General features: G+C 46.2%; 1 protein-coding gene across 4 annotated transcripts; it reads right to left on the bottom strand.

Moving 5' to 3' along the window:
• Positions 1-977: 977 nt before the first annotated feature.
• IGSF3 (immunoglobulin superfamily member 3) lies at positions 978-95,007 on the bottom strand. 4 transcript variants are annotated; one of them, XM_058538894.1, is made up of 12 exons: positions 94,910-95,007; positions 93,578-94,237; positions 41,947-42,324; positions 39,617-40,027; positions 33,983-34,372; positions 32,586-32,642; positions 29,692-30,093; positions 25,582-25,986; positions 14,126-14,536; positions 10,305-10,712; positions 5,949-6,419; positions 978-4,104 (listed from the first exon to the last, which is right to left on the bottom strand). In XM_058538894.1, the coding sequence occupies exons 2-12, from the start codon at positions 93,618-93,620 to the stop codon at positions 3,854-3,856; spliced, it is 3,627 nt and encodes a 1,208-aa protein (XP_058394877.1). In that variant the 5' UTR covers positions 93,621-94,237; positions 94,910-95,007; the 3' UTR covers positions 978-3,853. The 4 variants fall into 4 exon arrangements, with proteins under 4 accessions (XP_058394877.1, XP_058394875.1, XP_058394876.1 ...); XM_058538892.1 differs by having other exon boundaries at positions 32,586-32,645; XM_058538893.1 differs by lacking the exon at positions 94,910-95,007 and adding an exon at positions 94,658-94,730 and having other exon boundaries at positions 32,586-32,645.
• Between the last annotated feature and the right edge of the window lie 49,172 nt (positions 95,008-144,179).

Consider the following 144,179-nt stretch of genomic DNA (forward strand, 5'->3'; position numbering starts at 1 on the left):
TTTTGAATGTTCCCTGGCAGAAAGAAAGCATTTGGAAAAAATTAGGCAAAAATAATACATAAGACTTAACATGCTACCATTCTGGGTACCCAAGGGATAAACAGTCATATCAACCCTTGGCCAAACCAGCAGCTGCAAGAAGAATGCAGCAAATGGGGCTGATAAGCAGAAGAAAACACACAGTCAAGCCTTTGAAAGGCTTGAGTTTTAAAAAGGAAGCAAAAGAAAAGGGAGCACCTCCCTCTGCTTTTTACCCTCTATCTAGTTCCCTTTGCATATTCTTCTGTGAATTTTAAGGAATTACAGATGGGTTCTGACTAATGATGTCTCACTGCTAGGGCTTTAATTATTCTATCATTCTTCTCACTTTGCCGGCGTAGTGAACTCCTCCAAAACATGCCAGCGTTTGAGTTGTGCGGCCTCACAGAATAGGAATGCACAGGTCCTGCTTTTTCCTTCATTCTGGAAAATACTTGCCGAATATTTCACAGGGTGGGGGCAATACTACATAGTTTGAGAAAGATGGTGTGGTCTTCCTGCCGAGACCAAGGAGAAAGTTGTCCTATGTTCCTGCTCTCCTTCTTCATCCGTCTCCTCTCATCCCATCCTGCCCAGCCCCCTCCCCCAAAAAGCTAGAGGTTATAACCTCTACCTTCTGAAGCTGCCTATCAGGCCTCCAGGTGGGTTGTGTGTTACATAATTTGAGGGGCAGCAATGCGTTAACGGTCAGGGTAGGTGTGTTCATTTATTATGATACATTTTCAGCAGATGGCAGTAAAGTGTCTTGAGTAAGGGATGTTTTTTATTATTTGTACAAAGGCACCATTTAGGCTGGGGGTGGGGCATGATAATAAAGGCTGCAACTCATGAACCTTGAGCCCAGCAGGCCAATATCAGGGGCAGAACTCCAGGCCTCCGGGGCACAGTTCCCCCGAGGAGAGTGGCTGATGACGTAAGGAGAAAGGAAGACACTGGACTCCAGTAAATGTGAACAGCCATATTTTCAACATAATTTACTACAGGTCTCTGAAGTGTATATAAAACATTTTAGTGCAACATCTTACAAATAGTTTTCCTTAAAAAAAACCAACAAAAACAAATCAACAGCTCTCTACATCATGCATGGGTAGTTTTCTTACCCCATCTCTTTTTTCTCTCCAACAAGTAACGCAGAGAAACCATTATTTGTAAAGAATATGAAAACTTGCTACAGAAACACCCTGGTGAAAGAGGGTGTGGTCATATCCATGTCCTGGAATGGGCCTCGCACAGTGTAGTTTTTCATTAATGCAACATGGTAGATGTCGATAAGTCAAGAGAGCAGTCAGCAGTTTTCCGCTCCTTGTCTCAGAGTACTAAAGCTCCGGGAGGCGATTGCGATGAGGTCTTGCAGCCACCAGACGGCACCATTACCATTCATCTGACACCACATTTCCATAGAAATGGCCAAAGAAAGGTCCTGGGGATTTTCATTGAAAGTTGGAAAAGCTCCCCCTAGGACGGTAACCCCCAGCCCAACAGAAAAAGCAATTATTAAAATACTGGCTTCGGTTTCTTTTTTCCTTTCAAATTTCCCACAAATTCTTCACATATTTAATTATGTGCAGTACCTACTTTTCTATAGCTTCAAACTCAAATCTTAGTTACACATCCCAGTCCCAGCCAGCCCTCCGGCATCTTTCCATTCAGACAGAGGAAGTAAGTCATCTTCCCTCATTGACTCAGTCCATCAATTAGGCGTCAGCAATTTCCCACTGAAAGTCCAAACCCCAGAAATGAAGAAATGGGGCAAAAGACTGCCTTCTCTCCTCACCACCAAGCTGGCTGATTCTGTACCTCTAAAGCACTGTTGCAGCATAATAAATGAGAATGAGCATGGCAACAGCGGGACTAAGGTTGGTGCCACCACACCGTCTCATGAGAGTACGTACACCTATCAACAAACGGCTGAGCAATCGCCTTGCTTCCCCTCAGCTGTGGTGCACAACCATCTGCTGAGCACCGAGGCCACCTGCACACCTGCAGACGCCGACAAGGAGCAGCGCCCACACGGCCTGGGGAACCCCACAGCCTCCCCCGCAGTCTGTTCTGCATCAGAACAGAGTTTTGCAGCAATCTCTCCAGTGAGACTTAGTTCCAGAACGCCTGGTGGCTTTTTCCAAATTGAGAACTCCCTTGGGATTCAAGAGGCAGGTTCATAGAGGAAGGGAGATGACACTCTTGACCAGCAAAATATGGGAAAGCCAGGGCATAAGGACATCTTCATGGAGTGAGCAAAAGGAAATACCGGCAGCTGATAATGCTGCAGGGGACCACGCATCTTGCCCAATGGTGTAAAACGACAGCGTGACGTGGGCCCTTGTTGGGCTTTAAGGGTATTCAAATAAAAGCTGCCATAACAATGAACCAAATCACTTAAAATTAGGAACAAGATCTAAGAAAGGGGCAAGAAACCCACAGAAAAAAGCATGTGGTGACTTTCTGCTGAGACTAAGTAAGCCGAAAGGATTACAAAGGGCTGTGTCTGGACCTCCTCTGGCTGACATTCTCACGGCAGTGAGATGCAGGGAGAGAGAAATGGTGAACAAGACAGACATCAATATCTTTGACGAAAATCTAATTGGGAGGAAGAAGCAAAACCTAGTCTTCATACCTCCAGAGAGGCAATTATTCCTCCCCCCCTCTCCAACGTCAGGCTCGGGAAACTCCTTCCCGCCCCTGGCTGGCCCCCTCTTCAAGAAACTCAGCTGTCAGCCAGCCCTGGTGCCCTCTGTCCGTGTATATGGTGGCTGCTTGGGCCCCGTGTCTTCAGCTCAGAGCTGTCCCCCTTCCAGGCTCACTGGCCACTTTCCCTTACGAGTTTGGCAAAGCACCTTAAAATAGAAGCCACCAGCTGGCAGCTCCCAGCTGGGGCTGCCCTGCAGAACAGATCAAGCCGCCAACCAGCCTTTTTTTCTTCCTTCACTAATCGTTGGCTTTGATGGATCCTAAAGTCGGTAGCTGCTAAAAGCAGCCTCTGCCTACTTTCACTTGGAAAGTGTGTGCTGTGTGGAGCTTCTGACTTGTTCTCCAGGAAAGTTTTCTTGTTTTTCGGCAAGGTTCGGATGAAGCCTCTTTTTGCCTCCCTGACAGACAGGCTGGCCTGGCACCATCTACTCCTCATGGGGTTCTGCAGGATTTCTCCTGTACATACGTAGCTCTTTGAAGCAAAATTCAATGCTTTCATCTTGACTACAAAGTGTTTCCAAGAACTCCAGCTGAGGAGGAAGATAAGATACAAATTGGCCCACATGACACATAATTTTCAAGTCTCGTTGAGAAAGTAAAAAAATGTTTGGGTGTATTTTGATCCACGGGTGGCATTTTCAAGTGTGCAAAAACAAAAAGCCTTGGAAGAGATTCCTTTGCGCTATCAAGTTCGTCCTTCCTTTTGCCATCAGTGGTATGTAAGAGCAAATCGTCCACAACATTACAGAATCCAAAAAGAGTAAACCAGAGGGATTTAAAAAGAGTCCATTACAAAGAATAAGAGCCCCTGTAACATCTATCTGAGAATACTACGTAAGTCAGTGAGTAGATGTGGCACCTTGAGCTACTCACTACGTTACCAGAAACAAAAACAAACCTAATTCCGCAGGATGACGACCTCTGCTCAAAAACAGCTAACCGACCAAGACGGCCACCTAGAGGCAGTCTCTCTCTGTGACTCACGGGGACTTGGAACACTTGTCAAGTCTGACAATTCTCTGCACGAGCACTCCTGAGTGTGGGTGCTATCTGCTGTCTGACTGCAGACAGAGGCAGCAAGGGAGCTCGTCCGCTCCTCTGTGGCCGACGTCCACCGGGGACCCCCTTAGTCTATGGCTCCTGGGTGGATACTGAGCACAGGGGGCTCCAGGCAAGTGGGGGAGTAGTTGAGGTGTGGTTCTTTGATCCATAACAGGGGCACCCCATTCTTCCCGTCGGAGTTCTTGCTGGAGTTCCGGCTCTTGAAGCGCACCAGCAGGATGGTGATGATAAGGATGCCGAAGATGGGAAAGGGGTAGAAGAAGACAAAGTAGAAGAGGGCATCGTTGGAGCAGATGATGGACTGCAGGGTGGAACCTGAAAAAGACCGCGAGGGAGACAAGACAATGAGTGCTGAGAACCTGGACTGTGGACTCGTTCCTCAAGACCTCGCCCAACCCAATGAAAGCGACTTGGTGGAACTCCCACACCCACCCTGTCTCTCCACTCGTGGTGGGGAGACTGCCCTTGTCTTCTTCTCACAACAGCACCTCTTCCAAATCACAGCTGTAAGTTCAAACAAAGCAATGCTTCCATTTCCCACTGTGAGCCAGTATTACTTGCTCGGAAAGCCATAGAATAAAATGTAGTGTATTGATGGTGAACTCAACTGCTTCTAGGATGGTAAAGAAGCTGACTCCAGCTCAGCCTGAACCTCCTGCATGGCTCTATTTTACACAACCCTTTGCACTTAGTTCTACTCCAAACGTCCCTCTTTGGGATATAACACGCTCCCTCCCCACCAGCTTCTGAGAGCAGTTTTATCAGAAATGATGCTTACTTGATTAACATTATCAACTAAAATGTCATTATGGACCATTTACAAATGTCCACAGCATCTGTGGCTGCACAGAACAGTGTTAGTTATGCCTGGATATGGAGAATGAAACCCAGCGTCCCAGACCCAGCTGAGAACTGCTCTATGACTTACGAGACCTTGGCAGGAGCTCAGCCTCTGGCGTCTGCATCTTCTCTGCAGAATAAGGCTGCTGGATGCTCTCTCTGTTCTACGAAGCTTAATAAATATGGATATCCAGAGTGGGCAGATAAAATGTGGCCTAAATGCCTCCCCTGGTACTTTTGGACAGTGGATTATTCAGTAGAGCATTAGGGGGTCTGAGCACAATTTAGGCTTTTTTCTGCTTTCCTTTCTACTGCATAGCTGTTGCTCATCAGTATTATTAAGAAAATTTAACATACATTTACACTCTTTAGATTTCCAAAGGATATGAAATTGCTGACAGGCAACTACTTTTGACCTACAAAACCTCCATTTCATATGGTTCGATCTAACACAACGTAAACAGGAGGTAACTGAAGAAAAGAAAAAGCCTGTGACACAACTCAAAAACTCAAATCAAAATTATCTGGTAAAGTGTTTTGACTGAAAAGAAGTTGAAATTTCTAGAAAATTTTTAATTTCTGCATTATAGGCTAATTCTACTATATAACAAACTGAAAACACCATTTTCAGTCTGATATATTCCCCATTTTGACAGAGGGCTAACCCAGAGTGCCCTGTTAGAACAAATAATTCAGGTCAGCAAGTATTTCCTCCAGTCTCTGTTCACAGAGTCTCTCAGAATGACGAAAACTCTGAGTTCTGGACCATCTACAGCAACAGCTGGATGCTACAAAGGTCTTCCCAGATGCCCTGTAACATCACTGCCCTTCTAGGCTGGTCTCCCAACTAACCATGCAAAATCCACCCAAACCTCCCAGTTACCCTCCAAAATAAAAACGACCCAGGAATTTGAGAAAAAGAAAGACTGACAGCTAGGTATTCCGGCTTTGCTTTTCTTCTTTCTCCTATGAGTCTGAAACACTTGCTAATTTGCTAAAGAGAGACAGGGTTGGATATTCTAAAGAGTAACAAAGTAACACTAATGATATACTTGTATAACAAAATCTTACTAAAATAGAGTCTGATGGAGCATCCAGTTTATTATAAAGATTAGATGGTATATTATCACTTTAGCTCCTATCCCTATTTTTAGTGTGGGCAATCAAGGGTCAATTATATAAAGTAGTATGTCAAATCCTAAATGCCCATGACAGGTAAGACGACTGCTTATTAACCCATAATCAAGTTCTGAATTTATCCTCCAGACACAATTGGAATCAAAAGCGACATCCTTCCTCTGTAAATTGGGAAAACTCACTTGCGTCCAGAACATGGATGCCGATGGGGGCCGACTCTTCCTCCGTCAGCCGGTACCATTCCTTCTGAGGGCTGGGCAGCCACTCCTCCACACGGCAGGAGTAGTTGCCCGTGTCTCGGGGGCTTGCCTGCAGCACTGTGAGACGGTAGAGCAGGGGGGAGAGCCTCTGGAAGCGAAGCCTGCCCTCCCAGGGGCCGCCCTCTGGGCCAAAGACAGCATCCAGGCCCACGCTCAGCAGGGCCGTCCGCTCCATCAGGTCCTCCTCCTCCCCCTCCTCCCCCTCCTCTTCCTCTTGTTCATCCAGGTCAGGGCTGCCCCTTTTCCCACCAGCTTTAGTCCTCAGAGAATACCAGGACACGGCAAAGCGGGAGTCCTGGCTGGAGCGAGACACGATGCTACAGTCCAGCTGGAAAGCTGCCTTCTCGGACACTGTGGCATTGGGGACCACCGTGTCCACCTGCAGGGCGGCATCTGGGGGCAACAAGGGACAAAGAAGGGAGAAGAAGCTGTTTTAATTTCTTTGCTCCAAACAACCTAAATGTGCATCACTAAATACATTATAGTAATATCCATACAATAGAATACTATGCACTTACTGAGAGGAATGAGGTGGTGCTATGTGCAGAGATGTGGGAAGAGACTCAGAAAAACTGTGAGAGGACAGAATGCTGCGTAATCTACGTATTGTTGCATGCAGAAGAAAACGTTTTGTTCTGACATACATATCTGCTCATATTGCATGGAATATTTGTGGAAGAATTCACAAGAAGCTGGTAACGTGGTGCTTATGGGAATCTGGGAGGGAGGGACACATTTCCACTGTAACCCCTTGTAGTGGTTGAATAGTGTCCCCTCAAAATTCATGTCCACCTGGAACCTCGGAATGTGACCTTAATTGGCAATAGGGTCATTGCAGATGTAATTAGTTAAAATGAGCTTATACTGGATTTAGGGTAAGCCCTAAATCCAATGACAGGTGTCCTTATAAGTAGAGGATACACTGAGAGAGGCACGTGTGAAGATGGAGGCAGAGGCTGCAGTAATACAGCTACAGACCAAGGAGGCCAGGGAACACCTGGGGCCACAAGAAGCTGGAAGAGGCAAGAAAGGCTTCTTCCCTAGACTTCAGCGGGAGTATGGCCCTGCTGCACCTTGATTTCAGACTCTGAGCCTCCAGAACTGTGCGAGAATAAATTTCTCTTGTTTTAAGCTACCAAGTTTGTGCTAATTTGTTATGGCAGCTCTGGGAAACTAATTCACCCCTCAGCAGCTTTTGAATTGAAACTGTGTGCATGGAGACTGCTGCCCATGCCTTAGTGAACCCAAGGAGGTAACTATTCTCCACAGACTGAAGCCAAACAAACAGACAACGGACCTGAAAGGCCCCCTCGCCCTGAGCATGGACCTCCCAGGAGGATGACATGGACAGTGTCCTCCCAACTGAGGCGGGAGACACAGAACAGCCATGGAGAGCTACCCGAGCAGGTGAGTCACATCTCACAGACACCAGAGACAGGCTATAATCCGTTTCTTTATTTTATTGCCCTTTTTTTTTTTGGCTCACGGGGTAGATTCTAAACAAATAATCCACTCCCTTGCTCCTAAAAGGCCTCCCTTTGGCTCTGTTTATGAAATGCTCATGAAAGATGCCAACGTAACATCAACAAAAGTAGAGATACTAAATTGGATTCTACTTGGCTGAAGACCAATTAGGAGCATTTCCCAAGTATTATCCTGGGCTTTCAATGAATTGGCTTAATGTCACCCACAGGTGAGCACAAAGCTTGGGTTCCTACCACTTTGTGGGACTCTGCCAAGCCCCTCCACATGCCCCCTGCCCCATCTGGAAGCTAGGTGTGCACCACTGGCACACAGAGGCTCAGGAGCCGGCTACAGGTGGTGGGCACGGTGCATCAGCCCAGCTCTCATGGGGGGAGAATATGCTGGAGGGCAGAAAGCAGCAGGATGGAGAAGACGAAATCAGTTTAGGGGATTCAAACTCCCTGGCTCACCAGCTTATCCTTCCAGAGAGCACGGCTGACGTGTAACCCCAAAGCTGTTAGAGAGAAAGGCTGCAGGCCAAGTGGCGGTCTAGATGCTTTTTTGCCTTCCAGAGTGTGTGTCCCTAAAGCTCCTAGTGGCCAATGTGTCAAAGGAGGTGGCCCTGGGTCATGTGATGCAATGAACTCATCATGGCAAGGTGGTCAGAGACCACAGGACATTTAATCCCCCCAGGAGGGCCTCTTCCTCCTCTACTCTCCCTTTGCTTTCTTCTCTTCTAACCACTTAAAACTTTTCCTGGCCCCTTCAAGTGCCTTGTCTGTATTAACAACTCAGTACAAGTTTTTTGAATGAAATTAATTTCTACCTTCTCACAACCCCCCTCCTCTACCAATTTGGTTCCTCACATCTGCCCCCTTCTAGAAGAGGCCAAACCATCTCCCTGTTCAGACTATAACACACTTTCCTTTTCCATGTGTAAGCCACAAGAAAGAAGCTCATCTCCACCCCTCCCTCTACATGATGCTGTCTGCTCCCACAGATGTTACCTGGACCAGACTCCTGTCTGGTCTGTGTGTGATGAGTGTGGTTTTCTCTCCTCCCCAGCTGTGTGAGCCAAACACAACTACTCATCACCTCAGCTACACTCTCACTGAGGGGAGCCCTCATCTCATATACTTCATATTATGGTTGACCCTAAGCAATGCAAGGGGATTATTCTCTCAACATAACTCTTACAGTATTTCAACTCTTCTATATGTTCAACTTGTACCTCAGAAAAAAAGCTTTGAATACATCTGCATAAAACAGTGAGATCAGAGGGAATATGAAGATATGTAGGTAGTGAAATTATGGACAACTTTTCTTTTCAAAACTATACTTTCCTGTTTCCCAAATGTTTTGTTATTGGCATGATCAGCTTATATCATCAGGGAAGAGAGGGAGGGAGGGAGGGATGAAGATCAATTCAGGCCACTCATTTGGCTGAAATATGAGACAGACTTGGGGTTACAGGTTTAAGGGCCACGCTGGGAGCACAGAGTGTGGCAGGAGGGGAACCTGAGTGACTGCTCCGGTCTGCTCTTACTAGCATGTGACATTTCTCTTCAGGCTTCATTTGCTCATTAGTAAAACTACCCTTTGGGGTTGTTGTGAGCACCAGACAGAAATCGCCTAACTGTGGCTGGGATGCAGCTGGCACCCTGTAAATGTTCGTCTCCTCTCACTCCACCCGAGGGCCTCAGTGTGGTGATCTGCGAAACGGGTGGGAGGCAGTGGAGGAAGAGGGTGTTCAGCTGCCGTATCTCTAAAGTTTTACCTTTGGGAATAGACAAGCAGCAGTTTCTAGGCAAAGTAAAAACAAGAAAGAAAAAGCTCATGGGAAATATGAGTAACTCAAAGTAGAGGTGATTTCCCCTCCAGCTTTGGCAAAAACACAGGGGAGTGAGATAATGCCCTTTCCTGCGACAAGGGGTGTACGCACTCTCGGAAGTGTGTACTCTGACCTGTGGGGCTGGCACAACTGTGAAGCTCCAGTGTTCCACCAACAAAAATAGCTGCTCTACTTAGACGTGAAAACATTATGAAAGCTCCCAACAGTACCAACGACCACGAATAGGAACCTCGGGATGCTCAGGGAGCAAACAAGACAGAGCGTTCACACTGACATGAGTCATAAGTTCATTTCTGCTCCACGTCCTTAGGAGGACCACTGACTTTTCACTCCAACATAGATGAATGATGATACGATGTTCCAAAGGACACAGGAATCCTGCACATCTTAGCTTTAATTATGTGTTTAAATGTGTAACAATAATTATACCCAGGAATTAAATGCATTTAGGTACTTTAGAAACAAGACAAGCAAAGCAAAAGGCCCCATAGAATAGTCATTAGTACCAATAAAATCGGTAGGAAGTGAGAGAGTGAAGGCTGCAGATACTTCATCTTTTTCTATTTAAAGCATGTGAATCAATTATTTTCCACTGAAAATCTACAAGCTTAATTATTTGAACAACATCGCTACTGTTTCAAGATTTTTGCATAACCACCATTTGTCCAAATCTGAATGTATTCTTTAAAAAGAAAATAGTCTATGCTCTAGAATAATTAATTGACAAATGGCATTCTAGTTAAGACACAGAATCACCTTAGGCCAAAACCAGATGTGCAATCTTCCATTCATTAGAAAAAAAATTGGAGACAATTTCGAATGCAAATGCGAAATGTAAATACTCATATATTTAACTGCAAACAATTTATTAATTAGCAAATTAATTTTATGCAGTGCATGGACTATTACACTCACGGGGGAAGCACTGAAGGGCGTGGAGGCCTGGGGACATTAACCCTCACCTGGTCGCATGACTGTAACAGCCGTCTGCCCAGCAGTGTCCTCCGCCCGCTTATACCACAGGCCGCTGGGGCTGGGCAGCCACTCCTCCACGCGGCAGCTGTAGGTGCCGCTGTCCTGCACGGCCACATTCTGGATGAAGAGCCGGTACACACCGGAGGACGGGCTCTCCACATGCAGCCGCCCCTTCAGGTTGTTTCTGGCTGCCTGCTCTCCGTAGTGGAAGGTAGCCTCCCGGCTCAGGCGGGCCACGGTCTCCCGCTCCGGGTGGTTGGGCTTCCACACAAACCACTCCACCATAAGCTGGGAGGCCGCACTGGTGCGGTTCAGGACCACACACTCCAGCTGCACCTGCCGCGTCTCCAGGACCGACAGGTTCCCCTGCGCTTGGCTGAGCTTCAGGCGGCTGTCTGGAAAGGCGAGGAACGAGATGTCAGCAGCAGGAAAACAAGCAACTTGCCTGCACCCTTTTCCAGGCATAGGGGAGTGGGCGTCTTCCAAATACAGGAGGACAGCAGCACACTCCAGCAGCAGAAACATTTCTCAGGCATGGCACCCACACATGCTGAGCCCCTGGATCGTGTGTCCGAGTGCCTGAGTTTCGAGGAGTTCAGCATTATAGTAACAGCTCTACATCCCCCAGTTTATGACCCCCATCAGTACAGATGCTTAAGAGAGGAAAAGCACGAGCTGTAGATGCCTGCACACCCGAACGACAGCCGACCACGACGCATATGGCTGACTGGAGGGGTGGCTGGGAAGGGACAGGAAAGGTCATGGGGACAACTCCTCTTGAAGCATCAGCAAATTTTTAAAACTGACCTCGTGACAGCTGGAACACGCTGGGCTGTCAACCAGAAAAGAGCTGCAGAGGAAACCTAGTTTAATATGTTCACGAGTTGGCCCTAAGAATCACAGTTCTTACTTTCCCTACAAAAACCCCACACAGGTTCCCACTCAAGGTGGGAACCACACTGATCCAACATCAGTAAAGAAAGGATGGACAGTGATGGAACTGGTGGTTAGAAACCTCAGCCAGTCAGATGCTCCTCCAGAGGAAGTGTCATCAACGATGCTGTGTCCTGACGGCAGGGACCTAACTCCATCAAAGGCCCCAACAAGCCAATATGGACCAGAGGGGTGGAAAAGCTACGACACTGGAAATGCACGGGGCCATTTACACCTCGGGAAGGGCACCTCCTGAGGGATATCTAAGGGGGAGGCTTGCCACTTTCACTTCACTTTCTACGTTTACACTTCAAAACTGTCAGAATGCTTTATAACGCACATGATCATGCTTGTAATTAAAAGGTCCAAAAATTAAAAATAACAGAATATATATTTTAAACAATCAGCCTCCTCAAAAAAAAATATATATATATATATAAAATGAAGATGTTAATTCTGGTTGTCTCTGGGCTGAAATATTATCTTCTTCTTTGTGCTTTTTTTGTACTTTCCAAAAGCTCCATAAGTGTATACTTTCTCATCGGAAAACAAGTTAGAGGGGAGGAGAACTAGAAGTAGGCTAGAAGCAGGGAGAAAGAAAAAACATACAAACCAAAAATCTCAACTGAAAAGAGGGAAAGGGCTGTTTTCATCAGTGTCCTGTGAGTGTTCTGTTCACAGTGCTAATAGTCCCCATAAATAGAGAGTTCACCGAATGTGTTTTGACAAGCATCCTTACAGCCCTTTTGCACTGCCCCAATTAGCTTAATGTGAGTCTGCAGTCTCAGAGGGGGGAAATTCCCTCGATAAATTTAGGCTCCACCAAGAATTTCTTGGTTTCGGCACAAACGAGAGAAGAGAAAGGCTGGATGACGATGAAGAGGAAGCCCTCAGCACGGGAGGGTGGGCATGTTCTCCCAGGAGAGGGAGTGTTCAGAACTGAAAACAGACAGGAAGAACAGAAACCCCAAAGAACATCTGTGGGCTGAACGACAACCTCCAGTTGTCAAAAGCCCCAGGGACTGGCCTGAGGCAGGACACAGATCACTGGAAATTCCAACAGGAACCGTGCAGACCGGACCACCAGAAGGGCTGACATAAAAGGTCACTGTGAGGCCAATGAGATTCCCTGGACTGGGGCAGTTTTAGAAATACAGTATCCTGAGGGAAACGAGGGGACAGTCCCACGGCCTTCAGGACGAGCCAGGCCGCATGTGGACCTCTGTGTCTGGCTCCATCTGCTTACTGAACAAACGTCTACAGAGGCCTCCTGGGAGACAAGCCACGGGAAGAGAACAGTGAAGAAAACCAAGTCCTGTGCTCACTCAGCGAGCTTCCAGTCCAGGGGAAGAGACAGACAACAAATATATATACATTTGAATACAGAAATAATGAATAAGTAATAAATAATAACTGAATTTCCATACATATCAATATGAATAAGTCGTTCATAATTACTTCTATATTAACAGGTAAACAAACAGGATGCCAGGTGGTGATATGTGCTATGAAGGGAATGGGGAAAAGGGATGCAGAGGGACTAGCGTGCTTTTTTAGCTAAAATGAGCCAGGAACGCCTCTCTGAGGAAGAACAAGATAAATAAACACCTCTGGTCAACATGTTCCAGGCTAAGAGAACAGCAAGTACAAAGGCCCTGAGGTGTTCAAGGAAAGCAGCCATTCATTCTTTATTCAACATTCCTTATTCATAGTGGTTGAATTCCTTATTCAACCACTATGTATTAAGGGTGCCACGCCACTGGCTGAAGATACAAAGACACAGCCCTGTCCTCAAAGTGCGTACAGGATAGTGGAGAAGAAATGCAAACGAACAATTATTACACTAGGTGTTTTTAAGGAACCCCTGGTGATATGGGAGAAATCAGGGAAGGCTTCCTGGACGTGGTGCTGAGTGAAGCTTTGGGGATGGGGTGAAGACAGGGGAGAAGCAGCAGGAGAGGTGCATTCCAGGTGGAGCAGGCAGCACAAGCAGAGGCATGGAGATGGGACTTGGGGTGGCAATAAAGCACCCACGGCCCCCGTCAGGAAGGACAGACAGTGACAACAAACTGTAGGGCACGCAGAATGAGGGATGGAGTGGGAGCTTAAGGGCACATTATGTGAGAAGTTCAAGGAACTACAGCCCTTTAACAAGAAGGGGAGACCAACAGGGGCACATGAGAGCTCCCTTCACATATTTGAAAGGAAATGACCCAAACTTATCTTGGGTTGTTCTAGGGGCAGACCTCAAACCTGAAAGGGAAATGACAGGGAGAGGCACTTTTCAACGAGCAGGGCTGCCCAAAAGTGGAACTGACGGCTGTGGAGGGAGCAGCTCTCCCCCAGCGGAGGTCACACACCATCTGTCTGGGGCAGAATAAGGCTGCACCCTCAGGGTCCAAGAGGGGGCCGCGGGGAGATTCGGTGTGGAGAGAGGGCTCATCCCTGGGCTGCGACGGGTGGTGAGGAAGAGCGGGGAAGCGGATGAGGGGAACCAGAAAAGGCCTTACTAGGCAGGACTCCTGGGTAGGGAGCTGGCACCTGCCCGAGATCCAGGGTGCAAACTGCAAACCCAGAAAGAGATGCAGGAGCCCCCGGGGACCCTGCCTTGCCACATCCTGCTAACCACAGCTGCCTTTCAGGCGTCTCCCTGGTGAAGACACTGTTCATAATAACAGAGTCAATGATGCTTTTCCGAGTTTGCCATCAGCACCAGGACCCATTCCAGGTCAGCTGGGCGGGCCCGCCGTGCCCCAGGATGATGGTCCCTGTACCTCCATGCATGCCCCACGTGGGCCCCGCAGAGGCCTGACCCCCAGGCAGTCTCTCGACACTAAACCCACTGGCCCAGGATGGCTGTGCCCTCTCTCCTTACCTGGCTGCTTCACAGTGACTTCTGTGCGCCCCGAGACCTCCTCTGCCAGCTTGTACCAGGCATAGTTGGGGCTCAGCAGCCACTCCTCCACATGGCAGTAGTAGCTGCCACTGTCGCTGACCTCGGCTCTCTGGACGGTGAGGCTGAACAGGCCCCCCGACACGTGCCTCTCAAACTGGAGCCTGGCTCGCAGGCCCTCCTCCTCGGCGTAGGTGCCATACTCGAAGGCCGAGTTGTGGGTGGTCTTGAGGATGAGCTTGCCGTCGGCGTCAGAGGGCTTGTGGACGTACCAGAGCACGGCAAAGTGGGAGTTCTGGCTGGTCTGCGACTTGACCGAGCAGTTCAGCTGGATGGGCCTGTTCTCCACCAGGGTGAGGGTCCTCTTCGATTTGCTCACCTGCAGCTTTGTCACTGCAGAGGGAAAGGGAGCAGTTCAGCAGAATCACCATACCCTCCCGGAAATGGGCCCGTCCCAAATCTCACCTTTGTCCAGCACACTTCCTAGAGGACTGGACGCCCATGGGCTTCCTCCAAAGCATGGCTTGGTGTGAGGAAAACAGCACGGAGCCAATTTCACCGCAAGCACCCCTCCATCTGTCTCCTCCCTGCCTCGCCCCCAGCTTAAGCCCTCCCATTCTCTCCCAGTCTCCCACTAGCTCTCCTCGCGGCACATGGCCCCCAGGGGGATTCAGCTAAAACACAAATCTGCTCATATCATTTCCCTGCTTACAAAGTTTAATGGCTCCCAAATGCTTATAGGTTATAAAGGAAAAAAAGTTCCTTTTCCCAGGACAAAGGCCCTCCGGGGTCTCGCCCTCACCCAGCTGTCCTCACTCGTCTCCACGACTCACCCCTGAGGCCTCACCCTCCCACACCCACACCCGCCCATGCAGTTTCTCCCTGCCCTTCGGTCTCTGCTCAGCATCCTCTCTGCCTATTTCCTTCCACCATCTCCCCTCCGACCCTTCTCTCTAATCATCCTTAGTCCCCCTCCCCCTCATTCCCATCCCACTGGACTAGACGCCCCTCCTCTGTGCTTTCATCAGCAGCCTCTCTACACATCCGGCTGTTTTTCCTTACATCTCTCTTTCTCCCTAGCCTGTGAGCTCCCCCAAGGTTAAGATCAAGCTTTTTTCCATTCAATCTGAAAATATTTAGATAGTGTGCCCACTCTGTGCCCCTCATGATGGTAAGTGCTGAGGATGCCCTGAAGAATAAGACAGTTCTGCCTCATAGATGTTCTCATCACTGCACCCCCGGGGCCCGGCACAGTGCCTGGGCTTCCGAAAGCATCTGATCAATGTTTGCTGAGATATGTAAGTGGGTGAGCGAGTGCGAGTGTGCTGGAGAAAGACAGTAGCAGGTAATTAGAGGATGCCGGGGTGATCTTCCTGAGGGGAGAGAGAGAGAGAAGGCTGAGAAGAAAATGACAAGCAACAGGACAGAACACAGCCAACTCCAGTGTCCCCTTCCCTTCACTATCCTGCTCCAAACCCAGAAGGGAGGGCAGACTCCAGAGTGCCACCCTACCTGCTAATTAATGACTACATGCACCTTTAAGGAGGCAAGAAGCCAAGGTCTAATGAAATATATCCTATGAAGGCAATCGGAGATCTCACCCACTCCATCACGATTACACTTGGCTCTGCTTTCCCCTACCCCTTGCCCGCCCTCTACTGAAAAGGAAAAAAAGGAAAAAGACACAATTCTAAGCTCCTCTTAGGGAGCTCACAGTGAAAGCATCATCCCACCTCCACCCCTCTCTTCACACTTTGCTTTTCAGGGACCAAGTCACTCACCAGCTGAGACAGAAACCCAGGGCAAGGCAGAGACCCAGGCAGGGAAGGTGAGCCAGGCTTCCGGCAACGGGCCTGCCTAGAGGGGAGGCCGGGCAGGTTTGCCTGGGCCCAAAGCCTGCGCCCCTGCTGGTCAGCCTCTTGATCCAGACACAGGACTGAGCCCCCTGGTCAAGCCCACTCCTCTGCCAGTGCCGGCCAGCTGGCTCACTCAGAGCTTGGTGTGGCAAGACAGCATCAAGGTCTGAGTCCCACGTGCCAATGCAACTGAAACTTCTGAAAGCCCCCGACTGTCACTTGGGCGCCTGGAACCACACAGACCAAAGTTCTGAATGGCTGAGAGGATACAGCGAGCTAAGGAATGGCAAGATCCGATACCCAACGCCATTACTACACACGCAACTCTGAGGACATGTCTCCGGTGGTAAATCAGGTGACGCTCTTCACAAAGGACGGCTGAATTCACATACTACAGACCTTCTCAAGCCATCAAGAACACACCAAGCACCGGTTTGAGAGAAACCACAGGTCCCACGCCCCGTCTTTTTTGTGAACAAGCCCAGTCTCCTGCCTTCTCGCTTCTTCAAAAGCACAGAGTCCCCCAGGGCACACTGGTCCAGGGCAGGGTTTACCAGTAAGCTGCCAAGCTCGGAAACTAGATTCCCATTAGCCTGCCAGTCGACTTTTCAGATGGGATTCCTATAGTACTTGAAACAACCAGCTCCCTTTTCTTCCTTTCTAACCCAATTCACCGCATGCAAATGATATCTATATCGGTGCAAATAACACCACCTGAATTCTCTGGGACTTGGCCAAAACAACTGGGATGTTCAGTGTAGAGCAGAAACAGCTTTAAAATGTATTATTAATTGGGGCCAGATTATTTTTGCAACTGTTACTAAGGAAACCTCAATTGCTATAGTAACTGCATATGTTAAACTGGAGTCCTATGACTAAACTTCAATTCAGTCACATGGTCTGAGAACAAGAATCCAAGGAGGAGAAATGTTTCAAAGCATTTCCATTTTTTTCCTTCCCATGTCAAAATATTGTGAAGTGTTGAAAAGCTTGAAAGAGAGGCATTTTTAAAATCTGGTGCCTGTCTGACAGGTGGGCGAGGGGTCAGCTCCTGGTCTACACTCTGAATTTCCTCCCACATTTCAAGGGCAGGGAGGACCCTCCTGAAGCCCAGGGGAGACTGCAGCTTCCAGGACTCATTAGGAAGCACTCATGCATCCTGCCCAGCACTGTCCCAGGAGGTGCAGGGCCTGCCCGCATCACCTTCCTCCACAGAGTTAGGAGAGCCCAGCCCCCTTAAGGACTGTCTGTATTTTCATCTGCAAGATGAAAACAATCATAGTACCTACCTCATCAGAGTGTTGTGCAGATTAAAAGCAACAGTGCATAGGAAGAGTTTAGCACAAAGCCTGGTATATAATAAACACGCAATACATTTTCACTATTTCCATTTCTTTTTGGTTTCTAGGCTCAGTTCCACGGTCAAAGCTCAACATCAGAGAACTGTCAGACATAAGAGGCAAAGGCTGCTGAAAGTGCTGTCCCTGGACTAGCAGCATCCAAGTCACCTGGGAGCTTGTTAGAAATGCAGACTCTCAGGCCCTACCCCAGACCTCTGGAGTCAGAATCTGCCTTTAACAAGATCCCCAGGTGATTCAGATGCACCTTAAATAAAGCCTGAGAATCCTTGGACTTGGCTGTGTGAGTGAATGGACTCAGAGAGGCAATAAACGCAGAGGTGAAAGAAAAGACGCTGATGACCGAGGCTTGGTTAATCCCCAACAATGAATCAGCAGGAGGATGAGGCCGGAAAAGGGTCTGAGAGGCTGCGGGTGAGGCCCCAGCAGGGAGCACAGACTCCAGCTCACACCAGCATCTGCCTTCTCAGGCACCTCATGACCCCCAGAGCCTGGCCGTACCGTTTGAGGAAAGGGCCCTTTCTTTCAGCATCTGGAGAGTTTCCTTCTTAGGCCTCTGATCAAATCGTGAAGAATCGTGTGTTTTGCATTATGGGGGGGCAGTTGTGTTACAGCAGGGACAGGGTGGTAGGAAGGTGAGAGACATCAGGAGGGTCCTCAGCCAACCTCCCCATCCTGCGGACTCCCCTTTGTGTGTGCGCTGCTCACTCAAAACTCATTTCTTCTACCCATAAAAGATTCCCTAACCCTGATGAGCCCCTACATGCTGCCTTACATTGAAGTTAATTTTTTAAAGGTCTTATCTTTCCTACTAAATTAGAAGCATCTGAAGGGCAGAGACTATGACCCAATTATTTGCTAAACAAATTAATAAATGGATAATTGAATAAATATGTGATTAATCTTTTACTGGAGATATGGGAACATTAAGGAAAGGCATTTAATTCTGATTGTGACAGGAGGGAAGGAACGTGTCAAAAAGTATGAGATATCTGAGCTAGGCCCTGAAAAACAAGTCAGGAGGTGTTCTCCAGGCACAGGAGGAGAGTGAAAGGGCACCTCGGAGACAGGGGAGCCCAGGTGAGAACTTCTCTGTGCATCGTATTCAGGGAAGAAGAGCAAGTGGTCAGATGTGGGAGATGAAATTAGAAAGGTAAGCTTTGGCCGGACTGCGAGGGGCCTGGAGCATGTATCAGATCCGACCACCTGTGGCTCTCAGGGTGTGACCCGTGGACTTGCAACACCAGCCAGCATCACCTGGGGATTTGTTGGGACCACTGAATCACAAACACTGCGGGTGGGGCCCAGCGACCTGCGGTTGCATTAGCCCTCCAGGTGATTCTGACGCATACCGTTTGTGAGAAGCCACAGGTGTGGTGCTGAGGTGGCTGCAGGTCACTCTGGAGACAGCAGTTTCCATGCAGTGGTGTGAGCAGAAGCCAGAGGGAAGCAGGTGAGGCGATAGGGGCAGTGAGGGAATAGAGGGAGAGAAGAAAGACACTGCTCTTTATTAAAGATCCATGACAGTAATCAGTAATGCTAGGAATAGGGGGGCCAGCGGCTGGACACCAGAAATTTTTCAAATTGAGAGAAGGAAGTCAGCCAAAGGACTGGGAGAGAATGAAGGGAGAGCTGCCTGGGAAGTCCCCCTACCCATCGTTCCCTCCATTCTCAGGGAAGGAGATGGTAAGGGCACCTGCCAGTCTAGCAGTTACTCCACCTTAGAGTCCCTACATCCTTAACACCCTTAGTCCCCTGCTCCACTCTCTCCCCGCGGACATGCCCTATTTGAGCCCCTAATGATCTCTTTCTCAGGCCTAATACTCAGCCTCCATTCGAGTCTCCCTGCCTCCAGCCTCAGCCCCTCCCAGGGAGAGCTTCCTAAACTGCAGACCGGATCTTGCTGCCCCCAGCTTACAGCCTGCCAGGGCTCCCCACCACAGCAGTTCTCAACAGGGCAGAACGCAAGTTCTCCAGGGACAGCATGGAATCTGTGGGCAGGCCTTTCTGGCCACATGGATTAGGGAGGAGGGGGGAGGTATTTAATGGACTAGAGCCAGGGACAGATGTAAACTCATATCCGGGATGACTCCATGCCACACATCTCTGCCTCGTGTCCTGCGTGACTTTCAAATGACATTCATACAGGTGAAAACTCTGTCTCTGGGCCTAGAACCTACTTTCATTTTACTATCAACACAATATATATATATTTTTGCATAGCTTTTTAAATACATGTCAGGTAAATCAAGGAGGATTTTCCTCTGCCTTGTTCAGCTTTGCTGCAAGAGTTGCTGAGCATTTCGGAAACTCCGTCCCAGATGGCAGTGCTGCTTGGGACGGTCCGTCTGACACAGCGAGTTGGCGTTGTCACAGACACAGGTGAGCCGAACTCCGCGCAGCCGCAGCGCTGATCGCAGTACGTACCTCCTGGGGCAGCCGCCCCTGAGCACTGACATGTGAAAACACATTATTTCATTATGAACTACTTTTTAAAAAATTCCTCCCTTATTCCACAATTAGGGCATTGTAACAGTTTTTAGGATCATGTGAGTAGGAATGTTATATGGTCTATGAATTTCGTTTTAGGGTGATAAAGGGACTGTTACAAATTGTTATAAGAATGGAGTATATGATCTGACTATGATCTCAAGTCCTAATTGCTCAGTTTAGAATATTCTTATTTAAGAAACTTACATAATCCTTTCTATGTGCTGAGCATTATTCTAAGCACTCTATAAATGTTAACTATTTGGTCCTCACCAGACCGATGAAGTAAATATTACTGTCCCCAATTTATAAAGACACTGACCCAAGGCCACCATGCCGGTAAGTGGTAGAGTCAGCATTCAAACCCAGGCCGTGTGGTCTGTCCTCGCTGTTAGCCGTCACGTGTGGTGACCCTCCATGCTTCCGTGTACAAAAGGGGTTTCCCTGGCCCTTGACAAACCACCTGGGGAGGAACCCCTGCCGGACCTCATGCTTCAGTCACATCAAAGCAAGCACGCTGCTTCCTTCCTCCGTGATATTCTTTATTCACACTCTGTTCTGAGCCTGAAATGCCCCACTGCTCCTTCCCTCTGCCCACCCCATGCATATCGATTCCCTCCTCAGACCTAGGACTCATACCCTGGGCCAGCTCTACCACCACCCCTGAAACTCTTCCTAGGCCTCCGGACAGCCCATGAGGCGGGAACTGTGACACATCCATCTCTGCAGCCACAGCACCCAGCACAGAAACTGGCACACAGTAGATGCTCAGACATGCTTGCAGAAGGCACAGAAACTGGCATACAGTAGGTGCTCAGACGTGCTTGCAGAAGGCACTGGGAGGGAGGAGTAAGGAGAAAGTAGCAAAAGTTTAGAGGGAGGAACAGCTAATTAGGAGTAATCTAGACATGCCCTGTTGGCCTCACCTGTCTGCAGACAGAGCAGTGACTCCTGCTCATTAACTCTAAACAGGTGCACCTGGTGTCACCATGACACCAAGGCCTGGTGGGGGGAGGGCGGGGACCCCTCAGGGGCTCTTGCACTCACTATCACTCTACCTCTGAGCACCAAGCAGGCAGAAGCCACACGCAGATGGGATGGAAAAAGACCCTCAGTTTCTCCTAAAGAAAGCAGGGACCAATCCCTCTGAAGGATGGGGTAGCCTGTCACCTACTAGACTGTGACAAGGAGATCCACTGCCACATGCCCTGGACTCATGGAAGTCAAAGAAAAAGCCCTCAGCTCTCCCAATCTGCCAGGTCAGCACTAAGAAATTGGAGAAAACGGATTTGGCAGCATCCAGAGGGTATTAAATATTTATCCTGCCTACCCATCAGTAAAATCCCAGCAGAATACACCCACTGACAAGTCGGCTCTCTACACCGGAGGCTGTCCTCCTGGAAGCTTGTTTATTGCTTTGTCAATTTTAATGTGCAATATTTCATAGCCAGACCAAGATATGGTCGTAAACATTGGGAAAATGAGTGCCGACATTTCCCTTATTGCTCCTATATTTAGGGATACGTAATTGGAGGGTGTTTTGGTGCTAAAGAAAATCAGAAGGAAGCAAAGCAATGTCTCAAAATTAAAGAGAAAAGAACTGATTAAGAGCAAAAATCAAATATGTTGAACTGGCTTAAAGTCTTGTCTACATGGCCCTTGGGGGTCACACTCTGCGATCAATGCGAGTAAGGCTGAGCTAAATCAACAACAGAATGGGAGTGATGGCATTCCTTGCCGATTCCTTGGGGATGCGCACAAGGAACAGGAAGCACACATATAGAATGGCCAGTAACAGATCCACAACAAGTCACTAGCCTGCGCCACCCAGCCAGAGAGTTTAATGAATCCAATACCCATGATGTGGTCAGGTCAGCAAGTGGCTCTGGCAAGGGCTGGTCTGGGGCACAGACCACACAGAGCCCTCGTGGGAGCAGATGACATCAGCAGTGGAAGGCTGATAAATGGATCAGCCATTTATCACTCACATGAGTGAGCCAACAGCCCCTGGGTTTCTATTTGATTCTGCTGGAATAAGAATATTTGACAAAATACTCTTAAAGAGGGGGGCAGGCAGTAGGGGACGTTCCTATGGAAAACAGCAGAGCAGGCATAAAAATCCATGTTTTGAGGGGCAAGGTATGGAGGGAGAGTAGAAAGAAGAGAAGCCAGTACTGGTTTTGAGTTCTGCTCGTCCCCAAGGCTTAGAGCCCTCTTGTGGCAGAGGTTAGAAGAACAGAGGAGTTAGAGGAGGCACGAATAAAACTCCTATGCCATTAGCAAACTGTGTCTTGAGAAACCTCTACAGGTACCTTGTGACTCCAACTTACAAAACCAAATGTAAGTATCTGCTAAAGGGGACCAGGAAATCAGGGATGGTAAACCATAGAGAGGACAGATTAAATATAAGTTCCTAGTACCAAAGAGGATTCCTGAGAAGAAAAATAAATAAATGTCTAGAAAATACCAAAATATATTAAAATTAAGAGCTTGGACTCTGGACTCAGACTGCCTGTCTGGATTGGAATCTTGGCTCCGCCACTTATTACAGATCACTGGATAATCTACTTAACCTCTGTGTCAGTGTCCTCATCTGTAAAATGGGTAGGTCAGTACCCTCTCACAGCATTGCATGGATTAAGTAAGAACTAGGTCAGTGATTACATGTAAAGCATCAGGATGGTGATGGCAGGAAGGATGCTCAATAAATATTAGCTGCTATTGTTACTACGATCACCACCAGGGCTAAGACTCCTCCACATCAGCCATCTACAGAGAAACCTCTTCTGTAAGTGAGACTAACTGAATGCAGAAAGAATAATTTCTCATTATATGGTCTCAAAAAAGGTCCAAGTCTCCCTTCACCACCCCAACTGCTTTTTAATAAGGCACACCAGGGTTCAAATCCCAATCTCCCACTCACTATTCATCTGACTTGGGCAAATCAGAACCTCTCTGAGCCTCAGTTACCTCATTTGTAAAGTGGGAGAGCAGTACCTTCCTCCCAGGGTTGCAGCGAAAATAAAGTGAGATGATAAACACCAAGGGTCTGAAACAGTCTCCAGCACCGAGTCAGCCCGCTGGTATTTTTCCACTTTCACGTCCCCAAAATAAAAGCACCACACTGGAGGGCGGGGAGAGAGTAACAATCAACATGAAGCTCTTTGGAAAATATTAAGTGCTAAATGCATAAATATTTAATAAAGGAGAGACAGTAACACTTAAGGGGATGCACTCCCCCTGGTGCCCCAACCACTCCCTGGGAGTCGTGCGGCCCCAGCGCCTGCCTTTGCCCTCTGCAGCCTTCAGAGGCCATGAAAGCACATTACTGTGCAACCCTGAGCCGAGGCCTCACAGCGCCCAAGCACCACGCCGCTACCAGGCCTCCCATGCCGGCCGCTGTTTGTTCTTGCTTTACAGTGAAAACACAAGCAAACTGACGCAGAGTAAGCCACACAAGACACAAGACAGTCCTCAGGGCAGATCCTGCATCGCCGAACTCTCCAGCTGCTTTTTCTACCCAGGAGGCAATAAAATAGTATAATGGAAAAGGGAGATATACGGGAGTGAGAGAGACATGGGCACCAGTCGCAGGTCCAACCTCAGTTTTCCCCTTACCAAGATGGTTTGCCTCCATCAAGACTCCTAAACACTCTGTGTATTGGTTTCCTCATGGGGAGACCAAAACCAGGATACAAATATCTACAAAATTTCATTGTCAGATGAATTTAAAAAGAAAACATAAGTACTAAGCACAGAGCCTGGCACCCAAGAGGTACTCAACACATTTTTGTCTCTTTTTTTCCCCCTTTAGTAACACCAGAAATTAATCAGAATCCAAACAACTTGAACCTTCCATGAACCAATTCCTTATTCTTTCTTTAAGCACTCCAGCCTTAGATTCCAAGTAGTAACAGAAACAAGCAAGTATTAGGGATTTATTTCAAAAGGCAATGTCAGGCAAGGTCCTGGGGTCAGTACTTCCTCACTTGCTACAGCTGCAGAACCACGTGACGGGCGCCATGGCTCACCACGCCGACTTCGAGGACTAGAGGAAACCACGAAAGTTGCAATTATGGGCACGATGTTCTTCTCAGTAAGGCAAGCAAGCGGGTCCCCCAGCATTTTCCACAACAAGGGTTTGCACAAAATGGGGTCTCTGCTTAACCCTCCATTAACCTGAAAATCCACTTAAGCAAAACAGCCTTTTCCCTGAGCATCTTATTGTCTAGGCTTAGGCTCTAATTGGCCAAGGAACCATCCCATCATTTATATAGCTCACTCGTTCCAAACTCTGGTACAGAACAGAACTCTGATACAGGGATAGAAGAGGCGAAGGATAAACTCAGGCATTAACATTATGTAACCTCCCATTGCTGAAAACAACATTGTGATCAGTTGGAACGGTTGAGCAGAGCAGGTTGGGCACTGACCATGGCTGTGAGCGGGCAGAAAATCCTTTTTGCAAGATGTTCAAACCATCTTCGCAAAGTGGGTGGGTCAGAAAGTCAGAAAAAAGTCTTTACGACGTCACCTCACGTTCAACCTTCACCCTTTGCTGCATGGGGACCTATGTTCAGGGGCCGGGCAACCGGAGGGAAGCAGGACCCATGGCCTGGGCTCCACCCTCCACCAGCTTCCAACTGCAGGAGACGGGGACAGACACCGAGGAAACCATAGGACAGCACGTACTTAACCACCCCCCGTGTCACGGCAAGGGCCTGATGAAGGTGAGAGTGTTTGCAGAAAGCTCTCCTGACTAGGGATCCCCAGATTAGTGCATCCCTACCACGTGCTGTGAAAGAGAAAGCCTCCACAGGAGAAGGGAGCTCTAACTCGGCACACGAGGACAGGTCCTGGGTCAGGGAAATAGCGTGGGAGAAAGGTGGACAAGATTTCAAACCCTGGCTCCACCATTTACCAGCTATATGACCCTGGGCTAGTCACTTCATCTTTCCTGCGGTTGTTGTGAAATTCTAATAAAATAACCGACCCTAAGCACCTAGTACAAAGCAGATGCTCAATAAATGCCCATTATCTTCCCTCTTCCCTCCGAGGTTCCTTGTCTGCAAACAGGGGACAATGGTACCTCCTTCACATCACTGCTACAAGGATTACAGGAGATGATATTAAGTAAAGAGATAGAGCTTTCACAAAACAGCCTGGACACCTCACAAATGTCATCTTTACACACACACGCATACACACACACGCACACACATGGCTGGGGAACTGTTCTAGATTAAAGGAACTTAAAGAGATATGATAACTAAAAATGATGTGTGATTCCCCAACTGGATCCTGACTTGGAAGAAAAAAAAACTATAAAATGAACATTGTTGGGACAATTGGGGAAACGATGATAATGTCCTATAATCACATTAAATTCCCCGAGTCTGATCACGGTGTGCGGTTGGGTAGGAGAATGCCCTTGTTCTTTGGAGATATTCACTGAAGTATCTAGGCGGGAGAGTCCTGACCTCTGCAACTTACCCTCAAATGCTTCAAAAACAACAAAACAATACACACGGAGAGAGAAAACAAATACGTTAAGATGTTAACAACCGGCCATCAAGAAAATGGACTATGATTCTTACAACTTTATAAATTTGAAATTTCTCAGACTAAAAAGTTGAGAAATGAAAGCAGCCATGCCCAGGGCTCAATGTTCACTTCTCCCCTCCCCACGCGTCTCATCGTCCAGAGCAAGCACACGTGACCCCGAGCCCCTCACCTGGCTGCAGCACCCTGATCTCCAGCAGGTTGGAGGTCCTTTCGGCCAGCCGTGTCCAGGTGTTGTTGTAGTTCCTCCGCCACAGCTCTGCCACACACTGGTACTTGCCCGCCTCTGTGTCACTGGCTCGGCTGATGCTCAGGCGGACGTTGTTGCTGGACTCAGCCTTCTCGATGGCGGTTCGGGTTCGGAAGCTGGAGGACCTATCCCCCCACTGGACCCCTCCATCCCGGGTGAAGGTCACCAGGTCATGGAACTCGACAGTGCCCACCGGCTGGAACCGCCACGTCACTGACACGGGGACCCGGGCCGGGTAATGGGGTTTGATGATGCACTGCAAGTCAAAGGAGTCGCTGTAGGTCACCCCCGGCGTGCGGGAGATGGCTGTGACCGCGAAGCCCATTTCTGGGGAGAGAGCAGAGAGACTCAAGCCAGAGGAGACACTTGGCTTTCAGAGGACAGTAACACGGCAATGGGGCTCCTGGCAAAAGCTAGCGGAGCAGAGCCAAGGCTCATGGGCCTCTCTTCATGCCCAGGCCAATATTACTTTAGCTATCATGTTGAGGCACAAACCCAACAGTTCACAGGACCCTGAGAAAGCCACCAGCAGCAATTCTCCTTAAGCAGCACTAGCAAACCCTTCCCAATGAGACCCTCATGTCAATTGGCATCCCATCAGTCCGCCTCTCAGGAACTGAGTACATGTAGGCAAGGCCATTCCTAGAAATCTTGGGATTCCATGCTAAGACAGCAGAAAAAAGCCCCAAAGCCAATTTCCTTCATCTGTGTGAGATGGACACATCCCCACAGCCCCGACACCTCCTCTGCCTGACCTACCAGCACGTCGGTGCTGGAGAAGGGGGAGGCGGATGGAGGAGGCATCCTGTGTTCCCTGGGATGGGCAGTGTGGGCTTGCTCACCAGTCCTTTTCCACTTTCCTCATGAAATCCAGGCAAGAGAGGCAGTGAGGGACCCACAGCAGGAGGGACTGATCTCGAGCAGGTGGGGACATGGGGCAAGGTGGGGTTCTGCAGTCACAGCAGGCTGTGAGTTTCTCAATATTCCTTACTGAACGGGCAGCATCACTAATTCCTAACACTGACTCCTCAATATGAGCAATCAGATGTCCTTCAGCCTTGAAATACTACTTAGTATTAACACACGGGTTATAATCCTAAACCTGAGTGGTCAGTACTTACTGAGCACTATCGCTGTGCCAGGCATGGCGCCAACGGCTCTGCTTTCACTGCGCTTCACTGAGTCCTCAAAATGACCTTGTAGGACAGGTGGGCTTACCATTCCTTTCTTACAGATGAGGAAACTGAGGCACAGAGAGGTTAAATAAATGCCCGCTAACAAGCTGCTAGTAAATGGCAGAGTCAGGCTACAAACCTGCATGTAACTGACTCTAGGGGCCTTACTCGGTTCCTTCACCCCCGGGAAGCATAAGGCAGTAGTTAAAGGCATAGACTCTGGAGCCAGAAGCCCAGCTTGGATACTTTCTAGTTGTGTGACGTTGAGCAAGTTACTTAAATTCTCTCTCCCTCTATTTCCCCATCTGTCAAATGGGTCCTTGTGAAGATTAAATGAGTTAGTATTGTAAAATACTTGGAATAGTACCTGGCACAAAGTATATACTATATCTTGTTAAATATGTAAGTTTGTTAGAGAAACAAATAGAGGTGAAGGAAAGTATTTTAAACTCTGTAGGTACAAGACTAGGCACAGAATGAATCTTTTGGCTTTATATGTGGAGGTTAAGTCAGCAAATAAGTAGGCATAATTTGCTGAAAACTCTGGATCTTCAATTTCGATTTCAAAAACTATCTTTATGTATCCTTAAAAAGAAAAAGTTAAGACACAGAGGCCCATCCTTACACATTAAGTGGTTGTGATGGTCACTTGTGCACCTGTGTGGAGAATGTGTTGCCGTGAGGGTGGTGGAGCACAGGACCTGGGGGACAGGACCTGCACCAGGTGTTCTTGGCCTCAACGTCTGAAGTGGAGAGAGCTTCTCCAAGCAAGTGATTCTGTCCAGGCCAGACACAGCACATGCCATGACCATAGCACACAGAGCACCCAAGTTACCCTGACTGAATGGTCATAATGGTCCACATGCAACTGGAGGACATCCCCACCTATTATCTCACCTGAGCACCTGTCACTGTCACCTCCCTGCTGGGAGGGGATCCGTACCCTAACTGTACCACTATGTAAATTTGCATGTCATTGTTTAGACTGAAAGGTGACTTTACTCCAAGGTGTCCTCCCACTCTTCCCTGTTCCACCCCTTGGGCCACCCTGATTATGGCTTGAGCCAGAGACGCCCCAGGGGTGGAGAACAGGTGAGCAGAGCCAGGCCCTGGGATCCCAGGTCAGAGCCCTTTGGTAACCCCTGGCTGTGGGAACTACAGACACGGTATGAAAAAATTCAGGGGATAACCTGATACTGTAAAATTACTTCTAGAGAAACAATCCTGACTAACTCTAACCACTCCTCGGACATTCCCAACCTCACAGGATGGGAAACACTACCACTGTTGGACACCTGGAACTCTGCTCACAGGTTCCATGTCCACAGGTCCACACTGGTGTGAGCACAGGCTCAGGAATTGAGCTGATCAGAAACTCAACCACTAGATGAAGTTTCGAGGGGTGGAAATCTGAGCTGTATGATTACACAGAAAGCAGGTCAATCTTTGGGATGAAGCTTTTAGAAAGCAAATGTAATTCTAATCTCGGTAAGGGGGTGGGGATAGAGGACTTTGTTGAGGGCAAAATCACTCGGGGCTGCCATCTTTACTGGGGTGTGTCCAAAAGCACCACCAGCCTTACCTACAAGGAAGGTGGGGAACATGGTCCAGGGATTGGGATACACAGTCCCTGAGGACAACTGATGTCAGTCTCCTGATAAACAGGAAGACCCAACATGACAAGTCACCTACCCAGCAAAGTAGCAGACTGGCCTTTTAAAATTTAATATACTGACTATATTAGGCAGATAAATGTTGATAGAAGCCTCTGTAACTACCTCATGAGAAGCAAATCTAATATTCTTTGGTTTTAGCAAATCTCAAGGTATCTTTTAATATCATGCTAATGAGGAGATGGCTTTCTTAAAGAGGGGCCTTACAGAGGAGATAAAAACACAAGCTTTGAAAAAAAAATTAAGATAGATGGCGGGTTTCCTGGGTTCAGATTGTGAGTCTGTCATTTAAAAGCTGTAGCTCTGGGGGCCGGCCTGGTGGCACAAGCAGTTAAGTGCACGCGCTCCGCGGCGGTGGCTCGGGTTTCGCTGGTTAGGATGCCGGGCGCACACCGACACACCACTTGGCAAGCCATGCTGTAGTGGTATCCCATATAAAGTGGAGGAAGAGGGGCATGGATGTTAGCCCAGGGCCAGTCTTTCTCAGCAAAAAAGAGAGGAGGATTGGCAGATGTTAGCTCAGGGCCAATCTTCCTCACACACACACACAAAAAAAGCTGTCGCTCTGGCCAAATCAGTTAACCTGTCTCACTCAGTCTTCTGGTAAAATGAAGGTGTCTACCTCTTGGCTAGGTAAGGATTCAAAGGGACAATTAAGTTTCAGGGCTTAGACTCAGCCAGGAGCACAGTAAATGCTAAATAAATGGCAAAGGTGATTCTCTACCCTCCTCTGCCTGCTCTGAGCTTTTCAGGAAGGCTGAGCCCCTGGGAAGCAGGGCAAGAGAGCCTGGGGGGCAGGAAAGCGTGTGGGTACAGGAGAGAGAGGCTTCGCTCCCACTCTTCCCGGCCAGTTTTGGCAAGGACCACATTCCTCTACTTGGGGCCACCGCACTGCTGAGTGGTCTCGATCCCCTGGCCAGAATTCTTATAACTTCACTCCCACCACTCAGACCCAAGAGTAGTAACAGCTCCCAGCTGTAGCCCATCCCTAGGGGCCCCACCATGCATTGCTGGTTCCTTCAACCCCAACTGCATGTCCATAAAGGGTTCCTTCAATTAAACCCTTTGGAAGGTGCCGAATGTTTCCTGCCAGGACTCTGACTGATAAAAGTCAAGGTAAGGTTCTTGACTTGGGAGCAAGCTCCCTAACAGTCTCACCAAAAGACTGCCAGATGCTTACTCACCGAGAGCCGTGATGGAGATGGGGGTGCTGGCCCGGCGCTCCCCCACGATCTGCCACTCGCCATCCACGGCCCGCACCCATTCAGTCACATGGCATTCGTACTGGCCCTCGTCCTCCTTCCTGCTGTTGAAGATGCCCAGGCTGAATGAGTTGGGCTGCACCTGCTCCATCTGGACGCCCCCAAAGCTGCTGCGCTCCCAGTAGGAAGCGCCTGGCTGCATGGTGCCGTCCCGGTCTAGCCACATGATGTTGCTGCGGCGGTTCTGCCTGTCCACGAGCTGCCAGATGACAGAGAAGCGGCCCTGCGGCCTGCCTGCCGTGCGGATGCTGCAGGAGAAGTGCAGGTTCTCACCCTCAAGGATGACGCTGGCATTGCTGGCCACCTCCACGGAGATGCTGCTCTCTGGGAAAAGGAGAAAGTGCCATGCTGGGGCTTTCTGGTCTCCACTACGCCATCCCCACAGATATACAAGGAGGATGGGTGCAAATGTCACCCTATTCAGGCACAGTGAACCTCGGAGGATAAAAGCAATCTGACACTTGCTGCTGCAAGCCCTGGCTGGTGCTGGGCATTGCTCCCCATGATTTTAGCTCTAATAACCTAGGAGGCCCTTTGCTGTGTGCAGAGGACTAGAATAATGAGGGTCTAAGACCTGAGACTGAATCAGAACCTAAGAAATAAAACACAGTGACATTTCGCTTAGAGCATAAAACAATTTATCGGGTAATCTGCTCAGTTAGGGTTCAGAGATCTTCAACTTGGATTTTCAGTAAGTTGAATAACTCAAAAATTCTACTTCACCTCCATCTTACCACCATTCGGCACTACAACAGTCAAATAAAAGCTGAACATCTATAACATGCCATGTGAGTCCTTCAGGGCAATATTAGGAAGTAGAAAAAAACAAAAAAGACAGAAGTATTTGGAAGATAACATGTGCTTGGGTGTGGATAACAATGGAGCACAGACGGTCTAGTTTCAGTGTGTGGGAAGCGAGCTTTCATACTTTCACTAACACAGAGGAATACACCAAAGCCACTGGCTCGCCATCGTGCCTGTCCACAGTCAGCTCTGGGGTTCCACTGTTCTCAACCTTGAAACATCCTGCCAATCAAAGTTTAGGATAAGAATTCCACTCCCCTGGCTGACTCAGTGTAGCCTCTGCTACTCACTGAGCTACATGAACTCACTCACTCAAATTACTTAAACTCTACATGCCGCCTTCTGTAAGACAGAGAGAGTATTATTTATATTGCACAGTTTTCTAAAGTTTAAAAAGTAAAGGAGACAATATATATACATCACCTAACACATAGCAGGTTTTCAAAAATTGATTAATTATCAATCACGATCATGATTAATTTTACTATTCCCAATAACTCTTGGTTTTTATAAACATCATGAATATTCTAATCTATATTAATTATGCATATATTATTTTGTATAAGTATCTATATTGAGTATTAAAGTATTAAATACTTTATTAAGTAAGAGTATAAAGTATTAAAGAACACAAAGTACCATAACTAATTTGGCTCTAATTTTCTGGGCAACACCCACATGAAATGCATACAACAATTTTAAATCAATCAATTAAATCAAATCCAACATTAAGAGGCATACCCAATTACTGAGGGGAAATAACCATGCATTTGAATCAATCCATGAATTTCTCCCCTGTATTTTCCCCACAGGCAGACACAGGCAAAGATGAGCAGAGAGCCCCAGCGTGTAGCCCTTGTTGCGGTGCGTATGCCTGCTACCCATTCTGGATGGGCTTGTTTCACATGAGAAAAGGGGTCTGGACAAGGTGGGGAATAGGAATTTTCCCAGTAGGGTGACCTCCCCCGAGCCACATCAAGATGCTTCATGGAGATGATGAGGTTCCTGACAAGCCACCATCCACAGCATGAGTGGCTAAGAACATGGATCTGGAGGCAAGCAGAGGGCTCAAGGCCCAGGTCTACTACTTCCTAACTCTGAGTCTTGGGCTTCTTACTTCACCTACCCAAGCTTCAACTTTTCATGTGCAAAATGGAGATACTAATGGTTCCTACTTCTTAGGGTCACGACACTGAGAGTATTAGATGAGGTAATTATTTTTCATCATCATCTTTAATAATAACAATATTGCTCTTTAGATTAAAGATTTATATCCCCACTGTTATCAATTCAAAGTAAGGGATTAAAAGGGCAACTTCAGTATCAAGGCACAAAATCCCTTTGCTTGCCTTAAGCAGAAGAATGACTTGGAGGGCATCCCTCCCATCCCCTACTGTCACACCAGTGGACTCTTATACAAGCCCTGGCCTGTTTACTACCAGGGCTGCTGTCTGGTGTTCTGTGGCTCAAGCAAGCCTGGAAAACCTGCACAGTTAGAATGTGGAACTAGGTGAAGAAAAACCATTCTGGCAGCCCAGGCAAAGGCAAATACAGACGCAGAGCTGTACTGCCCGCTAAGACTATTTACAAGTGTGCTCAGGCCTGAGAAAAGGCAGCTGACAATTTAAAACTCTGGATTAAGTGAAAACTAGGACAGAACTAATGAGAATCTGAGGACATGTTCACAAATGAAATTTCAAATTAGGAGGCTGATGACGTAGCACAGGCTAAGCGCAGAGCAGTGGATTCGGAGTTAGAAGCAAATATTTCTAATGCGATGCAAGGTCGACCACTAATGGAACCAGCTCAGCCCCTTCTCTCTATGGTGCTCTGGCTTCTTCATTGGTAGTATGGAGATAATATTGGCCTCTCTGGGGATCTGAGGGGTTGGGGCAGAGAAGGAGATGATATATGCAGAAGCACTTAGGGCTCTTGGGAGGAAAAGCGCCATTAAAATCTCAGGTAAAATCACCATCACCGACGTGATCATTGCTGTTCTTCAGTAGACTTACCCAAGTGGCCTTGGGGCAGGATCTGGTGGTGCTGGGGGACTTTAACTACCCAGTTATCTGCTGGAAAAGCAATATAGCAGGCCACAGATCATCAAACAAGTTCTTGGAAGGGGGTGGGGGAAATCGCTTAGTACATAAGACAGAGGAAATAAACAGTGTGGCTGCCCTTCACTGGATCCTTACAAAACAATGAGGAATTAGTTGCAGATTTAAAAGTAGAGAGTCCGTGGTTATGGCAAGCACAGACCAACAGGAAAATAGTAAAGAGAGTGGGCATTCAAGTCAACAATTTTAATTCTAGAAATATTCAGCAAGCACCTATCCTATGCAAAGCACCATGCTAGGCATTGCAGGGGGAAAAGTCTAAGAAACAAAAGAGGGTCAAGATAATTAGGTGTGTGTATGAAATTAAAAAAAAAAAAAAAGGATGAAAGAAAGTAATCCTGTTGGTGAGAAAAAAGAGTGGCAAGACCCATGTCTATTTTTGTCTTCACACTTGAAGAGAACTATATTAAAAATGCAAAAGTGTAAATAAAAATGTAAAGGGAATTATTACAAGGCTAAGAGAAAGAACAGTTTGAGCAGTTGAGAAAGGTTAAAGGTTAGTTTAAAAACTTCACCCTCTTGTTTAAAATCAGGGCATTACAAACTTTAATTCTCTTTTTACTAAAAACAGAACTATGAGAGAAATGAGATATTAATGAGAACATCCTGAATCTATGGATGATTAACACAATATGAGCAAACACAGGTAGCCCCAGCCATGACCGTCACCCACCCAGACAACGGTAGCCAGCTTACATGGAGGCCAGGAGCCCACCTAAGCAGCCTAGGCAATCGGCTAAGCTTTACAAGTCTATGCTCCGGAAGACGTGAGGGGTCCCACCTACCGACTTTCAAAAACACAATTTCAATAGGGAAGAGACAATTAGGGAAATGCCAACCTCTATACCCCAAAAACCCAGACAGCAAATCCTTCTCAATAACGTGCTCGATGATTTAAAATCTGCCCATAAAAGACCAATTCTCTTAAGTGAGATTTCAAGATAGGCATCTACCCACTTCTTCTGGGACTTAATTCCCACACAGAAGCAAACAGCTGTCCTGGATTCCTGGTTTTCCTCCAAGCTGAGCTGGCACTGCTGGCATTTACACAGAGCTGCTAGAGCTCAGGTCTGCGAGGCCCCTCTCCAGCCTGTAAACACAGTCCAGATGCTCTGCCTGCCTGAGGGGTTGCTAAGCTCTGACCGAACCCTTGAGTTCCACCTGCTCTCCCCTCCTCTGCCCTCTCCTCTGCCCTAGCTCTTCTTCTCTCCCTCGACTTCTCTTAAATGATGCTAGCTATTGAACCAGACCACTGGGAGGAGAAGAAGGAACCAGCACAGCTCTCCACTTACTGATGGGGAGGACGATGATGGGGATGTTCTTAGGACGCTTGCTCTCCTTGTCGATGAATTCCCCAGTGACTGTTTTCTCTCTCTCTGTCACACGACAGTTGTATTTCCCACTGTCTTCCTGGCGGAGGTGATAGATCTTCAGCACAAAGACACTGTCGCTCTCTTTGGCCACTTTAAGCTGGCCCTTGGCTTCCCGATGGGTGAATTCACTGTTGAGGACTGGCACAGCATTAGGCCCCATACTGGCAATAAGCGAGCTGTTGAAGGCCCAGGAGACAGCAAAGTAACGGTCAGGAATGTTCTGAGCCTCAAGGATGCATTTGAACTCCACCGGGTCACCCACTGTGTACAGCCGCTTCTCCGTTTCCAGCCGAACAGTGAACTCGTTGTCTGAGAAAACATAACACAGATGCGTTCTGGGTGAATGAGGGCCCCAGCAAACCAAACTGCATCGGCCAATTTCCAACACCCATGCTTCTTTACAATGCTAACTACAGGGCAGGTACCACTGCCCCTGTCTCAAGAGAAAAATCCAACTCACACCTGGGGATCTGAGGCCCAGAGAAACTCCTGAATATCAGAGAGAGAACTCCAAGTTGGCTAGACCCAGACTAGTCTAAGGGGCTTGTTATCCCAGTCAAGACCCATGGGGCTCTGTCTGCAGCTTACAACGCCCTAGATTAGACCCCTAGAGGGCAATGAGGAATATCACTCCTAATATCACTTACGTGGCAGATTGAAAGGGTCTAGCCTTGATCACTAGTCCCAGAACTCCATTTAAGCAACAGGATTACAAATATTTTCAGCAGACATGGTAGGACTTACCCCATTGAGGCTTGTGAGACAAAATTACACAGTGGCCTAGGTGCTAAACCCAGTCCTAATAAATACTAAAAACAAATATTGAAATACGTTCTCTACCCCCAAGTGAAATAAGACATAGGTAAGACAACCTCTAACAAAATTACATAGAAAAAGTGAAAATTACTGTCTTTTCACTAATCCACCACCTGTCAGATCAAATCTTAGAAAAATGGAGTGGGAAAGGACCTACTTCCACTAAAAGCCAGATGACCTCTGAAATGGGCAATGAACCCAAGCACCCTTCAAAGAGCTGGGTGTTCATGAGGCATCAGGGGGTGACCAAAGAAGGGCTCAGTGCCATGAACAGTGTCCCACACACCATGTAATGGCACACAGTGACTGTCAACCCCATGAGACAGTGATCATATCTCACAAGCATCCACAGCAGAAGTAGGGGGTAAGACAAAGGAGTGAAGGGTTGGAGAAAACTTTTTGTCCTGCAAAAACGAACCACAGAGCCTTGGATAAGACAGGCTGTAGCCATAACCACTGCCCAAGGCCCTTTTCCTTCCAGTTCTAGCTCTATTCCTCTAAACAGAACATTGAGGGGAAGATCACATTACTGGGATGTTTGAATTCCTTGCAGATTCGATAGCTCCAACCTTGACTGCCTTCCCTACACTGGTGTTTCCAAGCCTTTTCCACCACCTTCAAGACCCTTCCCATTTTCATCCCCCTATCCCGTGCCTCTTCAAGCAGATGAGAATCCCATTTCCCTGAGAAAACACAGGAATCGCAAGTGCGCTGCTTTGACGTTACCCTTCTCCAGTTCAAGCTTGGCTTTGGAGCCACCTGTTCTTCAGGCTCTCCATCTCCTTCCCTCCCACAGGGGCCAGTGTCTTGCCCCAAACACACATTTTCTCCAGCAAATTAGCTCCTTCCTTTATTAGCCAAACTTCCTGACAGAGTGAACTATACTCAACCACGCCAGGGGCTCACTTCCAATGGGATAGCTGCTGCCTCAGTTTCCCTTTCCCCAAAGACCAGTCCTAGGAGACATGGGTTGGAAGAAGCAGGTTTTACTCTGCCACCCTCTGCCTAGATAAACTCACCCACATGGGACTGTGCCCACGCTGTCCGTCAGATGCTGGCTCTCTGATGAACCAAATTACAGTAATGTATACCTCAACATCAATGATAAAAAAGCACCCTTTCCACAGAAATGCCACTGAAGACATACACAAAGATGCCCTAGACCTCAGACCTTTCCATTTCCTCAGAGTTAGGCTGGATGCAAGTGCAGCTTTCTTCTTTTGGCAGCCAAAGACTTGCCTTATCTCGTGGGGACCCCCCGTGGCTTGGTAAAGCCTGGAGCTCTCAGGTTGAAGACACCTGATTTACAGCATACCACCCTCCTTTCTGCATAGCAATTTGCCCTTGGCTATACTCAGTCAATTAAACCTCTAGAAATTGATTTATGCTTTTTCCAATACCCCCTCACTCCTCAGCTCACTGCAATTTGGCTTCTGGCCCTTCTTCCACACTTCACTGACCTAGCAAACGTCACCAATGATCCCCCAGCCCCCAGCACGACCAGAGGCTTTTCTCAAGCGGGTTTCCCCCTCTGGACCTGCTCTCCTCCCTCGGGCTCCATGACACCTTCCGTGCTGCTTCTCCTCTTGCATGTCTGACCACTCTGTTTCTCTCTCTCACTGGGACCTGCTCCTCTGACCACCTCTTACTACTGCTGTTACTACTGTTCTCCCGGCCCTTTCTTATTCTTACCCCGTGGGCTTTTCCTGGGCCCTCATCATTCCCAAGTTCAGCCTCTAATTGAGCTCCATGTCCAATGACACGCTTGGTGTTTCACATACTGAGCGTCTCTATAAGAGTCTGCTTGCAGGATGGACTCCTTGACTAAAATTTACAAAAACAAAACCAAAGACAACCAGTGCTGCCACTAATGGGGAAGCAGAGACTTTCAAGCAGGACTCTGCACATCTTCATTACCTTCCGTTCCCCCTCCCTCCCTGCCACAGTTCAAGGACTCACCCAGAGCCCCAGCCTCAGGACTCCCATAGTTGGAGTCCTCCTTCCACGGTGCTCTCCATCCTTTTGTCTCCAGCACCCACTGTCTGCTTTCCAGGCCACTGCCACTGACCGAGCCCTGGCCTTATTAGCTTTTTCCTACCGGGTCTCTTGACTCCAGACCAAAACTGTTCAATCAACCTCTAGGTGGCCTCCATCATTTTTTTCCTTCTAAAACCTAGACCTGATTGTGTCACTCCCTGCTTATAAATCTCTATTCCCCTGCCTCCCCAATGTCTGCAGCAGTAGTTTCCAAACTTTACTTGGAGGGGAGCAGAGGAGGAGGTACTTCTTTCTTCACATAAAATCTTTTTCTGCCCAATATAGAAAACGTTTAATTGAAGCAAGGGGAGAACACTGTAGCCCTCACGTGCCTTCCTCCAGCATCCTGTGGCATGCACGCATGTGCTTGAACACGCACACCCACCCACCCACCCACACGTGCAACCTCCCAGGCTCCTCTATGGGGCTCCTAAGATTCCAAGAAGAACAGCTTGAAAACTCTTGGTCTACGGAGCTCAGGCCAAGCTCCACATCACAGCATTTCCCTTTTCATGTCATCACTCATATCTGGAACCCAGTATCTACTCATACTTGACTTTTCTCTCCTTTCCAAATATGTCAAACAATTTTGTCCCTTCATGCTTCTTCTCCTGATGTCTCCTCAAGTTTCAAGACTCGGCTCAAGTTACCAAATTTGTTGGTTTTCCTGGATGCGCCTTAACTATCCCAGCCAGGAAAACCTATTGTTGCAAGAACACTTTATACTTACTGTGTTCCCAGAGCATTCTATACACAACATATCACAGCACTTAGCCACTGGCTTTCACATCTGCAAGTTCCCTGAGTGCAGGAGCAAGGGTTATTCATCTTTGAATCCCCAGTGCCTCTCACCACACCTTCAATGCTGTAGAGACTCACTGAATGTTTATGGAAATGAACTAAGAGAAGGGCAAGTTGGGGCTGCAGCCACTGAACCTAACAGCACAGGGATGCAGAGTGAAGTCATCAACTTTTTTTTATCTTGTTTTCCCTTTGCTGGCTCAGTCTGGATACATTTGCTGGCCAAATTCAAAAAGTCCTAATTCCAAATTGTTAAGATTAAAATAAAGAAGATTAACAGATGTAACCTAATTTAACAGCATTAAGACTCGAAATTTGGTCCAGACTTTTGAAGCTGATCTTAAAACCATCCAGGAAGGAGAAGGATAAATATGAAATAAAGCGCCTGCCATAGATTTCTTAGTACTGGAAGATCCAGAAGCTGCTAAATGCTCTGGGTCTTACAGAGCAGATAAAGTGCTTCCTGTGTCCAGGAGCCCAACCCTTCCCGTAAAAGCCCTCACATCCATTAGACGTCCAGAGCAACACATCTGCCCTATTACCTCTAGAGCTGTGCCTGAAAAGACGTACACGGTGGAAGAATCATCTGGGAAGTGGACTGGAAATCCAGCTTCCCAGGTCCCACCCCAGGAGCTTGATTCAGGAATCCATATTGTTCAGGCCCAAGACTCCGTACTGGTAGGTAAGTATGAAACATTGCTCTAGGATGACAGAAGAACAAGTGCAGGAAGAACTATGCAAAGACCAAGACCACTGACTGCAGCAAATGACACAGGGAGGCAAAGAGACAGGCCCTGAAGAAGGGACCCCACCTGTAGCTCAGACTCCCCAGCTCATCTCCCACGAACCTCACCTCTACTCACCAGGACAACTGTAGCCCCTCACCAGACGTGAGCAGCAACACAAGGAAAGACTCTTGGGCCACTTACTGCACCTCAGCGATGGCAACAATGACCACCTCTGACAAAGCGAGGGGACTGAAGGCCCATGGAGAACCTGCCCTAGCCCAGCCAAGGCAGCCAACCACAGCTCTCAGCTCTGATCTGGAGCATGACTGGACTCGGGGGCCTGGAAAGTGCAGTCTGAGACTGTGGGAGAATAATACAAGGAGTCAGGGAGCATCCCAGCTCATGGTGCAGCCATCGTCTTGTCCCAGCTATAAACGCGTCACTCAGCCTCCTCAGGGAACCCCCTTTCCAGGTCCTTCACTTGACAAAGCATTTACAGTGGAACCTGGTGCTCTCTGGGCTGGCCTCAACAACATGCCCTGTGACCTCCTGGGGCCCCACTCGGCATCTTCCCCATCACCCACTTACCTCGAAGAACTTCTGAGGGGCTCTGAAGTGATATGTGACAAAGCACTTTGGAAATTATAAAACACCATCAAATAAATATTATTAAAATAAAAAATAATAATTTAAGCCAAAATTTCTCTAGTTCATAATTTTATACCTACGATGGAAGGCTCATAATCTCAAACTTCTTCTACAAATGAAACGGCATTGGTACCTGAAGCAGGCAATGTCATCAAAGGGGGCAGCCACTGTGGCTAATGGGAACCTAGGCATAAGATACAATGGTTTATATGAAATCTCCCAATTTTTAAAATGAATTTGTAATTCAAGAAAATGTAAAACTCTGTGTAGGTCAAAGAAACCAGGTCTATAAGGAGGATTCAGTCTTTGCGTCTCCTCTCTGTGACTTGCTAGGAGGTCAGGTCTTAGGACACCTGGATCTGATACATCCTTCAGCTTCCTCTGGTTCCCAGGCAGGCCCATCTTTAACTTCTCATGAAAACCTAGGCGCTTTTTAGAGGTCACTGAAGAAGGAATCTGCACACTGCCCCCGTGTCTGACAACCCTCACCACCAGGTAGAGAAGGGGGACAAGAGAGACTGACCAGTGGGCTGGATGTTGACCACGGTTCCCTCGGAACGCTTTCGGGTCATGGCATACCACGAGCCATCTGGATCCTGGATCCACTCGGCGGCCTCACAGTAGAACTCGCCCTGGTCGGAAGGCTGCAGGTGGAAGACGGTGAGGCGAAAGGTGGTGCTCCCCAGCTTGTCCAGCCTCACCTCCCCCAGGCTCTGCCTCTGGGCGTATTCGCTGCTGGAGTGAAGCACGAAGTCTCGGCTCAGGGAGATGACCTCCACCGGCTCCTCGCCACCTCTCTGCCGGAGCCAGGCCACAGAAAGGTGGCTGTGCTGGAAGGTCTCCGTAGCCACCTCACACGTCAGCTCCAGAGGGTCCTGCTCCACCTTGTGCAGAGTCTGGGGTATGGCGGTGGTCTGCAGAGAATCTGGGATCACTGCAACACAGAAACGGCCCGAGTGCACAGTCACAAAGCACAGAATCCTACACTCACGGGGCTAACCTCCCACCCCACACAGCCTTCCACAATCGCTGCACAGCCACGGGTGACCCCAGAGGGCACAGAAACAGAAGGAGGTTTCTGTTTGGCTTTGGATTGCAATTTTTTGGCACTTACACTGACCTGTTTGGTATTTTAATAACACTCAGCTCAAAGGTGAGTTGTATTTTGTACAAATGAACTCCCTGAAAATACCATGGAAAAAGAATTTTCTTTTAGGTCAAAGAAGATTTTGCTCTTCATTTTGGTATTGCTTCAAGATATTTTAACTTGGCTTCTGACTGATCTTCAAAAGAAAATAGTTCCTGGAACTGGGAGCTTGACATTTCTCTACAGCTTCCTCATTTCCTCCCTTCTAGCCACCCCACCTTCTGCATTCCCCCAACTGACTTGAGCAAGGAATCTAGGAAGGCTGTTTTTTTAAAAAAAAGTTTTTGGTAGAGAAAAGCAGCACAATCCTCAATTTTTTAATAGGCTTAATTTAAATATAATTCATGTGTCAAAGTGGTCCATGCTGGAAGAAAGCCACAGTACAGGGATGATTCAGGCAAGTGAAGAGATTTCTCCTGTGGCCCCTTGGTCAGAATTTTATTCTGGAGACAAACACCACCTGCTCTCTGACTGTTGAGGACCCCCCAATCACAACTAGTGTGTGTTTTCTCCCTGCCCCTGGATTGGGTCTTCAGGCCCCCTGCTGGATGCGGAATTGTCAGAGAGGGAAAAGTAACCAAAGGAAGCTGGAGGAGGAGGGAGTGGGGAGACGCCGTGTGGATGGCATTGGGCCACAATGTTTGCCAGGGTGAAGGGTCAACAAGCCCAGTTTTTATTATCACAATTAAGCCCGGAAAGTATGACTTGGGCAGAGAAACAGAACACCCTTGATATTGTTGACCCTTCACTTTGACAAACACTGTGGCCCAGCACCGTTCACATTGCAATCTCCCCACTCCCTCTACCTCGAGCTCCCTCTATTGTTCAGAGAGCACTAGGGCCAAGGGAGACAGCTCGTGCACAATTCCTTACTCACGGAGCCAAAGAACCTACAGATGCACACCAGGGCTGAGCAAGGACCCGCAGCTGCGTTTACTTCCTGATTCAGCAGCCCCAGGTGTCTCAGAGCCCTCCAAGGCCCGTCATTTCCGAGAGGTTTCCGCCTCTTCCAGCTGACATCACATGCTTCATCTTCCACGTCATTTCTTTAGATTATCAACCACAAGCACCCTTGCCTTACATTTTCACATCCCCTTTCACCAGCTAGGGAGTCAGTTAAACTTCTCAGAATTCTTAATATCTGCATTAGATCTTTCTTAAGTTTCAGCCTCAATCTTCTATTATTTACAAGGGAACACACAAACTTTGTCCACTTGTGCTACCTGTTGACCTCTAAAATATTTGGGGAGCTTTGTTGTATTGTTTTTTTTAAGTCAAATAAAGTTGTACTACTAAAAGAGTGACTCAGTGTTATGGACTGAATGTTTATGTCCCCCCCAAATTCATAAGTTGAAACCTAATCCCCAGTGTGATGGTATGTGGAGATGAGGCCTTTGGGAGGTGATTAGGTCATGAGGGTGGAGCCCTCATGAATGGGATTAGTGCCCCTATAAAGGGACCTCAGAGAGCTTTCTCATTCCCTCTCCCACGTGAGGATACAAGAAGGCAGCAGTCTGCTACCCAGAAGGGGGCTCTCACTGAACCGACCACGTTGGCACCCTGATCTCAAACTTCCAGCCTCCAGAACTGTGAGAAATAAATGCTTTTCGTTTAAGCCCCCAGGCTATGGTAATTTGTTAGAGCACCCTGAACAGACTATGACACCCAGGCAGGGCACTGGCCATGTGAAAACAGTATCTCCTTACCCACTAGGTTCATCTTGGCACTGTAACTTCCAAAGTACCGATCTTCGGTGTTGGGCGTGTGGCATTCGTACTCCCCGGCGTCCCGGGCCTGGAGATCAGTGATGTGCAATAAGGCCGAGTTCCCCTGGACTCTCTCCACATAGATCTTCCCACTACGGACGCGCTGGGTGTAGATGGCATAAGGGAAGGAAGAGTCCATGGTGCTGACGATCTGGACCTCGCGTTCTGGGGCGGAGGGCAGGTAAATGGACCACTGGAAATTCTGCTCGGAAGGTTCCTGGTAGCCACTCACGTTGCACCAGATGGTGATGTGGGAGCCCTCCGTGCGGTACAAGGGTCCTTCCTGGACGGCGACCTGCCGCTGTGCTGACGCCACACCTATGGGGGAGAAACACAACATGCTCGCTTACTTCTCAGATCAAAATGCAAAGTAGACAGCAATCTTCAAAGGATTTGTTATTTGTGGGACATGATAATAATACAAATAGCTTATTGGCCCTTTCTGAGGCACTCTGTGATTTATAAATATTAATTAAAACGCTCTGTGGTAAAGCACTGTCCCTAATTTGCATATATGGGAATTTGATCGTGCAAGGACACGGTTCTGTTACTTATTCAACGGCTGACCCTTGGGAATTTCATTTAGTCTCTGTTTGTCATTTATGTGGGCAGTTTTATATCTATTTATTAATGCTGTTTATAAAGTTTTTAATAAAATGAGCAGGAAAAGCTGAATCCTTGGCACAAATTCAGATGAAAACAAATAAAAGCAGCCAGTTTGCAATCTGGCTGAAATTAAACACTCCTTTCTTGATTAGAGGTTGGTAGGAGAGAGTCCTGGGACCCTTTCTTTGGTGCTGCACCCTTTATTTTCCAATGTAGCTACTCCCAGGACACCATGCAGAGGCGCATTCCTTACTTCCTCTTCCCTCCATAAATGGAGGTACAGCAGAGCCCCTGCAGGCTGCAGCTATAAGCTGAGAACACACAAACATGAACGTGAAGGGCTGAAGCAGATCCCTGCTGCCCAGATGCCCACACGCTGACAGTTGGGGGGAAACCGACAGTGCAGACCGGTAACAAGGAAGTCAGGCTGCCCTTGAGATCACAGCTCTGCTCGGCCCTCCGGCCCCTGCCTTCTGGCTGGGATATGCTTCCCCAGGGTCACCTCTGCCTGACTTCTCCACGTTCTTCTTAACATGGTCTCCCCTTGCAGACTTTCAGGGGGCAGGGAAATATGGTGGGTTTAATTTCTCATTCCATGCCAGCACAACACTGCTTGTGCGTGAGCCACTGAGAAGGTGCTAGGGGGCACGCCCCTTTGCCCTTCCCCTTGGCTGCTGTTGCCCTTCCCCTTGGCTGCTGTTGCCCTTCCCCTTGGCTGCTGCAGCCGGGCACAGCAGTGTGGCAGAAAGAGCAAGGAGTTCTAGCCGCAGCTTTTCCAGGAAGTGGAAATGGCTATGTCATCTTGGACAAGTTGCTTTTCCTCTCTGGAGCTTGAGCTCTTCATCTATAAATAAGAAGGCTTGGAGGGAACTAGCACATGTGCCAGTGCTGGCTTTGTCACTTATTAGCTGCGACCTTGGATAAGTTACTTAACCTCTCCGAGCCTCAGTTTCCTCATCTGTTAGATGGGGATAATAATGTGTGCCTCACAGAATTACTGAAGAAGATAACGTCTATAAAGCCCCTAGCACAGGGCTTAGTCCACAATTAGTCCTCAATTAAAAGCTGCTAGCTAAGACCCCTTCTGGCTGGAACATTTTGTAGCTCTGGATCCACAGTGGACCGCGTTTGGCCAGTGATTGCTCAAGGACATTCCATCATCTCTGGGCCACCCACAGCTGCAGCCCACTTGCACTCCCACGAAAGCCTCCCTTCTCCCCTTCCAAAAGAGAATTGCAGCTGCCCTGGTGCAAACCTATCTGAAGTGGCTCCAGCTGGTGAACAGCTGGGACAGCTCAAGTACCAGTGGGACGCAGCTCTCAGCCCCGCCTGGGGGTGTCTGTGCCTCAAAACAAGCTGATCTAATCTGCAAAATGGCAGACTTTAAAACAGACCCTACAAGGAAAGGCCTGTGGCTTATAAACTTCTATACATGCAGAACCTTTTCTGCCAAACAAAATCTTACAAGGAACCCCATCTTGGCTTCAGCAGCAGAAGCAGGAAAACTGAAAAGGGGGGTAGGGGAGGAGGGGGCAAATAACAGATCAAAGTAGTATGTGAATTTACATGACACAGTCTGGTTGACAGCGTTCATTACTATACTGAAAGTCATCAAAAAGACAGCCCATTAGTTATTTTCAGTGCATTAAAATTTGCTGTATAACATTTTGACTGTGTACTCTTTACGACAATTTAAAAAATACATATAGTGACATTTGAATTGAAATTCATTTGACAAATGAATTGAAAACATTTGAATCAAATGTTTGCAGTACTCCAGAAATGCAGAACTTTGAAAACAATTTAACTATATTCATCGCATTTAGGTCTCTCTCCCTGAACTTCAATGTTCTATAAGAGAAGAGCCACAACTGTTCCCCACCTGCTGCAAAGAAGGCTGGAGGCAGGTCAGGACGAGCCAGAATCTTCCTTGAAGGCACTACTTCTCAACCTTGGACTCGCACTGGAATCACCTGGGGAGCTTTAAAAAATAACAGGGTCTGGACCCCATCTGATGTAACTAGTCTGGGGTGCAGCCTGGGCATTGGGATCTAGACAATTCTAGACCCACGCATAGCAGGGTCAAGAATTGCCGGTGTCCCTACCTACATAGTGCCAGCCAGGCGCCCAAATTAAAGAACATATCCTAATGCAAGGCTCTCAGTAACTTTAAGCACCCCACTTCTGCAAAGACTCTAGATGGATTTGGGTCAAGTAAATTTCATTCCCCTCTCGTGAATGGGCAGAAGAAAGCAGTGGTGACCCATCAGATACTGGCTATTGTGCTGCAATAATGACCTTACCCAGAGTGCATTCTATTTACAGATCTCACAAAAGCACTTGCTCATACACATTACCCCCGTGAAAGGTAAACAGTGTTAAGTGGCCTGAATGAGCCAGGGCATCAGGGTCAAAATAACCTGTTTAAGCCAGAAGCAGGTTATAAACAGCACTGACAAATAAATAAATACTGGCTTGTACTTTAACCATACACATTCAGCTGTACCTGTTTATTAAATATCTCCTTAATTTCCTTCCCACCTCACAAAGGGCCTTTGACCCCTGAAAATAATGTTGCTCTTAGGAAGTGGACCTTAACAGAGAAATAAAAATTAACTTGCCCTTCTCAGCAGTTTAATTGTCCTTCCACACCCACCGTCCCCATTCCCTTCTCCTGGCACTGCCCCGGCTGCACAGATCTCATCCCCCTACACAGTGCTGCCTTCAAACAGACCCAGGCCCCCGGCTGAACAAGGTAGCCCCTGACCCCACCGCCCCTTCCATCTGCCCTCTCAGCCTACAACAGAAGGCTCCCCCTAGGCATTTTTTTTTTTTTTTTTGTGAGGAGGTCAGCCCTGTGCTAACATCCGCCAATCCTCCTCTTTTTTTGCTGAGGAAGACGGCCCTGGGCTAACATCTGTGCCCATCTTCCTCCACTTTATATGGGACGCCGCCACAGCATGGCTTGCCAAGCAGTGCGTCAGTGCGCGCCCAGGATCCGAACCAGCGAACCCCAGGCCGCCGCAGCGGAGCGCGTGCACTTAACCGCTTGCGCCACCGGGCTGGCCCCTAGGCATTTATTTTTTAAGTAACTTTTTTTACTTTAGACATTCCTGTACTCTTTGAATTACTTTGCAATAAGCAAATATCACTTCTATAATTTAAAAAGAAAAGATCAAAGTATTATACATAACTGTATTAAAAGGACGAGACACGAAAGGCAGAAAAAGAGTGGAAGACAAAATAGGAACAAACAGCAAGGGCAAGAAATAAAAAATAATAAGGCATATGGTAGCCATTAATCCAACTCTATCAGTAAGCACTTTGAACGTCACTGGTCTAAATGCACAAATTAAAAGACAGAGATTGTCAGAGTGGATCAGAAAACACAACCCAACTATATGTTGTCTACAAGAAACCCACTTTAAATATAATAACACATACAGATTAAAAGTAAATGAACGGAGAAAAACACACCATGTTAATACTAACCAAAAGAAAGCAGGAGTAGCTATACTAATTTCAGACAGAGCAGACTTCAAAGTAAGGAAAGTTATCAGGGATGAAGACGGATATTACATAAATCTCCAAGAAGACACAACAATTCTTAATGTATAGGCACAAAACAATGGAGTGTCAAACTACATGAGCCAAAAACTGATACAACTGTAAGGAGAAAGAGATGAATCCACTATCACAGTTGGTGACTTCAACACCCCTCTATCAGAAATGAACAAATCCAGCAAACAGAAAATCAGTAGGACATAGCTGAACTCAACAATACCATCAACCAACTGGACACTAGAAAAGGAAAAGCAAATTAAACCCAAACTAAGCAGAAGAAATAATAAGAATCAGAGCAGAAATCAATGAAATTGAAAACAGGAAATCAATAGAGAAAATCAAGGAAACCAAAAGCTGGTTCCTGAAAAGATCAATAAAATCGTTAAGGCTCTAGGCAGGCCACCCAACAGAAAAAGAGAGAGGACACAAATTACTAATATCAAAAGTGAAAGAGAGAACATCACTATAGATCCCATGGAAATTAAAAAGATAACAAAAGAATCCTATGAACAACTCTGTGCCCACAAAGTTGATAACCTAGATGAAACTGACCAATTCCTTAAAAGACACAACCTGTGAAAACTCACACAAGAAGAAATAAATGATCTGAATAGGCCTCTATCTATTAAAGAAATTGAATCAATAACTAATAATATTCCAAAACAGAAAGCACCAGGCCCAGATGGATTCACTGGTAAATTCTATTGAACATTTAAGGAAGAAATTATAGCAACTCTCTACAATCTCTTTCAGAAGACAGAAACAGAGGGAATACTTCCTAAGTCATTACACAAGGCCAGCATTACTCTAACACCCAAACCAGACAAACATATTGCAAGAAAAGAAAATTACAGACCAATATCTTTTATGAACACAGATGCAAAAATCCTCAACAAAATATTATCAAATGAAATCCAACAATGTATAGAAAGAATTATACACCAAAACCAAGTAGGATTTATTCCAGGTATGCAAGGCTGGTTAATTCAAAAATCAATTAATAAAATCTATCACATCAACAGGCTAAAAGAGAAAAATCACATGATTATATTGATAGAAGCAAAAAAAGGTTTTGACAAAATCCAACACTCATGCATGATAAAAACTCTCAGTAAACTAAGAATAGAGGGGATCTTCCTCAACTTGATAAAGAATATCTAAAAAAAAACCTACAGCTAACATCATATTTAATGGTGAGAAACTTAAAGCTTTCCCGCTAAGATCAGGTACAATGCAAGGATCTTTCCTTTCACCAGTCCTTTTCAACATCATACTTGGAAGTGTTTGCTAATGCAATAAGGCAAGAAAAGGTAAACAGCTTGGGAAGGAAGACATAAAACTGTCTTTGTTCACAGATGACATGATTGTCTATGTAAAAAAGTCTGAAAGAATTGACAAAAAAAAAACAAAAACAAAAACCCTGGAATGAATAAGCAATTATAGCAAGGTTGCAGGATACAAGGTTAACATACAAAAGTCAATTGCTTTCCTATATACCAACAATGAACCAACGGAATTTGAAATTAAAAACACAATACCATTTACATTAGCACCCCCCAAAATGAAATAGGTATAAATCTAACAAAATATACACAAGAACTATATAAGGAAAACTACGAAACTCCAATGAACAAAATCAAAGAAAATGGCAAGAAATTCCATGTTCATGGATAGGACAACTCAATATTGTCCAGATGTCAGTTCTTCTCAACTTGATCTATAGATTCAATGCGATCCCAGTCAAAATCTCAGCAAGTTATTTTGTGGACATCAATAAAATAATTCTAAAATCTATATGGAGAGGCAAAAGACCCAGAATAGCCAACACAATATTGAAGAAGAACAATGTTGGAGGCCTGAAGCTACTCGACTTCAAGACTTCCTACAAAGCCACAATAATCAAAACAGTGTGGTATTGGCAAAAAAAAAAGAGAGAGAGAGACAAACAGATCACTGGCATAGAATAGAGAGCCCAGAAACAGACCCCTATAAATACAGTCAACTGATCTTGGACAAAAGGGCAAAAGGCAATGCAATGGAGCAAATACAGTTTCTTCAACAAATGGTGCTCAAACAACCATACATTCACATGCCAAAATATGAATCTAGACACAGACCTTAGACCCTTTACAAAAATTAACTCAAAATGGATCATAAACCTACACATAAAATGCAAAACTACAAAACTCCTAGAAGATAACATAGGAGAAAACCTAGATGACCTGAAGTATGGTGTGCCTTTTTAGATACATCACCAAAGGCATAATCCATGAAAGAAATAATTGATAAGCCAGACTTCATTAAAATAAAAACTTCTGCTCTGTGAAGGACAATATCAAGAGAATTAGAAGACAATCCACAGACTGGGAGAAGATATTTGCAAAAGACACATCTGATAAAGGACTGTTACCCAAAATTTAGAATGAACTCTTAAAAACTCAACAATAAGAAAAAACAACCTGATTAAAAAATGGGGCAAAGACCTTAACAGACACCTTACCAAAGAAGATATCAGACGGCAAGTAAGCATATGAAAAGATGCTCCACATCATACATCATCAGGGAGATGCAAATTAAAACAATAAGCTGATACCACTACCTATAAGACTGGTCAAAACCCGCAACAATGACAACACCAAATGCTGGCAAGGATGTGGAGCAAGAGGAACTTGCATTCATTGCTGGTGGGAATGGATGCAAAATGGTGCAGCCATTTGGAAGACAGTTTGGTGGGTTCTAAAAAAACTAAACATAACCTTACCATACGATCCAGCAATTGCCCTCCTTGATATTTATCCAAAGGTGTTGAAAGCTTCTGTCTGTACAAAAACCTGCATACAAATATTTATAGCAGCTTTATTCATAATTGTCGAAACTTGTAAGCAACCAAGATGTCCTTCAGTAGGTGAATGGATAAACAGATAAATAAATAAATACATCGAGACAATAGAATATTATTCAGCACTAAAAAGAAATGAGCTTTCAACCCATGAAAAGACATGAAGGAACTTGAAATACATATTATTAAGTGAAAGAAGGCAAGCAAAAAAGGCTACACAGTATACGATTCCAACTACATGACTCTGGAAAAGGCAAAACTATGGAGACAGTAAAATGATCAGTCATTGCAGCGGGTGGGGAGATGAATAGGCAGAACGCAGAGGATTTTTAGGGCAGTGAAAATACTCCATTTGTGATATTATAATAATGGATATGTCATTATACATTGTCCAAACTCATAGAATGTACAACACCAAGAGTGAAATTTTGGTTTGACTCTTGGTAAACTACGGACTCTGGGTGATTCTGACGTGTCAATGTAGGTTCATCCTTGGTTAAAAAAATGTAACAGTCTGGTGAGTGATATTGATAATGGCGGAGGCTATGCATGTCTGTGGGCAGGAGGTATATGGGAAATATCTGTATCTTTCTCTCAATTTTGTTGTAAACCTAAAACTGCTCTGAAGAAAATAAAGTCTTGGGGCTGGCCCGCTGGCGCAAGTGGTTAAGTGCGCACACTCCGCTTCGGCGGCCCGGGGTTTGCAGGTTCGGATTCCTGGCTCGCACCGACACACCGCTTGTCATGCCATGCTGTGGCGGCGTCCCATATAAAGTAGACAAAGATGGGCACAGAAGTTAGCTCAAGGCCAATCTTCTTCGGCAAAAAAAGAGGAGGATCAGCATAGGATGTTAGCTCAGGGCTGATCTCCCTCACAGGAAAAAAAAAAAGTAGACAAATAAAAAATTAAAAAAGAAAAAGAAAATAAAGTCTTAAAAAATAATTTTAAAAAAGGACTAGAAAGAAAATACTGGGTGACAGGATGGCAAGTGATTTTTATTTTCTTCTTTATATTTCACTCCTTCCCCTAGTCCTCTGCAAAGAGCATGTACTAGTTGTACATTTAGGGAAAAAACATTTAACCAAAAAAAAAAAAAAATGCATGATTGCTGTATAAAATTTCTTCTGCACTAATATGATATAATAAGAAATACGTATCTTTGGTCTTTGTCCCTGGTTCCTGGCCAGAGCTCCTAAAACCCTTGGGATTTCAAGAGTGATAGGAGTGTCTTTTGTCATTATAAAGAGCCCCTTTTGACCATACTGGAGTTTATGCTAATGAGGCAACTCAAGGTGAGTCCTTAAGACAGTTTCAAGAGAAGGGCTGGCCACACTAAGAGGGTTGGCACTTTCAGCCCTACCCCTTGAACTCCAAGGAGGGGAGAGGGACTGAGATTGAGTTCAATCACCAATAGCCAATGATTTAATCAATCTTGCCTATGTAATGAAACTCCACATAAAAACCCTAAATGACAGGGTTAGGAGAACTTCCTCGTCAATGTGCTGGGAGGTGGTGTACCTGGGAAGGGCATGGAAGTTACCCTTCGATCCCTTGCCCTACGCACTGAATAGAGCTGACTCCTGTGAGCAATAGGAAATGCAGAAATGATGGAGTGTGACTTCCAAGGCTAGGCCATGAAAAGACATCAGGGTTTCCACGTTGCTCTCTGGGATTGCACATTCTAAGGAAAGCCAACCAGACGGCATGAGAACATCAAAGTAGCCCTATGGTCAGGTCTACATGAGGCCTCCCACCAACAACCAGCATGGAACTCAGCCACTGTGGAAGTGGATTGTCCAGCCCCAGTCAAGCCTTCAGATGACTGCAGCCCCAGATGACATCTTGATGACACCCGCCCAGGAACTTCAGAGTCAGAGCTACCCAGTTAAGATGCTCCTAAGTTTCCTGAGCCACAGAAACTGTGAGAGATAATAATTTTATTGACAATTGCAATAAGAATTTTATTGACAACTGCAATAATTACTGCTTTAGCTGAGTACAGTTTCTCCAATCAAGATTTTTTTTAAGACTTTATTTTTTTTGGAGCAGTTTTAGGTTTACAATAAAATTGAGAAGAATTTACTGTTGTTTTAAGCCTTAAGTTTTGGGGTAATTTGTTTTTTAACAATATATGACTAATATAGACACCTGTGGGTCCTAAGATTGAATGAAAAATTGTGTTATATGCACACGTGTGTGTTCTTCTAGAAAAAAGGTCCATAAATTTCAAAAGATTCTCAAAGAGATTCAAGATCCAGAAAAAAATTAAGAATCATTGCTTTAGACAATAAATAGCCAGTGGGAAAGGCCATGTCCTGTTAGATTTAGTTTGACAGTCCTTAGTCACATAAACAAACACATGATATCACTTAACTAGTTTTTCAAGATATTGCTTGTCCAAGGATGCTCCCACTTTTTCCTTTGTGCTGAGTCCCAGATGAACCTGGCTAGGGGCAGTATGACTCAGGAGTCAGTGAGCAGGGAGGGGTCACAGTGCTGGTGAAAGCCAGCTTCTTGTGCCTTTTTTGGAACATGCCTGGGCTCAGAGACCCACATCTCTAGGCACAGGATGCAATTTCTATGTTCAAGATGCATGACTGAGCATGTCAAAGTGTTAAAAGGATCTACCTCACCATCCCACATCTACTTTTCCACTTGTGCCCTCTACAATCAAAGTTCATTCAGCACCCAGTTGTTACAAATTCTACGTGTGACTCGGCCACACTAGCATATTTCTTTATCTGTAAGATGGGAATAATGTTAAAGCACCATCTATCAATTTCCCAGGGAACCCTAGAGATCAAATAATACCGTGACAGCCACCAAATGAATATTTTAAAATTTCATTTTATTTCTACCAACATGAGATATCAATCTAAAAACAGGAAAAATCTTTGTAAGTACAAGAGCATTAAAAAGAATATTAATGTTTAACTTGTGGTTAAAAATACAAAACTGCATATACAGTAAAATTATGTTAAAAAAATACTCTACCTAGAAAAGCAACCAAACACAACATTAATGATATTGGGCTGGATCTCTGAGTGGTGAGAATACGGGTGATTTTCCCCCTCTCTTTTCCTTTTCTCTATTTTCCCATTTTTTTTAAATAAGCGAGTATGTCTTGTTTTAAAATGAAGACAAATGATGATAATGATCAGCACTTTAATGTGCCAGGCACTGTCCCACCTGCTCTGCACACATCATCTCATTTAATGCTCACAACAATTACATGAGGTCGATTTCATTAGCGCCACATTTACCAGACCAGGAAGTGGTCTTCAAGGCTAAGCCTTTATGACAAAGAACATGACTAATAGTTTTCTTAGTCTGTGGCTCATACTGAATGTGCTCAGTGAATGTCAGTGATAAGTAATAATAAGCCACCCATTGGGTTTTCTTGCCAACCTGGTCCTGAAGACTATGAAGGGGAGTCTGTATGGCCTCAAGTTAAAAATGCCCAACAACCCACCACGGGGTGGAGACCAGGCCAACCAAGTGCTTCATAGAACGTAAAGGCTCCCGAGAGGGCAGTCAGAATGGCCACTCCAGTGACAAGGTCTGCGGATTCTCACTTTTTAGCCTTCAGCCAAGGGAAGGCAAGAAGTGGTGTGAGCTAAAAGATCCTTTGTTTAATCCTTTTCTGGACTGGGCGACAGACGGACACAAAGCTTAGCCCTTATCAATGACAGCCAGCACTTGCTGGGCCCCAGTCAGGTCCTGGACACTTTACATGTATTAATGTACATTAACAAATATTAACACTCACAGCAACCCATGAGGTCTGTACTCTTAGTGACTTCACTTTACAGATGCAGAGCCTGAGGCAAGCCATCCAGGAGTCAATGAAGCCAGGCTGGAGACACCCACACTATGAAAAGCCTTTCTGCAAAGAAGGCCCCTACTAGGTCAATGTCACCACCCTCCAGGGACAGCTTAACAAAGGTCCACACACACAGGAGAGACACAGAGCCAGAACAACTCACGGCTCAGCTTCTCAACATCATGGCCACAAGAACCTGCATCTGGGTCCTTACTTTCATCAAAAATGTTTCTTGAGGGCCGCCCCCGTGGCTTAGTGGTTAAGTGCGCACGCTCCGCTACTGGTGGCCCGGGGTTCAGATCCCGGGCGCGCACCGACGCACCGCTTCTCTGGCCATGCTGAGGCCGCGTCCCACATACAGCAACTAGAAGGATGTGCAGCTATGACATACAACTATCTACTGGGGCTTTGGGGGAAAAAAAAGAGGAGGATTGGCAATAGATGTTAGCTCAGAGTCGGTCTTCCTCAGCAAAAAGAGGAGGATTAGCACGGATGTTAGCTCAGGGCTATCTTCCTCACAAAAAAAAAAATCCCTTGAAACAGCCATCGAGTACCATGTGATATGTGTGGTGCCACAACCCAGCAAAACTGAAGGCTAGAGCTAATTCTGGAATCTTCCCCCCTCCCTGACCTCTCACAGCATAGGCAGCAGCTGTGAGACCTTTGCTGGTAACTTAACCTCTCTGTGCCTCAGTGTCCTCATCCGCAAAGGGATATAATCTTCACAGTGTTGTTGAAGGAGAAAATGAGTTACTACATTTAAAATCTTTAGTACCTGGCCCATAATAAGTGCCCAATAGACAGCAGCCACCAACTGAAGGAGGAGCAGTAGAAGTAAGTGACATCAGCTCTAGCTGTGGAATTAATGTCTCCCACATACCACGGCAGGTTGTATTTCCAAACATGGCAGTAACGATATCTCCTGTCCCACACGCTCTTCTGCAGTATGACCATGCCATCAAGAGGTGGAGTTTATTCCCTTCTCTTTGAATCTGGGCAGGCATCGCTTTTTTGAATCATAAAAAGCGATGAAGCTTCCACTCTGCTACCTGGTGTCCAGTGCCACCATGTAAGAAGTTCAACCCTCCTGAGGCCGCCATGCTGTGAGGGAGCCCAAGGCACATGGAGAGGCCATGGGTAGGGCGCTCCAGTGCAGGGCCCTGGCAGAGCTCACTATTGACAGCCAGCACTACCTGCCAGCCATATGCATGAATGAGCCTTCATACAAGCCCAGGCCTCAGCTGCGAGCTGCCTCCCAGTCTTGGAATCTTCCCAGCTGAGGCTCCAGACATTATGGAGTAGAGAACACATCCCTGTCGTGTCCGCCCAAATTTCTGACCCGCAGACTCTGTGAGCATAACAAAATGGCAGTTTCAACTACTGAGTTTTGGAGTAATTTGTTACACAGCAAAGATAACTGGGACACACACTATACTTTCAACCAATATTGTTTGAATACTATATGAAGAATACCAGGCCAGAAACCCTAAGGGAGAGATGACTAAGACATAGTTGTATCCTAAGCTGACAATCCCAAAGGAAATACACGTAACTAATTACTATTAAACAACGGGATGTGACGGCAATAAGGTGCAAAGTTAAGACCTCTCAGAAGGAGCAATGGGCCCAAAAAGGCTTCACAGAAGTAGTGACATCTAAACTGGGTCTTGAAGGATGCGAGGGGAAGTACACGCCACACGAAAAGATCGTTACATGTTCCAGGGTTAACAAGAAGCTTGCCAAGGTCTCTCATGTCACATGACTGGAGGGTACATCACCGCCAGGTGGTAAAGGCCCTGAAAGGCAAACCCCTCCTCTGGAACAGGCGAGGTGAGAAGGAGGCCAGCAGAAGTAAGGAAAGACACAGATCACATCTAGGTTTTTGAATCATCTCTCAGGTGGCAGGTGGAGGACAGAGCAGAGGGCAAGACTGGAAGCAGAGAGACCAAATCAACAGTCAGGTGAGACAAGGTGAGGGCCTGGCCTGGTTTTAAGTTCAAGGGCAAAAATATCACTCATACAGCCTTTCATCCTTTTTTTGTTGTTGTTTAAATCCCCAGTGGTACCTAAAATAGAGCTGGTCTAAAGAAAATGATTAATAAATGCTAAATTATTGACGCTACTTCCAAGAAGGTGTGAGTACCAGCTACAGAACCGGCAGAAGGACTGCAAACACAATGATTCACTTCATCCCAGACTGACTTTGATCTCCGTGACATCTGCACGCTGAGTCACTAGGCTGCCTCACAGTCCTGTGTCAGGACATTTAGCTACTGAGCCCCTGGGCTGGGCCCCTGCCTCCGAGTTGTTGCCTAATTCACTCATGACTAGATGTTGAAGCTGCCACCTTAGAGGACTGCTACACTATGACTTCAAAATATTCAAAACATTTGAATATTTACCTAAATTAAAACATTTATTTAAAAATTTTTAATTAAAATATTACAAGCCTTCAATCTCTTCTGACTACCAGTCCTAATCCTGCTTCCCCGTCATTTCCCCAGATTGGCATTGCTGTGACTTAGGGATATATCACTCCAGACTTAAAAAAAAAAATACTTTCACATACAGATACATGTAACTATTGAAAATATACAGTACTGTTCAGCATTTTTTTACATAAACTATCATTCCATACAGACATGTTCCTTGGTTTTCCTCCTCAATATGTTTAAGATTGAATATAATTCTAGTTCTTTCCTTTTACACAGCTGTATGGTATTCCATCACAGGATTACACTACACTTTATTTCTTCCCATATTGATGGATATTTAGGTTATTTCTAACTTTTTTTTTTTTTTTTTGCTTTTTGCTTTAACCAGCAAGCCCTTCTCTTTTCAGCTGCCTCCTACCTCTTGTCCTTTCTTCACTTGAATTTAAACAATCCTCCAGCTTCTCTCCTTGACCATTAAAACACAGGGAAGACCTGGGCACTTCCAGCTCATCCATGGCTCTTTCATCTCAGACATGCTTGGCACTACCACCGGCCTAAAAGACCACACCTCCCTGCTCTCCTGTCTCGGCTCCTCCTCTCCTGTCACTCCCCTCTTGCCACACCCTCCACTCATTTCCCAGAAAAGGCAAGGACAACGCCCCAGAGTCCTATGCACCCTCTCAGATTCCTCCCCTTCATTCCCCCTCATCTATGAATGGAACAGAAGCAGCACCTGAAAGGAAAGGCCGCCAGGGGGCGCCCTGCAGCCTGCCCTAACCAACCACGCCCGTGGCTACTGTAATAAGACCCTTTTCCCAACTCCACCAGGATTCAAGGCAGCAAATCTAATGGAAAAATGCTTACAATTGAATATAAGTACCAATATTTGCCTTCTAGTTTCTGGAGAGGAAAAAAATTAAAAGACAGAATCAGATTACTTGCCTGTAAATGCTCTCCCTGTAATTACCCTAGATCTCCTGACCACTGTTTCCTTCCATCCGGTTTCAAAGACAACAGAAATGGGTTGAGTGTCAGGCTGAATCTTTCTAACAAGAGGGCAGCTTCATGGCAGAGCTTCCCCTGCCAAGTCCAGTGGCCTAGGAACCACAAGCTTAGAGTCAGTTCCAGTAAAAGGACCCTCACTCAGAACCAGCAGATGCCATGTTCCTTCTCACGAACATACATTTCCTAACTGTTGCTGCTGCTACTATTCTAGGCTGCATTTCTGGACCTAGGATGCCCCATTTTCTCCAGATTCTCAGTCTGGTCGAGAGGTGTCTGCTGGATTTCAAAACAGGCTCTTCCTTGGCCACCGCCACCCTCCCCACACGAGGAGAATAACCTCTCCTCAGCTTCCGTCATACTTGGTCCTCCTGTTCTTCCTCCTGGAAGCTGGCAGGCTTCTGTCTGTGTCCCCCTGAACGCTCTCACGGCCCCAGGGAGAAGACACTAAGCCCAGGTTCTTCCTGAAAATGCCAGAAGGGGTTCCTGGGGCAGCATCAGGATGTCAGCTCGCTGGGACAGCACGGGATGCGGAAGACCCTGAAGGGCTTCTCCAGTGGCATCAGGAAGGAGACCTGGATGTGAAGGGGTGGCCATGGCTTCAGGAAGCTCACAAGAGGTCAGTCTGCTGTGCTCCTCAACACAATGTCCCCTCATTCTGTCTCCCAACGCCCAGGCAGTGGAGATACAGAGCTAAAATGGGGGCTGCCTAGCTGCCAATGGACGCATAAGTTTGAATGGGTGGTCTTCAGAGCAGTTTCCTACTCCAGGTGCAGCCCCTCCAGCTCACCCCTCAGTAAGCACTCTTTCTTCTCCCAACTCTGCCCAAGGCCCCACTGGCCAGAGTCACCTTCTCCATGTTCCCTGGGCCTCCAGGAGGTATGCTATGGCTCTCTCAGTGGTGGAACCACTGGACGGTGAGCAACTGTGTTATCTCCTTGCATACCCTGAGCAGAGCTCAGTGCTTGGGGCTTATGAGATACTCCAGTAAACATTACTGATGAACGAGCGAATGAGCCAGTGAGTCCAGCAGGGAGCTGGCTCCAAGTGTCCCCTTCTCCAAGGTTAGGAAAAGCCCTGAACACCTGCATTCAGTTCTAGAGGTTCCCAGCCAGCTTCCAGTGGAAAAAGGCAGGTGGCTCTGGGAGCTGGGGCTAGCTGCATGGGACAATGAGGGAAGCAGCTGGGCTGGCAGCAGAGATGACCATCCTCCTCAACTGCGATCATCTCCACACACGTGTGGGCCATCCTCTTGTATGTCATCTGGATAATCAAAAGAAGCTGGGCCCCATCAACTAGCTCAAGTGTATGGGGGAGCTGGGGGAGGGGATAACATAACAGTGGAAGTTCAGAGCAACCCTGGAGTATGAATCACAGCACAGCTAAGCCTTGGAAGGTCCAGAACTCCCTCTTGACCCAGGCCACCTCCTCAGGGCAGCACCACTCCCCTCTTCGGAGATGAGCTTCCTTTACTCGGTCACGGTTTCTGCGCTCCAAAAACCCTGCTCACGTATGCCTATTGTTGCCACTGGACTCACCTGCAACTCCCCGCTATGGCTCTCAGTACAAACTCCCCAGACAGCAATCTCAATGGCTGAGCAACTCTTTTGTTAACCAGGCCTCCAAAGCTGTAGATCTTGGGGCCACTTATGATACACAGTTCATCCCACCCTGGTCCAGCCAGACTTGACCAGATGGGCATCTGTACTCCATGACCTGGCATACAACACTCAGGGCAGCAGGGACCATGGAGAAAGGGGGGCACTCCTACTTTGAGTGTGGGTGGCCAGGCATCCTGAAATATGTCTAGCACACTAATAAAGCACCAACGTCCACAGTCAACTAAAAACTGAAAGTCAAGTGCACTGACACTGCTTCTGGGGATTTTCCCAAGCACCTGTTACTTATAACAACAATTCAGGGCCATTCCTTCCTTCTCAGCTTTGACTTTCATTGTTGGTGGTTCAGTCTCTTGCACTTATCTCTCCTCTGTGGGCAGCCCTTGGGTTGCATATTTTTCCAATTCAGTTCAAAGAACATGCTTTGAGCAAGACCATGAACAGGCAGTGAGCAGTGGGCCCCTGCTCCTTCTTACGGGGTGGGGCGGGGGGCACGGACGCATAAAACAGAACCATAGAGGTGGAGATTAATTCTGCAGTGATCCAGAGAAGAGAACTGGGGAGGAGGAGTTCAGAACACAGCACTGGAAGATGTCTAGGGCTGTGCTGACAGAGCAGAGGACCTTCCAGAGGGAGGTAGAAGAATGGGCACACACCATGGGGGAGTTCCCAGAAGCAGGGAGCATCCACCAAGGGAGACTTGACTACATAAATTACAGCACTTCCCCAAACGGTGTATCATGCAGTCATCAAAAATCACTGCGAAAAATATTAGGAACACCTAAAAGTGCTGAAAACACATTACTAAGTCAAAGGAGAAGAAGGCTCTAAAAGGGTTTGAAAGTATTTTTGTAAAGAAAAACGCCCCCACACCCTCAGGCCTCTCTATGTGGGGAAAGTACTGGGCTAATCCAGTACTGGGAAAATGCTAAAGGGCGGCAGGGTAAGAAGTGACTTTTTCTTTGCACTTGGTGTTTTCTAAGCACTCTGCACTCCTCATGGATTACTCTTGCAAGGAGGACCAACGGTCACAAGTCATTTCTCAGACCACTTTCCCTCTTACTCCCCAAAAAAATAGTCCGGGAGGGGTGAACGTTCTGGTGCAGATGAATCAGAGGTGTGAGTGGGGGAGGGGGCTGATGTGACACAGGGAAGGGTTGAGAGAGAAAATGATGGCAAAATCAGCTGGGGCCAGGCTGGCCAGACGAGCTGGCAGGTGCGTGACGTGTCATGTGGTTAATCAATTGCCCTCTATTTGAGCTATGGACTGCTCAAGGGCCTGGTGGAACAGGTTTGACTTCATCTCCATTGTTTTTTTTTAAGCTGTTTAGTTGCTTTCCTAAAACTCCTTATTTTCCAAGTTATTAAACTTTCAATTCCACACTGATCCCTTCCGACTCTAACGCATCTCTTCTCTTCCTTCTTCCAAGTGGATGCCTCCGCACAGCATTAACAGATACTGCAAGCCCTGATGAGAATCATCCTTCCGGAGTACAAAGAAGGCACCTGAATGACAGATGGTTGGAAGAACCCTGAGAAAGCAGAAGTCTAGGCATTAACATGCAGGCTGCTGCTGACTTACACAGGGCCAAGGACGCGACATACAGCACAGGGCTGTTGCTAAATCCCTTCTGAGAGCGAGGGCAGGCCGCACCATCCAAGGCCCTGGAGAAACCTTGAGGAACAGCAATTTCAGGAACTGGGTTCTGAACATTTGCTGAATGGTCCCCCAAAGCAGGAAGGGTTCCAAAGCCTCTGCCCCCTGGTGGCAAACTCAGCCCAGATGCTGTAAGGTGCTCCCTAGGCACACCCTCCTAATTAGAGGTGAGATGAGAAGCCCTCTCTAGAAGGAGACAAAGGATACAAGGTAGTAATAAGATGCATTATCCTGAAATTGAAGATTTCTCCCTGGCTGCCATCTGAAAAGGGAAATACAGACTGAGTCTCTGCTAAATCCCACGCACTAGCCAAATCTGCACCCCACTAGCATTTTCACAAGTGTCTTCTCATTTTAACTTTACAATCATCTTGTAAGAGAAATATACTGTCCCCATTCTACAGATGAGATGAGCAAACCAAGGCTGAGAGAAATTAAGGGTCACCGTGGATGCAGAGCCAGCACCACAACCCACAATCTCTGACTCCAAGCTCCTTTTTCATTCATTCCACAATTATTGATGGTGTCTCTTCTTTGTGCACTACGCTAGGCTGATGAGCCTGAGACCCAAATCGCCACACTCCAGGAGGGGGAGACAGACGTGTAAATGGAGGCTGCAGAGCGCTCGCAGCACTGTGAAGGACGCACGAAGGACACAGGGCAAGGGGTCCCTTCTAACCACGGGCAGTCGGGGAAGCCTTCAGAGAAGAGAGCTTCCTTGCACCAGGTTTTAGGTAGGACAAGTAGGCATTCCTGCTTGGCGAGGGTGGGACGGCACGACCAGGATCCCAGCAGAGAGCAGCCTGAGCACACACGGAGCTCCATGAGAGAGCTGCAGGGTCCTGTAGCAGTTTGCCAGTGATGGGTGTGGGCTACACAGAGGAGCAAAGGAAGACCAAGATGAAGCAGCAGATCAGGGTGGGGCTCGATGCCATGCTAAAGAGGCTTTGGCCCACCGGCAATAGAGAGCCACCAAGGGGTGTAAATAAGGGAATATATATTCTGAATCGTGTCTTGCGAGGATGGTTTTGGCAGGAGTGATGGGAAAGTGCCCCTAGCAGAAGATTTCTGCAGTGATCCAGAATAGAGCTGCCGAGACCCCAACTAGAGCAGATCCCTGGGGGTGGAGGTGGGCGGTCTGGCAGAAGAGAGGCTAAGGAAATGCAGTCAAGAGTCAAGAGCACGTGGGGGTGTCTAACGAGCTGTCCAGAACAACTCCCAGATTTGGGTGACTGGGGGGGTGTACAGAATGGGGACAGAGGAAGGGTAGGTTGGGGGGAAGCTGATGAAGTCATCATTGGACTGAGAATTTATTCCCTGGGCCCATCCAACTCTCTAGACCACCCTGCCACGTGTAGCTAGAAATCATCTCCTCCAGCCAGCCCTCAGCAGGACAGAGGGAGCAGAGAACAGTCACACAGCTGATGGATGGCAAGCATCCAGACAGGAGGTGTCTCCGCAGGCTGTGATAACCCATTGATCTATTTGAGAAAGACGCCAGAAGATGGTTAATTCAAGGCTGCTCCCAATTACCTGGCATTCAGTCCTCCTCAAAGTCTCCATCAGCTGCACACCCCACAGCTCCCAAACGGGCATCACTACCACAAAGGTCGAGACATAGCAGAAGTCACCAAGGGCAGAGACCGTTCCTGGAAAGCACTTGAGGACTCCAGACTCACACAACTCAATCAATGAAGGCTTGATTGAGAAAAGAGAGGAAAAACAACCAAGATGTTCAAAATACAAAATGATCCCATTAACAAGGGCTCTGATGATATAGTTGTGAGGTTATCACTTCGCTGGAGCTGCACTACTTACGTGGTAATCAAAACCAGAAAATGCTGACCATCCCCAAAGGTCTCCAACCCATCCAGTGCTGGTCACCGGAGTTAAAGGTGTCTTCTGTGTACGGCCAGATGAGTTATGGACCTGTGTGTGGCGGTGGGAGGGAGGGGGGCCAGCATCTCTCAGTGGCAGCAGACTAGCATCCAATGGGGACATAGTCTCCAGGATTTAGACAGCATCTCAGAAACCACTTTCAAGATAACTGAAGAATAACTAACCACACAACATACTGAATGAGGAGCCCTTGGAGGCGGAAAAGAAAGCAAACCCGGAAGGAAACGAATGGGCACGTGGATGCTGAGGGATTAGTTTTTAATCCTTTATCAACCATATATTTCTGTCTCCTCAAACTCAGGAAGGACTTTAAAGGAAATCCATGCTCTAGGGGGGAGAAGAGAGAGTGTACTCATTAACTCAGAGCTGCCCTGTCTGACAGGATTAACTCCCCATACCTATACAGCTAACAGAACAGGTCCCAGTGCACAGGGGACTTCTTAGGGGCAAAGGAGCTGCTGTTTAAATCCTTTTTACAGAACCTCCAGCCAAATCCAGAAAAATAAAGGGCTGCAGTGAGGAACAGGTGAGGCAACAGATATAAAGGGGCTTTGAAAAAGTCTTAAACCCCCATGGGTAGGGAGGTGACATTAGTGTGTTTACAGAACATTTGATTTCCTTGCTAAGGCAAACTCCAGAGGTATGAGACACTGGGACCCGAGTGGGGAGTTTCTTCACTGCAGCTATCCCTGACAGGCTCATTGCAAAGTAATGAATTTTGTGGACACTCAGAGAGAAAAAATAGCTTCAAACGCTATGGATCGATGCTGCGCACTGCAGAGACACAGCCTTTGGTTTCCACGAGCTGCGCAGAGGTCAGCGGCAATCTGTCCCTTTGAAGGCCGGCGCCTAGGTCAGCCCCAGGCCTGGGCACAGCGTCAATGTCCCCACACTCGAGCCATTTGGAATATCCTGGGTTCAAGCATTCCTGTCCGTAGCTGGATCAGGTACTTCCCTCCATCTGCACCAGGGAATCTCAGCAGGTCACTATCCATCCAGGAAGTACAGTGGAATTTTTCAGGTATTTGTGGGTTTTTTGGGGGGGATGGGACTTCAGATAATCTTTTAGTCTCCTCTCTAGGGCTGAATTCCCTACATGCAAAAATTTAAAAATTTTAGAAACCTAAACAAACAAAAAAGGGAAAACACCTAGACAATCCGTAAAGTCCCTTTGCAGCTCCAAGACTGCATGATTCTGTGACACCAAAATTCAAAGCACTTGGACTCCCCTAACTATATATATATTTCCCTCTGCCAGGGAAATGTACATGTAAATGACAGAACATAAAAATATGAGAATCATGATCTTGGGAGTAAAAGAACACTCAGAAACCATACAAAGCAGAAATGAAGAACCAACACGGAATGAATCTGACTTGAATTAGAAGCAACATTGAAAATTACAGGTTCAGAAAAACTTGAAAAGAATCCCGGGCTGAGGTTAGCCCTGTCTGCAGGCCCTGCCTTCTCATGAAGGTGGGGGTATCGGTCTGGAGAGGAGGTACTGGCTAGGGAAGAGCCTCTGTGCCACGGAGGCTGAAACGAGAGGCCAGAGAGCAAGAGCCCACAGTCAGCATCACAGCACCACCGGGAGAGAATATTTTCTGAAGGTTACTCATAAAACCGGTCCCAGCGGTGGTCTCTGGGGGGATGGGGTGAGAAGGAGACAATTTTCACTGCCTACATTCTTTGGTATCCTTTTTAATTAAAAACATGTGTGCATTACCTATTCCAAAATAAATGAATAACAATATATGCCATGCCAAAGTAAAATAGGAAGACAATAAAAAAGGCAAAGACAATTTAAAATTTATCCTAATGAAAGGTCATTTAGAAATCTAAGGGGGGCCGGCCCCGTGGCTTAGCGGTTAAGTGCGTGCGCTCCGCTACTGGCGGCCCGGGTTCGGATCCCGGGCGAGCACCACACACCGCTTCTCTGGCGGTGCTGAGGCCGCGTCCCACATACAGCAACTAGAAGGATGTGCAACTATGACATACAACTATCTACCGGGGCTTTGGGGAAAAAAAGGAGGAGGATTGGCAATAGATGTTAGCTCAGAGCCAGTCTTCCTCAGCAAAAAGAGGAGGATTAGCACGGATGTTAGCTCAGGGCTGATCTTCCTCACAGGAAAAAGAAAAAAGAAATCTAAGGGGAAAATGGGGGTGGGGTACTCAAGCTAGTGAAGAAAACAACTAATAAACAAGAGCCACGCGGCCCCGGACAAACCCACTTCTCTCCTGTCCTCACTCCTTCACATCTGCCTTCGAGCTCCCACAGCAAGCCTGGTCTCACATCCAGAACCTCTTCTGGTTTTCCTCCTCCATCCCTGCCCACATCTCCTCAAGCATTTGCTGCCTCCTCTCCTGCTTTTTGCCCAGTCAGTCAGGATGCCCAGCAAACCACAGGTGGTGCCCTCCACTCTCCTCTGCCTGTAACAGCACCATTAGGGAGTTCATCTGCTGTTGCGATTTCCCCACTGAGCCAAAGTATGCTTCCCCAAGTTGGCTGCAACACGACCTCCCATCCCACATGCTCTACTCACAACGTGACTCTGACATCATTCCCATCGAGAGACGGGATCTGTGTTTCCTCCCCTTGAATCTGGGTGGCTTATGACCAGGGCAGAAGTGACACTCTGTAACTTCAAGGCTAGGTCATAAAAGGCTTCTGCTGGCTCTCTTGGGACACCCTCTTGGAGCCTTGAGCTGCCATGTAAGCAGCCTGTCTGCTCTGAGCCCGCCATACTATGAGGAAGCCCAAGCCAGCCCACAGGAGCGACCATGTGAAGAGAATGAGATGCCGGCCCCGCTGTCCCCGATTCCAGTGTCCCAGTGCCCACCACCAGCTGACTCCAACTGCACGAAAGACACTGAGCCAGGACCACCAGCTGAGCCCTTCCTGAAGTCCTGACCTACAGAATTTCTGAAAGAGAATAAAATGATTTTTGTTTTAAGCCACTAAGATTTGGGATGATTGGTTACACAGCACTGGATAATGGATAACCTGCCTCTAACAGCAGAATCCCAAATGTCTAGGCCCCATCTCAAACTCACTTCACATTCCTACTTCTTACTGGTTTTAAGGCACTGAGCTCAACCAAGCCGTCAAGTCACTAAAGCTAGAAATCTGTTTAAATAAATTCATTGTGTCTGCCCATACTGCCTTTTCCTTCAAAACAATCCCCACTGCTGTCTGCCTTCCTCAGTTCTCTTCCAGGCTCTCCTCCTCTTCTTTCTTAACTTTACCCTCACTCATGGAACTGTCATTCAGTTTATTCACAATCACTCTTAGCCCTACTCCTTCTCCTTCTTGCAGTCATGTCTCTGTCCACTTCTCCAGGCCTCTGCACCTGGGGCTGCACCAGCCACCTCCCAGCCCCTCATTCTTTCCAACTCCCCACACACAGAGCAGGAAGGTCTATTTTTTGTTTTGCAGCGACCATGTTGCAAAAAAGAATTGAGGCAACTTAAGCACAAAAAATTCTTCTCAAACACTGGCCATCCTCTTTTTGGGGCACTCAAGTATCTCCCCCATTGTTCCAAGAATCAAATGAACAACACCTGGTTACAGGGTCGCTGGCCTCCACCCATAATATGAAGGCAAACTTGGAAAGATTCCAAAGCCCTCCACCCAGAATAACCTTTTCTCTACCCCACACCCAGGCAACTCCTAGTCATATTTTAAGGCCCAGCTCATTTGTCATCTCTGCTGGGAAGCCTTCCTTGCCCCTTTAGGCAGTCAGTCACTCTCTCCTTGTGTTGTGTGCCCGCCACCACAGAACAATGCCACTCCTCACAGATGCCTCACATCACCCCCCACCCCACTCTGAAGGCTTCCTTTAGCTCCTCCTCAAACAAAGCAGGACCCCTTGTCCTGCTTTTCCTGTCCTGCTTTGTCCTGAGAGCCCCACTCCACAATCACCTTCCTGGGAAGAATTCCCCATACCAGGTTTACAATTCCTTCCACGCTCAAAGGTGCTTTTATAAGCATCTGTTCAGCTATCCAAGTCTTCAGGGCTCGATTTTCACGCATTTCTGAGTTGGCCCTAGTTCCCCTTTTAGGCCTCAAGCACATCAGGAGGAAGGCTGGTAACAGCTTTTCCTGAGCTCAGAACAGTCTCCACGCACACAGTTCTTATGTCTGTAAGAAATGCTGCTCTCCAGTAACACTAATGAAATGGACAACGATGTTCTTAGCATCCTAGGTCTTAAAACTACAAAGAGTGTTGGCACTGCTGGATCCCCAGCTTCTAGAACAGTGCTTGGCACACAACAGGAGCTCAAAAATATTAGTTGAATGAATGAAAGAATGAAAGGTCACCCAGCCCAGCCCCTGACTTGGAGAAGCCGTAGTCTGCCAGGCCCCCTCAACACCTGGCTCCGAGGCCTGAGAGGATGCCTGACGCAGCCAAGGCCACCAGCAAGCCACTGAGGGAAACTGGAAGCCCCGTCTCTTGCCTCTCAGCACATGGCTGTCCTTCTGCCCAACCCCAGCTTTCTCACCAGGCACCCCTTCCACGTTCCATAGACAGCATCACCACAAGAAGTTCTGGACCACATCCAGGAGTATTTTTCTTCCTGGCTTTAAAACAAATTGTGACAAATGGCTCTGCCGATCTACTGGGCCATGAAGCTGAGCAGATGGGACTGCAATTCACACTATTAACTTAAATTCTACTCGATGCTATTTCAAATTAGGGCAATTTTATCTAGAAATTATAAAAAAGCACTGTTGGGGGTGGCAGTACACTTGTAAGTAAGTTTGCCAGCAGGTTCATTTACAAATCTACTTGCTCCTGGCCACTCTCAGTGATCACAGGTTTTTACCCACTCCTCCTTACTCTCCTCCACCAGAAATTCCTGACTCATGCAAAGAAGGATGAAGGAGCACCAGAAGGGGCCCTCTGGTCTAACCACCCACCTAAGCTTGACTCCCTGTACCTGTGGACATTCTGCCCACAGAGGCACATCTCCACTGATAGCAGCCCAGATGGGGAAGCTCTGCTAGAAAGTTCTTCTTTACTTTGAACTAAAATTGGCTTCAGGGGTCCTGGACATAGGACAAGTCCAGTCTCTCATTTATCCATTCAATGGGCAATAACTAAGCACATTCTAGGCACCGGACACTGAAGTAGGCACTAAAGCTAGAGAGAGATGCACAGGAACAACCTTGACCCTCAAGGAGCTTGCCACCTAGAAGCCCTGAAGCTTCGCCTCTCCAGGCTGAACAGCCCAAGAACTTTCGTGGCTGCACGTATGACATGGATTCAGTTCCTTTCCCTGTTTCTTACAAACAGGCTCCAGTCTGCCTCTGTCCTCCAAGTATGTTGACCAGAACTTTGCGCTGTTCCCTATGTGTGGTCTGATCAGCACAGGGCAAGCAGACCACCACCCTCTGGCTCTAGACACCAAATTTCTTTCAGGGCAGACAAGACAGCTTTGTTTGGTGGCTACATCACATGCTTGACACCTGCCAACTAAAACCTTCCATCCTTCCCACAGCCTCTCCCTCCTACTTATGCACCTGGATTTAGAACCTTGCATTTATCCCTGTTCCATCCTAACAGGATCCAGACCATCAGCCTATCTTGTTTTTTATCTTCCTTATCAACCAACACACTACTTGCTATCCCTTCTTGGATTTGGGTGAGTATGACTTCTACCTTCATCAAAACTCACCAGAAAAATGCAGAAAGGTAAGGACAGAATCCTACAACACCCTAATCCAGCCGTAGAACTCTGAAGACGATGCTTGGGCACATTATTTCCCTGCTCTTGTCCTGCCTGTAAGTGTGTTAGATCGCAGCGCCTCTTGCTGGCATCCACAGTAGGTATTCTCAATAAACACACCAATTTGATGCCCAATCTAAGCCATTCCACATATAATCAAAATTAAAATACATTTTTTTAAAATGTGTTATCCTTACAGTCTTCACTCTTTTTGTGGCTTCCGGCAGTCTCACTGGCTAGAAATCTCAGAGCCAGAGACTGCAGCTCCCTTCCTTTATCCCTTCATCCAGCCAGCGAGTCCTGCTCCTTTCTCACCAGAATCTCTCCTGTTCCAGTGCCAGCTTCACCAGCCCAATCCAGGCATTCTTCTCTTCAATCCCAAAAGTCTTTAGCATATTTTAAAACTTGTCTCCTTACTGCTACTCTCTCCCTCTGCCCCAGCCAATCCACCCAGGAAATTACTGCCAGCATGTCTCCCACAGCAGTTTTCCACCGTAAGAACACAGCCCAGTGACTCCACTTTGCCAGTCCCTTCAAGTCCAAACTCTTTAGTGTCAAGGCTTCCAAATGCTAGCCCCACTCCACCCATCTAACCTCCCATTAGTCCTTCCAAAATGTGCCTTTTCCCTCAAGCCCACCATTAGTCATTCACACCCTACAGGTTTAGCTTACAATGTTCTCCATCTTCCTATGTTGGTGATCTAAAAAAAAGAAGGAAAAAGGAAGAGGAAAGAGGGAAGGAAGAAGGAGAAGAGAAGAGTGAAAAGAGAGAAAAGAAAGAAAATGGAAAAATAACAGTAGTAGCACCAGCTAACTCTCACAGCACTGAGTCTTGCCAGGCCCTGATCTAAATGCCTTATACATTGAATCCTCACAACAACAACATGAGGTGGGTACCATTCTTATCCCTATTCGCAGATGAGTGTGGCACGAGGAGGTTAAGTAATCTGCCCAGGGCCACACATGGAGTCTGTCCTCTGAACCATTCCACCCACATCACTGCCCAGAAAAGTCAAAGGTAGGGAGATAGGCACGGAATTCAGCACCAACCAGACAAGGAGCCAACTGTACTGGTCGTATGGGAGGGTGGGGTCAGCCTGGGGAGTCAGGGAGGGCGTCACACGGAGATCACCTTGACCTGAGTCTTGGGAAGTAAGTAGGAGTCGAGCAGGCAGCCCAGCAACAGGTATGGGGAGGCACTCATTCCACGTGAGAGGACAGGGCATGTGCAAAGCCAGAGGACAAAGAGTGAGTTCACCGAGACAGTCAGCGTGGGCCCTGGCTGGAAGGGTAGAGTGAATGGAGGTAGGTAGTGAGCCGAGGTGAAGACGGACAGGCAGGGTCCAGGTCTTCAAGTGTTTGTGTCTTGCTAAAAATGGGCCCTTAATCCTGCAACACACCTAGTCAACCACTCCTCATTATCTAAATCCTACCTCCTCCAAGGCCTCTCTGCCCTAGGCAGTGCAAACCTCAGGTGTGCAGACAGGTGTTAACCAACTGCAGATGAAAGGAGGGAAGCTGCATCTAGGACCAGTCCACATACAGGCAAAGAAGGATCCTCCCCTCAGCCTCCTCCCTTCACACTCTTCTTATCTTCTCCAAAAGGAAAAAGATATATAATGTAACTGCTTCTTCTGTAAGCTTGTTAAGTCAAATCATTAGGGCTTCATTACTTGGCTTTTTCTAACTATCAATATAAGTGTCTGGAAAATACGTGAAGTCATGGGCTTCCAGGAATCCATTAAATTTAGGGGGATCCGTGAGCTACTGTCATTAGATGACAAAGAAAACATGCATTTTCTCAGGATTGGACAAGTTTCTTAGCTTCAGTCAAGACACTGACAACATCTTGTGCCAACAGTGGCCCTCTCAAGCTCATTAGAAAATGAAGAACAATTACACATTTCTTAAATTAATTTTTGAATGAGGAAGTATTTTAAAAAGAGAAGTATAAAGCATAATAGATACCTGTGCACATCCAGGACTGTCAAATCCTAATATTTTCCCACATTTGCTTTAGATTTTCTTTTTTTTAAGAAAGAAAGCATTACAGGCACTCCTATAGTCCCTACTTCACTCCCTCCCCGATCCCATCACCCCCAACCACCCCCCAGAAATAACATCCTGAACTTGGTATTTATTGCTCTAGTGCATTTTCATGCTTTTACTCTATATGTATGCATCCAAAAGCAATAGAGTTTTTACATGTTTTAAAACTATTTAAAATGACATCACACTGTATGCACTCTTTTGCATCTTTCTTACTTGACAAAACATTTTTGAGAGTAATCCTTGTGGACACACGTCACTCCAATGCATTCACTTCAATCGCTAAATATCATAGTCCATTGTATGAATATTCACTATATATACCATAATTTATTTATTCATTTTCCTGTTGATGAACTTTTTGGTGGTTTCCCACTTTTTACTACAATAAATATTCTTGGAAATGTTCACCTAGGGGTATCTTCAGTCACAATAGGCATTGCCCAATTGCTCTGCAATATCAGTGCACCAATTTTATATTCCCAAAGTCAATGTTTAAGCCTTCCTTTTGTTCCCTGTCTTCATCAACCCCTGTTATCATTGGACTATTACATTTTCACCAATCTGATGGGGACAAAATGTTACCTCCTTGTTATCCTAAAAATTAATTTAAAATGGAAAAATAAGTTACTAATAAATGCAGCTTAGTACACAAGAGTTTTCAGTAACACATGGGAATATAATAAGTGTTGCTTGGATTTTCTTGAAAATAATATAGGAAGGGTAAGGAAGTGAGTGAGGATATGGATAAAAAAAAGACTAGCCATAAGCTGATAACTGTTGGAATGGGGTGATGGGTGCATGGGGTTCATTATCCTATTCTCTCCACTTTAGTATATATTTGAAATTTTCCACAACAAAAAATTAAAAAAAGGAAAAGCAGTAGCAGCATCCAGAGCAAAGAATATCCAAAGAGGAGCACTCCTAACAGTGGAAGGCAGACTTCAGAAAGGGCAGAGCCACCGAGCTGCAGGCAGCAGAGGACAAAGGAAGCTGGGAGAAAGGCTTTCAAATTGCGTTATGATTTAAGTGAAGAGAGTTAGGAACATTATTTATCAAATTGGTGCTTCTGATGACCCTTCACAACATTGTACCACCTAATAAAACGTTATCTGACTTTAAAAGTACAATTGATATAATGATCACCATTAAAAATCACTCCAGTTTTTGTCCCATAAAATTTTACTGGGAAATATAGAACATTGCATTTGTTTTTATTCTCCCAAATTTGTTTTTTATCATGTGCAAGAATTACCTATTACAAAAACAAACTTTTTAGTGAAAAAAAATTAGTCCTTAGCCTTTTTTTTTTTAAGTTTGGGATGACTTCAGTAAGGGTAAGAGGTCATACTGCATGCTTTTCAGTGAAATTGTAATCATGATGAATAATACTAGAATTCTGGATGCCTCCAAGCAGCTGGAGCAGGCAGGACCTGAGTCCCCATGCTTAAGGGGCCAGGGGCCAGGCACTGGAGTTAGTCAGGACTCTCGGGATATGAAAAATAAACCTCAAAGAAACAAACACAGAGTGGGATTTGGGACAGAGCAAAATTGGACCTGGGAGAGAGCTAAAAACTCCTGTCACACCCATAGGAAGAAGCAGATTTGCTCAACTGGATAAGAAAATGTGGAAAACGGAAAGCCTCAACAAGAATTAGAGCCAATGCTTTAGAACTGGGAACTGCAGGGCTGTCAGCCCACGTGTCCTGAACCCAAGGGCATGGAGGTGGCAGGCACAGAGCTGCTCCAGGGCAGGGGTGCCCTGGCAGTGCCATCAATCACACTGCTCCACGCCGGGCAGTGGGAGCTCAGGGTGGCAGATGTCAGCAGCGCGCCACCAGGGCCACCTGCCAGCAAGCCCATGGCAAAAACTGCTTAGTTAAGTCATTTTCAGGTTCCTCTGCATATTTTTGCCTGAAATCATCTCACCTGGTGGAAGCTATGTGTCCCACCCATCTTCACTTCAGTCTTCACTCCCTCCACCTCTGCCCCTAAAGCAATTATTCATCAACCACAGGGATTTACTATCCAGTAACAAAAGAGGCTGCAAACCCATGCAGGCAGCACAGCTCGAGCCAAAAAGCACAGCGTGAACAGTGAGAGGCGCTGGGGCTGTGGTGCCGGCTCCCCTGTGGAGCCTTATCTTAAATGCAATGTGAAAGCTGCCAAGGGCTCTGGAGTCCATCATCCGGTCCTATCACCTCATTTACAGAAAAGGAAACTGAGGTCAACCTGTCCAAGGTCACACGACCAGTTCCTGACAGAGGGGCTTAGAGAACACAGGTCTCCGGATTCCCAAGTCAGTGCTCTTCTCCCTCCCACAGTGCCTTCCTCTTCTAAAGGTCCATCCATCAGAACCTCCTTGGTGTTGGAAACCCAGGTGCTTTTCTAGTCACACCCCTGGGTCATTAAGAAATCCCATTCGGGAGGGACATTCATCACGTGACCTTCAGGAGCCTGGACTCACTCCACTGACAGTCCTCTGTGTCCTGTCCTGGACTCCTGGCTGCTTGTCAGTGGCTCTGTCCTCTTTTGTGCATTGATTACTCTCAGTCTGAGGGAGCGAGCAGGAAGTTTCCATGCTGGGTGCTTAGAGATCAGCCATTCTCAGCTGATTATCGCCCGGGGCCAGCCTGCCGCAGTCACGCCCGTCCACGCCCAGTCCTCCTGGGGCACAGGCACAGAGATCCCAGAGGGGAGGAAGAGGAGGTGGCTTCCTGGAGTGAGCTTGGCTGCCTGCCACAGCATGCTGGAGGAGGTGGGCCAAGGCCAGGTCTCATGTTGCCCGGCGAGTAGGAAAGGCGTTCTCGTACACAGGAGGCTCTCCCGTGAGCAGTGTGACTGACTGTACAACCCGCTGTGCAAGGGGGACAACTGTTCCTACTCCACAGTGAGGAAGCTGAAGTCCAGAAAGGGCAGGTAACTCCTCCAAGGTCATCAAGTTAGCAGGAGGCAGGGAAAGGGCAGGATACCAGGGCTTCCCATTCCAAGGGCAGGAATCTTTTCAGCCCCACAGGCAGGTTTACCAACCCGTCTCCCCCGTCCCCAAACCCGAGGCCCAGATTTGGTGAGGCTGCTCCACAGCCCACGCCGTGGGCTGCAGGACAAACGTCTGTGCTCAGTGCTCTCATCTGGTGACATCAATCCTTTAGAAAGCAGGCCCTGTCTTCCTTCATCTGGACCCCTACCAAAGAACACCTCATTATCAGCCGTCCCCACTCAGGAAACGCTGCCACAAATAAAGAAAAAGGTAAACCCAACCACGTGTTCTTCAAACTCCTCTCCATTTCCCCAAGACACCACCCCAAGGCACACTGTAATCTGCCAGTGCCCCTGTCTAGTTTTGGCTCTGTCAAAATCCCAGGAACCTAACAAGAAAACAATGCAGGAAACTGCAGCCGCTGGGTGCCTGTGAAGGAGAGCCCCGAGCATCAAGCTCCAGATCTGAGATGTTCCATAAAGCAGCGGCCGCCCCACACAGCCCTGCATGCCAGCAAATCTCCAGCAAGCAGAAGGATGCTGAGGCTGCGTCCCCACAGCTCCCGGCAGCTTCTGCACCAGGCTTCATTGGAAGAGTCTCTAACTCCAGCTCTGGCCAGGAGCCAGCATCAGAGGGGCCCATGCAAGTCAGGGAAGTGAGCAGCACAGGTATAGAATGTTCCAGTGTCCAGAGGCTGCAAGTGGGTCCCAGTTACAGCAGCAGGAATTCTATAGGTGAAATCTGAATTATGAACCCAAGTGATAGCTATGAGGAAAGCCAGCAAAGGAGGATGTCTGCGCAGTGGGCAGCTATCAGAGGAGAAGGCTATCCCAAGGGACCAACAGGCCTCCTGGAGAAAACCTCTCCAGCATCAACTGGATTCAAACATTCAAACTTCTGCATAAATCTCCTGTTAAAAGGGCAGACTCAGGACACGATAACATGATTATCAGCCACTAATATCTTGGCAGCTAGTGACTCTATGGTATGACGGGAAAGGCCCTAGATTAGAAGTCAAGTGTACCAGGTCCCCCTCATACAATGCTGGTGGGAACGTGGCAGAGTCACTTTGGAAAACAATCTGGCAGTATCTTATAAAGTTAAATATACACATGCCATATGACCCAGTAATCCTATTCCTGGTATTTACCCAAGAGAAATGAAAACCTATGTCCACACAAAGACTTATACACAGAATAGCAGCTTTATTCTTAATCACCCAAAACTGGCAACAACCCAAAGGTCCATCAGCTGAGGAACAGATAAACAAAATGTCATATATCCGTACAATGGAATACTACTTAGTAATAAAAAGGAATGAACTAGATACATGCAACCACATGGATGACATTCAAAAGCATTAAGCTGAATGAGAGAAGCCAGATTCAAAAGGCTAGATACTATAGGATTCCTGTGGACCACATTCTGGACAGGGCAAAACTGAAGTAACAGAAATCAGATCCATGGTTGCTGGCCATGGGGGGAAGGGGGGACGGGGGCTTTTTGGGGTGATGAGAGTGTCATATATTTGATTGTGATGGTAATTAACACTACTGTTTACATCTGTCAACACTCAAAGACCTATACACTTACTGGTGAATTTTTGTTATATGTAAATTATACCACAATAAAGCAGATTAAAATAATACTGGGCTCCTTTTCCTTAACTAGACCTCAAAGAAGGGGCCTGTGCTGGCTGTGACTTGGAGAAATCACATAACCTTGCCATGCCTCAACTGCCCCATCTGTACAGGGGGCTGCGTGACAGTCCCCTGGCCCCAAACTGTAAGGATGAAGTCAGAGCACGTGAGAGGACGCACAGAGCCTGGACCGACGTCAGGGTTCAACAAAGGTCAGCTTCTGCTTCCCCTCCTCAACGTAAACGAGCAACTCTACTGATCCATAACCTTCCAACCAGCCTGAGCCAGGGATGAGCTGGGGGACCCAGCGAGGTACTGAAACACCGGGGAGAAGACGGGACAAAGGCTGCAGCTGGGTGGGGTGGAGGGAAGTCCACGGATGTGGCTGGAGTAGGCGGGGAGGCGGAGACTGGGGACAGCACAAAGAGGGTGGGGAGGGCCGAGGACTGGACAGCTGCTGACTTTGACCATGTGGCTCAAGGCCAGCCTGGCTGTGGCCTCCAGGCCTCTCATTTCCTCCACCTTAACGAGGGGTCATCTAAGTGCCTTCCCACACTGTATCGCTCCCTACACAGTCCTCGGCTTAAACACAGAGCTGAGCTGGAGCAGGACAAAGTCTCCTTTATAACACACTGTGATTTGCTCCCACCGCTGTTTGAACCCTTGGGCTCTGTGACACGGAACACAAGTTTCAGCAGTTCTCCGCCACTTCCCACAGGCGCCAGGACAGAGCATTCCTACGCCTGGCTTCTCGTTAAATGCCATGATCTTTAGGAGAAAGCTGGAGATTTCTGGGGGGTGGGGTCAAAAAGAGAATAGAACTTTCTAGGAACTTTAAAAGGCTTGGAAATTAATGGGTGCCAGTTCTTTATTATCTCAAATTTTCAAAAGTTCCTCTTAGCACAACACACTTACGAGCCAAGACAGTTTTTGGCTCATGAACAGCAAAGGTGAGAATTTCCTCAATTCACTGGAAGAGAGTTGGAATGAGGCAGAAAGTGGCCTGAAGAGTATTCACAGGAAACTAAGATTGCCAGAGGCAGAATCAAGTGAGCTGTCAGTGGTGAAATACAGAGAAGACAGAAGCTAAGTTGGGACAACAAAGGAAGCTGGGAGGACAAACTGTGGTTCCCTCCAGTCACGGGCCACTGTCACCAGCAGGAAAGCCTGGTGGCTACCAGCATGTCCTTGCCTGATAGATGCCTGTGTTTCCGGTGACCCTAACTCAGGTAACTCAGATATCGGCCCGAATCCTTCCTTGGCCCACCATTCTGTGATAAATCTCTCACTTTCCCCAGGACACCCTAATTAGATCCCGGCCATTCCCTTACACTCAAATGGCCAGTGCAGCGTCTTTCCGTGAAACGCAGCACGGTAGATGAGACAACGTCAACACCACTCCCTGAAAGGATTGGGAGAGAATGCAAAAGGAAGGAAATCCTAAAGAACAGGCAGGAGAATAGCGGTGCTGACAGAAACAGGAGCTTGAGTAGATGGAGGAGGCTAGAAGTAAAAATGGTTTACACGTTGGTGGGACATTTAGAGGCAGAGGTGCGGCAGGTGGCAAAAAAGGGGAAGCTGAGGGGCCGGCCCGGTGGCGCAAGCGGTTAAGCGCGCGCGCTCCACTGCGGTGGCCCGGGGTTCACCCGCTCGGATCCCGGGCGCGCACCTATGCACTGCTTGGCAGGCCATGCTGTGGCGGCGTCCCATATAAAGTGGAGGAAGATGGGCAAGGATGTTAGCCCAGGGCCAGTCTTCCTCAGCAAAAAAAAAAAAAAAAAAAAGAGGAGGATTGGCAGATGTTAGCACAGGGCTGATCTCCTCACAAAAAAAAAAAGAAAAGAAAAGAAAGAAATACCTTTAAAAAAAAAGGGCGGGGGAGAGTAAGAGAAGTGAGACCCAGGCAGCAACGCCCAAACAATGGGGTGAGGAACCCCCTCAGAGCCACCGATGCTCTCAACGTCAAACAACGCCAAGGCTGGTGAACACTCAGTGCCCAGTGTGTTCGGTCAATGGTTCAGACATTTCTGGAGCCCAGCTACAATGGCCTGGACAAGATTGAAACAAGAATAGCAAGATATCCCGAGGGAGGTGACAATGTGGTCCAAAGGTTGTGCCTTTATGGCTCAGCAACTAGGCACCGTGGCCTAAATCCAATCTCTAAATGGCCACACGTGTCTAAGGCAACCTTTGGCCAGTCAGCTGACCAGGGTGGCACCCTGACCCTGGACAACAATAACGACAATCACCATTTACTGATCATTTACTAGGCACCAGGCAGGATGCAAAGCGCTCTCCTTGGATGGCCCCATGTAACTCGCACAATAACCCAAATGAATAGCTCCCATTATTTTAGAGAGTAGGAAATGGGAGCTTAGAATAGTTAAGTGGCTTGCCCAAAATCCTATTGCTGGCTCAGTAACAGATGCATATTGAATGCTGGTTGGGTGGACAGATGGATGGATGACTAGAAGGACAGATGGACAAAGGAATGGCCAGGCTGACAGATGGCTGCAGTGGGATCCTCCTCCTGGGACTAGACGTGGACCTTCTAGGCTCGTCCGAGGAAGCAGGGAGAGCAGTGGGTACAACAGCGGCTGCTCATGAACAGAACAGCATCAACAAATATTTATGACACTTCTATTTTGTTGAAAGTGGAGGAAAAATACAAACACCAACTCTCCAATAGCAGAGAAATGGTCTCTCCCTGTCTTTAAACTTTCAAATCATAAAGAAAACTCTAAGCGGCCAACGCCAGCTGTCGTCAGGTCTGAAGGGTTTTCTTCTGGTTGTTTGTGGAGTCAAAGTTTTCAGTTAGAGGAGAAACAGGACCCACCAGAGATCACCCCGGAGCAGCGGAGGCGCCTCACAAGGGCCTCTCCCTCACGTCCAACTCTGCTTGATTTAAATCAAGATTAGACTCAGCATCTGCACTTTCACTGCTGCCTGACGAAAACCAGATGCCAAATGCCTCCCGGCACTGCACCAGGGCCTCTGCCCTTAGGAAAACACTGCAAGCCAGCCAGGCAAAGAGAACAGATACGGCACTGTAACAAAGAGCGGGCACTCCAGGGGCCTAGTTCTGCACTCCTTGGCCTTTAAGAAAAGGCACATTTTGAATTTTTTGAGAGTAGGAAAGATTAAAAAGATGGGCTTTGCACCTCATTCTTAGTCTAGTCTGGAGGTCTGGAACTTTTTTCCTGAAGCTCCACGCTCAAGCTGGTCACCAGGGGATACCGCCACCAAAACATTCCCCTCTGCAAGCCACTTGACATTGTGGTAACCCGTGAAGAGAGCAGTCCTCTCGCCAGCACAGGTCATGAACAGGGATCCCCTTCCCTGGCAATCTACAGGGCCTTGAGGGAGCCAAAAAGAAAACTTGCCCTCCAAACACACTAAGAGCCCCAGAGGGAGAATGAAAGTCCCAGGCAGCTCTAGCCCATTCGACACAGTCCTCTGAGCAAATTAAGTTAGAAGTAGGCAGAAAAGTGTGACCTGAAGACCACACGTCACCTGGATCCTACAAAAATAGCAGTTAGCAGTGCCACTCTGCTATAGCTTCAGAGCTGGCTTCTTCAAGGATTTCCCAGCTAAAGGTGGAGTAGCGAAAGTCTGATGCAGGAAGGACAGCCTCCTCCCCTTGTGGCCATACTCCCAGCCCCTGGACCTTGGCCCCAAGGATGCTACGGCATGGGAGGAAGAAATGAAGGAATCCATGGCTCCTAGCTGCCTCGGCCAGGAGATGACACCTGTCACTTCCTCACCCATTTTATTGGCTGAAGTTAGTCACACAGCCCAACAAAACTTTGAAAATTTGGAGGAGTGTGCATATCTGGTGAGCTGTTGTCCCTGCCACATCATCTGAAGCCCTGACCTCTCACTCTCATGGTCTAGCCATAGTTTCAGACGAATTCAGGGCCTCATTACTTAGATCTTCCATCATTATCTCAAAACCCCAGTGGCAAAAAACAGACAGTGTCTTCCTACAATTGATCCCCTCTTCCAAATTGCCATTTTATGTCATTTCCCAAGTCATCAACTCAAACACCCGGAGCCATCTTCTAGACTCCCCTCTTTCTCAACAGTCAATCAACCCTTCTTTTAACAGCTATTTAATTCCTTTACCATCTTCCTTTGATATCTTCCCCCATCTCCTAATGGTTTGACCTCAAATCTCACCACCTACAACTGAATCATTCCAGGAGCTTAAACTGGTCACACAGGTTTTACTTTCTTCCCTTCCAATAAACCTGATACATGGCTGCCTAATACTCCCTCCAAGGTCCACTTTCTTAGTTTCTCCCCTGCTCAAGGGCCCACAATACTTCCCCACTGCATAAATCAAGGGTCACCCTCTAAGCCTGCAATTCTCAGCACTCTAAATCTGCCTGTGGAATCAGGACATAATCTCACTGTTCTCTGACAGTGCCACGTCCACTCCCGTCTCCACAGGTCGGCTCATGCCATCCACTTCTCGGAACGCCCTCCTGCCCTTCCTACGCAAACCCTAATCCTACCCCAGGATCCATTCCAAGTACAATCTTCTCGCTCAAGTCTTTCTCACCAATGAACTTACCTCTCTCATTTCTGGCTCATCACAGGGCTAAGTGCTGGCTCTGGCCATATTATGCCTTTTGATGATAATCTGAATTGTATTGTTTTATAAAAATAAATCCTATTTCCTGCTCCTTTGAGGGAGTATCTAATACACATTGCCTTCAACTACAAGTAGTAGAAAACACCAACTCAACTGGCTGAGACAGTGAGGACAGAAAGTATGGAGGTCGGCCTGCTCACTCTTCAGTGGCTCTGTCATCAAGGACCAGGTTCAACAGACTTGCTTTCCTCATGGTAATAAGATGGCTGCCTCATTGCCAAGAATCTAGTGGAAGGAGCTGTCCCTTCTGTGTTTCTAAGAGAGAAGACATCTTTCCCAGAATCGCCCCAGCAGACTTCTCATATCTCATTGGCCAAAACTGTGTCACACGCCCATGTCTGAACTATGGGCCTCCGTGACTGGCTTAGATCAATCAGCTTTCACCCTGGAGCTGGAAGCAGGTCGCCTTTCCTTGAGTAGTGAGGGTGGAGAGGCGTGGCATTCAAGCCACATCAGGGCTCTGCCATCAAGAAGAGAAAAGAATAACTGTTGTGTAGGCAACCGACAGTGTCTGCCACAGGCAGGGACCAACGTCATGCATTTGTGTTTTCCCTCACTTGCCACCCCCATCCTGTGCTGGCACATAAGGATGCTCAACAAATAGCTGTGGAATTGAGCTGAACTAGAAATTATCCTGTGGGTGTGAGAAAATAGTGAGCGTTAGAATAGAGTGGCACAATTGGACATTTGTGCATAGAAACTGGAGAGAGGGCCATAAAATCCAAACAGATGCAAAAAAGTCCCTAGCAGAGGAGATTTGGGAAGCTCTGGTCCAAACCCTAGGCTGGGCCCGACTCCCAGTTCCACAGAGGGGAAGCAGGCCCCGGGCCAGAGTGCTGAGCTTCTCCCAGCAGGGCCCAGCTGGGCCTTCTCCTCAATTCAACCCTTGCTTCCAATGGGCCAGTGGTCTGCATCCAGCCCACAACCCGTCAGGCCCGAAGGACACTCACAGTGAGGAATGTCAGCACTAGCAATTACCTGAGCCCATGGCGGGCACACACCAATCTGCTGAATATGAAGACCTTAACACAAGAGGTCTGGGCTGTAAAAGCAAATGCTCCCCTCACTCAGGAATAAACGACAGCCCCTTCAGCTGTGCTGATAGGTCTCTCCTCCCTCTTTCTCTTTGGCCGCCCTGTTCCTGTTCTTGCCTTCCATCTCAGCTTTCCAGCACACTCGCCCAGATTCTCAGGGCTACTGACAGCACTCTAGACCCCAAGTACACACGCCTCCACCCTTGGCTGGGAAATGTACCAAGAACTGCATAGAAAATGCACTGAACACAAGGCTCTGAACTCCCACTGATGCCCTATGTCTACATCACAGGTCCATGAGCTTTAGCTATTCGAAGTTCTGGAGTTCCTTTTCAAATACTGTAGCTGGCATTTCCTTGGCTAAAGAAAACCGTGTTAAATGCAACGTATTATAAGAGCTCATTGATTATGACACGTATTCAGCATTCAACACATACTGACTGAGCAACTATTAGGTGGAACCGTATGACAGTGCTGATATTCAACCATTTTTGATCTACAAATATGGCACTTTCACACAGTTCAACCCAATTTACTGTATGCCAGACTAAGAAGGGGCTTAGGAAACCATGACCAACAACACAGACATAATCCCTGTCCTGCTGGAACTTACAGTCTACTGCATTAAACCACTAATTAAAAAGTAATCTCAATTACAAAAAAAAAGAAAAAGTAATATACATTTTAGCTTCACTACTGTAATTAATTCTATGTGTACAGTAGTCCCCCCTTATCCACAGTTTCACTTTCTAGCGTTTCAGCTATCATAACGTGGTCAAGCACGGTCCAAAAATATTAAATGGAAAATTCCAGAAATAAACAATTCATAATTTTTAAATTGCATGCCATTCTGAGTGGCCTGATGAAATCTCACGCCATCCATCTTCATCCCACCTAGGACGTGAATCACCCCTTTGTTGGATTCCCAACCACTGACAACTGTCTGCTCCTGACGTCCAACCATCGACATCGTCACGGCTCAATGATCCTCATTCTGACATGTGGTCAGAAGGTCAGTAGTAGCCTAATGCTATGTCACAATGCCTACGTCATTCACTTCACTCCATCTCATCACGTAGGCACTGTATCATCTCACATCATCAAAAGAAGGCTGAGTACAGTACAATAAGGTATTCTGAGAGAAATAGAGACCACATTCACATAACTTTTATTACAGTACATTGTTATAATTGTTCTATTTTATTATTAGTTATTGTTGTTAATCTCTTACTGTGCATAATTTATAAATTAAACTTTATCAAAGGTATGTACGTATAGAAAAAACAGTATGTATAGGGTTAGGTACTAACCTACCATTTCAGGCATCCACTGGGGGTCTTGCAACTACTCTATTTACTTGTTAACTGCGTGACTTCTTTGCTAGCCAATAAGCTTCACAAGCATGATGCTTGTGTCTTCTCCACATAACACACTGCCAAGCATGTAGCAGAACACATGAGATATTTGTTAACCTTATTAATTCATGTTACAATTGACAAGTGCAGGTGCTGTGGAAGCATTTGGCAGGGTGATCTAACTAACCTTGGGAGGTGAGGATCAGGGACTTCACTAACTTGGAATTTCTGATACTGCTGATAAGGTTGAACTGGGTCTTCACAAAACAGGTCTTTATACCACATATAAACTATCAGCAGCATACGTACATGAGGTTTCATAGGGACTATTTAAAATACTTAAGCGAACAAACTGTTTTCAAGCACAATCTAGTATTTCAGAAACGCCATTTACCTAAACAATTGGCATGCTAATTGCAAATCATTCTATTTCTCTCCTGAAGCAGGATCCCCCAAGGATCTTTATTAGGCACTCTGTTAGCCTAGTTTGAGTTACAGTATTTACTTAAAAGTAATAACAATGAAGTACTTTAATAATATTTGGTAATGCATACATTTTACTAATTCAAACTAATCCTCCTCATTAGTCTACATTGTTAGAGATTTTACCATCATATTAAGACAAAGTATCAAAGGCTGCACTTAGAGTAACAGTCACCCAGTTCTTCCGCAGGACACTTCTGGTAGCAAGAAGCTGAGCTAACATCAGAAAGTGGGTGGAAAAAGAAAATGAAGAAATGACAATTTGAAGAGCAACTGTAACCCAATTTAGTCTAATAAACGACACATATACGAAGTCACATTCAAATTATAAGCAAAGTGTGTGAAAATTTTAGATCCTGCACCCTTGATCTTTTGATTGACCTGATATAATTTAATGAAAAGTGTCGGTGACCAGCAGCCCTCTTATCTATTTTGCAGCATCTCCATGCGAGCCGGCCCTGGACACACTGCGCAGACATCAACGAGCTCGGACACTATTTTCATGTGTGTCTGGCCTGTCACTGTTCTCTGTTCCAGCATAGAGATGTAGTAACACACTGGTCACATTCATGGAGCGTCTTGAATGCTCTCAACATGGCAAATGATCAGCAGGCCCTGTCCCCATGCCAAAAGCAAACAAACAACCTGTCGCCAGTAAGGAGGACACCTGGTCTCTCCAAAGGATGCCAAAGTCCCCGTCCTGCCTCCTTTGCAGAACCTTGCGAATCTCTCGGATACAGGCAGGATGATCAGGGCTAGCGGAGATTATGCTCTGAATGTCTTAAGAGATTGGTTACTTAAAATCCTCCACATGACTTCAGTCATCTCGGTTACAGATGACAGAGTAAAAGCTCACTTGATTAAAGCCAAATGCCTATACAGTTGCAAAAGGGAAAATATGCAGAAGAAAACAAGAGTCAGATTGCCGATGGGCACTGCACCAGCTCCAGGACATCAGGGCTGCTGAATAAATTATGACAAGGAGACACATACAGTAATCATAGATTCACCATAAATGTCACAGCCCTCAAGGCTCTCATATTTACTTACTTTCCCCCAAAGCATAGATTGAATCTGGCCCTGTCCTCAAACAAGGCCTGGCTCTCCCCAAATTCCAAATATGGGAAATTACAGCTCTTCTGTAGTGGGGGTAAGACTGGAAAGGCAAAGGTTTGTATTGTGTCATGTTTTCATTAAGACAAAGACGACATACACCAGAGTCTCTTTCTCTTCTGTTAGGGGTGGTTTCCAGTCTTCCTTCCACTCTCCCTCCACCAAGGCCATCACAGTCTTTTCATCACCTCCAGAATAATTCTCCTTTAAAACAACAGGAATAAGTATGAGATCCGTAAAGATTCTTCCAAAATGAATATTCAAGTCCAGAGGCACAGCAGTTCTCAATCTACTTTCTCCCTTCTAGGAAGAAGTCCACTGCTCAGGGGAGCTACTCAGAAGAGCTGGATTCATGAGAAGAAAAGAGTTATGGATGTCATTCCTCCCAGCCAGAGAGGTACCAGAACACCCAGCAAGAGGCCATCACCCATTCTCGAGGAGGGAAGGAGAAAGAGCCAGCAGGGTTCTCAGAATGTGATCTTGCTTTTTAGTAATGAAATACCAGAAACAGATTGCAAAACTGTTCAGCAAGCTATCTTTTGTACTGAAACATCAGAAGACATTAAGAGACTGTTCAGCAAATCATTTCTAAACAGTGTCACAGAGAGTTGTCTAGTTTGGGGGTGAGCCTAGAACGAATCTATCCACACAATCACTCCTCATAAACTAACAGACATGTCCATCTGTGAAGCAGAACTCCCAACAGACCATCCATCCCCAAACCAACACAAAACTGCTGTGGAACAAAACAATGAGGAAAGGCAGAAAGGCCTCTGAGAAGCGCTGCTTCGGGGAGAAGGATGGCCCTGCACAGAGGTTCTGGGGAACAGCAGCCACCTGCTTTGGGGCTAAGACAATTTCCCCCGGGCACAGTTTACAACCTGCCTGGGACTTGCAGGCTTAGGGGACTCGTGGAGAAGGGAGAAATACCAGTGACATTCGAGAAAAGGGCAGATCCGTGCCTTAGGGTTAACCCCAGGTTGGGGGAGGGCCCCTGGCAAGGTGCAGACCTGGACGAGCCTGCACGCCACTGAGCTGACACAGCAGCTTCTGGAAAACAGGTCCAACCCTGGTGAGGGCCCTGAGCTGTCCCCAAAGCCTCCCCTCTCCATGGCTCCCTAAGAGGGGTCACCCTGTAGGGAATTAGGGAGGCCAAGAATAAGGTGGGAGAGACATCAACCTTACCACCACCACATCCCCAACATAGGGTCCTCAGGAAAAGCCTGGTGTGGATGCCATGTCCTATTTGATGGGACGTACGTGATTGTTCTATTGCTCTTTTGTTCTTCCTAGAAATTCAGAGCTAAGTATGAAATTCCCAATTCCCATAGACAGACAATATCCCCAGCAGTTAATAAGGACATTCCACATATCCAAGACCGGGGATATTTGTGTACTTTCAAAAGAAAGAATTTGCCCTTACCACATCCTCCCCACTTCCAATCTCCCCCCATCATTGGTATTCATCTCTTACTCCTAAAGGGCCCTTCATCAGAGCTGCCCAACATATTTGTAATTCACCCCGCTAAAGAAGAGTTGAGAACAAAACAGGAAGAAAAGATGTTAAGTAATAGAAAAAAGACTTACTTAGGAATAGAAAAGAGTTCCCTAATGTCAGAGTGTTTTTAATTAATCTTTCTATTTATTAAAGATTAAAAATACCTATCAGGTGACTACTTAAAATGTTCATCATGATTTACCTTTTAATTCTTGCCATTTGGGATAACATACCAATGAGTACTTGCAGCAGGCACTCAAACATTTGTTGAATGAACCGATGAAAAGTCTTTTGAGGAAAGTATTGTAAGCAGATTCTAACAGAACAGTGGTCCCGAGATGGGTGGTAGCAGGTCAAACCTTGATGCTTAAGAAAGGTTGACTGTTAAGAAAGGTTGACTGTTATGCGTGAATCCAACAACCGTCCATCCAAAATAGCTACTATTTCAAAAATCAGGGCTAAAGGTGAATCATCTAAGAAACCTGCCTTTTGCTCCAGGGGTTTTAAAGAAAATCATATCAGTGAACCTGAGAAGCAACCCAACACTTTGAAATGGTCATCTTTTACAGCAATAGCTGCTTCTGCAGGGCTAGAGGAAAAAAGCTCTCTTCCTTCAGGTTAAGGTCTTAAATGTCTGGTAGCCATAACCTTAGAGGTTACTCGAGTCCAGTTCACTCCAAATGGAAGAATCATTTGGGAATCAAAAATGCACGAAAACTTCTCTCATTTTTTTCCTAGTCTCTGAACAAATAAGAACCCTTGATTGAATTAAAACCCAGTATTTACAGTTGTCCTCTTAAGTTTTAAATAGGCTTCATTTTAATACAACATAATTTCAAAATTATACCAAAATAGTCGATAAAATATGTGTGTGCTTAAAGTGTTAAATTTATGTGTTTTTAGAGAAAATATTCAGAATAAACAAGTGAATTATTTTCATTAAATACATTAAAACTTAAGGGTGTGTTTTTATTATGACTCTGGCTCTTGATACAGAGAGGCAAAATTATTCTGTTATGTAGCTATTGAATGAGGCTCACTACTCCCCAATGATTTCACAAATTACAGCTTCAACTAGCTATAAAATAACCAAATCAGTTCTGATGTGGCCATAAAATTAAGCCTGAAAAAACAGTGAAGTAAATCATCCCTTTAAAATCAAGTTGTTGAACAATATGTTCTGTATGATTCCATTTATGTCAGGAAAAAAAATCTGTATTTGTGTGAGTATATGCATACAAATTATAGAAAAGGTCTGGAAGAATATATATCAAACTGTAAAGAATATACATCAGACTAAATAAGGGGCAGAGAGGAGAACTTTCACATTATACTTTCTCTCTGTACTGTGAGGATTTTTTACAACAAAACTATATTCACATATTACATATGTCAAAAAATTAAAATTCAAAAAAATAAAGCAAACAAATATAAGCTACCTTCTGAAATTGAAACCAATCTCTCACCACCTTACTTTTATATAACACTTTACCCTAAAGCACTTTATTTGCTGTTTTAAATGAAGACTTAATTCAAATTAAATCTTCAGTGAAAATTAAGATTTACCCTGATGGCGGTGTTAAATCTAAGAGGTTGCAAAATTTCATTTTCTGGAAGTCTTAAAAAAAAAAAAAGAGTAGGTTGTACCTGGCCAGGACAGGCTAGGTGTGGTCTGACCTGAAGCAATGGAGGGTTACTCACCTCCACGCCTCCTGTTCCTCTTCCTACTCAAAGTCTTTGCAAAGTCAATCGAGGTCACCAATGCAACCAATTAACGGGCAACCACCACCTAGGTTACCCAAGCTCCCTAAGGCTCGAAAAGTAACACCTGGGATCAGGAAGCTGGCCACCTTAGAGGTTTCAAAAACACGGAACAATGCCACCACCTCCCCTAAAGTGCTGATACAGGGCTGCAGTACCTAACCGGTCAGGCTATGTCTGTCCTCTGGTCATCGGCAGCCCTGAGCACCACACCAATGTTGCTTTAGAGCTGGACTATATCAAAGTGTGAGCGACCATACTGGTTATCACATAGGAAAGCAGACTGATTACTACTTAATAACTGCTGTCTGTCTGGGAGACTGAAGATTTCAAATTTATGGGGATCCTAGGGGAAGGGAAGTTAATAAAAGGGGTCCTTGAGAAGGAGGCGGGCAGCCCACCTCATGACACGGCTCCATCACCAACATACCACAGCGGGATCCAGTGCCCGTGAGGGCAGAGACGGTGTTCTCAGAAGTCACCACAAAAAAGGAGGCACGGACTGCGCTCTGGAGTATGGGAAAATGAGTGTTACAAACAAAAACAATATTAAATACACAAAAATCATGCCAACTTAACATACTCTGCCACACCAAAGAATCATAATGGGAAAGAACACACAACTGGTATCAGATTTTTTTCCCGTGTTTTAAAAAAGGGAAGGCCTGGGGTCCTGAAGTTGAGGGGAAGAGGCACCACTAGGGGACTGGGTAACAACTTCTTTGAGTTTACAGTTTTGTTAGGATGTCCTTGCCCTGATGATATTTTAATGGATACACAAAGGCTCTTCCTTTGGTACAGAGCAGGTCCCCCTCACTTCCACCCTGGACCCCCCACCTCCAGGAACACCTCCTGCCCTCCCTGGTTACTTCTCCCACTGGTCCTCCAGGATACGCACTTAATAGCTCTCTGGTATCTTCCATCTGTCTCTGGCCCAAATACCCAGAACTCTTGCCAACCAACTGCTCCAATTCTTACCAACCAGCACCTTTAGGGCCCTGGCCCACTGACATTCAGGCTTCTCCACCCTTGAGAAGCCTTCTCAAAGCAGCCACATGTGCCCACGGTGTCCTCCACCCCACAATTCTGCCTGGACCTCACTCTTCTATTACTTAAGAAATCCTTAACATTCTAGCTCTTCCAGAAAGCCTTTCCAGATTGATTACTCGTGAGCTACTCCAGCCTCATCCCTCTCCTGGACAGAGAATTCCCTTACTCCTCCTGCTGAGCTGAAAACAAGAACAAACTTGCCTTGCTTCTCTTTCCCCAACAGACAGCGTCCTCAGAGAGCACGTAATATCAATGTCTTCTTGTCCATTTGCAAAGTGATTTACCATTTGTTTTACTGCTGGCCTTAGATTATCATCTCTTAGAGGGCAGGGACCAGGGCTGTGTTCAGCAAAGCCTGGGTCACCTGGATGATGGGGAAAAGGGTATTTGGGTGAATTTAATTAGAGGGTTAACAGACAGTTAGGCAGAAACTGCTTCAACTCTCGTTATTATAAAGCTTTTTAAAATACATCTGACCACTTTCCAGCCTGGGTAGAGTTAATATAATTTAATCTTCGATTTATGATCTTGCAGTGCCCTGAGGCTCATCATTCTCTTCTGCTACTATAATTACAGATGCGGAAGATGTAGAGACTGGGCTGATTGTGGCCTGGAAGCTAATTTCTAGAATAAATCCTTGCTACCACATCTTGTGATTTTCGCCTTTCTGAAAGGTGGAGTTCAAAAATAAAAACCAAATCCTACTTAACCGAGGATGCCAGTTAACGGAGGTCCATTGCCATGGTCTTTGTTAAGTGCCTCCCGCTATGGCCCACAATTAGTCACTTAATAAAGGGTTCTTGATGAGGGAATCTAGCAATATGTGATTCTTCTACAAATATAAGCTTGATTTTGATGCAACCACTCATTTCTTTGAAAATCAGCAGGGGCATTCACACACAGGTGTCCTAAATTTCCTTAAATTAAAAACCAACTCTTTACAGGGAATAGCTGTGCTCACTTTGAAGTCACAAAGAAACAGGTGTCCAATCACGGTGAATGAGAAACTCTCAAAGGAACCTGAAAATATTAATCAAGGAGCCAAAACTCAGGATGCACAAGGCCAGGGACCACGGGAGGCCAGCAACTGGAACTACTTCATCTAGTTCCCAGGCCAGGGCTCAGCGGAAGTGGTCTGCCTGGGCTCCAGCGACCCAGCCTACGCCCAAATCCCAAACTCATTACAATCTAAGCCAATTCTCTGTGTCCACATCATCCCACATGAACTAGTCCCTAAAACCACTGACAGTCATTTCCCCAAACTCTAAAGGGCCACTCTACCACCATTATGACTGCTGACTCCTCCACGTTCTCAGGACTCTCCTGGGAATGGAACGCCCTCCCCAGCCAAATCCCGCCCATTTCTGAAGCCTGGCCCAAGTCCTCTCCCACAGTGCCTTCTCCCACAACCGCCACCTACACTGAACTTAACTTTGAGCTTCAGATGGACAGAATTCAGGAGGTATGTGAATTTGAATGGGAAAAAAAAAATTACATCAGTATTTTCACTAATCTCTAAGTGAATGTTAACTGTTCCTTAGATCATGAACGTAGGCAACCATCCTGGTAATGTCTCCGGGACCTGTGACTTTGTCACAATAGAAGTCACACACACTTTCATAACACATCACAGTTGACGCAGATACTTCAAAATATCATTTTCATTCTTCGCTATGCCATAATTACAATAATTGTTAGATCTGCTGTTAGATCTTGTTATCTAATGTGGGAGTAAAGAAGCATATCGTGGGGCCGGCGCAGTGGTTAAGTTTGTGCACTCCACTTCAGCAGCCCAGAGTTTGGGGGTTCGGATCCCGGGCACGGACCTACACACTGATCATCAAGCCATGCTGTGGCGGCAACTCATACACGAAACAGAGGAAGACTAGCGCAGACTGGCACAGAGGAAGACTGGCTCAGGGACCATCTTCCTCAAGCAAAAAGAGGAAGACTGGCAACAGATGTCAGCTCAGGGTCAATCTTCCTCACCAAAAAAAAAAAAAAAAGAAAGCATATTGCTATATCACAGATTTGTTTGATTTCCTTTGTTATCCTATGTATTTTTGTTTATACATTTTAACGTGTTATCCTAAGAAGGAGTCCATAGGCTTCACCAGACTGCCATGGCACAAAAAAGGTTAAGAACTGTTTGGTGCAATAAATTGCAAGCTCTATAGCCAGACAAACTTAGATTCAAATCCAGCCTCTGCCAATTTCTAGCTCTTTTCCTCCGAGCAAAATGATTTAAACTCCCTGAGCCTTGAACTTCCTCATCTTGATCAAGGGAGCCAATATAGAAACAACACTTAACTTCATGAAACTGTTCATTTATCAAAAAATTAACTGAACACCTATTTACTCTGTGCCCAGCACAAGGCTGAGTTCTGGGGCTCCAGTAATGAACAGGACAGAGAGGGTCCGTAAGCACTTTATACAGAAGGGCATGCTATATAAAAGGTCTAGCAGTGACTGGCACATAAGCATCCTATAAACACGTATAGTACTACTGCTAAAACCACTACATTGAGTGTTTAATTATATGCTGATTTATGTTGCTTCCCATGTAACAACTATGGGTTCATCTAGCTCAGGCCTTCCCAACAAGGCTTCTTAGAGGCCAGGGCCTAGGCCTCATACACAGAGGAGGCAGCTTGTTAGATGGAAGAACACAGGATTTGAACCAAATGGTCCTGGCTTCAAAACCCTGCTCTCTTACTAGCTTATGCCAGAGACGAGTAGCTGTCCCTCCAAAATCTGCTCTCTCCTTCCCCTACAGTAGTAGAACCCCCAGTTTTCAGCTGGACACTCAGAATTAAGGATATTTCCCAGCCTCCCTTGCAGCAAAGTATGGTCATGTGATCAAGTTCTAGCCAATGGGGATGTAAGCAGAAGTGATGTGTGCAACTTCTGGGAACTGTCCTTAAATTAAGAAGTCCTGCCCTTCACCAACCCTTTTCCTCCTTCCTCATGGCTGGGGCTAGCACAGCCATCTTGGACCATGAGATGACCTTGGGAGTGGAGGGATGCAAACAGAACAAGACAGAAGTGGCCTGGGTCCCCACCACTGGGGAGCACCATATCAAGCTGGTATAGTAATCTACCTCAGGAAAGGTCCTTAACCTCTCTGGACCTCAATATCCCCATCTAGAAAAAAGTGATAATATGAGGTATCTATCTGGCAAGGTTATTTTGAGGACTTAATGAGATAAGGCTTACTTCACAGTAAGGGCTAGAGTTAGGAGAGGTGGTATCACCACTGTTCTTCTTAGTCTCACTGCAATGAAAAATGTCAGAGATTGGGACATCTTAACACAGCCCTGGGTGCCCAGAGGTGGCTCAGTGATTCATACAGTTGAAAGACATCCTAGCCAGTCTGGTCCTCTTGACAGGAATTCCCTTCTCTGGCATCCTTGAAAATGGTCCCCAGGAAAGGGAAGTGCACTACCTCTGGGACAACTGTTGGGACAATGGTGTCTGCTCATCCATAAATGATGATCCTCATCCTCCTTCTTCAGAACCCTCCCCCCACCTGCCCCAAGCCACTTCACTTCTCTCTCTGCCTCCTCCTTCTCTCCTGCCTTTGATCACTGCAGTCTTGCCTCTGAGCTCACTCCCATCAGAACATCAAAGTTCCTTTCAATCTCTTTTGGAAGCACCCTCTGGCCTCTCCCCTAAGAAGTCTTCCTTAACCAACTGGGAGGTAAGTGATCACTTTCTCAGTCCCGTCCTATTCAAACAAGAGGCCACTCAAACTCGACAAACGAAATTCTCTTCCACTGGAGAACAAAAATAATCATTAGCCATAAGCAGATCTCTGTGTTGATCCAGAGATGTCCCAATCTCCTACATTTTTCACTGCTAACACTTTTAAAGCTATTTCATCTTGTTTGCAAGATCAGCAGTGGTCTGGGAGGCATAATCCCTCCTCTTCTGCCCCTCTGGCTCTGCCCCTCTCAGCAGTGGAGACTTTACAATCCTCATGGTTCAACCAGGCCCAGGCTCAAGATGGCTTTGAAATTGGAACAAGCCAATGGCTCCCAAGTTGGGTGGGGCACCCAGAGCTGCAACAGGAAGAAACAAGACACAGTGGTCAAGAGGGCAGGAATCAGTACCCAAGTGGCTTCGTAGGACAAGGACATGGGCAGGAATCAGCACCCAGACAGGCAAAAAAGTGGATGGAATCTGATCCAAATCCTAGACACTGGCAAGGGAAAAGAGCAGAAAGCACAGGTCTAATGATGTCGAGGGAGTCGCAGGCACCTCGGAGATTTACCCTATGTACTCCCTCACATACTGCCACAGGGTTTTCTACATCAAACTTCCATGTCTGGAGGCTGGCAGCACCTGTATCAGTCTCACTTTGGAGAGCACTTAGCCTTATCCCACTTTTCACAAACAAAATTTTATTCCAGGTGTATGACCCTCATGGGCATAAAACCTTGGGATCCTTTGCTGTTTCAAATTCACATTACATGTTAATTTGCATTACACAGCAAGAGTGCTGACGCATGAATCAGACCACACCAGGCTGCAGGCAGGAAATAAGACCCCAACATGGGGTTTGTTCTCTCCCCAAACACCTTCCGCTCTCCAAGGTTAACAAAGTAGAGGCAAAGTGCTCTCCTACCCCGCTGAGAATCAATCATCAAGCGATGAGAAAAGATGAGATTTCACCAGTGGGGCTCAAAAAACCAGGCAGAGATTACAACGCACAACCACAGTTCTAAACTGTCCCAGTCTCACCTATGTCTGGTCTGTGACCATTCCCCTTCAACCCCACCTTGACACTCATTTTCCTCCATGGCACCTGTTTATACATGAGGCTGGGACAGAGGGAAGTTAACGGTGCCCGGTGTCAGGGCCCAAGCTCCACTCCACAGAGCAGCCCGGAGGGTGAACGGCAAGGGGACCAGCAGGCAGCCTGACAATTCTTGAGCAGCCAGAAGAAACAAAAGGCATAAATGTCACAATTCCTTGTTTTCCCATTGGTGGCTCCTTCTCCTGCCCTGGGCCGCACCCTTCCACTCAGCCCTTTCCCACCTTAGCCACATAACCACCCCACGCCCAAACCTCCCGGAGGGCTTTCCTTGTTTGTCCTCTTGAATCCACATGAATCACTAACTACTGACTTAAACCCAAACACTAAGTGAATGACAAATACAGTATAATAAATACCAATTCAATATTTAGGACTGGCAAATGGAGGGCTACCTGCCTTCTTGACTCTGCCTGAGCATACAGGAGACACTGTTTCCTAACCCACACCTGGGCAGAAGACTGAGTAAACCTGCCACCAGACCGGGCGTGTGTGTGTGTGTTAGAGTCGGGAGGGCTGGCACTAACGAACTCATGCACTGGTTCTTTCACTCGTCTACACGTTGGAATGACCTAGGAGAGCTGAAAGACTGATGCCTGGGTCACCTTCCCAGAGAATCTGGTTTAATTGGTCTGGGATTGCTACCTGGACATTGGGATTTTTCAAAGCTCCCCCAGTGGTTCCAACATGCACCCAAGTTTGAGAACCACTGACTAAACACATTTATTATTTGTTCCAGACATTTTTCAAAGCAATCAAGACATTTAGAACATTTTATAGCCTCTAACTGTCAAGACAGCCCTTGGAGGTATCATCCCATTTTACTGAGATTCAGACGTCAATCACAGTGAGGCTGAGATCTGAACTCGAAAGTCCATTCTCTTTCCACCCCTCTGTGAACTCTTGCAAAGTGTAGACAACGCATGAAAGCAATCTCCACTGCCAGCAGGTCACAAATAAATTTCATAAGTGCAAGTCACCTAGATTTAGAGATGCAAACATCCTAGGCAGCAGTGAGGACCTCTTCTGAATGCAAGGGACTGAGCCATACAGAGAGCAGGGGACGTGTGAGTCTGAGGCAATGGAAAGAGAGGATGCACCAGATCCAGACCAGGGAGCGTATCCTAGACCCAAGATGTGTCCTAAGATACCACACTTAAGATGGTGCTCAATGGCAAATTTGAGAATGGATGAGTGTTAGGCAGAGGAGGGCCTCTTCAGTGGGGAGGGAATCCTTAAGAGAGGTGGCAAGGGTTCGCCTCTCGGGGCCACGGTTTCTTTGTCCCATTCTAAGCATTCAGACCTTCTGTAGGGAGCACAGAAACCAATCCTAACACATCCGCTACTAGGCAGCTTCAATTCCTCCAGTCTCTCTTCCTCCTGGAACAATGATCTGAGCTTCCTTGGGGAGGGGACACATGACTAGTACCCTCAAACATTTTCAGTCTACAGACCACTTAGGTAGGACAGAGCATTCCTTCAATTCCCTGTTCTACCCACACCTACTCCCCCTGAAAAAAATGCACCATCATGATCACCAAAACAACTTTCCAGACAGAGTGGAAATAATGCTGCCACTTCAGATTAGGAATTAATGTGGACCAACACAGAAGTGAGTACACTGAAGCTTTACGATACTACAAGAAACCAGCCCATGATCCACATGGAGTCCCTAAACCACCGATGTGCAGATGGGGGACCTCACTGCAAGGCCCGGGACAGACACTTTAAGGACAGTAAATGTCCCTTCTCACAGACAACAAACAATATTCCACCGTGCCTCCAGTGGAAGGGTCAGAAATGGGCCTTTTGGTACTCTATTCCAACCTGTGACACACAACTGCTGCCTCCCAGTGTCCCCCAAAGCCGAGTGTTGATGGGAAAGAACCACAAGGAATTACAGGAACCAACACCAGGTTAAACTTTCACATCGATCGCACCGATAAGCAGCGCCACTTACCCAGCACAGCCAGACAGCTCAGCACTGGGAAAAAGCACTTCATGTCGGCAGCCGAGGAGAGACACAACCCAGGGCACTTCCTCTTCTCCCAGTACTTAATCTTTCATTTCTGGCAATCCACTTATAGGTCCAGAGGACAGTTTTGGAAACAGAACTTAACTCAGAAAATGAGAACAGGTTAAAGAGAAGAGATCAGCACGAGGGAGTGGGGGGAGGGGCGGCGGGTAGCCTCCGTTAAACTCCCCTATGCTAAAGGAAGGGTCCAGAACAATTCGGAAGGCGCTCTAGGCTTCTGCCACATCGTGTGCCTTGCGGTTTGCACTGGAATTGAAGATTGCAGCGGCTTAATCCTCAAGGAAAACGGGGAAAAAAGAGTCTGAGAAAATCCTTTCATCCACTGATTATACAGAAATGTCCTTGGCTTCCCAGTGAAGGTGTCTGTAATCTCCCTCATTCGGATTCCCCAAAGAGAACAGGGCAGGTTTTGTCAAAACCTCTGACAGCCAAATCGCTCTGGCTGGCATCGACTGTTTTGGTTTCTTCATCAAAAAGTCCGTCTCCATCCATGATGGTAGGTCACGGAGCTGCCACCTGCCCCAGACCTGCCCAGAACACACGAAGCAAGTTGGCGTTCGGCGGTCCCACAATGCCAGCAGATTTCTAAAACAAACACAACAGAGATTTATCAAAGGCAACACAACCGCCGCCAAACCGAGAGGGGCTGAGCGCTGCGCTGTTCCGGACACCTGGGTCCCGTTCCTGGACCAGGACAGTCAACCTTGGCATTCTGACCTTGGGCAAGTCGCTACATTTGCCTCCGCCTCAGTTTCCCCGCCCAGAGCAGGGCAATTGTGGGAAGCCCGATTGTTCCTGCAAGACTTTCACCAAATGCTTCACTCCTGGGAATTCCCTTCGCCTCCTGCCGAGCCCCGATGCCGCGGGGAGCCCCACCCTCCGCGGGGGCAAATCGGGCAGGGGCTCCGAGGTGGGGCCGCCACTCCCGGTTCCACCCCCGGCCCCCGCCCCAAACGTGGGAGCTCTGCGCGCGCCGCGTCCCAGGTGGCCCCGCTATTGTTTTACCTTCCTGGGTGTTTATTTTTCGCTGATTGGAAAGAAACCAGACAGAGGCAGAAGGGAGCCGGGGCTCCGCTTTCCGCTGCCGGGGCGCGCTCGCCGCGTGCCCGACCGGCCAGGGAAGGGGTCTCGGGCCGACCCCCGAGCGGAGCCGGCGCCGGGCCCGCCGCCACCCCTCCCCGCCTCCCTCCCGCGGACTCCCGGCTCCCCTTGCTGCCGCCCCTCCGCGCGCCGCCCGCGCTGCCACCGGATACTGACCTCGCCGCCGGCCCTCTCCCTCCGCTCGTCCGTCCGTCCGTCCGTCGGTCCCGGCGCACGCCTCCGGGGACGCGCCGCCTCCTCAGTGTGCTCCCGCAACGGCACCAGCAGCCACGCTCCGGCCCCTCCCGAGTCCCCGCCCCCTCCAGCCCGGCCCGCTGCGCCCGGGCGAGCCGAGCGCGGGGCGAGGGCGGCGGCCTCGGCGAGAGGCGCCGCCCCCGGGCCCGCCCTTCCCTCCACCCCGGAGGCGGGCGGCGCGGGGGGTCCTGGCGGGGCACGCCGCGGCCGCTGCTCACGCCCGGCTCGCAGCTGCCGGTGGCGAGGGCCGCGCGAGGACCCGGGCACAGCTGGCGTGTGGGCCGGGCAGCCCCGAAAGTTAATCACACGCAGACCGCGGGGCCGCCGGCGAGACGCACAGGCCCTTCCCAGAGCCCAGCGAAGGACCCGGGAGCCTCGAAGAGGGCGGCGCGGGAGCGCGTTCTGCTTTCCGGGAAACAAAAACAAAGCCCTTTGCAGAAAATCGAATCTGTTCATAAACAGTAGTAGAGCCCCATATTGCGCATCACTCTAGGACAGAATTTCCTAGAAGTTGAAACGGAATTGGACTCTGGAAGCTGCCTGGGTTCTAAGCCCCATTCCTACACTTCCTTGCTGCGGACCTTGGCCGAGTTAATTAGCATCTCTGTGCCTCTGTTTCCCCATCTGTTGTATCGGGAAATATCCCACCCCTACTTAATAGAGTTATGAAAGATGGCCATGACACGCTTGTAAAACACTTAGAATGGTGCCTGCCGCATCTTAAGCACTCGGTGAATGTAAGCTATAATTATTTTATGAGGAACAGTCCTCTCCAAGCAAGTGGCTTTTTATTCATCCAATGCTTATCCAACACACACTTGCTAGGTAGCATGGTCACAAGGTGACCAAGGTAAAATAGGACAGTTCTGCCCTCCTGGAGCTTGCAGTCTATGGGGAGACAATAAAGCAAGTATGGCAAGAAAAGAACAGAGATTGAAGAAGCATGTGCAAGGGCCCCCACCCTGCGTTGGGGGATCGGGACATGAGGAGGATGGGGTTTGGTCAGGTCAGGCCAGATGCCAGAAAGACTTCTCAGAGGAAATGAAAACTAGGTAGAATCCAAAGGAGCAGACGGAGGCACCAAAGGAAGGGAGAGGAGGGAGGGAAGGGGCCAGGGGCCTTGAAATGAGTATCTTCGAAGGCCCACAGAGGAGAGAGAGAGCGGCCCAGTTAGAGGGCCAGAAATCTCTGTTGGGCCCAAACCAGGCTGTACAAAAGTGGCAAGAAGTGAGCAGAGAAGAAATCTGGTGCCAGAACCCGGAGGGCTTTGGATGGTGTGTTGAGGGGTTTGGACTTGAGCCCAGCGTCACAGCGAAGCCCCTGCAGGTTTAGAGTAAGGCAGTACTGTTATTTTAGTACATTTTAGGAAGATCACTTTGGCCTAGGTGTGGAGGAGGGATGGGAGAGGAATTCTACTAGAGGCTAGGGGGTGTTGCTGAAAATCCAGACAAGAGATGATGGACCAGGACCACAGAAGTAGCAACAGGCGGGGAGAGGAATGAGCAGGTTCCCTTGATGTGGGGAGGTGGGATCCGTGGAATGCCAGGTTGAGGGTAAGAAATGGGGCAGAAAAACCAGCTAAGCCTCGACAAGTGAGATCAGTATATATAGGATGAGATTGGATGTCTTGAGTTTGAGATGCCCCAAGAAGCATGCAAGGGAAGAGGTCCAAAAAGCAATTGGGGTGGGGAGTGGAGTAGAGGTCAGACTTCAGATAGGGGCTCTGGGTTTGTAAGACGTTTGTCGTCCTATTAGACAATATGACAGTGAAAGGATTTAGTGAAGGAATAGACTGGTAATTCACTTATACAAAAAAAAATAAATAATAATACCCCCAGTAAGCAGGGCAATGAAGAACATGCTATGGGGAATACAAAATTAAATAAGGGGTCTTATTTGCCCTCACTCCCCTCCCTTAGCTGTAAATCCTTTGCCGGCAGGGTCTGCCCTTAGTTATCATTTATTCCAAACAACTCTTGGCATTGTGATCTGCATATAGTATAAATATATTTATAAATATAATATACTATAAACACTTCCCTTGAGTTGAATTGAATATTTATCACATACCAAGTACTGTATTGAAAATCTCTCCTTGTGTGTTAAATATTACCTCTGTCCCCCAAGACAACCCTAACTCTGGCATCTCTCACTTCTCCTTATCCGCTAGACTCCTTCATTTATTTATTGAGGATCCACCATGTACGAAGAAAAGTCTCTGCTGTCTTCGTGCTTACATTCTAGTGGGAAACATAGCAATGAGACAAACAAATACATGACATAACGTGATGTGTTCTGAGGAATAGTGGGATGAGGGAATCGTGTGTATATGTATGTGGGGTGGGGAGGAGGATTCTGTTCTAGGTGGGGTAGTCAGGGAAGGCTTCTCAAAGGGAGTGACATTGGAGCAGAGACCTGACTAGAAGGAGGGAGTCAGCCTTGGAGATTTCTAGAAAAGCATTCCAAGCTTAGGGAACAGCGAGTGCAAAACCCCTTAACATGCTCAGAAACTAAAGGTGTGTTGGTGTGCCTGAAAGGGCCAGAGAGAGCAGGAGAGGGAGGGATGTTTTCAAAGAGGTCCCAGAGGCCAAATCCTGTAGGACCTTACAGGCCAGGGAGCAGTCTGGATCCTCTGACTGCAGGGAAGGACAGAGCATCAGGAGGTAGGGGTGGAGGAGGGACACTAAATAGGAGACTCTTGTAGTCCCACAGGTGAGAGATGACTGTGGCTAGGACTATGGTGATAGAGATATAGGTTGTGAGAAATGGATGGAGTCTGGAAGCATTTTGAAAGTAGATTCAATGGAATTTTCTGGAGAATTGGATATGGAGGGGGAGATAAAGAGGAAAGTCAAGGAGTCTTCCAGAAGATCCACCCCAGCCTGCTTTAGAGCTCTCTGATGCCACCAAGCTGCCCAGCCCCTCCTCCAAGACCACACTTCCCCAGCGTTCACTCCCCAGGCCTCTGCTGGGGCCCCTTCCTCCATCCTTGAACTCTGTACTGAATTATCCATTCTCAGTTCCCTCCTTCTCAGCCTACCCCACCTCCTACCACCTAGACCCCTTGTTTCCTTCTGGATGATCCGTCAACCCTTGACTTCCATCACCACCCCAGACACATTATGGCTAGTTCCCAGCATAGTATCTTTCTAATTTCCACATCTGTGGACCTTCTAAGATATTCAAAGAACTGTGCTAACTGTAGAGCAGGGAGAGTAAAGTGCAATTGCCCTCCAGACTTAGAAACAATTGAGTGAAGTAAGCGCTGAGCAGTGGCAGGATGGTGGCCCTTCCAGGAGATCACCCGTAGGCAGAGAGAGTAAGGGAAGGAGAAGCATCAAAAGAGAGGAGGAGACAGAAGTCCCCGGTCAGCAAATGTGTCTGGTGCCCAGGCTGAATGTTAGCAGCTTGCTTCAAATCATCTGACGTTGGAATTTTGAAGCTTCTCCTGGGTTGGCCCGGAATCAAGTGGATGTTTTGGACATTGTGGAAGAGTCCTTAATCTTTTCCCCCAGGGAGCTAACCTCAGAAATCAGGCTGGTGCACACCTTCAGCAAGGCATTGCAGTTGGGAACGAAGGTCCAGTGTTGCCTGATTGCCCGCTTTTCAAGAAAAGCGGGAAATCTAGATTTTCATTGAATTCTTCCTAATTTTATTTGTTGGAAGCTAGTGTTTAAAAATAAATTAAACACTGCTGGGGAACAAGAACACGAAATTTCTTTGTGGGTAAGATATGGCCAAGTGGATCTGTCAGTTTGAGGTCTCCAGACCTGTTGTAGCTGTAATTAAAAGTTTAATATAAAACTACAAAGTTGTTTTTTTAAAAAGGAAAAAAAGGGGAAGGGAGGCATTAGCCAAGTTCTCTTTTGTCAACTGAAAGAAACTTGAGGGCAAGGCATTCTGCTTAAAGATAGCCTGATACTGTGCTCACAAGCACTGATGTTAATTGCTCTTAATGAACTTTGAAATGCCAAGTGGAAAAAGCAAACTCTCCCTACTTCACAAAACAGCAAAGTCAGAGCTAGAAGGGCTGCTAAACAATCCTCCTGATAGCAAGCTTTCTTCTTGATGATTACCCTCCTACACAGGCGAGGATCCCCAGAGCCAAAGACTAGGAATAGCTTACACAGGATACCATCTGTCTCAAAAAAAAATAGAGTTGACTATTGTATCTTGAGATCAGGGTGGTGAGGGGGTAGTCCCCTAAGGCTTTCCCCACAGGTGGGTGCTGAGAACCTGAGATGCGCCATCTAGCATTAGAGAAGGATCTGGATCTGCCCCCCATGGAACTTGGAAGAGTTTATCCCAGAGAGGGACATAAGATTCTAGTCAGCTCACATTCTCTTTCCTCCACAAAACTCTAGAGCTGTGCTGGCTTACTCTCCGGCTGACAGTGAACAGTGGATCTGGAGAAGAATGCCTGGGTTTCTGTCCCAGGTCTGTGCTTATTGACACTTAACTCTGATCAAGTTCCTTAGCCTCTCTGGCCCTAGGTTCCTCATTTGTGAAAGGGGATAACCATAGCACCTACCCTCACAGGGAGGTTGTAGGGATTAAATGAGTGATATATAGAAAGCACTTAGCAAAATACTTGGTACTTAGTTCTCAGTACTCATTAGCTATTCTCTTCTCTAATTATGAACCTCACATAGTCCAAGGAGCAGGGGACCAGGAGCCGGAAATTCTAGCTTTCAGCCAGGCTCTGCTGCTTATGCTGTCTTTTGACCTCTCTGGATCTAAGTTTCTTCTTCTGTAAAATGAGATTAGTTAGACTAGTCAGAAGGTCTCACATTGGCTGTGCACGAATTACTCCAGAAGCATTAAAAATACAGATTCCCAGGCCCCATCCTGAAGATTCAGTCTCCAAACATTGGTGTGAGACTGTACTAAATGATTTTTAAGGGCTCTTCCAGCTCAAAATTTTTTATGGATTTTCACAAATTCATGATCCCATCTCCTCTGTCCAAGTCCACTGCTGATTTTGATTGATAGGCCCCTCAACTACATAGCTTCTCACCTAAATCAAAAGAATTAAAAGAGGTCATTTTTCCCACCAATAGTCCATTCTAAACTTAGTCCTCACCATGGTCAAGAGGCTCCCCATCCTTCCCAACTCCAAACTTTGAGCATTTCATTGCTCTCCATTCCTCTTTCCAAAATCTCAGCAATTCTGCTTTTTTAAACTCTAAAACAGCCTTCGATGCGCTTCTTCCTACACCCAGCTCTGGCTCACTGCCTGTGTGCTTGCCTCTCTGGGCTCCTTCCCTTTGCTAAAAAATGGAAATAACCCAGAGCCTGTGGGTAGGCAAGGATTTTGAGCTCAGGCTGAATGCCATGATGCCTGTCACGGTGGAGTGACTTCTCTGAGTTAGATTGGCTGACCCCCAATCTCTCTCTCACTCTCTCTCAATGTCCCAGAGCAGCTGGGCTGGCTGCCAGGGCTGGCTGCCACTTCCAACCATACTGTTATCCAGGTGGAGGACTCTTAAGAATTTGGCTTGGCCTCTCTGGTGAAAAAAAGTTAGTTTGATCACAGAGTTTCTGTCCTCACACAGGGGAAGGTGTATCACCATAGATCTCAGATTCTAAGAATCCAAACAACCATGAGCTTATAGCGGAACAGAGCCTTCTGGATGTGAGGGTGCTCTTTCTGAGACATCTGTTACCCCACTGATCACCAGGGCGGTCTGGCCTGATCCAGCTGGCATGTTGCCTCTTGCTGTAAAAGAGTGCAAAGACGTTGGCAAATCTCACCCAAATATATGTAAGCCCGGCTGACAGTTTCCAAAAGTTCACTTGGAAGTTAATTATTTGGAACTCGGAACATATTTCCCCATAACAGTAATATAATAAATGGTGATTCTATTTCCAGGCTAACACACAAGTCTGCTTAACCCTTAATATGCTTAAAATACTACATATTTAAGAGGAAGAAAGCAGTAAACCAACAATATAGTTAAAACACCAGTGATTAAATAATACTGAAAAATAACATAGGGACAAAGGTTTTTTCCTTTTTTTTTTTTTTTTTTTTTTTGTGAGGAGATCAGCCCTGAGCTAACATCCGCCAATCCTCCTCTTTTTTTTTTTTTTTTGCTGAGGAAGACGGCCCTGGGCTAACATCGGTGCCTATCTTCCTCCACTTTTTTTTATATGGGACGCCGCCACAGCATGGCCCACCAAGCAGTGCGTTGGTGCGCACCCGGGATCCGAACCAGCGAACCCCGGGCCGCCGCAGCGGAGCGCGCGCACCCAACCGCTTGCGCCACCGGGCCGGCCCCAGGTTTTTTCCTTTTTTAAAAAAAAATTTAACAAATATTCAGTTAACATAAAGCACTGTTCTATGCCCTGAGGTGCTGAAGAAAGCAGGCAAGCTTCCTATCCTCATGGAGTTTACATTCTGCATTTATTTTTCTATTTTTTGTCTGTCTTCACCATGAAAACGTAAGCTCCCTGTGGGCCAGAATCTGGTCTGTCTTTTACTGGTGAATGCCCAAGGCCTAGAATAATGCCTGGCACATAGGATGTGCTCAATAAGCGTTTGTTGAATGAATGAGTAAATAGATTCTAGTTGGGGAGACAGACAATAAACAAGTAAGCAAATAAATGTGCAACCAAATGTCAGATGGTGATAAGTGCTATGAAGAAAAATAAAGCAGAGAATGCAGGAATGGAGGTGGCTATTTCAATGGGCTGGTCATGAAAGTCTCCTTTGAAGAAATGACATTTGCACAGAGATCTGAATGAGGTATTGAGTCATGGAAGAAATGGGGGAAGAGGGACGGCTGATTTGGGTAATATCAGACCAGGAAATTTGGACCAATGTTCCCACTGTCAACTAAAACACCTGGGCAAAATGTAAGTAATGTTAAAAATAGAGTTATTAAAGTGGTGAGGAATTACCAGGCAAAAGCTAGGAGAAGACGAGGACCGTTAATAGAGCCACTGTGGCCCTGAGGACATCTATGGATGTGCAATAAATATCTGCCAAACTGAGCTGGGTTTTTGGTGGCCTCATAAGGCAAGGGGACAAACATCAGAGCCCAGGAAGAAGATGGGGGCTCTGAACTTGAAGCTGGGGTCCTCCAAGGGCTACATCTTCAGGGTGACCGTGAACCCGCATCAGCTGCCTGGCTTCACGTCATCCGGACGCTACAGGATACCTTGAGCCTAGACCTTGACTTAAAGTGGATCCAGACTGAGAGCAGCACGAGATACCTTCCAGGAGCAAATGAATATCCTTTCAGGAGGAAGATCCTATCACCTTGGGCCTCAAATTATTCCAAATGAAATTTCCAGCGTATAGTCAGACATAACCAGGAAATAAGACAATATGAGTGAGAACCAGCAGAAACAACAGAAAGCTGAAACCTGCCCACAAAACCTTGAGATGTTGGAGTTATCCAACACAGTCAATAGAGCAACAATGCTCCCTATGTTCAAAGAAATAAAATTCAAACTTGAAAATTTTGCTAGAGAATTTGAAACTGTAGAAAGATCTAGGGGAAGAGCATTCCAGGCTGAGAGGAAAACAAGGGCAAAGGCCCTGAGGCAGGAACAAGCCTGGCATGTGAGAGAGAGACAGAGACAGAGACAGAGACAGAGAGACAGACACAGAGACAGAGACAGAGAGAGAGAGTGTCAGGGCGGCAGGAGCAGAGTAAGCAAGAGAGAGAGGGGTAGAAGTGAGTCCAGAAAGGAAAGCAAAGGCAGACCATGTGGGTCTTATGGGAATTTGGGTTTCATTCCATGTGTCAAGGGAAACCATTGGATGGCTTACAGCATAAAGTGGCACAACCTAATTTACATTTTTTAAAAGGCCAATCTGGCTGTTGTATAGGAAATAGATTATAGGGAAGCAAAAATAGAAGCAAGGAGACCAATTAGTAGCTTATTGCATGGTCCAAGTGAGAGATGATGGAGGTTAAGACTAGGGTGGTGATGATGGAGGTGGGGAGAAATGAATTCAGGATATACTTTGAGGGGAGAGCTGACAGTTCTTCCTGATGGATTGGACATGGCATGTGAGAAAAAGGTCAGAATAGCTCTCCAGCCCATGTACCCTCTTTGTGGCCCTCTTCTCCCCCAACCCCAACCTGGGCTCTCCTTCTCTCTCAGTGGACAACTCCTTAATTGGCATTTTTAGCCCAGTCTTTTTTCTGAGCTTTACACCTATGGAGCCAACTGCCTTCTGAAATGTTCTACCTGGATGTCACCGGATCATAGACTGAACATGCCCCAAATTTAGCTCATTGTTTTTCCCTCTAAACTATTTTTTCCTCCTCAATGTCCTATCTCAGTTATTGACACGACTTTTCACTCAATCATATGAGCCAGAACCTTTGGATTTGTTTTAGACTTCTCACTTTCCATGTCCAGTTGGTAACTGGGCCTGCCAATGCTATCTCCCTAACATCTTTCGAAGCTGTCTGTTCCTTTCTGTTTTCATGGCTTCTGCCCTGGCTCAGGCTTGGTCACCTCTTTCTGGACTATCGTCATGGTTTCCCACCTGGTCTCCAGGTGAAGGTGTCACTCTCTAGCCATCCATCCTTCTAAAGTGCATGTCTTTCTAAAGTGCAGATGTGACCCTTCTGGGGCTGCCAATTGCTTACAAAAGGTTCGAACTCCTTAGAATGGGTCACAAGCACTCCCCACACCCCTTGATCTTTCTCCAACTTTTCTATGCTCTTGATTCTTCTCACTCTGATCTGGCCTTACCCAGTTACCTATGGTCTCCTGGACATGCTTTTATAGATGCCGTTATTCTGCTAGGGACACCTTTTCTCCTTCCACTACCCGTCAACTTGGCAAACTCCCACCCTTCTTGCAGGAACAACGGAAGCATCAGCTTCTCTGTGAGGCACCGCTCCTCTCCACCCCCTGCTTGCCTCTCCCAGCATGGACTTAATCATCTATGAAGGCTCTGTGCTTAGTATCGCCCTCCTGGGGAGCGCTTCTTCACTCATTTAGGTTGTGTGTTCACATGTGTGTTTTACCTAGTGAGTTTCTTGAGGTCTGAGACTACCTGGTATAAATGTGTCTTCTGTTCCCTGCACTGTACCTGGTACCTAGTAGTCACTCAACTAAAACTTCATTCCATAATGAATGAAGAAGTGGCTAAGTGAATACTCTGGATTATACTCAAGCCTACCGAGTGGACCCCTAGTCCCTGGGCTCCAGGAAGCTGCAGCAGCCAGGGGTTGAGGGCATTTCATGAGTTTCCTCTGGGTGACTTAGTCCTCAGTGTGGCAGACACCAAGCTGCTTTGGAGAGATGATTCATACAAATAAGTAGGAGGTCAAATTTTTTGTTTCTACTTGTACCCAGGAGTCTTCATTACAGATCACTGTCTTTAGTTCCATCCACAAATGCCCCTGGGAAGGGACATCTGCCCTCTACCACCACTGCCCATCTCCCTTGGATACCCAAGTCCCCCGCAGCCCAGACCTCCTGGTCCCAGGGCATTAATCAGGGACAGCATCTCCGCTGAGGCTCTAGATGAAGCTGACGGTGTTCAGGAGCCCACATGTGTGCCTTAAGTTCACAGCACAAATGACCAGACATGGATGTTAACAAGCTTCTTTCATAATCCGTTGTAATTTCTATAGCACTTCCACAACCTCCTCATCTTTCCCCTCCCTTCCTCACTTATAATTTTCCATTTATGGAAGAGGGGATGGGGAGGAGCAGACGGGGAAGAAAAGAACCAAGAAAAGAGAGGATCAACCAAAGAAGGAAGATTGGGAAGGGGAAAGAATGAAGGACGGAGCAGAAGGGAAAGAAAAGAAAGGAGGAGAGAGAGAGAGAGAGAAAAAGAGAGAGGGCGAGAGAGCGGAGAGTAAAGAGAGAGTGCAAGAGAGAAAGAACGGAAGAAAGGAAGGAAGGAAGGCAGGAAGGAAGGAAGGAAAGAAAGAAGGAAAGAGAAAGAGAGAGAGGGGAGGGGGAGGAAGAAAGAACCTTAAATTAAGTAACCACCCGTGTGGCTGTGAAATGTATCTGCAGTATCTCTACTTAAACAGCAGGGACCTCATGGCAGATACTAAACATTTAATTGACTAGAGAAACCAATCATAGAACAAAGCCCCTTTTCTTCGTGGGCTATCATATGATAACCCAAACACAGTAGTTGCTATTTTTCTCCAGACACTATCAGCCGCAGCCGTCTGTCTTTGTCCTACACTATTAAAAAAGAAAAACTTAAAAAAAAAAAAAAGTGTATATGTATCTGTCACAAGACCTAAGGAGCCTCTGTTGCAGCAATGGCTGACCTGTGGAATTCCTCAGCCACTCTCCCAGCCCAGTCCTGGCTGCCAGATGTCAGATGTCAGACAGTCAGTGGTTCCCTTTCATCCTCACCCACCACAGAGCCATTTGGGTCTGTGTTGTGCTGGGTGTTGACTACTTTTTTGAGCCCCACCCCAGATCTGAGTGAGGCCTACTCTTGCCAGAGGCTAGCTGGGAGGGAGGGGAATGAGCAAAATGCCTGGGAGTGGAGATGGGGTGGGGTTAGATTTGCTCTAAAAGTTCAGCAAATGCTGCTCTTTAAAAGGCTTGTTTTCAGCCTGGAAATCCAACTGTTACCACGAGGGAAAAAGAGGACAGACCTAACACTAAGGTTTGAAAAGAGCACCATGAGCTGGGGGACATGGCGGAAACACACATGTATCCGCCTCCCGTGTATGTTTCCTGGGTGGTCCTGTATTCTACTGCCGACCCAGGAGGCAGCTAGGTGTTCTCGGACACCACCACCTCTGCCACCTCCTCCCTCTCCTTCTCTTCCAACACTTTCTTCTGCTTTTCCTCCTCCTCCTCCCTCTCCTCCTCCTTCTCCCTTTCTTTCATAACTGCACAACTGGATGAGCCGTGGAGCTCCAGCAAGGCAGTCGGAAGTCACACCACGCAAAGATGTTGACCAGAGGCCCCAGAGTTGCCAGCCCCACCTCTGGGGCTTGAGAGAACACAGGAGGACAGTTTATCTTGCTAGTGAAGAGCTCAAATTCCACATGTTCCCTTTCACTGGCTATGTGACCTCTGATAATTTATTTAACCACCAGCTTCAGTTTCCTCATCTGTGAAATGGAGATAATAGCACCTACATTATACGAGGAGATATTGTAGTGCTTTTTCCATAGTGTGAGCACGGGGAATACAGGGATCTTACACTGGGTGAAATGCTTAGCACATAGCAAATACTCAGTGAATTCAATCATTTAACAAACATAATTAAACACCTACTGAATGCCAGGCTCTGTTCCAGGCGCTACATAAACAAAACAGACAAGAAGGAAATCCTCCTCTCAGGGAGTTAATATTCTAGGAGGGGGAGACAGACAATAACAAGGAAATAAGTAAAATATATAGTACGTCAGGTGGTGAATAGTACTATTAGAAAAACAAAACCAGGAGGGGATAAAGAGAGCTGGAGGAGGAGGGATTGCAATTTTAAATAGACGGTCAGAGACTCCTTGCCAAAGAGACGTTCCAATAAAGACCTGAAGGAGGTGAAGAGGCCCAGCATACATATGTTTGACAGAAGAACCTTCTGGGCAGAGGGATCTGCCAGTGCAAAGGCCCTGAGCCAGGAGTGAGTGCCCCAGGGATGACTGAGAAACATCTAGGAGGCTGGATGGCTGAGCTAAGTGAGGGACGGGGATAGTTGGAGAGGAGGTCAGAGAGGTAATGGTATTCGTGTGCGGGAGGGAAGCTGGTAGCAGGGAGCACAATCATGTAGGAACTTGTTGGCCGTTGTGAACACTTGGGAGAGTTTTAAGGAGAGGAGTGATATAATCTGATTAATGTTTTAACTCGATTGCTCAGGCTGATGTGTTGAATGTAGACTGTGGGGGTCAAGAGAGGCAGTAGGAAACCAGTTAAAGGCCAGTGTGATAATCCAGGTGAGAGATGGTGGCAGCTTCACCTGGTGTAGAAAAGGAGGTGATGAGAAGTGGTTGGATTCAGGATATGCTCTTTTTTTAAAAAAATTATTTTATTGAGTTCATAATGGTTTATAACATTGTGTAATTTCAGGTATACATTATTATATGTCAGTTTCCATATAGACTGCATCATGCTCACCACCAATAGTCTAGTTTTTATTCATCAACCATACATATGTGCCCCTTTACCCCTTTCACCAACCCCGCAGCCCCCTTACCCTCTGGTAGCCACTAATCTGTTCTCTTTATCCATGTGTTTGCTTATCTTCCACATACAAGTGAAATCATACGGTGTTTGTCTTTCTCTGTCTGGCTGACTTCACTTAACATAATACCCTCAAGGTCCATCCATGTTGTTGCAAATGGGACAATTTTGTCTTTTTTATGTATTCCATTGTATGTATATACCACATCTTCTTTATTCAGGGTACGCTCTTTAAGGAAGATCTGACAGAATGTGATGATGGACTTGATGAAGAGTGTGAAAACAAGAGAGGAGTTCTAGAATGTCTTTGAGGTTTTGGGCCTGAGCAATGGAAAGGGTGGAATGATCATTTACTGAGATGGGAAAGATGGCAGGTGGAGTAGATTGGGGTGGGGGGTAGTAGATGCTATCTATGAGTTCTGTTTTGGACATTGTGAGAGATTATTACCTTAATAGCCCCCAATGAGTCACATGCACTGGGGTTTGTACACTGAGGCTTGCCCTTTTAAAATGCTGCCTCAGCCAGGCTGTCCTGCTGGAGTGTCATATGGAGGACAACCGAAGTGTGCTGGTCAATAGCTCCAGCCAACTGCCAGACATGTAAGTGGGGGCATCTTAAACCATCTAGTCCCAGTAAAGCCTCCAGAGGATTTCAGTCACAAGTGACCCCAGTCGAGATCAGCAGGTGAATGATCCAGCTGAGCCCAGCCCAAATTGCCACTAAGCTTTAGGGTTTGTCATGCAGCAATAAATAACTGGTACAATCATGTGAAATTTGAGATGCCTTATGGACATTCAAATTAGGATGTCAAGTAGGCAGTTGGATGTCTGAGTCTAGAATCCAGTGGAGATGTCCAGGCTGAAAACACATCTTGGGAGTCATTGGCGTATAGATGATAGTTAAAGCCATGAGACTGATAAAAGCACCAAGGAAGTGAGTACAGGGAGAGAAGAGAAGTCCAAGACTGAACCCTGGGACACCATAACATTTAGAAAGGAAGAAGAATCACAAATGTGACTGAGAAGGACCAGCTGGCACAATAGGAGAAAAACCAGGCATGTGTGATGTCCTGGGAACCAAATAACAGTGTGTTTCTGGGAGAAAGCAGGGATCACTTATGTCAAATACTGCTAACTGATCCAATAAGATGGGAACTAAGAATTGATCACTGGATTTAGACAATGAACATCTCTGGTTACCCTGAAAGGAACAGTCTTAGTGGAGTGATAACTGTGGAAGCTGCTTAGAAGGAGTTAAAGAGAGAATGGAAGGAGAGGAATTGAAGCCATGGCAATAGATAACCTTTTCACGTGTAGGGGAGGAAGACAATTTCTCCACCCTCTAGGTCCTTCTGGCTGGTCAAAGAATTAAATTGACATGAGACAGAATAACAGGAGAAAATCAAAGTTTAATAACATGTATACGTGGGAGAAACCCAGGAAAGCTGAGTAACTGGCCAGAATGGCCAACGCTGCCACCTCAAATACCATCTTCAGCTAAAGACAAAGGGTGATGTTGGCAGTGGTGGTTTGGGGCTTCAAAGGGGGGGAAGGCAATTCACATGGATATGGAAAAGCAAATGTTTGGTAGACAAAACTTGGATAAGAATGGGCTTAGCAAGGACCCTCAAGGTCTACTGATACCCAGAGTTATCTATGGTGATGGCCTGTCCTGGGGACAGGCCTTTTATCTTAAATTCTTTTAGGGTGTTAGGAGGAAGGTCAAAGTTTCTTTCAGAGTCTTTTGTTCTTAAAAATAATCAAGGCAAAGAGACACATTTTGGAGTTGCCAATTCTGATCCCTTACACAAGGAATTCTGACATAAAGGAAAATAGAGAAATGGATCCATAATGGTAGAAGGATGTGTGGTCAAGAGAGTGTGTTTTAAGGTTAGGAGCATGTTGTTTACGGATGGGAATGATCTAGTAGAAAGAGGAAAACCAACTGATGCAGGAGACAGCAAGGAGATTCGCTGCATGATGTCCATGAGCAGAGGAGTGAGAACGGGACCTAGGGTACAAGTAGAGGCATTGGCCCCAGCTGGGAGCAGTGATGGATCATACATAATGTGGGAGGAAAGGCAGAATATGTGGGCATTGATGTGGGGAGAAGAACATGGTGTTCCTTTGCTTATGTTTTCTCAGCAAAGTCATTGGGTGAGCTTGAGGATAGGGGATGGGGTGTGGGAAGGTTGAGGAGAAAGGGGATATGAAATTCTTCTCTAGAAATGAATGGTAGCCATTGTTATATTTCCCTGTAGGAGGTGAGGGTTCCCACCCTACCCATTACTATCTAAGAGCTCAGGACTTCTGTTCTGGTAGGCCCAGCTCTACATAGCCTATCAGACAGACTGACTTTGGCTGGCACTGCTGTGCCTAGACAAAGCCATTTCTTATTTCCTCCTTGACACAGAACCCAATTTTGTTCAGATATGTGGTGGCCATATGCTTAGGTGACTGTGAGTCTTTTCCCTGACCAAGGGTGTGAGTCTCCATCAGTCTGAGCCAATCAAGATAATTTTGTTCCCTTTGCCAGCAATTATTTTAGATATGGATGGATGTCACAGTTCTCATCAATAATACGTTAGAGGAGATTTGCTGGTGGTGTCCTACAGAAGATTTCCCCTTATGATAAAAAGGCGAATCATGGAAGGAATGATTCCTTTTCTTTGATCCCCAGTGTGTATCCGTGTGTAGAACGTGGGTTTACAGCAGGCATATTGTGACCGGGTCTAAGGGTAGCCTATATGCTGAAGAAGGCAAGTCTTCAATGACATTGCTGAACTCCTGAATTCAACCCTGGAGAATCCCTACCTCCAGTCATCTCAGTACATGAGATATTGTTGTATATTTTCCTTATTGACTGTGCCCTTTTGTTGGTTCATCTGTGATTTGCAACTGGAAAAATTCTGATACTCAGAATATCAGCCAAATAGATGCAGAATTCAGCCTGGCCTTATTGAGGACACAAATTCAATTCAATTCAATACAGATAAAATGAGAACAATGTGCCAGGCATGGTATTAGACACAGATGAAGAAAACTCCCTTACCGTGAATATCTCATAACAAGTTTATGTGTGTCTGTATTGTGGGCCGGCGATAGTAAAACGTAGAAATTACTATTCTAGAAAGCAGAATATGGTTAAGTGTCTTGAAAGAGGTGTAGGAAGGTGTGGGTCAAGGAAGATAGTGATAACATCCGTTTGGGGAAATTGGAGTAGTCTCCATTAAGGAAGTAGAACGTAAGCTGGGTCTTGAAAAGTAGGTAGGATTTTTAGAGACAGAGATGGAGTGAAGGACTGCCCAGGTCTAGAAAATAGGGAACTGTAATAGCAAAGGTAGAGGCCACAAAGTGCACTGGAAAGCCACGTGGTGAGGTCAGTTTGGCTGGCTTATCCATGTGTGCGTAGAGGAGCAGTGGAAATAATGTCAGAAAGTTTCATTGGGTCAGGAGTTGAGAAGCCTTAAATACCAGGCCAAGAAATTAGGCTTTGCTTAGGTTGGAAATGGCGGCCCCTGGAGATTCTCTCCATAGGCAAGTGACACCCTCAGAGCTGAACGTGGGAAGATTCATCTTTAGCAGATGGACCGATGGCATTTCTTTATTATCCAATAACAACTAATTGTTTTAGTCATTTGCCACACCCTTAATATAGACAGACATTAATACAGATATACCTAAAGCCTCAGCAAGAAGAAACAAGAGAGCATTACATTTTCAAACCCAGCAATGGGAGGGAGAAATGGGGACAGGACATTTGCCTTGGCCTCTTAGAAATCTCTCCAATCCTTCTCCTTGTATCCCACTCCATTCTTTTAGTCTCCCTGCAACCAAAGAGAGCCCACATTGTATTTAAAATCTGCCCCAAGAGCCCAAATTTGCACCAAGACAGTGGTTCTCTATCCCCATTCTCTACTATTTTCATACAGTGAGCTCCTAACGGTCGTGGTACCATTTGCAGAACACCATGAAATATTGATATCTTTAAGTCCAAAATACAGCCTATGACTTAGCACAAAATTACATATTTAGCTACTGGATGCTTAAGTGGCTTAGAAATGTTAAATTTAATTAAATTTACAGACACTAACACACAATATAAAACCACAACCATAAGCCCGAACACCTGTCCATAGGAAAAACAAGCTGTCAAACTAAGGCCTGGCGGCTCGGACTGGGTCCATTAATACTCATTTGCTACTTGCTAATTCTTTCTGTCATCTGCTAGCACTGGGCAGTGGACAAGCTATAACAGGTGCCAAAGATTTAATAAAAATGTAGGGAGAAAAAAACTAAAAGGTGGAGAAATTCTATCCATTAACTTAATTTTTCTGGGAATTAGTATATTTCTTCATTATTCAACAAAGATTGACTGAGCAGTTACTGTGTGCCAGGCACTGTGCCAAGTAGAGGAGACACAGAGAACTAAGGTGTGGTCCTGCCTTCCAGGTGATGGCTAGTAGGCGAGCTAGTCGAGAAAACGCTAACAGGACCAGAGAAAGTGAGCCCTATGGTGGAAGCAGTGCAGGGACCTAGAGCCAGGGGCCAGAGAGGGCTTCATGGAGGATGAACCAGGAGAGTAAGTCTTGAAAATAAACTCAAGTGATCTAAGCCTATGCTTGTCAGAGGGCGGGATGTCATAGACCAGTACAGTGGTCACAGAATTGGGGGAAGGGGCAACAGAGGGTTACCAACTCTTACACTTTGTGAAATAATGGTCATTTGAAATATCATCTGCCATTACCATGATTTTATAGGCAAATGGACATTTTAGTACCAAAAGGAAAAAGAAATAAGTAATAATATCAGAAAAAAGAACTATCCTTTAATTGGTATAAATTTAGCTTTGTGAAGAACTGTCATATTGTCCTTATTTGTCTCATTTTGCTGCAGATTCATGAAAACGTGAACCATAGAGCTGCAGTGGGGAGAAAAGCTGGGGAAGGTGCCACAGAGAGAAAAGGAACATGGACAGCGGTCCTGAGGCATCTGGGGCTTCGTCTTCCTGGGCACCCTGATTTAGGGGAGGGTGGGGGAGTAGAACCCACCAGCCCCCAGGGCTGCATCATGACCTTCCAGAGCTCAGGCATGTTGCCCTCGGGGCTGGGGCAGAGTGTGTGGGGGGGGAGGTAGAGGGGGAGAGATGGGGGTTTCCTTTATAAAAAAAATGTTTCAAATGACATTTTATGAGTGTGTTGGTATAAAGAAGAATATAATCTTTGACCCTAAAAGTCTATTTTTTTTCTTCTGATGTTAAAAGAGATTAAAACATTTCTGTGGGCCCCTAAAAGGGTTGTGGGCCTCAGTGCTTTACCCACTAGGCCTAATGAATAAGTGGGGCCTGACTGCCCTAAAATATGGGCAGCATCCAGCGAGATGGGGTCCCAGAGGGCCTCTGTGTTACCATAATCCCCTCAGGTCTGCCCACGGGAAAGTCTGGCCCTGTCTGAAGGAGCAAGGAGTGTACTAGAGGAAAGCTAAGGAATGAATGCACAAGATGGCCAACTACCACAGAGGTATGTAGATCTGTCAATGAGCACAGCCAGGACCGGATGCTCCAGAGGGCAAAGGGCCACTTGCCAATGACCAGTAGGACAGGCTGGTCTCTTCTGGCTTCAGAGGCAAGAAGCAGCAGGGACCTGCCCTTTCTAGAAACTCCAGATGGTCTAGCAACTTGGGCTTGGCCTGATCTACATTCAGTGGCCAGGGCCAGACAAACCCTTTCACAATTCAGAGCCCCTCCTCCACCAAGACCCTGTCCCAAATATCTCTCTAATGTGGATCTGATAAACTAGAGATAATTTTAGTCCCCCTGTCCTTTTTTGTCTGTCTCAGGTGTGTATTTATGGGAGGTGGGCGTTGGGGGCTGTGACTGGTGTTTTCTTCCTTGCTTCTAACCAAAGGAATCTTATCTAGGATATGCAGGGCTGGAGGGCAGGGACCAAGGTCATTCAAATGCATGGGACCCTTGAGATCACTGGTGGGAAGACAGGAGAGGGGAGAAAAGAAGAGAGAAAGAGAGAAAGGAAAGAGGCACAATAGGAATACATAGCAAGAGCCCAGTTAATGTTTTTGAAAGAATGATGCATCCTTACAAATATGTGTGTTCTCTGATTTTTCTAGTTAAACATGTGTTACCCTGATTTTTCTAATTTAGCCTAGGTAAAAGAAGTCCAAAGACAAACGCATAACAATAAGAATTGAGAGAATCAGAATGGGCAGACCGTAAATGTCTAACTGGAATAGTGTCTAAATGAGTAAATAGGATTTTCACATTCTCTGCTAATGTCTTTCCCCTCAATATTTTAAAATGAAAACGTTGCAAGCTACAGAAAACTTGAAAGAGTAGTACAATGAATACTTAGGGACCCCTCCCCTAGATTCACTAGTTAGCATTTAGCCACATTTGCTTTTTCTCTCTGTGTATATGTGTGTCTGAGAGGTGTGATGTGTGTATTTGTGTGTGTGCATATATATATATATATACATATATATATATTTGCTAAACCATTTCAAAGTAAGTTACAGATATCAGAACACTTGACTGTGTAACTGCTAAGAATAGAGACACTCTTCTAAAATATCATTATCACACTGAAGAAATTTAACATTAATTCCTTAGTATTATCCAATATGTAGCCCAACTATCTAAAAAGATGTATGTTATAACATTTTTATAATTCAGGATCTAATCAGGTTCACTCATTGTGATGTGGTTGTTACATCTTAGTCTCCATTGATCTGGAAGAGTCCCCCTGCCTTTTGACTTCTTTGTCTTAATGACATTGACATTATTAAATAGGTCAACTGGTTGTCCTGTTGAATGTCCCGTGATCTGGGTTTTGCTAATTGTTTCCTCATGCTTATATTCAGGCTGAGTGTTTGAGGCAAGAATACTGCACAGGTGACATAGGTGACATTTTGTCCTCCCAGTGCACACATCAGGAGGCCACAAGGTCGGTTGCCCTCATTGTCTGTGATGCTAAGTTTAATTATTTGGCCAAGGGAATGTCCATTAGATCTCTCCATTGTAAAGACACATTTTGACCTTTGCAATTAATAATTACACTGTGGATGTTAAAGTCTTTTTTTTTTTAGGGGGCAAAAGTCATCTACTTTTCTTGGAAAAGCCACCTTTCTTCCATTGTCCCATCAAAACCCACTGCCGGTATGGTGTGCCTTAGAGCTCACACAGGCATCCAAGAGGTTGCCCCTATCACAGGAAGCTTCATGATTGTAATAATTGATAATCATAACATTTCCTAATGTTTTTGTAGCATCTTATAGTTTACAGAGCATTTTCACACTTATTACAGCTTTTTATTTTCCCCAAGTTTCCTTTTCCTTCTATAAGAAGTGAGACTGCGTAGAATCATTCACTCATTCATTTACCCATCCATTCATCCTGACCACATGCCAGGCACTGAGCTAGAGGCAGGGGGCTTTCAGAGATGAGTGAGGGGATCAGATCTCGGTGAGGACACATATACACAACTGTGATACAGCATAACACTGCAGTAGAGACATGCTCTGGTGTGGAGAACCTGGGAACGAAAGGAACCCACCCGGGAGAGAGTCACAGGGAAGTGGAAGTGGAAGTGGAGCCTCCAGCCTGTCCTACCCAGTGTCATGCGAGAAAATAGACTCCCTCCTTTTTAAAGCGTTGTGAGTTGGGTTTTCTGTTACTGCAGCCACAGTAACAGAAATGCGTCCCCAGAAGCAAAATGATTTTGCCAAGTGACATTCAGCTAGTAAGTGCCTGAGGTGGTTCTTGATCCTGAGCGCTGATTCCAAGTCCCACGCTCGTCTCTGCACACTATGCTGGCCTCCTAGGGGAAGAGACAAGGAGAGCCCCTCCAGTTGGAGCCTTGGTGCACTCGCTGGCTCCCTCCTTCCATACACACAACAGAGATGGCTGGACAGAAGGAAGATGACCACTGACACTTGTTCAGGTGGTAGGAGCCTTGGTCACTTCCTCCCAGGCAGCTGAGTGATGGGCATTTCAGAATAGGGAGGATTTCATGAAGTTCAGCACTGTCCACACGGACAGACAGGGGGTGTCCACAGTTAATCAACCCACACAGATGAACACACTGTCTGGAGGCTACAAAGCGCCCCATGAATAATTCCTGTAAATAAAGATCCAATGTCCAAGCTTCGGAGAGACGGACTGAGTGTGTAAAAGACTGAATGGCTCAGGGAACAGGAGTTAATGGATGGGAGGAATCTATGGGAGTTGAGGCCAAAGAGTAGGCTCAGCGTAGCAAAGAGCAAGGCTCACCAGACTGCTGTGAATGTGAAGTATGGGGGCAATTAGGCATGAGCTATTCACAGACAGAAGGAAAAAAAGGTGAACTATCTGGCTCACTTCCACGTGCCATTCCATTGATGCTGAGGATTGTCACCCTCAATAGAGGCTGTGAAATGATGCAGAGGGTCCTTCCTGTAGAGAGCAGGGCTCAGAGTCGGAAATATTTAAAGTGCACCTTCTGAGTTTTAAAAGAGGCATCATATATGTAAACATGAAGGTCAAGAATTCTAAATCCTTGGCTGCTAATTGTCCCATTTCACTTTAAGTAATTTTGCTGGAGAATGCTGATGCAGCCTATATATGTGGTGGGCGTGTGTGTGCTCGCGTGCGTAGGGGAGGTAGTGGGGGGGGGGGGGAATGTGGCATTTTTGCCAGCATTTGCCTTTTTTTTTTTGGTCTTTTTTTTCCTGCTGTTCTCCACCCCGACAATAAGCTGAGGGAGTGTAAGTTACGATTTATTAGCCGGTTGCTATGGGTTACACCAGTGTTCCACAGACATTCCCTTCAGAAATAGTAACATTTAATGTAATGTAAAACAGAACTACTGTATCACCACTTGGTTGGCTTCTGCTGGCTTGCAACATTATATCCTTCCCTGCTGAGATCGAAGCCCCGGGAAATTAGCTGGTGCTGTTATTTTATTATGATGATGGGTGTCTGCCATACCCCTTGTTTCATGAAAAAGAGAGCTTGCAAACCAAGGATGTCTGCAGGATCTGGAGTGCCAACTTGTAGTGCCCAGAGACTGAATGTTTGTTTCATCTTCCTGTTCATTATTTAAGCCAGTCTTCTTGAAGCCGAGTCCCCGTGAGCCTGAGGCCAGTTACCGTTTCAGGGAGGCTGCTCATAACTATCTACGGATTTTATTTATTTTGCCATCTGTATGATATTTGTAGCGAGCTGGTTAACAAAAATTTGTGGGCTGGTAAATTTTGGGGATAATGTTTAGCTGAAAGGGTGATTTGAAAGAAAATGGTTAGGAGATGGCAACCCTGAGTATAGTCATTCAACTTAAAACAAACACAGCATAAGAGAGGTTGGTACTTTCAGGTCACCTATTTTCTCTCTTTTTTGCCCACTGTCTCCATCAACCACCCACCTCACCACTACCCCACCAAGAGCACACCTTCTCCCAACTGTCTGCTCACCCCCTTCTCTCTCCTGCGCGCTGAGCTGTGCTGTTTCACATGTAGGTCACTGGGTCGGTCTATAAGTATGTGCTTCCCAAACAGGGTCCACCTCTGTAGGAGAAGTGCTAGGAGGGGTAGAAAGAATACCGGCTCTGGAGCCGGACAGTCGGAGGTCAAAGCCTGGCTCTGTCACTCTCTGGCTGCACTACTTTGGGCAAGTCACAACTATTTGGAGCCTCAGTTTCCACATTATAAAATGGGATAACAGGATTTACCCTGCATGCACATCCCAAGGATTAGAGGGGGACAACGTATGTTAAATCACTTAGCACAGTGCCAGAGCCATGGTAGGTGTTTAAAAGGTGGTCCTGCCTGCTCTTTTTCTTCTCTGGAACACGGGATATTGTTGTTCCCTCTGCCTGAGAGATTCTTGGCCAGCTCGTCCACCTGGACGGCTCCTGCTTGTTGTTCAAGACTTGGCTCAGATACGACCTCTTTTGTGAAACCTGCTCGGTCACCCTCCCACCTCCCACCTCCTCCTGCTCTCAGCTCCGCCGGGGCACCTTCTGTACCCCTCTGCTGTAGCAGGTGTGCTCTGGATTGTCAGTCTCCGTTTACAAGTCTTCTTCCCATGGGATCTGGGCTCGTTCAGGGCAGGGACCTTGCCCTGTCAATCTCTCTTTCTAGCACAGTGCCCAGTACACAGAGGTTTTCAATGGAGTTTGTGGGATACATGAAGTAAGGAAGAAACTAGTTCATTAATTCAGGTTTACTTGACACTCTATCTAGGGGATAAAAGCCAAGGCTCCAGTCTACAGGCCAGCAGCAGCCACCAGGACTAAGGGACAGCATATGCCATAGTCTCTATGGTTCAAATGCCTTTGGAAGCAAGTAACAAAAGATGCAACTCACAGTGGCTTAATAATGAGAAAATATAGTATGCCCCATAACAAGAAGTATTGTTCTTCAGTAATGTCATAGAGGAGCTGGGTTCTTCAGCAGTACTAGGCATCGTATCCAGATCAAATGGCAGTATCTGCTTCTCTTTTTATAAAGGGAAAAAACCTCTTTTAGAACCGCCTACCCGGACCCAGTAGACTTCTGCTCATGGTTCTGGCCAGAATTATGTCACGTGTCCTTTCTGAAACCAGTTACTAGCACAGGGAAAGGGAATACCACGAATGGCTTGATGAAACACACGGTCATAAGCAGGACAGGTTGCTAAACAAAATTTGGAGTTCTGATAGGAGAGGAGAAGCATGGGGGTAAGGTTATCTTGAATAAGCAACCACAGAGCTTGCTGCAGTGGCATTCATTCATTCGTTGATTCATTCAACAGATATTTATTAAGTACCTACCATGCACCAGAATGGTGCCCCAAGCTCAGCACAATGGTAAACAAGGAACAAAAGACCCCTCCTCTTTTTTTTTTTTTATTGATGTTTTAATGGTTTCTAACATTGTGAAATTTTGGGTTGTACATTTTTGTTTGTCCATCACCATATATCTGACTCCCTTCACCCCTTGTGCCCACCCCCACCCCCACTGCCCCTGGTAACCACAGTCCAGTTTTCTCTGTCCATGTGTTGGTTTATATTCCACATATGAGTGAGATTATACAGTGTTTGTCTTTCTCTTTCTGGCTTATTTCACTTAACATAATACGCTCCAGGCCCATCCATGTTGTTGCAAATGGGACGATTTTGTCTTTTTTTATGGCTGAGTAGTATTCCATTGTATATATATACCACAATTTCTTAATCCAATCGTTAGTCGAGGGACACTTAGGTTGCTTCCAATTCTTGTCTATGGTGAATAATGCTGCAATGAACATAGAGGTGCATAAGCCTCTTTGGATTGTTGATTTCAGGTTCGTTGGATAGATTCCCAGTAGTGGGGTGGCTGGATCACAGGGCATCTCTATTTTTAATTCTTTGAGGAATCGCCATACCGTTTTCCATAGAGGCTGCACCAATTTGCATTCCCACCAGCTGTGTATAAGGGTTCCTGTTTCTCCACATCCTCTCCAACATTTGTTGGTTTTTGCCTTGGTGATTATAGCCATTCTAACAGGCGTGAGGTGGTATCTTAGTGTTGTTTTGATTTGCATTTCCCTGATGATTAGTGATGTTGAGCATCTTTTCATGTGCCTATTGGCCATCTGTATATCTTCCTTGGAGAAGTGTCTCTTCATTTCCTCTGCCCATTTTTCGATTGGGTTGTTTGTTTTTTTGTTGTTCAGTTGTGTGAGTTCTTTATATATTATGGAGATCAACCCCTTGTCAGATGTATGTTTTGCAAATATTCTCTCCCAGCTGGTTGGTTGTCTGTTCATCTAAAGACCCCTCCTCTTATAGGAGCTAACACTCCAGTAGGGAAAGGGACTGTGAACACGTAAACAGATAAACAAGAAAATTATGGATTGTCATAAGTGTCAAAAAGAAAATAAACAGGGCAATTAGCAGAGAGTGCACAGGGGCTACCCTTGCCTGGGCGGTGAGGGGAGGCCTCTCTGAGAAGGTGACATTTGATGGAGTGGGGAGCAGCAAGTCAGATGTAGATCAAGAGGAAGAATATTTCAAGTAGAGGGACAGCAAGTGCAAAGGCCCTGAGGCAGGAATGAGGTGACTATGTGGCTGGAGCAAAGTCCGTGCCTAATGACTGATCAGAAGTTGCTCTGGCACCAAGCCCCGCTCTCGCCCCAGGCTGGAAACAGATCACCGGCAACAACTCTAGCTTTCTGGAGCCTCTCCTGCCCAGACTTGCAGCCCCACCCAGGTCAGAGGCAAGCTGCGGAGGCCATAGGACAATGGGCTCGGCTGTGGGCTCAGCCCTGTGAAGAGAGGAAGGGCCACCATGGTTTTGGTGAAGAACCCACGAATGGGGTCAAAGGCTTCTTTACTCACTGCCTAATTTGTGTAGCAGAGATTTCCTCGGCCACATCTACCTGGGGGTGTGAAAAGATAGGTGCAAGGTAAACATGGAACTACTTCCTGTGTTTGCCTTTATGTGTCCCCCATGGTCTTACATGCCTCATAGCGCCCCCATTATGGCAGGGTGGGCCCAGCTACTCCTATTTCACGTGGAGGCAGGGCAATGCCGCCACTATATGTGACAGCTCTGCTGAGGTCTGAGGAGGCAGGGACTGGTATTCTGGGCTGTTGGTGTAATAATCTCTCCCGGCTCTCCGTAGCCTACATTCTGGCTGGACATAGGATCGACTGATGGACTGGATCCCCAAATCTCATTCCACTTCAGGGACTGGTCGTTCTCCTTCTTTTCTCCCTCGGCCTATGGTGGAATCCTCTCCCAGAATTTTCACCTGCTCCTGCCAGGTTCAAGCCAGTAAGGCCCATCACAGCCCAGCCCAGCCAGAGAGCACTGAGGTCTTCCTCCTTCCTTCTCTGTCAGCGGTGACATCAGGAGTGCTCACCGGCCTTCCTTGGGAGACTGGTCTCTTTTCCTCCCTCTCCCAGGGAGCAGCTTCCCCAGAATGTGGTCACCAGATCCATTTTAAGTCTTGTTTTCCTTTGAAGCTTTTGTGAAACTAATGTAGGCTCATGGAGTGTCCAAATGAGGCCACATTAACATGAACACCCTGTCCCTGGCTCACTGCCCCAGGACACCAACCTACTCAGTGTTTCTCATACCCACAACTTCTCTGGAAGTCCCTGGGGGTGTCTCACCCATGTCTGCAAATTGCTTAGCTTTCCTGGATCTTTGGCTCTTGGCAGCCTGCTTGGCAGTAGAAGGAGAATGGCTCCCTGCCCCCAGTGTGACAATACTACAGGGCCCTGGAACAGAGTCACTTGGCATCTGGGGGGCTAGGAGGCTGGTGAGACGCCGCAGCTGTCTGCTTGCCTCCAGGGTGGCTGGGTGCAGTAGAGACCACCACACTAGACCCGGAACCACTGCTTCCTCCTGACTTGGAACCGTGCTGCTGAGTCCTTTCTCCTGACATTAAACCGTATCCTAGGAGCTCCACATTTGACTTTTGTCACCAATCTCCCCACCTCCCTCCTCTCCCTGTCCCAAGTCTGCAGGCAACCCCAGTTGTGGACACAATGGGATTCTTTCTCTGGAGCTCCAGGAATCCAGGTGGGAAGGAGTGGCAAAGGATGTCACTCCAGCATCCAGAAGTTATCTACATCTGGGCTCTAGCCCCAGCCTGCTGTAGAATGTTAGCACCGAAGGGAGTGTGGAGGTCATTAAGATCAGCTGCCTCATTTTGCAGATGAGAAAACAGAGGTCCAGAGAGGGGAAATGGTTGAACTCAGGGCATGGTCCACAGAACTCCCGGCAGGATGGGGCTAATCATGTCTCCTGACTCTCCATCTGGGTCTCTGTGCGCTGGATCTTCTGCCCTCTTCCCTTCAGAGTTTCATAAGAGATCCTTTTAGATTGGAGCATTCTGTCCTTCAGTGTCTCCCCATCTCCGCGCCCCCAGCCTTGTACAACATAAGAGGCCTGAGCCGTGAATGACATTCCTAGTTTGTGCTAAGGATAAAAACTACCTTTGGTTCTCCCTCTTCTAGCACATATAGGGGAATCAACACATAGTTGTTAAATCAGATTAGGGCATAATTTCCCATTTTCTACTTATTCTATAGTATATTAATAGGACTACTGTGAAAATGAAAGTGCATATTTTTTGCTCAAACAATTAGGTTAAACAGACTTAGACTGTTGTTTTTACTGCAAGACTCAGGGCTAATAATAGGCTAAAGAGCATTGAAATTATGGTCACCTAATATGAACCTATGATAACTCCAGAAAGTATGCTCTGTACCACATTTTGGGAAATGCAGCATGGAGGTGGATGCGTGGAAAATCTGAGCCTTCCTTGCTTCCCCATCAGGGCCTTCTGGTTCCCTGGGACAGCCAAAGCTCTGACGAGTCTCAGGGAGACGAAGGTTCCTGCTCCGTGGTGAAGCTCCTCTCCATGGCCTCAGGGCTGCTGGGGAGCAGGGCGGAGCTCAGTTGGCCCCATACACACAGGTGGGGCTTCTGGAGTGGCTGAGAAGCTTCTACTCCTGCTCCTCGCTTCCTGGAGCAGAGTTGAGGAAGCCAAGTGGGCTTTTGGCCCGGAGACCAGACGTGAAATGAAGCCTGTCTTCCGACCGGCATTATTCTGGCTTTTCCTTCAAGTGGGATTTCGACTGTGGGGTTGGGTTTAAACATTGAATTTCAATTTTGTACACCCTCACCAAAAGGCCCCGGGGCAAGGGGGGTGTTTGAAATGAACACTAGCCCAAGTCCTCTACCTGCCAAGTGTTCGATTAAGCTGCTTAGGTCTGTTTCCACTATCTCATCTTTCAAATATTTATGTGGCAGATTATAGGCAAGCTTCAAAGGCAAGGAAATGCAAATCTGTTCTATAAATCATAGAATAACACAGCTGCTGTCTTCCTCAGAGTGACAGCTTACGAATGCCAGCATTTCTGTCTGCAGAAGGGGTGGTGGGAAGTGGGTTTCCTTCTCTCAGCTAGGGCTGCGGGTGTGTGAGTGCATGTGTGTGTGTGTGTGTGTGTGTGTGTGTGTGTGTGTGTTGGAGGTAGGGGAGGGAGTGGGAAATTCTAACAATATTTGCCTTTTTGCAGAACAGCAGGTTTTATTTTTTGTTTTTTTAATGTCCCAGCAGTTAAGGAGTTAACTTATTCCTCTAATCCTAAGGAACTGTGGAGGAATAGAGCCTCTCCAGGGATCTGAAGCATCCAGGGAGCCAGAGATGGGAGTGGCTTTTAGTTTGGGGAAAATGTGTTTAGAACATGAAGTAAGGAGGGAGAGGTGAACAAGCAATAACTTTGAGAATTCCAAAACGAATCTAATTTAGCCTAAACGAGTAAAAAGGAAATTGTGCATTGCAAATAGTTATGCACATTAAGCTCTGCCCCCAGGGTCTTAACAATCTGCCATTGGAGGCCCCCATGCACTGAAGATTAGACTTTTGTGGGCTCTTTTTGGCTGTTGCCATGACCACATGGATTTGGTACACTGGTGTTCAGTGACACATTGACGTCCACTAAGACCAATGCTGGGGTTTATGGTCCTTGCCCAGCAGCTGGTTCTGGCCTGGTGTCGTCCTGTGTAAGTACCCGGGGAAGGCTACAGTCAACAGGGTGCAGAGGCCCAAGGGAAGTGAGGTATGAGAGAAAATGTTTGGGAAAGGTTTGCTGGGTATTAGTCAGGATTCTGCTGCAAATGACTCAAACTGGCTTAGGCAGTAGGGGAATTTTCTGGGTCACAGAGGGAGCATTGAATAACCAAATCATGGGAAAGGAAGGGATGTAGTTGGGCTTGGGAACAACTGGAACAGACAGGAACACTGCCTGGGCTCTCTTCCATCACCTGCCACTAGTTTTTCTCTGTGCTGGTTTCTAACGTGGCTGGCAACAACTAGCAGACTTTGTAAAGAACTATGATTGGCCCAGCTGGGATCAGGTGCCCATGCCTGGACCAACCAACAGAGGGGGCACAGGGTCATATAAAAACATGACAGCTTTTTTGGTTGTCATATTGATAAGGACAGGCCTTCCTAGTAAAAGGGGTGGGGAAGCTTTGGACAGACAATCCAATAACCATTTCCTACAGCAAAGAAAGGGCTGGAAAAAAATAGAGCAAATAAAGCCATGAAAGGAGCTGGGGAAGGTAGTGTGAAGAATGAGTTACATGTTGGAATTCCACTGACCTTCTCCTTGAAACAAGATATTCCATACAATTCCATATGACACTAAATTCTCCTGGTTCTCCTTTTGTTTCTGACAGCTCTCCTTCTTTCTCCTTGATTGCCCTGGATCTTCCTTTTCTCTGCATTGAGGATCCCTCAAGATTGCAGGCCCTTTGCTATCTTGCCTCTAGAGAAGATCAATATACTCCTTCCTTCCAAATGCGTATAAAGCACTCCCCTGTCAGGACCCTCCCCTTATCTTCCAGAAGAAATCTACCCTTGAATTTCCCTTAGCTACTCAAAATGTAGTCCCTGAATCAGCCATATCAGAATCACCTGGGAACTTATTAGAACTGCAGAAAGTTGGGACTTGCCCCAAAACTACAGAATCAATCTATGTTCTAACATGATGACCATGTAAGTTCATTAATTTGAAATGCATTGCTTTAAAGTAGTTGCAAACTGAGCCCATGAACTTTCCGCTCTCAATGCCTAAATAAATATTTCTTCACAATTTTCCCATCAGGTCAAAAGCAACATCTAAAAACCCAGACTCACCATAACCCTCAGAATTATTTTTTCAATACTTTCTTGTCTTCGTTATCTACATCCAATCCGTCACCAATTTGTACCTATTCGTCCCACTGTCTCATTGGTCTGCTTTTCCTAACCGTGCCCTCATGGCCTACAGCAGGTTCTCATAGACGCATTTGACAGTCAGCCTCCTCATTTATAAAATGGGTCTAATAAGACACGCTCATTTACACATTTATATACTATACAAATTTAATGTGTAATTATTTTCATCCTAGTAGGAGCAGTTTTCAACCGTGGCTTTGTGAGCAGTTGTAAGGGATATTGCAAACAATATATGATTAATTATAAACTGCCACGATTTATGAACAATATATGTTTTAAAATAAATTAGAAGGGATTAAAGATTATTTCTAAAATTGTGTTCACTGACCTGCATTCTAATATGCTATAAGGAGTAGCAGTGGGCCAGGAATTGTACATGGGAGTATGTCTTATACATAAGCATCATCTATCACAGCGGTGGGAAAACTCTTCCTGTAACAGTCCAGATAGTAAATATTTTAGGCTTTGTGGGCGGTGTGGTCCCTGTCACAACTACTCGACTCTGTGGCTGCCATAGTGAGAAAGCAGCCACAGACAATACATTTGATTATTGTAGCTTTAAAGGAAGTTCTTGAAAACACATAGTTTAAGTCCTCCAATTTTCAATTTCTTTCTCAAAATTGTTTTGGCTAATATAGGTTCTTTGCGTTTGCATAAAAATTTTAAGCTCAGCGTTACAATTGCTATTAAAAAAAAAAAAAGCGCTGGGATTTTGATTGGGATTACATTGACTTTGAGGATCAATTTGTGGAGAACCGACAGCTTAACAATATTGAGTCTTCCAATTCATAAACATGGTATATTTCTCCATTTCTTTAGGTCGTATTTAATTTCTTTCAATAGTTTTTTGTAGTTTTTAGTGTACAGGTTCTGCACATGTTTGGTTAAGCTCATTTTTAAGTATTTTCTATTTTCAGTGCTATTGTAAATGGCATTTTATATTTTATTTCCCACTTTTTTGCTAGTATACAGAAATACAATTTATTTTGTATATTGATCTTATATTCTGCAACCTTACTAAACTCACTTATTAATGTAGTAGATTTTTTTTGTAGATACGTTAGCATTTTCTAGGTACAAAATTATGTTCTCCATGAATAACAAAGTTCCACTTCTGTTTTCCTAATCTATAAATCTTTATTTATTTATTTTTCCATGTCTTAGTTGTTTATTGTTTCTTTCTTTCTTTTTTTTTTTCTCCCCAAAGCCCTGGTACATAGTTGTATATCCTAGTTGTAGGTCCTTCTAGTTCTTCTACGTAGGACACCACCTCAGCACAGCTTGAGGAGCAGTGAGTAAGACCACACCCAGGATCTGAACCCCAGACCGCTGAAGTGGAACATGCGAACTTAACTGCTACGCCACCAGGCCGGCCAAATATTATTTATTTTTTTATGTCTTATTTCACTGGCTGGGACACCAATACAATGCTGAGTAGAAGGGAAGAGTAAACATTCTTACCTTGATCTCAATATTAGTGGGAAAGTATGGAGTCTTTCAATATTAACTTATAGTGTTTGCTCAGGTTTTTCATAGATTCCTTTACTAGGTTGTGATAGTTTACGTTTATTCCTAGTTTGCTGAGATTTTTTTTTAATCACTACTGGGCATTGAAGTTCATCACATGATTTTTCTACATGGATTCAAACGATCATATGATTTTTTTTTAAATTTTTTATTTATTTAATTTTTCCCCCAAGGCCCCAGTAGGTAGTTGTATGTCATAGCTGCACATCCTTCCAGTTGCTGTATGTGGGACACGGCCTCAGCATGGCCGGAGAAGCGGTGGGTCGGTGCGCGCGCGGGATCTGTACCCGGGCTGCCAGCAGCGGAGCGCACGCACTTAACTGCTAAGCCACGGGGCCGGCCCAATCATATGATTTTTCTTCTTTATTCTGTTAATGTGGTGAATTATACTGATTGATTTTCAAATGTTAAATTAACCCATTCAGTCATAATGTATTATCATTTTAATTATATTTCTGGATTTCATTTGCTAATATTTTCTTAAGGATTTTTTATCTATGTTCATGAGGGGTGTTGGTTTGCAATTTTCTTTTAATGTTTTTGGTTTTGACATCAATGGTGACCTCATAAAATTAGTTGGGAAGTGTTTCCACTCCCCTCTATTTTCTGAAAGACTTTGTTTAAAATTGGTATTATTTCTTCTTTTAATGTTCAATGGAAGTCATTTTTTAACCCTTCTAGGCCTGGAGCTTACTGTGTCAGAAGACTTGAAATTATGAATCCAATTTCTCTAATATATATAGGGCTATTCAGATATCCTGTTCCTTGTGTCAGTTTTGGTTATCTGTGTTTTTGAGGAAATTGTCCATTTCAAATAGGTTATTAAATTTGTTGTCATAAAGTGGTTCATAATATTCCTACTGATTTTGCCACCAATTCCAGAGTGTGGGTTTTTTTCCCACACCAAACAATTCTCTGACATCAGCTGGGTGTCCTACAATTCAACTCAATTCTGACACTATCCACCTGGACATAGCATCAGATCCCACATGTTAAGGGCTCAGTCCTACAAGACTGCCCCCCACCCAACCCAATTTCAGAGGCCAATCACAAGTTAAGGTTGTCACCGGTGCTTCTGACCAATCGGCTATAGAGGTTCCAATGACCACCTCCTTGGATTTGATTAATTTGCTAGAGCAGCTTATAGAACTGAGAGAAACATTTTCTCACTAGATTACCAGTTTATTACAAAAGGATATAACTCGGGAACAACCAGATGGAAGACACGCATGGGGCAAGTTATGTGGGAGGGGGCGTGGAGCTTCCATGCTCGCTGAATGTGCCACTTTCCCCAAACCTCCATATGTTCACCAACCAGGAACCTCTCCAAACCCCATTCTTTTGGGTTTTTATGGAGGCTTCATTACACAGACATGATTGATTAAATCGTTGGCCATTGGTGATTGATTCAACCTCCAGGCCCTCCCCATCCCTGAAGGTGGACGTTGGAGGGATGGAACTGAAAGTTCCAACACTCTGATCACCTGATTAGTTTTTCCCCTGGCAACCAGCCCCCATCCTTAGGTTACCTAGGGGCTTTCCAGAAGTCACCTCATTAACATAACAGGAGACACCTTTAGAGCTCTCTTAGCAGAAGATTCTAAGGGTTTTAGGAGCTCTGTGCCAGGAATGGGGATGAAGATCAAAGATATATTTCTTACTATAAATCACAATTTCATAATTCACTTATGTTTCTAACATTTGTAAGGTATGTAGTGATGTCCCCTCTTTCGTTACTGATACTTGTTTTAGTGTTTTTGCTTTTTTTCCCTTGATCAGTCTAGCTAGAAGTTTATTTCATTGATTTCTTTAAAGGATGAACTTTTGGATTTGTCAGTTTTCTTTATTGTTTGCCTGTTTTCTGTTGCATTGATTTTAAAATTATCTTTATCACTTCCTTTCTTCTATTTACTTGAGATTTAATTTGCTCTTTCTTCGAATTTAATGAGGTAGAAGCTTAGATCATTGATTTTTAAACTTTCTTCTTTTTCTAATATGGCATTGAAGCTATAAATGTCCCTCTAGGCACTTCTTTAGCTGCATGCCACATATTTTGATATCTATATCTCTCTACATTTCTATCTAGATATAATTAAATAGTTACTTCAACATATTCTCTAGTTTCCAAAAATATTTTCTAATTTGATCCATAGGTTATTTAGAAGTGTGTTGTTTAATTACCAAATATTTGTTGATTTTATAATTTTTTGTTATTGTTTTCTAATTTAATTCCAATGTGATCTGTTCAGAGAACATATTCTATATGATTTGAATATTTTTACATTTATTGAAATGCTTTTTGGCTCAGTATGTGCTCTTCTGTGTTCTCGAAGATAAACATTCTATGTGTACTTGAAAAGAATGTGTATTTTGCAGTTGCTATGTAGAATGTTCTATAAATATCAATTAGGTTCAATAAGTTGGTAGTAGTGTTCAAATCCTCTATATCCTTACTTATTTTCTGTCTCCTTGTTCTATCAATTACTGAGAGAGGACTGTTGAAATCTTCAACTATACTTTGCATTTATTTATTTTTCCTTTCAGTTTTTTCTTCATGTATTTATAAGCTTTGTTTTTAGGTGATACACATTGAATATTGTATGTCTTCTTGATGAACTGATCCTTTTAGCAGGATGAAATATTTCTCTTTATCTCTAGAAATATTTCTTACCGTGAATGATGCTTTGTCTGATATTGAAGTAGCTACTCTAGCTTTCTCATAACTAGTATTTGCCTGATATATGATTTTCTATCCTTTAACTTCTTACCTATGTTGAAATTAATAAAGGAAACCTCAACCAAAATTGGAGTCTGGAAGGCCTGTAGAGGGAGCTGTCATGCCCTACCTCTGTTAGTCGATTACTCCAAAGAAGAATACATCAATGACAGCATCAGTTAATTACAATGTAGGGGAGGAAGACTATCCTTTACCCACTCTGGCTCCTTTCTGGCTGGGCTATAAATTAAATTGACAAGAGGCTGAACAGCAGGAGAAAATCAAACAAAGCTTTATAACACGTACACATGGGAGAGATCTGGAAAAACTGGGCAACTCAACAAAATGGTGGAGGTTCTCATCTTAAATAGCTTATTCAGGTAAAGACAAAGGAGGATGTTGGGGGTGGGGGAAGTCAGATATGGGAAATTACCAGAAAAGCACAGTAAACAAAGTATGCAGATTTAAGTCCATACCTTCTGCATTGATAAGAGTTTCTAGAGATAAGATCATCTCCCCTTCTTCCTAGTACAGAGAGGGAGATACCTTTACAAATGGAGATTTCCCTTATGAATGTAAAGGTTTCTCACAAAGGGTAACTTTGACTTTTACTTGGTTTTCAGAGCTTTGATAAGAATGGGCTTAGCAAGGACCTTCCCAGTCTATCCATACCCAGAGTTATCTATGGTGACGGCCTGTCCTGGTCACAGGCCTTCTATCTTAAATTCTTTTAGGCAGTTAGTGGGGGAAGAGGTCAAAGTTTCTTTCTGAGTCTTCTGAGTCTTTATTGTCTTCAGCTTGAAATAATCTGCATACCAGAGTGGCACATCTTAGAACGGCCTGCCCTGAACCCCATCAACAGAATCAGTTACAGACCCCAACCGGAAGAGACATACCTTGCACTCCCATATAGGAAGTGCAACTACGTTACTACTCCAACAGGAGGAAAGAAGATTTCCTTTTTGCCCAGCAACAAGCCCAGCCAATAGAAATGTGGCAGCTCAGCCAATAAGAAGACATCATCACCTGAACTCTTACTTTCCTGCAGTGAAATTTCATTTTTTCCTTGCTGATGACTTCCTTGTCCTGTCCTCCTTACCATAAAAGCCTTCCATGTTGTCTATCCCCTCAGAGTATCTCTCTGCTTAACAGGTGAGATGCTGCTCAATTCATAAATCATTTAATAAAGCCAATTAGGTATTCAAATTTATTCAGTTGAATTTCATTTTTTAACACCTGTATGTAACTTTATATGAAAATGACAAGTCTTTTAGAAAGCGTATAGTTGGGTCTTGTTTTTCTACCCAGTATGACAGTATCTGCCTTTTAATAGAGAAATTTAGTCCATTCATATTTAATGTAATTATTGATATGGCTGTGTTAAGTCAATTAAATATTTATTTGTCCCATCTATTATTTGTTTTCTTTCCTTCTATCTCTTCTTTTGGATTGAAAACTTTTTAGTATTTCATTTTATTTACACTATTGTCTTATTATATATAGCTTCTTTTTTTTTTAGAGTTTGTTCTAGGGTTTACAGAATGCACATTTAACTTATCATAGTTTGCTTTTAAATAGTATACCACTTTACGCATTTATGTTTAATGTAAATCTTACTTCCTTTCCTTTCCTCTTTTCTGTGTGGTTTCATTGAATTTATTCTGCCTAGGGTTCATTGAACTTCTTGGATCTGTAAGTTTATATTTTTTACTAAATTTGGAAGATCACAGTCTTTCTTTCTTAAAATATTTTTTTCTGTACTGGCACTCCCCTTCTCTCCTTTCCTTCTGGGCATTCTGTCTTATAAGTCACTGAGGCTCTGTTCATTTATTCTTTTTCAGCTTTTTGCCCCTATGTGCTTTAATTTGGATATTTTCTGTTTCACTTTCTTCAAGTTCACTAATCTTTTCTTTTGTAATGTATAAAATGCTGTTGAGCCCACCTAGAGTGTTTTTCTTCTCAGATATTGGGTTTTTCGTTTTGTTTTTTTCTTTTCAGCTCTAGAATGTCTGTTTGTTTCTTTTTATAATTTCCATTTACCTTTTCATTATGTTCATGTTTTCCCTTAATCCCTTGAGCGAATTTATAATAGTTATTTTAAAGTCCTTATCTGCTAATTCCATCCTTGTCACTTCTAGATCTGCTTCTATTGACTGATTTTTCTCTTCATAGTGGGTTACATTTTCTTGTTTTTTGGCATGTCTAGTAATTTTGATTGGATGCTGGTCATTGTGAATGTTACATTGCTACATTTTCTTGTGTTCCTTTAAAGAGTATTGAGTTTTGTTCTGGTAAGACATTAATTTAATTTCACATCAATTTTACCTCTTTGAGACTTTTTAGGTTGGATCTAGAGTAGCCTTTGCTCTAGGACGAGTTTAACCCTACTAGTAAAGTGCACTCTTTCTGGGGTTTCACCTGAATGCCCCAGATATTCAATAAGGTCTTTCCATCTGGCTGGTCTGAACTAAAATATCTCCTAATACTGTGTGAGCTCTGGTAGTTGTTTGGCTTATAGATCTTCACAGTTTATCTTTCCTTGATAGTTATTCTTTGCCTAGGTTTGTGAAGTTTTCACCCCAAACATGTGCATCTTATTATTCAGCCAAAGATTCATGGGGGTCCTCTGCAGATTTCTGGAGCTCTTTCTCTGTGTCGCTCATCCCCTCTGGTACTCTGCCCCAGCTGCCTCAGCCTTCTCAAACTTTAATCTCTGACTCTTCAGTTCAGTGAGACTGTAATACTCTCTGTGGATTCCCCCTTCCTGCACACCAGTCCAGAAAATGTATTGAAGTGAAAGGCCAGGGCTACAGTAGGGCTCACTTCAGTTGATTCTCTTCTCTCAGGAATCCCAGTCCTGAAATATCTGTTGTTTAATATCTGAAAACTATTTCATATATTTTTTGTGTAGTTTCCTATTGTTTACACTTGGTGGACTAGTCGTGTACCAGTTACTCCATTAAGACTAGAAACAGTCATTTTAAAGATTTTATTTATTTATTTTTCCCCCCAAAGCCCCATTAGATAGTTGTATGTCATAGCTGCACATCCTTCTAGTTGCTGTATGTGGGAAGCGGCCTTAGCATGGCCGGAGAAGTGGTGTGTGCCCAGGATCTGAACCCGGGCCGCCAGCAGTGGAGTGTGCACACTTAACCGCTAAGCCATAGGGTCGGCCCAGAAACAGTCATTTTAAAATTTAATTTTAATGCTCTCTTTCATGAACACTCTGTTCCAGCCAATTTTAAGTTTTTCCCTACATACAATTTGATGTTCTTCAGTGTATTTAGACCTTACATGCCTTCCTAGAATGAACCTTCACCTTTGTTTTTTGTCTTACCTCTTACAAAAGTTGTCTCAAAACTCACCCTTTCCAGAAAACCTCTTGTGATTAATCCACCACCCTTCTTTACTCACTAACCCTTTGTTGTGATTTGTAAGTAGTTTCTACGACATTAAATACCCTTATGGCCATGGAGTTTTGTAAAATTTTTTGGCAGTTATTTTACATTTGACTGTTTTGCTAAAGAAAATAAGCAGGAGTTTATAAATGGAAAAAGTCTTGTCTTCCATTTACTCACTTCGTTGCAAACCCACCTAAGTCAATTTGGCTGTTCCCAAATAGGTAAATATTGGTTGCTCTCAATAGAGTTTGGTGCAGAGGCAATGTACCATGAAACAAATGAAACTAAATATCAGAGCTCTCGTTTGATGAACCCCTTCAAAGGCCCTAGGATGGTCCCTAGCAATCTGTTTACATGGAAGATGATTATATAAATTGCGCAAAGGACAGATATTTGAACCACAGTCAATTAAGGTACTTTCTCTTTCTTTTGTGAATTCCTTTCAGCCAATCTCTTCTGTCGTCAAGAGGTGCTGAGTGGCCATAAGCATTTTGGAGACCTAGTTAAGTTAAGCTCTAGTTGAGTTGGTAATACATTTAATTTGGGTTTGGTGGGATGTATTTGTGTGGTTCATAGACAGTTCCATGTATAGTTAACTTGTTCCTATCTTGTCCTGTGCAGAGATACTCTTACCACCCACTGGGCTAACTTACCCATTGACATGATAGGAAGAGGCAGGACCAGAGAGCTTACTGTGATATGAAACTGTCGGGGGAAGAGGGAGAATCTCCCTCTGCCCTTTTCCTTAAGGTTCTTATGGCTGGCCAAATAATCAACAAGACAGGTTAGCAGGAGAAAATAATACCAAGTTTAATAACATGTATACATGGGAGAAACTCAGAAATGAGCAACTCGTCCCTCTGTCTAAGCTGCTTGCTTAAGTATTGCAGCTAAAGGCGAGGAGCATGTTGGGGGTAGGTAGTGGCGTGGGACTTCAGAGGGCAGGAGGACAATTTTTTTCAGGGTCATCTATAGATAATGTGGTCAGGGAGAGAGAAAGTTTTTTGATAAAAAGGGGCTTGGTGCCCCTCCCATTGTAACATCTATTTTACATTATCGTTACAGCCATCATGTTAGAAGATCTGTTCCAGGAATGAGCCACCCTGTCAAATTCTTTAGGCAGTTAGTGGGGGAGGTCAAATGTCCTTATTGTCTTCAGCTCGAAATAATCCGCATACCACAGTGGTGTTTCCTGGGGCAGCTTGCCCTGAGCACCATCAAAACCATTCTATCGCACCCAGCACTGGGTATAGACAGAGGAAGAAAAACAAGGTTTTTTGGGGTTTTTTTGCTGAGAAAGATTGGCTCTGAGCTAACATCTGTGCTCATCTTCCTCTGTTTTATATGGGAGGCCTGCCACAGCATGGCTTGATAAGTGGTGCATAAGTCCACACCTGGGATCCGAACCTGCGAACCCCGGGCCACCGAAGCAGAGTGCACGAACTTAACCACTATGCCACTGGGCCAGCCCGAGAAACATGTGCAAAACCAGAAGACATTCTGTGGAAACTTATTCCCATCAATACATATAAAATAATAATTGGAGGATTCAGTTCTCATCAATTCTGAGAAAAGGAAATTCTGTTAGGAATATACTCTGTATGCAGTGTATACAACTATAAATACTCCATGCTTTTCTTTTCTTTTTCAAAGACATTATGTAAAATCAAATTGATCAGAATTCTTCTATTTATAGGGCACACCTCCTGTGGAAGAACTACAGAGAACATGTTCATTGAAGTTGCATATTTTATGAATTTTAAAAATTAATAACACAAAAATTTTTTGATCAACCAAGTTAGAGGAAGGACTAAATAATTTTATTCTCTCTATAGAAAATGTTACAAAATAGTTGTCACATGAAGAGGGCATCAAAGAGCATGTGGCCAAAAAATGTAGGAATATATATTATAGAGCTATATCAGCCGTTAATTAACAAAAATATTACATTGTTTTCTGAATTTTTGTGGCATTTATTAACTTTTTAAAATTTGAAATGTGTTTTAATTTCTTTCCTCTTTCTGTATAAATATTCGCTTTTGTACCTAATTTTGTATTTGTAATTTTTAATACTTTTTCTCAAAGAAGGCCCTGAAAATGTATGTCTCAAGCCTCACAAAAGTTGGCTCCAACCTTAGATAGGTGAAGATATTGGTTCTTCTTCTTTTTAACTTTGCTGCCAGATTACAGCAAAGGCAAGTGTCATATTAAATTCTGCTTCATATAACAAACATGCATCTTCAGGCAGGCAGAGAAACTTCATCTCAATGAAAACTCAATTCTGTGTCCATTTAGGTGCTCTGAGAGGACATTTCATGGAAAGCTCATGTGAGGCAAACAATACTATTCTTTTTTTTCTTTTTGTGAGGAAGATCAGCCCTGAGCTAACATCCGTGCTAATCCTCCTCTTTTTGCTGAGGAAGACCGGCTCTGAGCTAACATCTATTGCCAATCCTCCTCCTTTTGTTTTTCCCCAAAGCCCCAGGAGATAGTTGTATGTCATAGCTGCACATCCTTCTAGTTGCTGTATGTGGGACGCGGCCACAGCATGGCCGGAGCAGCAGTGCGTCGGTGCGCGCCTGGGATCCGAACCCGGGCCGCCAGTAGCGGAGAGCCAGCACTTAACCGCTAAGCCACGGGGCTGGCCCCAAACGATACTATTCTAAAAGCTAAATTCTGCTAGCCATCTAGTTGGAGTCAGGCAAACAAGAATCCTCTGAATCAGCATCTACACCCAGGATTGTTCAGGAATTGAGCCCAGGTAAAAGGTAAGCCCTTGCTGATGCTTATATCCTGTTCCTACAGGGTGGGGAGCATCCCTATAATATTTTATTTAATCCTCTTCTCTCGACCATCACTCATGTCACCAACAAAAAGCTTTCTAACATTCATTATACTTACTAACAGGTCTCTGATGATTACTGGAGATGATGATAACTGAAGAACTCAGAGTCCTTGCCTCTGGAGTACGGCTTTTGTGGTAGATATTAGCTAACCACCCCTGAGGTGTGCATGCCCAATTAGAGCAAGTGACCCTCCCGTGGGTGCAGAGTCAATCTAGATCTCACACATACAAGTCACAGTGTCAGTGCTGAGGCATTTCAAAGGAAGTTACAGAGAATATAGCATGCTCTTCTGTTACAATTGTCTTCTCAGTGAGTCCTCAGAAGCCCAGGGTTCCCGTGGAGGGTGGCACAAAGAAAGCTTCAGCTACAGCAGCTCTGCTCTTATCTGTTCTACATATTGAGGTTCTACATGCTGTTTCCTTTGCAATAAATGAAGGGAGTTCTGCTGCATTCGAAACTTTGAAAACTATGGCTCTAGCACTAAACATCTCTCTCTATGTCCAGAGCCACTCATTGCTATAGAAAAGGCCTAAGATGTGCTTGAGTTTGTTTATGCCAGTGAAAATGTTGCTGCAGACTTGGCCTAGGTTGGCTGAGTTACGTGTAAAAACTATAATGTCATCTGATCTTCCTCTCCCCTCTTTGTTCCCACCACCATTGTTTCCAATATAAGCTCCCACCACATTTTACCCACAAAAAACTTTTTGTCCTGGGGTCAAAATCTCCATAAGCAAGATGTGAAGTGTGAAGGTTAATTTTATGTGTCAACTTGACTGGACGACAGGGTGCACAGATATTTAGCTAAACGTTATTTCTTAGTGTGTCTGTGAGGGTGTTTCTGGGGGAGATTAGTGTCAGAATCAGTGGACTCGGTAAAGCAGATTGCCCTCCTCAACGTGGGTGGGCATCATATAATCCATTGAGGGCCTGAATAGAAGAACAAGATGAAGGCAGCAGGCATTCTTTCTCTCTGTATCTGCTTGAACTTGGTTACTAGTCCTCTCCTGCCCTTGGACTCAGCTCTCCTCTTTCTCAGGCCCTCAGACTTGGGCTGAGACTACACCACTGGCTCCCCTGGTCTCCAGCTTAGAGATGTCAGATCATGGGACGTCTCAGCCCCCATAATTGTGTGACCAATTCCTTATAGTACATCTCTTTATATATATACATCTCCTGTTGGTTCTGCTTCTCTGGAGAACTCTGACTAATACACCAAGGTAGAAAGACTTCTGGACTGGAAGACTTCTCCCAACTTTGGGAAGAGAGTTTACAGAGGAACAGGTGTGGGATAGTCAGAGCCAGGATGTATTTAACCTTGGTCTGTAGTGAACATTTATTGTTTGTTTCCTGATAACTCTTTTTTCTCTGGGACCAGTTATCCTTTCATTTAAGACTGTGCCCCAAAGATGAGGTTCTGTAAGGGCTTTTTTAATTTTGCCCTTGGTCTCAGGAACGACTCCATCACCCAAGACACCAGCCTGGTGCTTCCAAGGGTTTCTGAACTGAGAAGCAAGACCTGCTCTGTCCCATGGCAAAGCTGGGGACCTGGAGCCTGGAGCTGTTGGTGTCCATGCTTCCAGCCTTGAAAGGAAAGGCATTTGAAGGGCATAAAGCCACCTGCTGCAAGCAGGAAAGAGGGACGAGGAGCCTCCTGAGGGCCTGGGGCCGGGTCTAGTCATCACTGGTGCCCAACTCTATTCCTGCTCCTCTTGTTTGAGTTACACAAAGCCACAAATTCTATCACTTGAGCTTGTTGGAGTTGAATTTCTGTCATTTTCTAAACCAAAAAATATCCTAAACAAAGCACTAGCTAAGGCCGCAAAATTATAGAGCTTGATAAAGTAAAAGAAATGGAAACAACAAGAAGAAAGGAGGACGTGTCTGGTAATTCCCAGGAACAAAATAGCTAGGGAGAATAAAATTTGCAGTCTTGGAAGATGACACCTCAGGGTGCAGAGTATAGGTACTGGAAAAAGTGACCTTGAGATTTTAGCTCCGGAAGACAAATGGGGCTGTGCTGGTTGCATCAGCCGTGGAGGATGGGCTGGGATGGCAGCAATGGATGAGTTCCTTTTTAAAAGACAGAGCTGGCAGGAAGGGGAGGAAAGGGCGACCACGTGTTAAGATGAGAGCACCTGTGTGGAAATCCACATGCCATGAAGGCAGAGAGAGAAATGGAGAAGATAAGGAGAGAAAGGGAAATGAGACTGTGGCATGCTCTCGGGAAGCATCAGAGTCCACATGCTGGGCTGGGGCAGAGCGGCACGTCTAGCTCACTGGCAGCAAGGATCAGGGGCTTCAAAGCACAGCAAGCAGGCCAGGAAGCAGCTGGGCACGGGCACCCTGGGAGCAGGAGCTACGCTGTCTAGCTGGATCGACTCAAGAGCAGACAAATAGAGGCTCAAGGTCAATCTAAGGGCAGAAGCCATGTGGCACAAGTGAGTCAAATCTAGAAAGAGAGTCGTACGAGTCAGACACAGGTAGAGAGTGGACCCCAGGAGCAGACGCTAGAAACCAGAAGTGGCTCAGCTCGGGGGGTGGACGAGGCAAGGGTCGAGAGTCTGCAGACACAGAGGCTCACGTGGAATTCCACCAGATGGCCGTCTGCTGCTGAGCCGTCACTTTTGTGCCTGCTGTCCACTTGCAGGTGGCTCCGGCCTCAGGGCTCAAAGGCATGAGCAGGCCTTCTGATGGCACGTCTGCCAACGCTGGCAGGGCAGCAGGACGGCGTGGGGATAGCTGGGCATCTCATTCCACCGGACACAGGGTGCCTGATCAGTTCTCATAGTGTTGCTGACAGTTTCATCTCTTATAATTTAAAGAGAGAAATGAGAAGAACTCCTCCCCTGAACCTAACTCTGGGCATCCTGCCCTGCAGAAGTGGAAGTGACAGACACCCCAAGAGGAGCCAGTATTTGCAAAGCTGGTGACATTCAGGACACAACCAGATGAGGGCCCTGAACTCATCGAGAAAGCAGGTTTTAGAAACGTCCCGAGAAGGGTAGAAATGTCCAGAATAGGTCTCTGTGAGCAGAGACTCTCAATGAGCAGACAGCTCAAGAGGAAAGGGAGGCTCATTGGGACTAATTGTAATTTGTTAACAGATGATAGCCAGAAAGCAGAACGCCTCAAAGTGTACTTTACTTCCAAATTCTCAGTCAAGAAGACTGATCTTCAGACTGGAAAAGGCAGAACGAATGCTGGTTAGAGGTGATGAAGCCATGTGGAACTGCAATGAGCAGACTTCACACACCCATTACATACCTAGGCCGTCCCCACTCTGTAGCACAGGACACAGCATTCCCTAAATCTCCCAGGGCACAACTGAGACCAATCCACCCTTCCTTTAGAACACAAGCTGCACAAGGGCCGGGAGTTTCGTCTTTTTTTTTTTTTTTTTCGTCACTATGTATCCCCAGGGTCCAGGTCCCTGGCAGACAGCAGAAGCTCAGTCAATCTGTAACTCTCAACAAGTCCTTATTAAACATTACAAAATAAAAGACAAACAAGGCAGAGAATAACTAACAACAGTTCAAAGATGTTGCTAATTTCAGGGTTCCCAGGCCCAGATTTAGGAATGACTTTGTACAAACTACAAAAAAGTACCCCCCTTGAGCAGGCCCATGGCATTCGTTGCATGTAGAAGATGCCTTTGTGGGAAGTGACGTCACTTCACATTGCATTAGAACGAGAAAGATCTAAAAAGAAAGTATTACAAGCAGAATTAAGCAAACTTCAGGGAAGGGGAAAAGAAAGTTTGAAGCCGACCAGTGTAGGCAATTCCATAAGCCTTGAGGTCAACACAAAGATTATTGCAAAAATGTGTATAGTTAATGCTGTGCAACTGCTAAACTATGCAGTTTTTATTGAAGAGACTAAAATGATTAGCTCACTAATAGTCTACAATTTTATGTTCTTTTGGCTTAAAGTGAAAAGAAGAAAAATAGAATCCCAGCAGAACTCAATGATTATTGTTTACCATCCGTACTTCTTACCACTTTAGTTTTACATCAGTCAATAAAATTAATTTACTCTTTGAAAAAAAAAAAGATAGTTCATTGGGCTGACAAAATAGAAAAAATGGGTCCCCTCTCCCCACCCCCTGGGTGGGGAGATGCATTGGAAGGAGACCCTACTTGCTGGGCAGAGGGCTTGGTTAGTAGGTGGTACGTTTGTGTGAAGAAAAAGGCAAGCGTTTCTCCCAGCGGGGGCTGCCAGCGTGGACATGGCCCTGTTCTTGGACACACGGCTTGGTGTTACCCCTTGGCCAGGTGCCTTTGTTCCAGGGACAAGCTGCACTGTCCCTACAGGGCTCCCATCCTGCCGCCATGTGGCATGAGCCATCACAATTGTCCATTTGCAAGTGCCCTGGAGTCAGGTCTGCTTTACCTGGAATCCTGGCCCCGCCTCACCCAAGACCGGGAAAGGGCCTGCCTCCCTGAGCTCATTTCCTGTCTCGGCACCTGCTCTTCTCTGGTGATTGATGATGGACATCCATTCCCCCCGGGGAAACCCAGCCCTCCTCCGGGCCTGCAATCTTGTTCTGTGGTGACCAGTAGAACAGTCCTATCAGAACACAAAAGTCCAAAAGGCTTTGAGATCATCAATCTTCAATAATGCCAGGTGAAGAACAGAAGGTGTCCTCCCAAGTTAAATTACCCTAAGCATCCTTAGTTCTCTTTTAGAGTCTGTCTTCCAGGGAGAGGTGAATCCTCTGCCTGAATGTCCCTCACATCCCCTGGGCCTCAGCTCCTGCGAACAATTGCTCAGGCAAAAAATACTCTCAACTCTGCAAGAGTAAGCAAACACTATAATTCACTATCTTCATACAGAGTTAGGAAATATTTCTCCCCTTCTCTGAAAGCAAGATCGTAGAGACTTAGCTCAGACTCAATCTGAGTATACAAAAACTTACGCTACCAAAGCGAAACATTCATCATCCTGGGGCCAGCCCTGTGGCTGAGTGGTTAAAGTTCCGTGCACTCTGCTTACGCAGCCCAGGTTCGCTGGGTCAGATCCCGGGTGCGGACCTACATCACTCCCCAGCCATGCTGTGGTGGCAGCCCACATACAAAGTAGAGGAGGATTGGCACAGTTGTTAGCTCAGGGCTAATCTTCCTCAGAAAGAAGAAAAAACAACAAAAAATTCATCATCCAAACCTAAAATCACCATGCAAAGAGCACACACACGGGTAACAAATGACCCAGGAAGTGTGACCCGAGGGTTGACCATCCTGATGGATTCAACTCACTGTCTCCTTTCTGGACAAAGATCAATGCAGGTTTGAACAGCAATTTCCTCACATTCCACTCATATGATTCTCAAAGACAATGGTAGTTCCCGGCTTCATCCAGGACACACCCATTAGGAAGAAACGACTAAGGGAATTAGGAAGAAATAACTAAGGGAATGTGGAAGAACTTCTTACTATTGGAAGTGAGGTCAAGTCTCTTGGCCTGAAACCATTTTGCCCTTGGGTGCTCAGAGATCTTGCAGATGTCATTGCTGAGTTCTGAGGGACTGTGGAGAGCAGCTGGTGCCATAAGACTAGACCCAAGCAAATGTTGTCCTGAAAGCAAAAAACGGAAGAAGGTGAATTCTGAAAATCACAGAATGGCAAACGACCTGGATTCTGAGTAATATTTATGAATGAATTGTTTAAAAGGAAACGTGCGACCACCTATAAAAGAAAGTAGCGATGACTCGGAGCCAGTATGGATTCCCCCATAATGTTAAGGCATGGTCATGATTTTTCTCTTTTTGAGAGGACTATTAAGCTCAGGGAATTCTGAGACAGTGCCCGTGTTTCAGGAAGAGAGCAAGACTGTTCACTCCATCTCCAACCCTATAAATTAGAGGCTGTAAATTGGCGGCTGTGGTTCCCTGTGTTTCATTTGGCTCTGCCCGGCATTTATGACACTTTTGATTCAGTTGCCAACATTTAAAAAGAGGGAGTGTGGCAGACCATATTCTTGCCCTAATTATTCTCTGCCCTCCTTCCAGTGGCCATGAGAGCAGCAATATCTCCCCGTGGGAGGTGGGGGATGGGGGGCGTTCATCCTCTCCCCACTCGCTCCGGCTTGGCCAGAGCACTTGCTTTGGCTGATGGGGTGTGAGCGGGAGTGACCTGTGCCACGTGGGAGCAGATGCTTGAAGAGGCACCGCATGGGTCTGCGGGCCCTCTTTTCCCTCTGCCACAAGAGGGCATGTCCAGGATGGGGTCTGTTCTCCAGCCTGGATCTGGGACAAAAAGACACAGTGAGCAGATCCATAGGCACTGACATGTAACAGGAACAGAAATGAACCTTAACTGTATGTTTACTGTTATCTTTACTGTTAGAAGCCACTGCTTTTTGGGGCTGTTGGTTATTACAGCCTAACCTAGAAAAATTGACCGGTAAAGGAGATATCCCATAAGAATCTGGGTCTTCCACTTCTCTTAAAGAGTCAGAAGATCCAATGACACTGGCCCCCAGGTCCCCATGGCAACAAATGGCTGGAGACAAAGGGCGACCCGCTTTCGCTGGAGGCCAGTCTCCACCTGTCCACTTTGCTTAGATGGCTTGCTAGCCCTTCTAAGCTTCTAACTCAAACTTCCATGCTGCCCACGTATAACAAGAGCCACAGAGAGCCTGGAAAAGCCAATCATGGGCAATAATACCCTCTGTTTCAGGCATTTGTCAAATCCTCCAGGTGGCGCTCTCTGCTTCCAACCTCACTCATACACCCACAGTCTGTATTCCTCTAAGCTTCTTGAACACAGAAGGTTCTTGCACGGCACAAACCATACGAGAAACAAGAGCAGTCTTTAGCCTCTCCCAGCTTTCATGACTCATTACTGGAAGCCACTCACTGCTCAGCACACCCTGAGAGACTCCACTCCACCCTCCTCCCATTCCTGGAACCCTCAGCAAGTGCTCCATGGGTAGGCGAGCTTGGGAGATGATGGAAATGAAAGTATCAAAGGTTCTGCTGCTATGTGGACACTGTCGCATGGAAGCTACCAAATGTCTGGGAGCAAACCAAGAGTCTTGGAAGATCTACTGCTGGCGTTTGGGTGGCTACAGCTACCCATGGCTGACATCCCCCCATCTTTTTTGGCCTCTCCTAACTGGAGAATGCCAACTCCATTCATCTGGAATGCAGCTGCATGGCCTACACACCCTAAACATCCCCTCTCTGGCTACCCCTCAGATGCCAAGACTGCCGCTTAGACTACAACATGACAGACTTGAGTACTGGGGCCTCCCAAATATCCTCCCTTGGTCTGGACCCCAAGCCTCTTGGCATCTTCATAGGTACCAGTTTTTGGCAAGGATTCATCAAGATCCACCATCCCTGCAGGGCCCCTGCTGGATAATGAGAGAAGATAGAATGCAGAGCTGAATGGATTCAGAGATGCCAGTGTTTGAAACCACCGCCTTCTCCTGGAGCCCACAGTTCTATGAAACTAGACCCAGATGGCACCCACACCCTTGCCTGGCACAGGGAGGAAGAAAGTGGAAACAGCTTCCCAGGCTCCCACTGGCTAGAGCGAGGCTATGTGGCTTGTGTTGTCTTCTAGCAGTCAGGGCTAGGGTGCTGGACCACCCTGCACATCTCAATATATCCGCCTCACCTGACCTCTAATCTCACTCCCATGCCAATCCTGTCTATAGGCTGCTTCCAGAAAGAGCCTCGTAAAATGCACCTCTGATTAGGCCATTCTCCCGCTTAGCCCTCTCTTGCCTGGTTCGCATCGCTTTCAGGATACAGTTCAAACTTCTTAGCATAACAAGCAAGTCTGTTCAGGATCAAGGCCCCACAGGCCTTTCTGCCCTCCTCTACCCCACTCCTCCCGCCTGCCCCTGAGTTCACGCCGTATCAAACTGCTCAGCGTTCCTCAAATAGCCAGGCTGTGGCACGTCTCCTGGTCTCCCTTATGCCAGCAATACTGCTCTGGCTTCTTCTCCCAGGCAATTCCTGCTAGGTGTTGCCTCCTTTGGCAAGCTTCCCCTGACCCCTCAGGCTAATTTCAACGCCCATTGCCTGAGCTTCCAAGCACCCTGGGCTCCCTGTGACTGAGCAGTTCTGCTGCCACCCCCGGCCCACACCACCATGACTGCTCTCAGGGGTTCCACATGCCTAGTGTATGTATTGTCTCTTGCATAAATAATACTTTACTTACTTAATATTAAAAATTGCGAAAAGAATCATCCCCTATGTATCATTCTTTCTTGTCCCCATGCCACCGCCTACTCCAAAACTTATTATTTCCCCCAGTAATCCTTGTGTATATAATTAGGAAGACAGTCCTTGGGATTGTTGGCCTGCTCACTCAGTCATTCTTTCGTTCATCAAATGTGTTCTGAGCCTCTACACTGTGCTACGTGATGGGGACACATGGGAGCTTACATTCTAGTGGAGTGAGAAAGATGGGAGACGACTCAGGCCTGAACAGTAACCTGGTCAACAAAGACCACGTCAGGAGAGGCTGTGTGCTATGAAGAAAAATAAAACCGTCCAGAGCAGACAGTGCTGGGGTAGCAGGGGATTTGCTCTTTTATTTAGAGCCTTCTGGGAAAGCCTCTCAGAGAAGACAGCATTTGAGCAGAGACCTGAAGGAAGTGACAAGTCATGCAGAGATTTGGGGAAGAGCATTCCAGGCAGGGGGAGGAGCAAATGCAAAGTTCCAGAGTTAGTTAGGGTAACGCTAACTGTTCAACAAATCCCGCGCTTCACAGTAAAGATACGGTGCAAGACACGTTTATTTCTTGTTCTTCCTCCAGGCCAATGTTGTGTTGCTGGCCGATGAGCAGCATTCTTTTGGGTACAGAGACTCAAACGCCTTCTATCCGCGGCCTTTGCATTTCCAAGGGTAATCAAAGACCTCCCCATTCAGCGGGCAGATGGAGAGTAGAGAAGGTGCAGATGGCTCCTGAGACCCGCATCCCCGGCCGGAAGTAACAAGCACCACTTCCTGCTGTGTCCCATTGGTGAGAACCAGTCACCAGGCCACATCTGAATGCTGGGGGTCTGACTGGGCAGCTGCCTCGCAGCCACAAGGCCACTCTGTGGTTGGACATTTTTGGGGGCCAGCTGGCTACCTCTGCCTGTGAGTGGAGACTGTGCCTGGCAGTTCAAGGCTAAGTGAGGAGGCTGGTGTGGCTGGGGCGGAGGGAGCCAGGTGGAGCAAACAAATCCAAGAGGTAACACGGTGGGTGGTGGGCAGATGGTATAGGGCCCTGCAGGTCACTTTAGGGACTGTAGATCTTACACTTTATGAAATGGAAGCCCTTGGAGGACTTGGAGCAAGGCGGTGACAGGAAGTGGCTTATGTTTCAAAGGTGCACTCTGGCTGCAGTGTGGAGAATAGACTGCAGGGGGCCAAGGGGGACACAGGTAGGCAGGAAGGAGGCTAGAGCAGTCATGCGGGGGTGAGATGATGGTGTCCTGGACCAGGGACAGTGCGAGCCCTCCCAGAGGGATACCCAAATGGGATAGGACAGGCACCTCAGATCTACAACTCCTGCCTTCCAGGCCAGGGGCTGCTAAAGGGTCAGATAGTATTTTAGGCCGTCTGGTGTCTGCTGCAACTACTCAACTCTGCTGTTGTAGCGTGAAAGCAGCCAAAAACAACATGTAAATGAATGAGCGTGGCTATGTTCCAATAAAGCTTTATTTACAAAAACAAGCAGTCAGCCTGCAAACAAAATTTGCTGACCCTAATAAGCCAGTCACAAACGGCGCTGGTCTTCTCTTGTCACACATTTCTAGTCGAGGAATTGGTGGTGGTTGCAGAACACGGCTGAGACTCTGTCGCTGCTTAAA

Source organism: Diceros bicornis, chromosome 4 (genome assembly GCF_020826845.1).
Source record: "Diceros bicornis minor isolate mBicDic1 chromosome 4, mDicBic1.mat.cur, whole genome shotgun sequence".
NCBI lineage: Eukaryota > Metazoa > Chordata > Mammalia > Perissodactyla > Rhinocerotidae > Diceros > Diceros bicornis.

Bases quoted from the DNA above. Each gene is read 5' to 3' on its own strand.
- IGSF3 (XM_058538892.1), bottom strand. From the start codon at position 93,620: ATGAAGTGCTTTTTCCCAGTGCTGAGCTGTCTGGCTGTGCTGG. The intron at 34,373-39,616 runs GTCAGTCTCTCT...ATGTTTTCTCAG, and splicing joins GGTCAACATCCAGCCCACTG to ACAACGAGTTCACTGTTCGG. The intron at 10,713-14,125 runs GTAAGGAGAGAG...TCGCCTTTCCAG, and splicing joins AGTCACTGTGAAGCAGCCAG to ACAGCCGCCTGAAGCTCAGC.